This window comes from Lacerta agilis, chromosome 2 (genome assembly GCF_009819535.1).
Source record: "Lacerta agilis isolate rLacAgi1 chromosome 2, rLacAgi1.pri, whole genome shotgun sequence".
NCBI classification, from domain to species: Eukaryota; Metazoa; Chordata; class Lepidosauria; order Squamata; family Lacertidae; genus Lacerta; species Lacerta agilis.
The window spans coordinates 101,260,109-101,403,879 of NC_046313.1; the positions used below are offsets into that span (position 1 = coordinate 101,260,109).

The 143,771-nt window shown below is 46.2% G+C and overlaps 3 protein-coding genes and 1 long non-coding RNA gene across 6 annotated transcripts; all 4 read right to left on the minus strand.

Moving 5' to 3' along the window:
* Positions 1-9,102: 9,102 nt before the first annotated feature.
* Positions 9,103-79,574, minus strand: LOC117041976 (laminin subunit beta-2-like). 3 transcript variants are annotated; one of them, XM_033141390.1, is made up of 35 exons: positions 79,375-79,574; positions 72,784-72,836; positions 65,448-65,626; positions 57,527-57,650; positions 55,076-55,149; positions 53,906-54,094; positions 52,897-52,960; positions 49,478-49,680; positions 47,772-47,892; positions 46,925-47,113; positions 45,322-45,501; positions 43,563-43,675; positions 43,389-43,468; positions 41,325-41,481; positions 40,395-40,547; positions 38,985-39,143; positions 37,124-37,245; positions 30,281-30,401; positions 29,799-29,991; positions 27,974-28,117; positions 26,335-26,566; positions 25,311-25,474; positions 23,326-23,550; positions 21,876-22,090; positions 21,671-21,767; positions 20,101-20,479; positions 18,819-19,003; positions 17,770-18,011; positions 16,587-16,790; positions 15,556-15,700; positions 14,626-14,833; positions 13,744-13,885; positions 12,375-12,551; positions 11,104-11,251; positions 9,103-9,770 (listed from the first exon to the last, which is right to left on the minus strand). In XM_033141390.1, exons 2-35 carry the CDS (start codon positions 72,821-72,823, stop codon positions 9,637-9,639), a joined length of 5,502 nt encoding a protein of 1,833 aa, XP_032997281.1. In that variant the 5' UTR covers positions 72,824-72,836; positions 79,375-79,574; the 3' UTR covers positions 9,103-9,636. The 3 variants fall into 3 exon arrangements, with proteins under 3 accessions (XP_032997281.1, XP_032997280.1, XP_032997282.1); XM_033141389.1 differs by lacking the exon at positions 79,375-79,574 and adding an exon at positions 79,226-79,325; XM_033141391.1 differs by lacking the exon at positions 79,375-79,574 and adding an exon at positions 74,387-74,700.
* Positions 79,575-89,639: 10,065 nt separating this feature from the next.
* On the minus strand, positions 89,640-93,313 carry LOC117042957. Its single transcript, XR_004426120.1, has 3 exons — positions 93,074-93,313; positions 92,749-92,918; positions 89,640-89,751 (listed from the first exon to the last, which is right to left on the minus strand). It is a non-coding gene; the product is annotated as an uncharacterized LOC117042957 (long non-coding RNA).
* Positions 93,314-107,486: 14,173 nt separating this feature from the next.
* On the minus strand, positions 107,487-122,336 carry CCDC71 (coiled-coil domain containing 71). The gene is made up of 2 exons (XM_033141393.1): positions 122,236-122,336; positions 107,487-108,802 (listed from the first exon to the last, which is right to left on the minus strand). Exon 2 carries the CDS (start codon positions 108,739-108,741, stop codon positions 107,545-107,547), a length of 1,197 nt encoding a protein of 398 aa, XP_032997284.1. The 5' UTR covers positions 108,742-108,802; positions 122,236-122,336; the 3' UTR covers positions 107,487-107,544.
* Positions 122,337-134,345: 12,009 nt separating this feature from the next.
* Positions 134,346-140,165, minus strand: LOC117042332. The gene is made up of 3 exons (XM_033141880.1): positions 140,094-140,165; positions 136,023-136,227; positions 134,346-134,989 (listed from the first exon to the last, which is right to left on the minus strand). The coding sequence occupies exons 1-3, from the start codon at positions 140,163-140,165 to the stop codon at positions 134,400-134,402; spliced, it is 867 nt and encodes a 288-aa protein (XP_032997771.1). The 3' UTR covers positions 134,346-134,399.
* Between the last annotated feature and the right edge of the window lie 3,606 nt (positions 140,166-143,771).

A 143,771-nucleotide genomic window follows, 5' to 3' on the forward strand; every position in this document is an offset into this window, starting at 1 on the left:
ATAGCAAACCTCACTTTGCTTGGAAAACCCTTTCAAAATGTGGCAAATCTTACGGGTATTTGGTTTTATCTTTAAATTGCACAACATAATTACCGGTATATATGTATATATTATAAAGCCAAATATCCGTAGATTAGTCCCGTTTCAGTGTATTTTTTTTTTCAATTGGCAGCTTCCGATATATATATTTCAGAAGATCTGCTGAGCTTTGAGAAGGAATCAGGCAAAACTGTTTTATTATCCGCATAACTACAGTTTTGTGAAATAGGCTGTGCTGAGAGGCAGACGGCACACCCATCATACATCTAAAGCACGTCCCGCATAGAATCCTGGGAACTGTAGTTTGTTAAGGGCTTTGGGAATTGTAGCTCTGTGTGGGGTGAACTATTAGGATTTATGTGTGTGTGCTTTCATTGTATGGTGTATACACAGTCATAGTGGCATTTCTCAGCCCAGATATCCAGGATGGGCTATTGTTCTGTAGCTTTATTTTATTCACACAAAACTGCCTATTATGAACCTTTTAAAAAGTGACACACAAAAATAGCCTGCCTTCTTTAAGGCTAGGCACATGGCACAGAGTTGGGCTATTTGTAGCTGAATCCTAAAGTCTCTGCTATGTCACATTTATTCTTTTGTTTTGGTTTTTCTTTTCGAAAGTTTATACTCCACCTTCCAATCAAAATATTCTGATGGCAGCTTCAGTTGTCACCAGTTACCACTGCCCACCCCCAAGCGGCTGCTGCCTGAGGCATCTGATTCACTCTTTCTAATGTTAGGGCCCATTAGTGGAGTGGGGAGACATTCGGCCCAGGTCTCAAGCTCAAAAGGGCCCCCAGATTTAGACACTGGTTAATTTTTTAAGTTTCACAGCATGTTTTTATGCACATCGGATCAGAATGTGACACAAACCCTCGGCTCGGAGCTGTATATTTAAGCAAATAAGAGATGTGAGTTAGTGAAATACTTTTTTAAAAAAAGACAGCTGTAGCTTTTTTCATATTTTCATAAAGCAGGTAAAGAATGATCACCGTTCAGCTATGAGACAAGAGTGCCATACTTAAGGTCAAATGTAACATTGCCTGAAAGCTAGATTTCCGCCACAATAATTAGTAGGCTACATTTCCACAGGAAAAGATTAGGAAAGCATTTGTAAAATAAAAAATAGCCATATTATGTCCACTCTTTTTTGGTGTTTTTCTTTCTATTTTTGTCATCATCATCATATTATTATTAGCCTGATGTCTTTTCAATCTCTGAGGAAACCTGTTCACACAAACATGTAAAACAGAGCTGGCCTTGGTTCTTCTATGACTGATGGATGGAGTCTGGCTCTCTTTTGGTTCTGTAGTCTCAGGCCAACTAGTCTTCGGAACAGAGTGTTATTTTCTTGCAGGGAGGGAAAAGTAATTGCAATGACAGTGGGAGTCATTTCTTAAAACAGTCATGAGGAAAAAATTTGCCTGCTCTCAGGAGATAGTCAGCAAGAGACATGATGATAGCCTCAACATCATGATACAAGCATCATCTGGCTTTCAAGAGCTGGAAAATATGGCATTCCCGTTTGTTTTGAGATGTTGGCCTTTGTGAGAGTGACTTGCCATTGTTTTGAGACTTAACTTAAAAGTGAGGCTATCTGTAGGAATGATCACTAGAAAGTGATAGTGCAGTTGCACTGAGATATGTTTTTGTAAAATATTTCCACTGTAAACAATATGGTTTGTGTGTGTACATGTTTGTGTGTACACATATTAATAACAACGTTCATGGAGGAATTAAATAGACTTTCACCTGTGGAGGCATTTTCAAATAGAAATAGGTTATATCACTTTGCTATGATGACATACAGAAATTAATCAGGTGCAACTTTCCACAGCATAAAGATACAGTGAATAGAAAGCTTTACCTGTTGACTTTCTGTCTATCACATGGCTGTTAGCTCAACCTCAAATAAGTAAGTAAGTCTCACCAATCTGCTTCTTAGGATCTCAGCTGGGATTTTTACAATCAGGTTAGGCCTAATTTCAGAATTACGGTACCTAAATCTGCCTTTCGATTTAAAATCAGGACCCCTAATTTGAATAGCTGTGTGTATTTATTTCATTGCTCAGCCTTTTTTGCAAGGAGGATATGTCTGGAATTCTACATGTGTTGTCAATCACAAGGCACATCATTTGAATGCATCAGAGAACATAGGTAGTCATCCAAAATTAAATGTTCCCTGTTTAGGAAAGTCTGGGAGAAATGCTTGGAAAGGGGCAGATTCAAGGGTAACCATTAAATGAAGGCGGCGTACAATGGTTAGACTCACAGTGTTCATGTTCCCCACTTTCTTAGGCTAATATGAAACAGAACACACAAAATATGTTATATCAAATTCAACAACAGCACCACAATAAAACAGTAATGTTTTTGTTGTTCAGTCATGTTCAACTCTTTGTGACCCCATGGACCAGAGCACGCCAGGCACCCCTATCCTCCACTGCCTCCCGCAGTTTGGCCAAACTCATGCCAGTCGCTTCGAGAACACTGTCCAACCATCTCATCCTCTGTCGTCCCCTTCTACTTTGTGCCCTCCATCTTTCCCAACATCAGGGTCTTTTCCAGGGAGTCTTCTCTTCTCATGAGGTGGCCAAAGTACTGGAGCCTCAACTTCAGGACCTGTCCTTCCTGTGAGCACTCAGGGATGATTTCTTTAAGGATGGATAAGTTTGATCTTTTACTTTTATTTTACTTTCTTGGGCTCCGTGATCACTGCAGATGGTGACAGCAGTCACAAAATTAGAAGACGCCTGCTTCTTGGGAGGAAAGCAATGACAAACCTAGACAGCATCTTAAAAAGCAGAGGCCACCTTGCTGGAAAAGGTCCGTATAGTTAAAGCTGTGGTTTTCCCAGTAGTAATGTATGGAAGTGAGAGCTGGACCATAAAGAAGACTGATCGCCGAAGAATTGATACTTTTGAATTATGGTGCTGGAGGAGACTCTTGAGAGTCCCATGGACTGCAAGAAGATCAAAACAGTAATATCAAACAGCAAATACAGGAAAAACGTTGTCAACCTGTCAGGCAAAAAGTCTGCAGCAATAATAAAAAAGGAAGATTTCATTAAACAGGAGGGGGGAAACCACAGCTTCATAAGGTAAGGGGAGGTGGTATTGTAAGCCTATGTCCTTAGCCTATGGCAAGCTTCCAAACTGGTAGCAGATTGAGGACAGGCAAGAGAAAGGATTTCTTCCCACAACACAAGAGTAACATGCAGAATCCACTGCAGTAAGATGTGGCATCGGCCTCTGGCTTGGAACGTTTGTATAGGAAGGCATTGTCTAATACAAATAGATGTTGGAAGTGCCACACAGAGTATGCCTCTCTGAGGCATATGGTGTGGGCTTGTCCAGTGAGACATCCCTCTTGGTCTGAAGCTGACACATCAATTTCGCAGTGGTGAAATCCTTGATATTTGGAGAGGTTTGCGTGCTTTTAGACTATATTCCTGCAGTAAGGAGACAAAAGGATGGACAATACAAGTGGATTTTGCAAGCTCTTAGGTCTCAAAGGTGTGAGGAACTCTGGCTACATACAAATCTGGGCATCAATTGGACATTTGGAGGGCTTACATTAATTTATATGTTTAATTTCAGATTCACATAGTGATGTGACCTGATGGTTTTCTGTCGTTATTTGTATTTTAGCATTTACCATTATTATTGTTTCTTTCTCTTCTTTTTGTTTTTTAACAGGATGAATCTGCAGAAAAAAGTGCAATATTCCCAGCAGTGTAGAAAGCTAACTGCAGTTGTGCTTGAACCTTACAGCAGAAGGGTGGTGATGAGCCACCCATCTGAAAACAGCCTTGGATCTGCTAATGTTCGGGTGCTACCTCAAAAGATCTACTGTTCACAATAAGGATGCTCAGAATCATATAAGAACAGCATGGCTGGATAATTCGGACATCTTCCAATCCAGGATAGCAAGAGGCATTATCTCCCTTCAACAACACATTCTAGCCAGGCAAAAGCACTCCAGGAGAACATGGAACAGAGCCAGGGAAAGGGTGTAGCCTGGGGAGGGAGTCATGGGTCTGAGGGCCAGATAGAAAGGTCTGGAGGGCCATATTAGGCCCCTTGGCCTGAGGTTCCCCCATCACTGATGTAGCTCATTGTTGTCTATAGTGACTGGCAGTGGTTCTCCAGGGTTCCCACGCTACCTTGATATGCAAAGGACCCAAACAGAGGCCATTTGCATGCAAAGCATGTGTGCTGTCATCACTGAGTTCTCCAGCCCCATCTGGCCTTGATGGCTATTTCTCTTCCTTTAATAGGAGCTTCTCCTCCTCCTATAAATGTAGAGTTGTACGTTGTCTCTTTAAAACTCAGGAGATATCTTCAGGAAAGGAGCTGACAACCATATATATCTCCTCCAAAACTCTGGACATATTCACGATCCAATTGAAAATAAAAGGTGATTAAAAGGGTGGATTCCCTTCAACTCTTTTCTGATGCAGTTAAGGTAAGGTTAAAGGACCCCTGGACGGTTAAGTCCAGTCAAAGACAACTATGGGGTGGAGCGCTCATCTCACTTCAGGCCAAGGGAGACAGCGTTTGTCCACAGACAGGTTTCCAGGGCATGTGGCCAACATGACTAAACCGCTTCTGGCGCAACGGGACGGAAACCAGAGCGCACGGAAACGCCGTTTACCTTCCCACCACAGCAGTACTGTACCTATTTACCTATTTGCACTGCTGTGCTTTTGAACTGCTAGGTTGGCCGTCGCATGGATTCAAACCACCGACCTTTCAATTGGCAAGCCCAAGAAGGTCAGTGGTTTAGACCACAGCGCCACCCGCTCCCTCTTTTCTGACGCATACTTAGAGGAATAGGGTTTCACAAAAAAAACAACCCAAACCCACCCTGCATTACCTGTAGAAAAAGAGTAGTAGTAGTAGTAATAATAATAATAATAATAATAATAATAATAATAATAATAATAATAATAATAATTTATTATTTGTACCCCGCCCATCTGGCTGGGTTTCCCCAGCCACTCTGGGCTGCTTCTAACAGATATTTGGAAACATTTAAATGCTATTTATTTGAAATGCTTTATTTATTCAAATGATTTTTATAACACTTCTAAAGCTGGGTGAATCAATATGCCTAGAATGTGGCAATCTCCTTCTGGGTTCCACTTTCAGAAAATTGAAAGCTTTGGGGCAGGGAATAAGTCTGTTCTGGTCGCCGTGGACTCTATAGCAACTGGAGCAAACCTCTCTCCTACCCCCAGCGTTTAGGGTTTCGAAACCCAGAAGTGAACTGCCACATTAGGGCATTTCATTTTAGGAGGATGAAACTTTAATTTTTGCAAATTTATTCAGTGAGGGGGGCATCTTAAAAATAGGTTTTTGAGTGTGAGGAATTCAAATCTGCTATTATTGCTGTGACCGGACAACATTTAGCTTGGTAAGTCTACGTTTGATGAAGAAGCCCATGAACTGTTTCGGAAAACCAAGTAAGTTTTTAATTTTACCTTCTGAAAAAGTCAAGTAATGTATAATAATAATAATAATAATAATCAGCAAGTACTTGACAATCATTGATTTCTATGTAATTCTACACACATTTTACTTACCAATCAAAACTAAATCATATTAATTTAACCAAAATATCTTCTGAATTCCCGGGTTATGTTACAACATTTTGGCACCCCTCATTTTGGGAATTTGAAAATTGAAAATTCAACATGCTCTTCTGCCACATTCTGTCTCTCTTGTGAGAGAGCCCTGCAGTTCCTTCGAAGCTGTGCGGAAATGTCTTGATCATTCTAAACGGGCAATGTTTTTGCATTCAATGTTTGCAATGTTTCATCTCCAACATTTGCCAAGACTCGGGGATCGCCAGGCCCAACATTAAGTCATTGCTGCTGCATGGCACACTATCGCTTTCAGAGTTATTGGAAGAAGAGTAAAATCAGAGAGAGAGAGATGGGCGGGGAGCATCTAGGTTCCGATGTTTGGATTTGCCAGCGTAACATCAGTGCCTCTCTCTCACTGTGGTGGGAGGATGAAGGCTCCCATTCCTGCGAGGACTGAGCATGCTCCAGCTTTTCTCCTGTGCAGAGTGGGCTGGTCCCGTAGCTGGGCTGGAATGTGCCTTTCCTGGCTTGCTCTCCCTTCCATGCAGAGAGAGCCCATTGCACAGCACACTGACCTGAATTATCCCACACTGCTACCCCACCCACCACGAGAACTTCCTTTATTCACCTCTCCTTGCAAGAGATCCCATCAAACTATCGTGCAAACCATGGGGGGGGGCGGGGGTGGAGAGAAGGTTGAGAGGAAAACCCTTCTCAGTTGCAGGACAGAGAGACAGGATCAAGCAGCTCAGATGCCAATTGCAATGATGCTACAGGAAGCCAGAGATCCCCACCCAGTTCAAAAGGCTGCCCTCATAGAGCGGATCAAATGTCCAAGCAGTCCAGGGTGGCCAAAAATGCTCCTGTTTTTAAGTGCTGACTCACATTTTAAACATTTCCAGATGGGTGGGATGGGCAAAAACAACGAGACGAGTTGTCGTAGCAATAAACAACGAGGAGTCTTGCGGCACCTTACGGTTTATTATGGCATAAGCTTTCGGGGGGCCACAGCCATCAGATGCACAAAGTGAATCTTGAATTGGCAAACGTATATTCACTACTGTATGTCCCCGTTCCGCATCCCATGTTGATTACAGGCGATGCATCAAGCTGGAGTGTGGACTGCGGCTTAGGAAAGTTTTTGCCACAATAAATGTGTTAGTCTTTTAAAGTGTCACAAGATACATTGCCATTTTAAGAGGTCGATTCCCAGGCACCACAGAGCCACAGGACATGGTAAACTCATTTGTGCATGTGTGGTCCTGGGCGTAAATCCCACATTTGCCAACCAGCCAACGTGTGGTGTTGGACGAGTCAGTCCCAGCCAAGGGTAACTCTGCACATACCTTGCTGGCCTTGTGCAAGGGAAAAGGCATTAAAAGCATCACGTTGGCAAACTGCTTCTCCCTTTGGGTGTAATTATATGTGGAAGATAGCTGGTTCTCATCTGGGGGGAAAACAGGAATTCGGTATTTTGCTATCTTATCAAATTGTGTATTATTGAAAGTACTGTAATAGTGTCAAGGAGAAGTTGATAAAATCAGTGTTTTCTCAGTGTCTTTACGGTATAAAGAGCATCTCTGGATGTTTGCCCGGTTCACACAGCAGTGCTTTGACAAAAAACAGCATGTGCCTAATAAAATTTAAGAAGCTGTGCACAGATGGGTGCCTGAGTGTGTCCCCACCCATCATGGCCTTGCCAACAGTTGACAACTCAGCTGTGCCGATGGCAAAGGAATGTGAAGGTTGTCGTGCCCCTTTCTTCTTAACTTCCCAGTCCTAGAGCCTGGAAGGAACTGTCAGAAGAGAACATACGTAGCACCACATGCCATCACTGGGGACCTCATCTGGCTTCTATCATTCATCCACCCTTAATTCGCTGTCTCTTATCAGTGGCTGGGAGAAGTTTGATGTTGAGTTTCATACCGGTTTGTGGACAGAATCCACACATGTCGCTATGGAAGGAATAGGAGCGCCTTTTTGGGCTAGGTAGAAACAGGGGCTCCCAAATGCCCTCTGTTAGGACCAAAAGGTACAGCAATAATTGTCTTTTGTTGACTGCTGTTCTGAGGACATGATACCACCACCTTCAGCAGTCACAGAGGTGCAAACACACACCAGAAAACCAGGAGGGTCAAGGGGATTATTACTAACATGAAGGGTTGGCTAAACACTCCTCTCTTAAGAGATGCTGGTCAGGAGGGAATGTCTATGGTTGGGCATCACTGTCTTTCCCTGATATGCAACACTTTCCCATATACCTTCTGGATCAATAGGATGGGAGGAGCAGGCCAGGAAGAAAGAGTCAACCGCAGGGTTGACCATAACCCTACCATTTTGTGAGGAGTCCCACACAACTTATTTGAGGTATAATGAAAAGACAGCAAATGGTTAATTTATTATATTTTTACTGCCAGGCTGGGGGAAAAGATGTGCTTCTGGGATTTTTATTCCATTTTAATTCTCAGTTGCCAAAATAACATGGTGTGCCTTGGGTGCTAACGCACCTTCACTTGCTCGAAAGAGTTGACTAATAGCAGTTGACAGACACCTTCTATGAATCTGTGTCATCTTAGAAAAACAAACAAACAACTATTTAAAGCTATTTGTGCAATCATTAGTATCCTGAGGCAATTCACAATAGGGGAAAGGAAGTGGGAAGAAGGAACCTCCCGATCTTGAGTGGAATAGGAGGGAACTCTCGGAGGAAGTGCTGAACATCGTATCGCTTTTGACTAGAACCTCAGCGGGAGGGGAAGCACTCTGTGTGACTTCATCATTTAACAAGAAAGGGGGGCACCTGAGGGCTTCAAGTCCAGGACTAAATATATTTCTTTGCTGAGGTTAAAGAAACAAGGGGGGGGGCAGGAGGCAACTGAAAGCCACAGGCAACTTTCCACTACCCTTGATAAAACAGGTAGAACTCTGTGTCCCTGTCTATGCCTGAGGCTGCAGACTGAAGCAGCTGGGTGTTTTGTTTCCACGGCAACAGCAAAAGAGCCCAAGGGTAACGAGAAGTCGCCCAGAGGGGAACTCATCCATTCATTGAGCTGGTGTGGACATATTGGGGCAGATAATCTGCAGGAATAAGGCTTTCTACCCCCCCCCCCCCCGGTTCTGGGACAGCCTGTGGACCAAATAGAAATCTAGGGAGAATAAGAAAGATGGACTTATCATAATGAATCTGAAGTGGAATCACAGAGAAGAAGGAGAAGGAGGGGAGGAGGAGGAGGAGTTTGGATTTGATTTCCCGCTTTATCACTACCTGAAGGAGTCTCAAAGCAGCTAACATTCTCCTTTCCCTTCCTCCCCCACAACAAACACTCTGTGAGGTGAGTGGGGCTGAGAGACTTCAGAGAAGTGTGACTAGCCCAAGGTCACCCCAGCAGCTGCATGTGGAGGAGCGGGGACGCGAACCCGGTTCCCCAGATTACGAGTCTACCGCTCTTAACCACTACACCACACTGGTGTTAGAAGGAACCTCAAAATGGTAACCATTATGATTCAGGTAACACCCGTTGCCCTCTAAAGAGAGCGGCCCTGTAAGACAATTATAGGAATATAGGAAGCTGCCTTATATTGAGCGAGACCGTCGGGCCCATCTGGCACAGTAATGTCAACACGGACTGGCAGTGGCTTGCCAGGATTTCAGACGCATCTTCCCTCCCTACCTGGAGAATGCTGGGGATTGTGAACCCGGGACCTTCTGCATGCAAAGCAGAGGTTCTACGGTTACCGCCCTTCCCCATTAACCCCGGAGTCTTAACTTACCTAACGGCACCACCGCAACGTAACTGAGTGTCTATGAGATGCTGGCATTGAAATCGCCCTGATATGCCTGATCCCAGGCGGGCCTAACTGGTACAATCAGGCGGAGATTAAAAAGAACAGAGTTACACGAAGGCCCCCAAATCTACAGCTAGGGTCTCAGAGAGAGGAGACGGCCAGAGACATGTATGGGAAGTCTCCATTGTGGCAGAGTCCAGAGCTGGCAGGAATCAGGGCCCCTAGCACGTAGCATAGGCCGTGGCTTTGTCCCGGATGTACTGCAGGAGTTCGGTCACTTGTCCCTCCAGCTTCTGCAGCACGGTTGCTTTCTCCTTCATTTGTTTCTCGTTGGCCTCGAAGCGCCCTTCCAGCTCTGAAAAGAAGAAGCAGGCATTTTTTGGAAGAAGGAGCAATGCCCTGGTGACAACAGTTTTTCAATGGAAGAGGGAGCGGAAGAGGATGTGCCACAGGAGAGAGCGCCCATGAAGCTGAGCTATGCACTGGGTTCAGTCTCAGCCCCGACACGTCACCATCTCTCAGTCTCAGCCGCATCCGCAAAACACGGGGGGTGTTAATTATGTGTGAGGCTCTCTGAAAACTCCAAACTGCTGTACAAATTCCAACTTACTGTCACAGGCAACGACCAATGCGCGACCCTGCATGCGTGCTGAACCCAGAAGTGACTTCTAAAATGGCAAAAGGGCCTAAACCAGCCCAGAAGGGGCGAAAAAGGTGCGAAAAAAGCGCCTAGCAATCCCATGAGCCCTTGCACTGACCATTGAGGCCTGTGGAGAGTTGGGGCTTGTGCAAGGAGGTTTGGAGGGAGTGATTGTGGTGGAGTTTGGTGTCTGCTGGTTTTTCAAAGGGGTTTCCAGAAGGTTAGAGCAGAGGTCGGCAACCTCTGGCCCATGGGCCTGATGCAGCCCACGAAGGCCGTTTTACCGGCCCACGAGACGCCCACCAACCGAGCCACCTGCACGGGCAAGCCTCCTGCACTCGATGCGGGGACTTGCTGAGCAGCGACGGAAATTGCATCTGTGCACGCGCAGATACTGAAAATCGCGTCTGCGCATGTCCAGATGCCGAAAATCGCTTCTGCACAGGCACGATTTTCGGTGTCTGGGCATGCACAGAACCAATTTTCGGCGCCACGGACATGCGCAGACGCGATTTCCGGCATCACGCTGCGCATATCCGGCTCACAGACACTCTCCGTGGGCTTGATCCGGCCCATGGCCGGATAACCTTGCTGACGCCTGGGTTAGAGGGTGCTTGCAGGCTTTTCCAGTGGTGTTTCAAATACACACAATTTCACTTGAAGGTGCAGTGCCTCAGAAAGTAACCCCTGCCTAAATGGGGAGTTGCCTGTATTGTTGTCATCCTTTGATGCCAAACCTGCGCCCAATGCACTCATTTGTAACTTCCTGAAAACCTCCAAACACCCTGAAATGCAGGCCCCACCTCCCCAAAACACACACATGCCACCTGCTGAAGCATCACATCATCCCTTTCCCAGCTCAGAACGCCTGTGGCTTGACTGGAGCTCTGCTTCTCTCCCTTATTTTGCATACCAAAATAGGACACAGGCTGTGTTCATATAGCAGTGTCAATAAGGGGGGAGGGCCTTTAGAGTAAACATTTCTAACATTTTTTAATTTTATTTTTGAGATTGGGATCCTGCCCAACCACACCTGTGGTGTCCCTACCTTCCAGCTTTCTCTTGCTTCCCGTGGCCTTGTCCAAGAGATTTTGGGCTTCCTCCCTGAGGTTTTTCAGCCTGAGCATTGCATCTTGCGGCTGCTTGTCCACTTCTTCCTGCAACTTCTGGTATCTCTTCATCACTTTCTCCACCTCCTGGGGACACAGAGATTGAAGCTCACCATTACAGCAAAGGCTTGGAGGGACGCTAATGAAGTGCTAACTCTCTAGCCAATTATTTGGCTGGATGCCTCTAGTTCACATGAGATTCACTTCCATTTGGTTGAGTAGGCTATGCCAGCCCAGGACCCACTTTCAGTCTAAGCATGCATTTGCGGATCCATTCCTTAAATATTTTTTTACTGCCATATATTTGTACAGCAGTAGAGCTGCAGTTGAAGACCCACCTTAGGTCAGGACATGACACAACTCACCTGTTGAAGGCCAATATTTGGTTTTTAACATTGTTTGCTTTGGTTATCTCCTGCTTGGACTACCGTGATGCGTTCTGCATGGGGCTACCTTTGAAGGTGACTCGGAAACAACAACTAATCCAGAATGCGGCTGCCAAACTGGTGACTGGGAGCAGCTGCCAGGACCATATAACACCAGTCATAAAAGATCTCTATTGATATCTATATTGGCTCCCAGTACGTTTCCGAGCACAATTCAAAATGTTGGTGCTGACCTTTAAAGCCTTAAATGACTTTGGCCCTATATACCCCCATCGTTCAGCCTGGACACTGAGGTCCAGCTCCGAGGCCCTTCTGGTGGTTCCCTGATTGTGAGAAGTGAGGTTACAGGGAACCAGCCAAAGGGCCTTCTCAGTATTTGTGTCCACCCTGTGGAATACCCTCTTGTCAGACATTAAGGAAATAAACAACTATCTAACTTTTAGAAGACATCTGAAGGCAACCCTGTATAGGGAAGTTTTTAATATTTGATGTTGTACTGTGGTTTTATAAATTGTTGGAAGCTGCCCAGAGTGGCTGCGGCAACCCAGTCAGATGGGTAGCATAATAAATACCTTTAATATTATTAAATTGAATTCGGGTTTCTATTTTTTTTGGGGGGGGGGAGTTGCTTTAAAAAAAGTGGTTATGAGGGAAGAGTTGTCATGGAAGAAGGCGGAAGGAATTAATGCTGATGGCAGGTAGGAAAAATGCCAATCTGAGCCATGAAGGGTGTTGGCATCTATGTCCATGGCAAGAGACATGTGGGCAAGTTGACACAGTAGTTGTTGGCAGTGCTGGTGACCAGAGGGAAGAGGGACGCTCACGTTTTCCAGCCTCCCCGCAGCAGTGGTGGCACGCTCCGCTTTCCCCTTGGCCTCCTGGGCGAGTTTCCGATTGTTCTGGGACTTGCTTTGCAATGCGCTCACGTTCTGCGCCAGACCTTTGAGGCGGCTTTCCAGTTTCGACTCTGCGTCAACCAGTTTCTCGAGCCTGCGCCCGGCCTGAGAGAAAGAAATTGAAATCAGTGGATATTATAGGCGATAGCATTAAAATGTTAGTTTAAAATAGGATATAAGAAGATAAATTGTGATTTTCTGTATTTTGCGTATTTTTGTTAAGAATAAGGTGATAGATATTAAATGATAGATAAGGATTAATATTAGTGGTAAAAGTAGAGTTAAAGTAGTTATAAAGTTACTACAGTATTTTAGAAATGAACGCAGAAGAGAGTACGTGAGGAAGTCCCCCTAAGTAAGATTTTAAAGAAGATTAAGATAGTTAAATTGGTGTTTTGTTGTTTTAGATGTGTTTTATGTTTTGTATAAGCAAGCCCTTTTTGTTTTGTATTTTGTGGTTTGTATTTTGTATGTATTTTCTCTGTTTTTTCTTTCTGTATTTTTTTCTAAATACCAATAAATTCTTTATAAAAGAAAGAAAGAAAGAAAGACCGCAGGATGCAGTCAAAACGCTGACTGCTGAGGGAAAAAAAAGAGTAAAAGCCTATCTGGGCACATCTTTTCACTTCAAGAAGCATCAGTGGCAGCTGGTGAGACGGTGGAAGCGGGGCTGCATTGCTCTCCTGTTTTCCCAGCACCCGTGTGTTGCAGCCAGTTACAGGGGGAGGGGCAAGACAGTGGGGGGGGGGGCCTTGGCACAGTGTGGATGCAGAGTTGGGAGCCCCGGATTGGCTCTGCTGCTGTGCCCGCAATCATTACCAGTTCCCTGATGCCTTGGGAAGACCTGAGAGCAAGGCAGTCCCACAGCTGGTCCCCAGACCATCACTGGGCAGCATCATGAAGGAAGGGACAATCTCAGGGCACATTTGCACCATCAGGTTACCCCACCCCACCCCACCCCAGTTCTTTATTTATTAAATTTTCATACTACATAAAAGAAAAGAGTAAGGTACCCTTCCAATACAAAAGAAGGGGAAAACACACACATCAGTTTTAATACAGCAAGGAAGTTGTTGCGTTAAACCGGCTTTTGTTTTGGCCTTGTGTCTGGTCTTTGACTGGCCTGGCATGTCTCTGTCATGGTGGCCACAGTGTGGCAATGCATTGGTTGAAATAAAGCGTGGCTTAACGTGGATGAGCAGCGTGCAGCTGCTGCTCTGGAGCTGCCCACGGAAAGAGTAGAGGAAATGTTTAAAGAAGCTTTTTTCTGACCACCAGGTGGTTCAATTCATCTCACCTGTCTGACGCGGCCAGTCACAGCCTGGATGGCTTCCTTGGTTTTGTTCATAGCTTGCTCTGCTGCCTCCAGTTTGACCTTTGTTCCATCGAGTGCCGCACGTGTTTCTGTGATGGTTTCTTGCACACCCTCCGCTCGCCCTCTGGGCATAAAGCGTAACAGAGAGAGTTGGAGCACTGAAAAGACTAGCAATCTTAGTGCAACACAAGTTTTTGTGGCTTAAGAACAAAAGCAGTTTATATGCTTCTTCGTCGAACGTAGACTTACCAAGCTAAGTGTTGTCCATTCACAAAAAATAGCAGATTGGAATTCCTCACACCCACCCACCCCGTGTTTTAAAGACCCCCTCACAGAATAAATTTGCAAAAAGTAAGCTTCATCCTCCTAAAATGGCACACCCTAACAAGCCATGCTACTATTAATATCAATACCATTTATTTATTAGATTCATTAGTCACTCAAACAACAACCGCAACCCAAAGTTTTCCAAGGAATTTGCAACATATTTTAAAAACATAAGGATAAAATACACGATACCACTGACAAATTCTTACCCAAACACCTATTGTTTTGCGTAATGCTTACGAGTCATGCCAAAACACATTCACACGCACTGCAGAGGAGCTGGCTACAATTCTTGGGGCTTGTTTTAGCTTTTCCAGGATACAGTTTATAACACTGCTAAAAACTGGCCCCCACATTGCCCAGCCAGTTTTTACCAGTAATGACCAGAAGCTGGTGCATATTGCTTATGATATCAGGATTTGAACAAATTATGACATTGAGCTTTTTATGTTAATCAAGTTGCAAATTACATATTTTGCAATTAGCAAAAATAAAATCTGTGGGTTCCCTCCCCCCCCAACCGACATAGAGACTCACTTAGCTAGTTCCGCTTTTGCCAGGAGTTCCCTGGCACGGTTCAGGTTGTGCGCCGTGTCGTTCAGGATAATGTCCACTCCGTCCAGCTGACTGATTCTGTCTCGGATGTCCTTAATCAGGTTGCTGATCTGATCAGGGCTGCTGGGTAGGGAGATGTTCAGGACCTGCTGAGCCACAAGCTCAATGCTCTCAGGATCAGCACCTTCCTCTAAGGAGACAAGAACAGGCCTGGAACTATCCATCCTTGTTTCCCATCCATCCATTTAAGACCTTGGCACAGGGCCGTCTTTACCCGGGGGTGCAAGGGGTGCGGTACACCCGGGTGCCGGATTCTGGGGTGTGTGTGTGCCAAATGTATACCTACTGTATACCTCTCAATCAGTGGCAGTGAAAAGCAATGGAGCGGAACCCCCCCCCCCCGGTTGCTCTGTTAATCGTAGCATCAAATACTCCCGAGTCAGGAAACAGAAGCATTTTCTTCTGCTGTGTCGTTGTTACAGGTGAGCGATTCCCCCCCAAAAAGCTTAACAACTTTGAGTTCGCCCCTCCCTAAAAACAGGTCAACAACTTTGCCCCCCCCTTGGGGGTGGCTAAACTAAATTTGGGGGTGCTGGGCAGATCTTTGCATCCTGGCGGTGCATATGCTAAAGACTTGGCACACACACACGGCCCTAAGTCTAGATGTCCAAATACCAACACTGTCACAGCACGACTTGGTGCAAATATGTTTGCCTACATAACCTGTACGTTCCTCCCCCCGCCTGCCCCCTTTGCAAGCTGTTTTAAAAATGTTTTAAATATTGTGTTTTAATCGTTGTAAGCTACCCTGGGACCTTAGGGCAAAGGGCAGGTTATTAACAACATCACCGTATCCATCCCTTTGCATGTCACATTGGATTGATGTTCAGAGCAAGCCTGATGTTCTGCTACCTGCCAGGAAGTCCTTTATCCTCTGGATAAATTCCCGCAGCTTGGCCGTCGACTTCTCAACACGGTTCCGGGCCCCTTGTGCACGGTCCAGAGTGTCCTGAGCATGGCTCCTGGCATTCTGTGCCAGGTCCTGAATTTCTTGCACCTAAGAATGAACACCGCAGCTTAGTACCCCAAAGCCAGCATGAAATGGGATGGTGGGAGGGTGATGATGGGCATTCAGCATGACAGCTCTTGCCCATTGCAGGGATTGTAGATATGGGGATGAAGACTCCCTGGCTGTTACATATTCAGCACTGCAGATATTTTAGTTGTTTTTTTTGGTGCTAAGTTGAAAGGATAGGAAAGGCCTTGGGGATCCTGCCAAACCAACCACCAGTCACAAAGATTGTATCATGCATGACCAAGCCTGAAGTCTTCAAACGTCTTACCTTTGAGGAGTGATTTCCTCACCTCATCAGTTTGTTGTGGAACATGTGCATCGCAGAGTATACTGGGACATGTTTTAGGTAAAGGACACCTGGACGGTCAAGTCCAGTCAAAGGTGACTGGGGTTGTGGCGCTCATCTTGCTTTAAGGCTAAGGGAGCCAGTATTTGTCCGCAGGCAGCTTTCCAGGCATCATGTGGCCAGCTTGACTAAACCGCTTCTGGCGCAATGGGACACCGTGACGGAAAGCGGAGCGCATGGAAACGCCATTTCCTTCCCTCCACAGCGGTACCTATTTATCTACTTGCACTGGGGTGCTTTCGGAATGCTATGTTGGCAGAAGCTGGGAAAGAGCAACAGGAGCTTGCTCCGTCATGGGGATTCGAGCCGCCAACCTTCTGATCAGCAAGCCCAAGAGGCTTAGTGGTTTAGACCACAGTGCATCCATGTTTTAGAGGACATGCTCAATTCCCATATGCTGGACTGGGTCTCACCATCAGCCTGCAACAGCTGACGGTATGTTCTAGAAAACACACTTCTCTGCGGTTTCACACTACGGATTAGCAGCAATATGGCTTTCAGGGAAGTTTGCTGCCACTGTACCTTGCTAGCAATGGTGCCCAGGTGCCTTGCGCTGCTCTCCAGCTGGCGAGAGATGTTCTGAGCTGTAGAGAGGGCCTTCATGGACACAGGGAGTGCTCCGGTGCAGCCGGGGCCCCCGCAGTGCCGCTGACCTAAGCTGTCCCGGCAGGAAGCCCCTCCGCACGGGGCCTGCTCACAGCCCTCTTCTCCAGAAGCACCGCAGATCTAGAGCAACAGGAGTCCAAGATCAGTGCAGGGAAACGGGAGTCTGATGAAAGGCCCCATCCCTTGCATAGAAAAATGGAACGGGAGAACTGGAGGCAAGAGAAAGTGAGGTTCTCATTTCCCCCCATCTTAAGTTAAGCTCTCCACATTTCCATGTTAGCCTGCAAATATTTTTCGAACAATCCCCCATAAAGATTCACCAGCAAATTTTGATGCAAATTTACCCTTATATACAGTGTTTTGTATTCTGTTCCCCCCCCCATGCAGTAAGCCCCAGAGCAACTTATAATTTATAATAATAATAATAATAATAATAATAATAATAATAATAATAATACCCCACCCATCTGGCTGGGTTTCCCCAGCCACTCTTGGCAGCTCCCAACAGAATAATAATAATAATAATAATAATAATAATAAAGCGATAAAACGTCAAACATTAAAAACATAATATTATGCAAGTGTTATGTTCCAGGGATCGTGCCTAAAGCCAAAATTGTATAAAGTGAAAATACATTGGGTTCAAGCGCAGGTGGGATGGCCAAAATCATTTTTCCTGGAACCCTGCCCCCCCTTTCCATTTTATTTTCATTTCCTGCCATGGATGTAAAGCTAAATGCACACTAGTTAAATGTGTGTAAGTTGGGGGCTTACTGTATGCACGTCTTTACAAAGCGCCGCTCCCTAATATAATGTGTTTTTGTATCTTTCCCCCTACTAATAATATGCATCTTTGTTACACATGACTTGGCTGGAGAATTGTACTGCAAAATTATGAGAAGGGCGAATCCCAAACAATGGCTACCACCCCACCCCCCAACCCGGTTGGCATAGTATTTCAGAAAGCGCAAATTAGCCCTTCGATCCAGAATTTCCACTCCATCCCTATCACCCAGGCCACAGCTCTCCTCTCTAACAAACACCTCTCTGCTCTCCTCCGTTCTCTTGCCCCGCACCCTCGCCCTGAATAATAACTCACCTTCTGGTTGATCCTGCTCAGACTGAGGCCTCCGGCCTTTTTCTGGAGGTCGCGCAAAGACTTCCGCTGAGCAGCTGCCGTCCTGCGGAAAGCATCTCCCCTGCGTCTCAGGAGCTCAACGGTGGCCTGATGCGTGAGCTTGGATTGACCCACCGGGCTCTGAGGGCCGTGGACGGAGCTGTTTGCTCGCTGCTGGGCCTGCTGTGACTCCTGGAAGAATCCCAGGATGCTGTGGAAAGACTCTGCCGGCACAAAAGAGGTACATTTCAGGGGTGGCCCCGTGACCCGTGCCTAGATCCTCCTTCTGCCCGGATACCGCCGCCCCCCATCATAGCTGTCAAGTCTCCCTTTTTTGCGGGGAAACTCCCTTATTCCAAGCCGTTTCCCGCTGCTATACCTTATTGTTGATATACCTTAAATTTCCCTTATTTCCGGGAACGAGAGTTGAAGTCCGCGGACTCCTTGGGTCCCTGCCTTTCTCAGCCCTGCCTGCCTGCCTGCCTGCCTGCCTACCTCACAGGACTGTTGTGGGGGTTAAAATGAGGACTAGGACCAGGGAGCTCCTTGGAGAAAAAGGTGGAATATAAATACCTAATAACAAACAGACAGACAGATAGACATATAAAGAAAAAGATAAAATAGACGAATGTTTCTCAGCAACAGGTGCTCAGATTAAGCATTGCTGCCCCTAACTGGAGGCAGAGCAGAGCCAACCTGGCCAGAAGCCATCAGTGGTCCTCTCCTCCTGCATGAATTGGCCTAATCCTTTTCTAAAGCCATCCAAGTTGGTGGCTATCGCTGCTCCCTGTGGCAGGGAGTTCCAGAGGTTAACCGTGTGCTGCGTGAATAAGTGCTTTCTTTTCTCTGCCCTGATTTCTCTTTCCTGGGAGGTCTTTCCTGGTGTAAATTAATTTGTTGCCTGGGGGGGGGGATTACCACGGCGTGGACTGTCCCTGAGAACCGTAGACTGTCCCCGGGACGGGTGAGGGTGCTGATCCCTTATTTTCAAATCCGAAACTTGACAGCTATGCCCCCCATATGTTTCTTACTGTTGAAGCTGGCGTCTGTCATCCTCTTCAGCTGGCTGCTGAGGTAGCTGACGGTGCGGTTGAGCTCCCCTAGCTCTTGGCTCAGCGCATTCAGACGCCTCTTTTGCCCGGCAGCTTCCTTCTCGGTGCCGTCCAGGTGTGAGTCTGTAGCCTGCAGCTGTTGCCAGAGCTCATCTGTGTCCACCCTAGCAGTGGGAAGGAATGCAGCATGTATGGCCAACTCAGCTGCGGTGCTTGCTGGGCAAAGCGCTGCCTCGTAGGCCTACCTCGCAGGGTTGTCGGGAGTGGGACAAGCAGGATATAAATAAGGAACGCAAAATGATTCAAGTGCTGCACGTCCCCACAGCTGGGGGGGGAGGCAGCAAGGGAGAATACAAGGTGGATAGGACTGCATTACCAAATTTTATTGGTTTATAGCGCTCTTTCACCACCACACCTTTTGCCTAATGGTTTTGGGAACTGTAGTGCCGATAACTATCTAAGCTGGAATGTGCCGATAACTCTCTAACCTGGAATGTGCGCAGAGGAGGGTGACGAAGATGGTCAAGGGTCTGGAAGCCAAGCCGTATGAGGAACAGTCGAAGGAGCTGGGAATGTTTAGCTTGGAAAAGAGGAGACTGAGAGGAGATATGATAGCTACCTTCAAGTATCTAAAGGGCTGTCACGTGGAAGATGGAGCAAGCACGTTTTGTTCTGCTCTGGAGGCTAGGACCCGAACCAATGGCTTCAATTTACAAGAAAGGAGATTCCGAATAACCATCAGGAATAACTTTCTGACAGCAAGAGCTGTTCGGCAGAGGAATGGACTCCCATGAGAGGTGGTGGACTCTCCTTCCTTGGAGGTTTTTTTTAAACAGAGGCTGGAGGGCCATCTGTCAGGGATAGAATCATAGAATCATAGAGTTGGAAGAGACCACAAGGGCCATCCAGTCCAACCTCCTGCCAAGGATGCTTTAGTTGAGATTCCTGCACCGTAGGACTAGATGACACTCAGGTCCCTTCTAGCTCTACAATTCCATGATTCCGTGATTCTGTAACTTCTAGCTCCTTTATCCCCACATACCAAATTAAGATGTCCAGGGGTGGGTGGTTGTTAATTGTTTTTTAGTCTGTAGTGTGGATGTGCCCACAGAGGAAAAACTTGGAAGCACAAGATGAAGGTTATCATATCCTTCCATTTCTGGCATGCACAAACCAAATAAAAAAACAGACCATTCCCCCCTTTTCTGCTTCCCTCCAAATCTACCTGCCCTAGTCCTTGCACACTCTCACGTCTCCTTACCTGGTATCTTCCAGAAGGGCACTGAGCTGCCGCAACAGGGGAGTGCTTGGACTGCTGCCGTCCCCAAGGAGCCTCTCTACGTCGCCCAGCCTGTCCTCCAGGTTGCGCATGCGGCTGCTGCTGGCCGCAGGGATGGGCCCCCCTTCCTTCAGGGCCTGCACTGTGCCCTGCAGCCGCCGCAGCTGTTCCCAGAGCTGTGCCAAAACCGCGTCCCACTGGCCGAAGCAAGGGTGGCAGGGGGAGCAACGGGGGAAGTTCTGCTGGAAGCCCCGCCGGCATTGGTCGCAGCGCGGCCCCGTGAAGCCACTTCGGCATGGGCAGTGCCCTGTGAGACGGTCACACTGCAGGCTCTCGGACCCCGTGGGGTCACACTCACAAGCTGCAGGGGGCAAAAACCAGAGGTCATTCCCCAAGCAAGCTTTGGCTTTAGTTTGTTTACGTACCATTCCATTCCGAACCAGTACAAAAGCCAGTTGCGCCGCATTGAAATATAAGCACGCACCATTAAAACACACCTTACAAACCTTACAAAAAGACAGTACAAGTGGACTCTCCGTGCCCTTACCACAGCAAAAAAGACTGATACTGATGAACTGGAAAAATAACAACGCGGCTCCCTTCTACGATTGGATTGAAGACTTCTATAAACTCGCAACATATGAACAACTTGCATATAAATACAGGTTTGCCACGGACAAATTCAATGATATTTGGAATCCATTCTTACAAATCCTGTAATAGGTTAATATCTGGTGAAGTACAATAACAACCTTGCAAAGTATACAGTTTTGGGCCTCCCCCTTCATTTCCCCTTCTACACGGGTTCTGTTTCTCTTTTTCTTTCTCTCTCTTTTATTTACATCTCACCATGTTTAGTGCACATATAATCACTGTATATTCTGGCATATAAAACTACTTTTTAATCCAGGAAAATCTTCTCAAAAGTCAGGGGTCGTCTTATACGCCGGGTGGAGAATCTGCAGTCGAGTATATCTCAAACTCTATATTTTAAATGGAAAAGTTGGGGGTCGTCTTATACGCCCAGTCGTCTTATACGCCGGAAAATACGGTATGTACTTTTGGAACTTTCGATAAAGATGTTTAAAACACACACACACACACACACACACACACGATAGAGCCATCACTCTAAAACAACACAGCAATTGTAATAGTTCAATATGCTAAAGATACACAGCCCACATGTGTTTTTGTGGGAAGACTTGGCAAAAGCAGTGGTTATCCCATAACTCACTTGCAAAGAAGGATCAGCTTGCACAGTTGCCTACTGGTCAATACACCCGGGGAGGCATTTCTTGAGGGCCAACAATATCGGGGCAACCACCATTAGCAGAGAAGCACAGGGTGCTCAAGTAAGGCATTGTCAGAGAACCCGAGCTTGTAATGCCAGGAGGTGGGGATCCTCATCCAGATCCCCTAACCCTCATTGGGCCAAATTTGACCGGTGGGTGGGGTTAGCCATCTGTCAATCACCTGACCTCACAATGCAGCACCCGCACACAATGTTTGGAGCAGAAGATTCTCGCTTGCACCGTGCACTCGTACTCACCTAGACATTCCCGTTCCGGGTCACCCCAGTGATCTTCTTGACAGTGGGAGCAAACACGGCCCCCAAAGCCAGGCTGGCAGTGGCATTGCCCTGTGAACTGAAAGAAGTGAAAGGTGAGGTGGTGGTAGGGCTGGGACGCTGGTGCACAAGCCGCCCAGCAGCCTCCCCTCTTTGGCTAACGCTCTCGAGCGCTCGGCCACTTTACCATGTTGCAGTCCGACCGTAACGAATGGGCAGGGTCACAGTTGCACGGCTGACACCCCACGTCACTGCCGAAGCCCCAGAAGTTGGGGGCGCACCTGTCACAGTTCTTATCTACCACGTTGGGGCGGCAGGGGCAATTGCCTGTAGTTCGGTCGCAGTGGCAGGTGCCTTTGGAGCAGTGCGAGGGCAGCGTGCCCTGCTCGTTGCAGGTACAGCCTTGGGAAAAGAGAATTTATCTTAACGGTGCCAGCGTTTCCAAGTGTACACAGTTTTTCCAGATATATTCAATAAACATTTCCCCATCTTCTCTAAACGTATGTTCTTATTGTTCTCTTATTCTATATGTTAAGTCTGCAAGCTGGGCATATTCTGTCAGCTTAATCTGCCATTCTTGCTCATTTTCCATTTTGGGGCTAACGAAACACAGGCTTCAGTAGTGGCATATATAAAAAACATTTTTTGACACCTGGGAATTTCAGTCTGAATTATCCCCAACAAAAAAGACTCTGGGTTCTTTTTGGGGGGGAGGGCAAGTACTTTTAAACATTTTCCCCGCAATACATTATGGATTATTTCCCAGTACTCTTTTACCCTTTTACAAGCCCCACCACATGTGAAAGAACATTCCCTCAACTTCTTTGCATCTCCAGCACTTATCTGATTCAGTCTTATACATCTTAGCGAGCCTATTCAGTGTTAAATGCCAACTGTAAATCATTTTCAGGTAGTTCTCCTTCAAAGAATAAAATTTTCAATTTCCATCAACCCTGCTTATCTTCACTAAAAGGTAAAGGTAAAGGACCCCTGACAGTTAAGTCCAGTCGCAGACGACTCTGGGGTTGCGGCACTCATCTGAGGGAGCCGGCGTTTGTCCGCAGGCAGTTTTTCCGGGTCATGTGGCCAGCATGACTAAGCCGCTTCTGGCACAAGGGAACACCGAAACCAGAGCAGCGCACGGAAACGCCGTTTACCTTCCCACCAGAGTGGTGCCCAGTTATCTACTCGCACTTTTTGGTGTGCTTTTGAATTGTTAGGTTGGCAGGAGCTGGGACCGAGCAACGGGAGCTCACCCCGTCGCAGGGATTCGAACCGCCGACCTTCTGATCGGCAAGCCCAAGAGGGTCAGTGGTTTAGACCACAGCGCCACCTATCACCTCTCTTATCTTCACTAGCAAACTCTTATTTGTTCTCTGTTCTCCAACATCTTGCTGCTGCTATCTTCACTACCACCCCGACATCTGCTGCCTAAAGTGACCACCTCACTCTACCTGATGAACAGGGTCAGCCCTATTCCATGGACTGCCGATCAACTCAAGCCTGCCACACCCTCCTTCCTCTAGCCTTCATGGGTCCCCCAGCCACAACAAAGCCTGCCAAACACCACCCCTTATTCTCAAATCACAAGTTCCTCCCAGTCACCCTCACAATCCAGGCCTGGCCACCTTACTCACGTCGGCAGCTACGCTGGAAGGCATTGCCGTAGTAGCCAGGCTGGCACTCAGAACAGTGGGGCCCACCAGTGTGGTAAAGGCAGCGAAGGCATTGGCCGCTGTGTGGATCACAGGCTTCGGGGTCGCTGGGGTCAATGTTGTTGTTGCACTGGCAGGGGCGGCAGGCTCCACCTTCCTGCTCAGGGGCTCCAAAATAGCCAGGTGAGCAGTGGTCACACCGTGGTCCTGCCAGAGACAAGGGACGTTATTGAGGGGTGGGAGCAGAACATGTAGACCGTCACTGCAGTCAAACCAACAATACATGCTTTTCCCAGATGGGGTTGTGGCTCACAGGGCTTTTGCGAGAGTGAACTTGGTGAAATCATTTCTTTTGTCTGCTTTGGCAGGAAGGTGTAACACTACATATTTCCTTCCTGCCTGGGCAGCCCTTTCTTTCCTCGCCATGATGACCACACGTACGCGTCTGAGGTCTGCAGCTCAGACACCATTTCTGAACTTATATTTTGTACTTTTGTAACTCAGATCGTAGTTATAAACCTGCCTTCATTTTGCTTTCGTGTAATTCTGTATAATTCAAGAGCTGGGTTATGTAAGTAAATGCTACTTTTATTTCTTCGCAAAACAATGTGTGGTTGTTGTTTTTAAGGGGAAGAAAAGGGGTAACACCAGGGAAATTAATTCAGTATGCCTTAAAGCATTCTGGATTATTGTTTCTAGAAGGTTAAATCAACCTTGTTTTAGCTTCCAAGTTTAAGCTGCAAACGATGGCACTCTGCTGATTCCACTCACATGAGCAAGGAAGGATAACTAAACAATATATCCTCTCCTAGTGCCTAAATCCATCCCTACAGAACACACAATTACTTAGTGATGGCCAGTTCTCCTCTTTTCTCACTATGGCCCAATGTGAAGCGGAACTCCGTTGAACTGTTTTCGCCGACCTTTATCAAGACAGCTAGAAAGATTGTTGCCAGGTCAGAAAAACTGGGAGCTCTTTCACCTCATTTTGTGTACCTCTTCACAATCGACCAATTCTATTGTGTTTCTGGTAAAGGGTAGAGGTGGGGTTGGGAAGAGAAGGGCCATGGAGATGCCAGAATTCAAGGCAAGGAGGAATACTGTACAGTGGAACCCCGGGTTGCACACACCCTGGGTTGCGCACCTTCGAGTTGCAAACGCCCGCAACCCGGAAATGTTTCCGGAGCGCGTGCAACCCACACACGCTCCCCGGATGCGCAGAAGTGTTCTGCGCACTTCCCGCATGCGCAGAAGTGCTCAAATTGCGCTACTTCCGGTTTTTTAGGGTTTTTATCTGTGCGTTCGGGATATGCATGCCCGCGTTACGCACCGCACCCCGGAACGGATCATATGCGTAACCCAGGGTTCCACTGTACTGCTAATTAGGTTCAGGGGCTCAGTGGTGCATGTGTTTACATGTGCAGAAAATCAAGAGAAGGGGAGATAGATCCAGGCTGCAGGGCAGGCCTGCACAACTTACAACCCACCAAGCTGAATGCAGTCAACTAGTCACAAATATGAAAGCCTGTCAGGGACTCGGTAAATTCGCTGGTTGTGCCACCAGCCTAACATGCGGAACGCCCATCATCTAGCAGATTATGACACCTGGGTGGTGGGTGTTCTTTTTTCTGTAAGTCATTTGTTGAACAGGTCATTAATAGCAGGATCATAAAACTGAGTCGGCACATTAGTCCATCTAGCTCAGTCCTGTTTACTCTGACTGGCAGAAAGTTCTGCAGAGTTTCAGGCAGGGGTGTTTCACAGCCCTACGTGGAAATGCCAGGGGTTGAACCCAGGATCTTTTGCATGCAAAGGAGATGCTGTGCAATTGAGTCACGGCCCTTCATGGAGCATGACAGCAGTCTGAAAGGGCAGTGGAGGTGTGCTAGAGGACAGTCTTGCAGAGGCTGTGTCCTCAAAATTGCAACTTATATAACTGCATCCCTTGCCCTTTCGATACGCCTTACCTGTATAGCCTGGAGCACAAAGGCAAACAATCTGATTGGTTTCCCTGTCTGTATGGCAGGAGATGCCATGATAGTGCCGAGACCCCGGATACCCAGGGCAAGGGCAGGGACGGCACTGTTGCCCTGAGCCCAAGACGGGGTCTCCATAGTAACCATCCAAGCACCTGTGACGGGGTAAAAAAAGGAGAACAGAGGCAGTAAGAGCAACTTTAGGTTGTTGTTGTTGTTGTTGTTGTTGGTAGTAATAATTTATTACATGCCCTTCATCCTAATGTCCAGCAATTTAAAACACAATATTAAAAACAATTCAAAACTACTTACAACCGCAAAAGTAGGGTGGGTCCTAAAAATATGCACCTTGAATGTCAAATTATCACCGGTTCTTCCTGGCCACTCTTCATCACAGCTAGTTTTAGCCCAGTATAAGCCTTATTAGTATAATCTGACACTCCATGCCACAGTTTAGCCTCTTCACAATATACTCCCGGCCTAAGGCTTCCTCCCCTTTCAATCCTTCTCACAGTGTCTCTCTCCTCCAGTAATCTTCCTGTGGAATCTCCCTGTTTCCTCCTAAAACAAGCTAACAGTGCCTGCTCTAATCTCTTCCTTGAAGGCTGGTATCAGGGCACCAAGCTGTGCTGCATGATTCAGAAAAAAATATATCTCCTCTCTCTCTCTCTCTCTCTCTCTCTCTGTGTGTGTGTGTGTCTGGGCAGAACATCCATGTTTGGGATGGGAAAATGTGGGAAGAGGGGCTGTTTAACTCTGACAAAAAAAAGACTGTTGTCTTTTTTACAACCTGCTGCAATGAAACTCTTTAATAAGGGGAATATTTAGTGTTGTCAAATAGCAGTATCAATCTTCCTAAGGAAAGGGACTCTGTCAGTCGATGCCTTTCCACCCACTCCCATCCCATTTTCCAATCAAGAGTCGCCCAGCCATAACGAACTCAGCCCTCCACACTGCAACATTTTACTGCAGTTGGGATCCCCGTCACATTTTTCCACGAATCCCACATGCGTACCTCTCACAATGGCGGCCAGCCGTGTAATCGCGGCACTGGTGGCAGGCCCCCGTGTGCAAGTCGCACTCCTCCGAGTGCCCATTGCAGTGGCAAGGCCGGCAGGTCGGGAAGCCCCACTGGCCTGGTGGGCACTGGTCGCACTGGCGTCCAATGGCACCATGTTGGCACCGGCACTGCCCGCTTACTGGTTCGCAGATCCTGGAAACTGAGCCTTCGGGGGAACAGGCGCAGGCTGTGGGGACAAGGGCCAATGCTTTCAGTGTGACAGGTGAGGGTGAATTAACCATTAGAAATTATGGCACAGTTCTCTGGAAAGTCCCTAATATGGAGATTGTGCCCAACTTCCTGGCACAGGGTATTTTCAGAGAGTTCAACGTGGCAGCTATTGCCAAATCCACAAGACAGAAAGCTCTTCCGCAACACAGCCTCTTAACCTCTAGTAGTAACCACCCAGGCTGACAGGGTGAAAGGATAATGGGGTGGGTGGCAGCTACGTTAAGTGGGTCTAGCAGTTGTCATGTTGACCTAGGACCCAGAATCCCCGGGTTCAAATCCTCACAGAGACCGGGGGGGGGGGGGTGAAACACTAGAGAGTCTTGTGGCAACTTAAAGATTAACAATTTCTAGGTACTTTAACATGAGGAAATATGGAAAAGGCCTTTGATTTTTTCTGCAAGAGACTAATAAGACAAGGCTGCCCCTTCGGAAATATCTACGGTACCTCACAGGGTGGCTGTTAGGGTAAAACTGGAGAGGAAAAAGAGAACGATGCAGGCCGCCCTGAGCTCCTTGGAGAAGTTGGGACAATAATAATAATAAATATGAAGATGGTCACTTAATCCCATCCCCTCATCCCAATCTGAAGAGGTTCTCCTTTTTTGAAGGCAGTTGCCAGAGAGCGACTCAAATTCACACCATGCTTTTGAAGCACTATGATAAACATTCCTGCCTTCCTTTAAAGTATCTGGGAGCTGTAGTTTGTTATGGGTGCTGAGCTTTGTTAGGAGACAATTCCCAGAGCGGTTCAACAATCAAGGAGCTTGGAAATTGTTGCTGCTCTGTGAGGGAAATGGGGGTGGGTCTCCTTACAACTCTCAGCACCCTTAACAAAACTACATTTCCCACAATTCTTTGGGGGAAGTCGCAACTGCTTAAAAGTGGTATCATAGATGTATGGTTTGGATGTGGCTTAAGTTAGTCAGATTTAACCTCTGCCTGGAGTTGTAGGAGCTTGAATAATACCTAAATATATAATAACGATAATCCCAAAGAAGACAATCTGCTCCAGTCCAGTTCTGTTGCTCAACTGAGGCTTCTTTGACTGGATGGGGTCTCTCAAACCACAGAGAATCTGTTCTGGAGCTTAGCACTTGGTCACTGGGGAGCTGAGACTGCTTTTGTAAAGGGAGCTGGCTCCTCAAGAGGATCTAGGCTCAGGGTGGGGCCTAGTCAGAGCGGGATCTTCTTCCCCCCTGTGTCAGGATTCCATTTGCTACTCTGAGGATCAGTAATATAGCCCAGCCACAGGTTTCCCCACCCCCTCCACTCTCAGTGAAATTAGGCTTAATCAACAGTTGAGGAAAAGACAAGGATGACCATGAGGGAGGCAGTACATGCAGGCCCTGCCTTGAATACTCACGGCTGCAGCCGTAGGGTCCAAATCCGTAGGTGCCCGGGACACACTGGTCACAGCGTCGACCCATCACGTTGGGCTTACACTGGCATTGCCCTCCCAGTTTGTGGCAAACACTGCTGGTGGAGCCCTGGGGATCACACTGGCAGGCTGGAGGCGGAAGAAACCACAACGGTTAGGGAAGGAAGCTAGGCAGGGGGAAAGATGAGAGGCACTCGCCTCCCCACCCCAATGCCAAGGAGACTGGGGAGAGGGACAAGTGGAGATGTGCTCTGAAACACTGAACGCAAGCACATCACTCTAGAGCGGAATATTCCTGCTTGTAGTAATGTGGTAAAATGCAATATACAAGTTCATAGGTTGAGGCCACAGGTGGTGAAATCGTGCAGGTTAAAGTCTAGATGAACATCCATCAGACAGGCAGGTGCTGCCCAAATCCTGAGAACCTCAGTTTTCATTATCTTTAAAATTAGCATGTTTCTAGGCCCCAGGGTTGTAGTCAGAGATACCTGGAAATATTTCACAACGGTGCTAAAAAGCTTATAAAACAGATGCACTGCACAATTCCCACTGCAGAATTCAGGGGGAAAGTTGTTTACCTCTGAACTGTAGATTCCTCTTCTCGTGTTTCCCCAGAGTCTTTTTACATAAAGGTGAGTTAAACCGGAGGAACTCTCCTCTCCCATACCAACGCTGGGTTTGCTGATTCTAGGCAGCACCTTACCAACATTTGGGCCTTTAATTTTCACAGCCCCGGCTTAGGAACATAGAAGGCTGCCTTATACCGAGTCAGACCATTGGTTCATCTAGCTCAGTACTGTCTACACTGGCTGGCAAATGCCGGAGATTGAATCTGGGATCTTCTGTGTGTAAAGCACACACTCAGCCATTGAGCAACAGCCCTTCTACAAACCATTATCCTAGGCCCTGGCTGCAAAACTGAACCACCTAGTTCAAGAAGGCTGCAGCTATGCACAAACAGCCTCTCCAAAGAAATGGGACCATTTCATCATCATCATTTTTCCCCAAAGGGAGGATAAACGGTTATAGAATAATAATTTAATTTTAGGGAGTGTAGGAGGGAAGGGGGGAAGAGTTTGAATAAAATTAATTTCAAATAGGATGTTGTAATGAAATTTGGAATTAAGTAAGGGAGGTTCAGGAATACAGTGAATGCAGAGGATAGGTTAAAATGATAAATAAAATGTGTAAGATGAATAATTATTTAGTAAAAGAGTCTATAAGGAAAATGTGAGAAGGAGGAAAAGTAATATGGGGATCAATTGGCAATAACTGTGAATTAGGGTCAAAATGAAATCAACGGGGGGGGGGGAATCGGGGAAGTCTGTAAAAGCAATGATGATAAGTGTAAAGCAAGTGGTTAAACGGGGAAAGAATTGTTGATCACCCCAGTGAGAGGGGGGTTTGATTAGTATGCTCCCCTTGGTGAGAGAAAGGGGAGTTGGGAAAAATTTAATCATGTATTGTAATTTGGAATTAATTGGAAAATTTCTAATAAATATTATTTTAAAAAAACAAAGGGAGGATAAATTATCCAACAATTTATTGCAGGTGGGGCTCACCATTAGCAGCAGAACAGCTGCTTCCTTTTTTCTTAAGTTGCTTTAAGGGCACTGCAAGTTGCAGCAACAACAGCAACAACATGAGCAGCCTGTCTGCCATTTTGCATTCCCCCCCACCCACCCATAATACCAAAGACCTGGCATCATTCCAGGACGTTGTGTGTTGGTGGAAATGGCAACCACCAACACAGACACAGACACACACACACAATGGTAGAGACTAGAGAAAATTATGCAAAGTGACTCACGCATAGCCCCATCATGCATCAGGGCAGAGATGCTGCACATCAGGTGGGCACAGGTCTCGGCCAGGTCGGGCATGGTGGCCATGCGGAAAACCTCTAGGCAGGTGTAGCGCTCCAATGCTTCCCGGCGCTCCACCGCTGCAGGGCTGCTACCATGGAGCCCAGGCAGCTCCGTCACACGGGGCAGAAGGACCAGCTGTAGCAAGAAGGGAGACATGTCAGGAAAAGTCTGGCTGGTTAGGACAAGGACTGAAGTTGGCCCAGCTGCTTATGTAGCACACAAGAGGGGACTTGCTAACTGGGAATGTGTGCAGCAGGCTCAGAAATCTACTGCAGAAGGTGCTGAGATGTATTCCCAGAAAGACTCTGGCAGCTTCTGCAGAATCTCCTTTGCTTGAGTGGGGCTGGACATTGGCACGTCACTATTTTTTGAGTGTGTGTGTGTGTGTGTGTGAGTGAAGATTTAAAACATGGTTATTTCTCACCGAGTCAACGAGGATGAAGGCTGCAGGGTGGCGCTGTGCCACCCCTGCCCGCTGGAATCGCACAGTGATCTCATAATGGTTCCTGGGCTCGAAACAGAAGGGCCGCGGCAGGAGCACATACCTGGGGAGAGGGAAGACAAAGGTGAGAGACGGGGAAAGCAGAGAGCACAGAACGGGTAAGGCTAGGCGCAAGAGGGTTGATGAACCCAGCTCATAAAATGCAGGTGTTTGCAGACTTGGAGAGAGTTGCTGGGATCTTTCTCAGTTGCCTTGAGGGAGGAAATGTGGCTCACTTCCAAAGTTTGATGCTGTGGACCTGGCACATCCGCCAGCCTCTGCCATGCAAGTTGTGCCTGGATCACATCTGAGGCCCACATCCAAATAATAATAATAATAATAATAATAATAATAATAATAATAATAATATTTTATTATTTGTACCCCGCCCATCTGGCTGGGTTTCCCCAGCCACTCTGGGCGGCTTCCACAGAGATAAAAAAATACATTAAAACACCAGTGATTTAAAACTTCCCTAAACAGGGCTGCCTTCAGATGTCTTCTAAACGTCAGGTGGTTGTTTATCTCTTTGACATCTGATGAGAGGGCGTTCCACAGGGCGGGCGCCACTACCGAGAAGGCCCTCTGCCTGGTTCCCTGTAACTTGGCTTCTCGCAGTGAGGGAACCGCCAGAAAGCCCTCGGCACTGGACCTCAGTGTCCGGGCAGAACGATGGGGGTGGAGACGCTCCTTCAGGTATACTGGGCCGAAGCCATTTAGGGCCTCGCACTTGGCCTTGCATGCGTAACAGAATCTCATCGTCCCCAGCCATGACAAGGATACTGCCTGAGGATGATGGGAGGTTTAGTCCAAAACATCTGGAAGACACTAGATTGGTGCAGGCTGCCTTAGCCCTTCAGAAGAGACTGGCAGCAGCATTCCCAGGCCATTAGAGGGGAGTAGAGAGGCAGTTGGCAGATCAAGGATGGAGAGAGGAGAGTCAGAGCAGGTAGACAGAGAAAGAGACGCGAAACACAAGGTGAACAGGGAGGCTGGTGGCTGTTGTTTATAGCCTCAGGATGTATATCAGTTAAAAGTCCTCTATATATAATATTAGAAGCTAGAAGCTAGTTACAGAGTGGGTTTCTTACTGAGACAACAACTGTCGGTGCAATTCTTTTAAAAAAAAAAAAAAAAAATACAACTCATGGGCATAGCCAAGAGGGGGAGAGGGGCAGCTGCACCCCTGCCTCAAATCAATAAAAATCAATTCGAATCTGAGGTTCTGCCCTCTGAAAAAAAGCCTGCCTCCCCCAACAATAATACAAAATAATAACCTAACAACAAATTCTTTTCAAAACGAAACCCTTTCTGAACAGTTATGACAAGCCCAATAAAAAGAACTGAATAATAATTAAATAAAGCAACAAAACATGCAATGCTAATTCGAGCCTCTGGTAGTTATCATTACCGATTAGGAGGGCCGCTTTGAATGAAACCATACTTAAGTCATGATATTGTAAAAGGATTATAATTACTTTTCCCCTGCTTACTGCTCTGAAGTTCCTTTAAACTTTCACTAGCCTCATTCAAATTTATCTTCCTTTCACCATATTTAACCCACAGTATCTTGCTCATTTTACTCAAAGTGGGCATTTCCAACACATACCATTCTATAATATATTGGATTTCTCTCCCACCCCCCACCCCCCGCCACCCCCAATATTTTGTGAATAGAGTCCTGCTTTGTGCCATTATTTAAAAAATATTGGCAAGGCTTTTGAGTTTTTTTGTGCTCTCTGCCTCTGCCACGAGTCTAAATTATAAATTTTACCTCATCTTTTTATCTGAACCTGAATAACTGTCTCTGCCAGGGCTTAACAATAACCAGCCCACCTCTAATAGCCGTAGGGAGGAGGGGGGAACCCTTTGCTGCAGACTGCAGTGGGGCTGCTTTGTTCCTCTGCCTTAGATAATCTTTTTCCAATGGAACAATGAGAGCTGCTTCTTTCATTTCACCAACCTGCCTGCCAGCGATAAAATAAGGTGGCAACGATTCAAACCATCAAACTGCTTCAGGGGAAACACTTGTATGCCCCATTTCCTTCCTTCCTTTTCTTTTTAAAACCCAGGAAATGTTCCGAACCATTAGGAGAACAAATTTCAAAGAAGATGAAAGGGATGGCTGAGGAGTAGCCTTTCAGATTTTGGGGCTGAGGGTTTCTTGTTTTTTTTTGCTCCCCCCACCCCCACCCCCCCATAGGGCTGCTAGAATACAAATGTGGCAGCCCTGGAAAGAAACAGCTTCTGAGGTTCTGAAATTGCACAGGCCTGTCGGATAAGAAGTTTAAACAAATTAGAAAATTCTTTCCAGTAGCACCTTAGAGACCAACTGAGTTTGTTCTTGGTATGAGCTTTCGTGTGCATGCACACTTCTTCAGATACTTCTTCAGATAAGAAGTTTGTCTCTCGTCATAATTCGTTCGCCTATTTGTTAACATCTTATCTCAGCCTTCCTCTAGCATGGGTAGGCAAACTAAGGCCCAGGAGCTGGATGCGGCCCAATCGCCTTATAAATTCGGCCCTCAGGCAGTCCGGGAATCAGTGAGTTTTTACATGAGTAGAATGTGTCTAAATATTTATTTAAATAAATATTTAAAGTTTATTTAAAATGCATCTCTGGGTTATTTGTGGGGCATAGGAATTCGTTCATTTTTTTTCTTCAGAATATAGTCCGGCCCCCCACAAGGTCTGAGGGACAGTGGACCGGACCCCTGCTGAAAAAGTTTGCTGACCCCTGCTCTAGAGCAGTGTTTTTCAACCTTTTTTGGGCAAAGGCACACTTGTTTCATGAAAAAAATCACGAGGCACACCACCATTAGAAAATGTTTAAAAAATTAACTCTGTGCCTATATTGACTATATATAAAGTAATTCTCTTGAATTTTTCAATTTTTCCCACGGCACACCAGGCAACATCTCGCGGCACACTAGTGTGCCGCGGAACAGTGGTTGAAAAACACTGCTCTAGAGAGCTCAGAGCCGTGTACATTTGTCCTGCCCTCCATGTTATGATCACAGCGACCCTACGAGGTAGAGATTGTGGCCTGAGTGGAGTTTTGAGACTGGGTCGCCCTAACCCTTGTCTAGCGCTCAACTCGCTAAACGTAAGTCTGTGTTGAGAACGGCAGCACAAACGCCTTCTACACTCCACTAAGAGCTATGCAAGAAGTGTGGGTCATGGGAAGGTGGAATGGGTTGCATAAAACTGGTTTTTACCCAGAGATGGACTACAGGCCAAAGGGAAGTTTTCCATCTTACCTGCAACCGAAGAATCATGGAGCATAACAATCCCTCACCAAAAAAAAAGTGCTTCCAGGCTGTGTGAAAGATACTCGGAGTCCAGTGTGATTTTCATGCTCTTTATTCAGCTCATAGTAGTGAGGAAATGGAGTTCCCCCAAAACGTTTGCTTTATATACACTATTTACACAATGGGCCCCACGTGATTGGCTAATTCCGGGATACTCCTGTATGCCAATCAGAGTGCGGATTCACTTCCACCTGGAGCTGGATTGGGTGACTCCTGCAGACCAATCAGACTGCTGCAATCTCAATCCTATTGTTCTGGGACCAGTCAGACTGCTGCAATCTCAATCCTATTGTTCTAGGACCAATCAGACTGCTGCAGTTTGGATCCTATTCCACTCAGTACATACCGTATTTTACGCTCCATAAGACACACTTTTTCCCTCCTAAAATGGAAGGGAAAATCGCTGTGCGTCTTATGGAGCGAAAGCTTCGCTCCCACTGCCTCCCCCCATCCCCCGTCGCGTTCGGCGGAAGGTGGGGGGAGGCAGCAGCGATGTTGCTGGATCATGCCAGCACCTCCGTTCACCGAAAGAAGCTTCTTTCGGCGAGCAGAGCTGCTGGCACGATCCACCAACACCTCCGCCGCCTCCCCCCACGTCCCGCCGAACGCGACGGGGGATGGGGGGAGGCGGTGGGAAGCGAAGGGGATGTTGGTGGATCGTGCCAGCAGCTCCGTGAACGGAGCTGCTAGCACGATCCACCAACACCTCCGCCGCCTCCCCCCACGTCCCGCCGAACGCGACGGGGGATGTGGGGAGGCGGCGGGGAGCAAAGGGGATGTTGGTGGATCGTGCCAGCAGCTCCGTGAACGGAGCTGCTGGCACGATCCACCAACACCTCCGCCGCCACCCCCCACGTCCCGCCGAACGCGACAGGGGATGGGGGGAGGCGGCGGGGAGCAAAGGGGATGTTGGTGGATCGTGCCAGCAGCTCCGTTCATGGAGCTGCTAGCACGATCCACCAACACCTCCGCCGCCTCCCCCCACGTCCCGCCGAACGCGACGGGGGATGGAGGGAGGCGGCAAGAAGCGAAAGGGATGTTGGTGGATCGTGCCAGCAGCTCCGTGAACGGAGCTGCTTGCACGAACCACCAACATCTCTGCTGCCTCCCCCCATCCCCCGCCGTATTCGGCGGGAGGTGGGGGGAGGCAGCTGCGATGTCTGCTTTTGGGATCGGTGGGCGGCAGAGAGGTTGGTAGAGGATTTCCTCCACCACCCCACGCGCTGCCCGCCAATCCCAAAAGCAGGCTTTTGGGATCGGTGCAAGGCATGGGATGGTGGAGGAAACAGCGGGGATGCTGCTGCTTTCTCCACCACCCTGTGCCCCGACGCCAAAAGCAGGCTTATCCCCTGTTGCTTTAAAGGGACATGGGGAGGAGGGGAGAAACCTTCTCCCCTCGTCCCCATGTCCCTTTAAGGAAGCGGGGATGAGCCGCTGTGAAGGGAGAAGGGGCTTCCCCTCCAGCACTCCCCTCCGTGTTTTTTAGAGGAGGAAAACCAGGAAAATATTTTTTCCCTGGTTTTTCCCCTTTAAAAAACAAGTGCGTCTTGTGGTCCGGAGCGCCTTATGGACCGAAAAATACGGTAACACTGTGGCTATTTTGAGGTAGGATTCAACCACATACTGGCAAATTCAGGTTTCACAATTAAAGTTAATTTGGAGCTCGTGTGCAACAAACTGGCTTCCCCTCCCCCCAAAAAAGACAACCCCAGACTTTTGTGATATTAAAAGTAACAGGGGAAATGATCTGGAAAGTGTGGGATAATATTTGCCTGACACAGTATCACCATTCTCACAAACAAATCAGAACGAACCTGCAGTTAACAGGTTGTTTGTTCAAACTCAAAGATTGTGTCAGCCATTTAAAATTTTCTAGCTGTGTATTTTGCCCCTCCCTTCCTGGGCTAACCACACAAAGGATATGATTTCCAGAGCATACACAATGTATCTCCTAATAATTGAAATACAGAATTGTCTGTTAATTATAAATCTGATACACAATCGACTAGTCTCTAGGTTTCATGGGACTTTTTGTATTCCAACTGAGCAGCTGAGAACTAATACAATTTTTTTACAGAAAATGTCCTATCTTTACTGGAACACTTAGATGTACTTGAATATAGTACACAACAATAGGGTAGGGTTTGTTTGTTTGTTTGTTTGTTTGTTTTTGCAGTGCAGTGACCTCACATAATCCATACCCTCACAAGCCCATCTCACCTGAAAACCCATTCCACAAATCCCTGAGACAAGAGAAGGATATACTTTGAAAAGCTGGGTATACTACTTCTCTACAGATCATACGAAACAAAGAGCGGCAAAGTTAAAAGAAATAATAACATCACGGAAAAGTAAAAAAAAAAAAAAAATGAAAAAAAATGAAAGGCCGGAGGATAGGAGATCCCACATAAAATGGTCAGATCCCCCAAATACAATATGCTATGTACTTGTGTGAATGGAACTGGTGATTAATAAGCTCCCCGCAAATACTAGCTGCTGTTACACTTACATGAATGAAACTGGTTATTAGTTATAATAATGTAATACAAATAGGCAAGACAATAGCAGGCTCCAAAAAGGAAACTCCAGCGTAAGAAGCTTGGAATGAGATCAGAGAAGGGAATAGTTAATTGTGCTGTTTCTGTTGCATCTTGTAGTACCAAAAGCCACCAGTACGTGTAGAGGGCCCATAGCCAAACCAAAACACCAACTATGTATTTCCTAACCACAAACCCATGAGCTCTCCAGTTAATTATGGTAAAGACTCAGTCAATCCATCAGCAAATACTCAGATAACAGGAAAACCACGTGCTTTGTCAGTTGTGCCAAAGCGCTGCCTGCAACAGTCAGGATGTTAAAACAATAAGTATGATTTATTTCTTACAACTGTAACGTAGAAACTACAAGTGTACTTGCACTGGTGCTGGGAAGTGTTTTGTAATTTTTGTGTGTATGTTTTGTGTCTGTGCAGAAGAGTAAATCTGCACTGTTTGTGGGCCTGTAGGGAAAGCAAACACCTGCAGATAAAATTCTTTATAAGCCTCCTAACAGATATATACAGATACATACACAGACCTGCATATGCAATTTTATCTAGCCCCTCATGTTACATTTTCAGGGAAAAGTCCAAGCAAGTTGCACAGAAAAATACACTTCTGGCTCCTGGCTCCTGTTCTGGGAACAAAGTGACTGCAGAGAATACAGTAATTGGCCAACCCCATTTTAGGCTGTCAGCCACACATTATTTTTATAACCCAAAAACCTGAAGGTAGTTATTAGGTGACTCGAGACATGTAATAAAAACCAGCAATAGCGGACTCTAGTGTGGTAAACAATTTGGAATTGATTAAAAAAAGAGAGGACTTGATTTCCAATAAAACTTCTCACTGACGTGCTGTGGGTCTCTCTTGAGTCAGGGCAGCTCCCTCCCCACACTGTGCCCAGTGGGGCTGCTGCTTCTCCTCCTCCTCCTTACCTGGAACTATGGGGCAGGCTCTCCCGATACATCTGCTCCGAGGGCAGCACGTTGCCGCAACGTGGGCTCATGGGTAACGCCCGCGAGCTGACACTGACGACAGCTTCCCAATCCTCTGTGGACTGAGGAGGAGACACAGCAGGTTTAAAGCAGCCACCCCAGAGAATACAACCCCCATCAGGGGGACAGCCTCAGAGATGGCCTTGCTGCAAAACGTAATACGACAAAAAAAAAAACCAAACCCAGCAGTGGACATTCGCTATAGGGCTAGAGGAAACATTTGCTTTTGGAGCGCTTTCCCACGGAAGCAGCTCATCCTGCTTAGCAGCTTTCCAAACCCGCCAGCTCTTATCCCTTGCCCTACCAGTGACACCTCCATCCCTGTGCCAAAGGTGGGGAGCTTGTTCCCTGCCCCCCCCCCCCGATGTTCCTGACTCTTGGCTTGTCATGAATGAGCCAGCTCCCAGGGAAGGTCTGAAGCCAGCTCCCAGGGAAGGATTACTGCCAGCTGAAGAACCATCTGTTTGTTTTGACAATAAAGCATCCTTTTTAATTAACTATGCTCACTGTGTTATCGAGCCGGGAACTGGACTCCTGACATGGTGTAACGAATCGGACCTAAGTTAAGGGATTTTCAGAAACCCACGGTGTTTTATGAGTTAATGGGCACCCCAGTTTGAGTGGCAGATATCTCATGGGAGGCGGGACATTCCGCTCTTTAAAAGGAGGGAGCAGCCGTTAGAGAGGGAGAGTGGTGACTGGAAGAAGGAGGGCGTGGGGCCAGGATAGTGGTGGGTAGGTTAGGATAGGTTGAAGATGTGTATATGATGCTGAAAGAAAGAGTTTACACTGTTATGAAACTAAGCTTATAAACGATTGCATTACTGAAACCGTTATGTTCTGAAAGAAATAAAGACTTATTATTGCTGAGCTAAGAAAATATCGTTCATTTGGTCCAGCAAGTTATGTATGCTCATGAGGAGGTGAACTCAGGGAAAAGACAAAACTGACCTGCAGGGCGATAGTTTGTGTCTTGGAGTTCCCTCAGGAGGGGCTAGCGGGCGGAAACCTTGGCATTGCCACAGAGTTGCTAAGAGGGCTTAGCTAACTGATATAGTGAGGGATCTAATAAGGAGAGACCCCGAACTGTAGGCAAAGAAGAGTTTAACCCCTGAAGCCCAGAGTGGAGGATATAACCAGCCACGGCCGCTAGACAGGAAAACTCCCGTTACTAAGAGATCCCCAGATTATAAATAAAAGGGGATTGACATAACGGACGGACCTCAGAGGGACAGGTGGGGTGGATTGAAATTTGACCCAGAACACCTGATTAGAAATTCACTTAGTAACAAGGGGAAAGTGTGAAGTGGAGGTTCGTTGCACATGGCTATACTGACTGTGGCTGATGGGGATTGGAATCCAACAGCATCTGAATGGTCACACTCTTTCCACAATGTGTAATATGGGTCGAATCCCCAGTTGATGGGCATAGATTAAAAGAACTGGGGCAAATCCTCCTTTCTACTGCTATTTAACCACTCTCCAGCTCCAGAAAGGGTGTGAGTTATAAGTTGGTAAGTCCCTGCTTCAAATCTATCCCTTAGTCTCCTCCGTCTGTCTGTAATATGGGGGTGGCCTACCTTGCAAGGTTGTTGTCAGTGTTATCACTGAGAACTTATTATGTAAAGATTAAGCATTATTATGATAAGCATCATGAAAATATTCTCGTTGTCCCAACTACAGCTCCCCCCCCCCATCGTTCAATTTCTGATTCAATAATGCAAGCATTCAGGAAAATGTCAGAACTCCCCCCCCCCCACAACAAGCACCCGCCACGCTCACCCCAGTTCCCTCCACGTACCTCAGGCTCATAGCGCAACAGGATGTCATATTCCATGGGGTAGGGGATGTTGTCGATATGGAAGGATAAACCAGCCCCATCCCTCACGCGTGCAAAGCCGGGGCCAGTCCATGTAATCATGTGACCTGTATGTTCACGTTGCATGACCTCCACATCAGGCTGCGGGTGAAAACATTACATCAGCAAAGCCGCAGGGACATAGAGCGTTGCATTGCACTGAGTCAGACCATTACTCCATCTAGATGCGTATTGCCTACTGACAGTGGCTCTCTAGGGTTTCAGGCAGGGGTCTCTCCCAGCCCTACAAGGAGATGCTGGTGATTTGAACCTGGTACACCCTGCATGCAAAGCAGATGCTCTACTGCTGAGCTGTGGCTGTGGTCCCTACATTCCCTCCAGTATTCCCAGCTCCCACCCATCTGACACTCCTAGAGGCAGGCTGGGTGCTTTTGGGAACCTGAGCTGTGAGCAGAATCATTCTGGTTATTGAAGTCCTCCCACACGACAGCACTTAAGTCACTGCAGGACGTTCCTGACCAACCGCAAAGCACCTGAATTCTACTTGCGTAAAATCACGGTCACGCAAAGCTCACGGAGGATGCCTTTAAGAGATTGCAAGGGCGAAGTGCATAGTGTCTAGATTCAGGTAGGTAGCTGATTACTTAGTTTATTTAGTTGGTTTGACGCAGTCGCAATTTTTTTAAAAAATTGTCCAGTAGCACCTTAGAGACCAACTAAGTTTGTTCTGGGTATAAGCTTTCATGTGCATGCACACTTCTTCAGATACACTGAAGTAGAAGTCACCAGACCCTTATAAATGGTGGGAGGGTGGAGTGGGGTATTTCTCAGAAGGGTAGTAGGAGATGGGTGATTGACTCAATGGGTATGGTAAACCTGTTGACAATTGTTAACGACTCCAATTAGTGCTGCAGGAAAAAAGCAAGGGATGGTATGCAGATGACCAAAATTTCCGTCCTCCCTTCCACAGGTGGGCGGGGTTTGTGGCACCGAGTGAGAGTTACCTGGACGGGTGCCACCCACCTGCTTTAGCATGTGTAATGAGACAATAATCCAATATCTCTATTCATACCAGGTCTCTCCATAGTTTTCAGTTTAGTAATAAGTTGTAATTCAGCAACTTCTCTTTCAAGTCCATTTCTGAAATTCTTTTGTAATAAGACAGCTGCTCTGAGATATTGTATAGTGTCTATTCAAGTGCATCTTCTACCTTCTGGCTAAATGCAAGGCAAAGAAATAACACAGTTGACCAAGAAGACCCGAGTGGCTGCTCCTCAGCTCAGCTTTATGGACCAGCAACACCTACTGAGCGGCCTGGAGCTCTGGTCCAAACCACCCTTGACCACCATGGACTTCCTTCCCTGGTTTCCCCCAGCATCCTCTCTCTCCCACCTTCTGCTGAAGTTGCCTGGCTCTTCGGAGCGCTGCTCGCTGCTGCAAGAGTCTGATCGTGCTGTGCTGTCGTCGCAGCCTCACTTTGCGCCCGTTCTGGACCCCGTTGTAATATTCCACACAGTCCACAGGGGCCTCGGGCCGCAAGGCACCCTACAACAAAGCGGGGGAATTTTTAAGTTTCCAACACCATTGGTTGCTCCTGCTAACCGTTTCCATCCTCAGCCACTCAGCAACCAAGGGGCTCTGAAAGGCTCACTGAGGCTGCCAAGGCAAAGAGGGAGCCCATGGAACTACCCTATATTGCATGGTTTGGCCAATGGAGGTTGTCCCATATGGGCAAATGGGGAGTTGCCCCACCAGTCTCATTCGGTCCACACTTGCTTGGCTTTTTACATAAAAGTGTTGTCCTTTTGGTAGTCAGCAGGGAGGAGAATGGGGACGAAACTAGAATTCGTTGGCTCTGCCTGCCATTGGCTCTGGTTCCACCTATCATTGGCCCTCCTTGCCTTCCATCCTACCAGCCCATGGTTGACTGATTGAGCCACCAGGACAGTTTTAATGAATTTTCTCCTTGTCTGCAGATACCTCCGTGGTGATGTGCCTTACATGCTCATGTGCTTCCACATACAAAACATTCTGAATTCATGAATGAATTTGTGGCATGCAAGTAGGTCAGTGTATGCAAGGTTCTGATTTAGGCCAGTAAGCTGGACTGGGAACTTTTCAGTCCCCATGAAGGTGTGCGTGCCTCAGAGACAACAAGGTCTCTTGGGCAACACCCACAAGAAATGCAGGCGCCATCTCCTTTCCCTTTGGACAAGTAACCCGCATTCACTAGCAGTTTTCCAGACACAGCCCCCCCCCCACTCGCTCTATGTCCCGGGTTCTCACGCTCCCCTTTCCCTTCCTCTGCCCCAGTGCACTCACTGGCAGGCCCTGATGGGTTGGTGCAAGACCTGTGGCATGCTCCGCTTCATACATATAATAGTCCAGGGGCATGCAGAAAAACCCCGGCTGCACTTCATCACACTGGCGCCCGATGAGGTGGGGCCGACAGGGGCATTGCCCATCATCCATGGAACACCTGGAGAGAGAGAATCATAGAATCCTAGAGTTGGAAGAGACCACAAGGGCCATCCAGTCCAACCCCCTGCCAAGCAGGAAACACTATCAAAGCATTCCTGACAGATGGCTGTCAAGCCTCTGCTTAAAGACCTCCAAAGAAGGAGACTCCACCACACTCCTTGGCAGCAAATTCCACTGTTGAACAGCTCTTACTGTCAGGAAGTTCTTCCTAACAGGAAGAGAATGAGAACAATGGCAAAATATTTGAGCCCTGCCATTGGGAGTAGGTTTGGCAAAAGGGGTGCAAAAGAGAAAGGGAGGTTGCACACTCAAGTAAACAGTCTCTTGATTCGCTTTAACTCGCAGCTGGAAAGAAAGAATCGGGGGGGGGGCACTTAGAGAGTGTGCTCCGAATTCTTCCTTATCCATTTGACCCCATGTGTTTACCTGTACAGTGCTTGCTTGGCCTCAGGTAATGGAGAGCTGGGTATGGTTTTGGGCCAAACCACATGGCAGTCAAAATGGGGGGGGGGGGCTGGTGGGTCTAATTAGGCCTGCGGGTTGGAGTTTCCCTACCACTGTCCTAGACCCAAAAAAAAGCGCCACCATGTGCAGCAATGCGCAAGTATAGCAAGTCCAGCTTTTTTTTTTACAATCACAGCTCTGCACTACACGTTTAAAGCAGCCTCGTGCCATTTTTTTAAAAGATCAAAGCTTCCTCCAAAGAATCCAGGGAATGGTAGTTTGTCATGGGTGTTGAGAAGTTTTAAGAGATCCCTATTTTCTTCTCACAGAGCTGCAATTCTCAGAGTGGTTTAATAATTCATCCCTCTTCCAGGGAGGGAACTCTGGGAATTGTGGCTCTCTGAGGGTCACCTAAGATCTTGCAGTATCATAATAATAATAGAAACTACAGTTGTTGACTGTGAAGGACGCCATGAGTGTTTAAAATGATATGATCCTGCTTTACAGTAAATGTATTGCTCAGATGGGGCCTCACAGAATCACTTACAATTAAAACAATGTGCAGTTAAGAAGTTTAAAATGTGCTTGCCATTCCCTTCACTGCAAAAGCAACCTTTTTAGTTATTTTCCAAGCTTCCGTGTAGAGCTGCGAAGTGAGAGATGGCATCAGATGTATTACAGAGCTTGACCTCTCTTCTTCTTTCTTCTTTAGCGATCACTCGTAGTCGAGTAAGATTGTCTTCCATAAACACGGTTTTAACAATGAGTCCGTAAGTGGCTGTGGAGGCCAATTCTGGATCCACACATTTTTCCACAGTGGGGACATTGGTTTCTGGGTGGGAGTTGATCACGGTGTGGATTCACCAAGCGTGCCTTCCTCTTAGCACGTTTCTCCCTTGCGTCCTGAGTTCGAGTGTCTTCAAAGCCCATTACACCTTTGGTAAAGACTGTTCTTCAATTGGAGTACTAATTCCATCCCCTTGACACCTGAGTGGCCCCTGAGAATATAGAAGTTGGGCATCCCTGCCGGGGCATCTTACCCATAGAGGCTAGTGGCACAGGCGCTAGGGCACCAAGTTGTGGAGGGCGCCAGGGAAGAGGCGGAGGCTGGACGTGGTGCCTCCCAGCTCAGCTGGCCACTTCATCTGCCATGGCCACCGTGGCACGAAGCGGCCAGCTGAGCTGGGAGGCGCCGCGTCCAGACTCCGCCTCTTCCCCACTGGAGGAGCCGCCCTCCAGCCACTGCCTGCCTCCTCCAGCCCTGCCGTCCTCCCTAAAAAAAAGGTGGACAACTCTAGGAAACGGGGGGGGGCGCCGCCGGAGGGAGCTTTGCACCACGGCACCAGATATGCCTAAGACGGCCCTGATCCCTGCACTCTTCCCTCCCCTAGCCAGCCACGGAGCGACATTCCCTCCCTCCCTCCTCTCCCCCAGCCCAGCCCATGTCCCTTCCATTCCAACCTGTTGCTGTAGGCACCTCCAAAATCACAAGCACAGCTCCGGCAGCCAGCCATATCATTGCTCAAACCCCAGTATTCAGGCTGTGGAGGAAAAAGACCATTAGTTCAACTAAAGGATACTCAGGCCTGGAGTATCCGCATCACACCTTTTAACGGTTCCGCGGCACCCACTCACCAAACATTGGTTGCAGTATCGCCCAGCGACAAATCGCTTGCAGTAGCAGTCGCCGCTGATGTGGTCGCAGGGGAGGCTACCTGGGATAATCCCACGAGGGTCGCACCTGCAGGCTGAGAACACACATAACTAGCACTTTCCATGGGTTTTCATCCAGCTATGCTAGGCACAAGGCTAAGCCATCTTGATCTCCTGGCCCAGCTCAGCGGGGCTCCAGAATTTGAGGCGACTACCCCACCCATTGCTCCACCCTCCCCCCCACCGCAACTGCAAACACCCAGATTCTGAAAGCAGAATACATTAAATCAAATCAGGCGTGTCTCCTGAATGCACAGGTTATATCGCTTTGAGCCAAAACGAACAACTTTTAAAATAATTTAGAATTTTTAATCCCATTGTCTCGGCTGCGGGATAGATGGCTGGAACTCGTGAAACACTGGTTATATAGGAGCGCAAGAAGCAGGGGGCTTGGGAAAGGCTGGAAACTGTATGAAGCAATGAAATGGAAGTGCCGTTCAGATTCCTGAAGCCGAACAGAAAAAAATCCAAATTGTGGTAGAAGTGTTACTACTGTTGCTCATAAGAATAATAATTTATCCACCGTCCTCTATGCAATCATTTCAAGGCAAAGTGCAATAAATTATTTTTAAAGCAGCCAATGCATTTAAAACAAAATGATAACAATATGAATAAAGGTAAAAGGTAAAGGACCCCTGGACAGTAAAATCCAGTCAAAGGCGACTATGGGCTTAGAGTGCTCATTTCACTTTCAGGCCGAGGGAGCTGGTGTTTGTCCATAGTCATGTGGCCAGCAGGACTAAACCGCTTCTGGTGCAACGGAACACGGTGACGGAAGCCAGAGCACACAGAAACGCTGGTTACCTTTCTGCGGCAGCAGTACCTATTTATCTACTTGCTCTGGCATGCTTTCGAATTGCTAGGTTGGCAGGAGCTGGGACAGAGCAACGGGAGCTCAACCCATCACGTAGTTTTGAATCGCCAACCTTCTGATCAGCAAGCCCAAGTGGCTCAGTGCTTTGGACCACAGCGCCACCCACGGCCCTTTTTATTATGAATAGACTCTCACGGCAAAACCCCACCCATCTGGCCGGAACTGAAAATATCTTCATTTGTTTCTGGGAAGTGCAGAGAGAGGGCCCCTGTTGAATCTCGTAAGAAATGTTGTTCCACAGATCAGGGGCAGCCACCCTAAAACCCCTGCTCCAAGTTACTGTGAGGTAGGCTTCTGAGACCTCCTTCTTTGGAGTCTCCTTCTTTGGAGGTCTTTAAGCAGAGACTTGACAGCCATCTGTCAGGAATGCTTTGATGGTGTTTCCTGCTTGGCAGGGGGTTGGACTGGGTGGCCCTTGTGGTCTCTTCCAACTCTATGATTCTATGACCTTTGGAACTTGCAGGAGACACCCACCCACAGAACACACAAACATACTGGGTGTGTAAGGGGGTGTCTCAAGTAGCCTGGTTCTGAGCTGCATAGGGCCTTGTACGTTAATAACGACACCTTGAACTTGGCCTATCCACAGACTGCCGCAGGGCAAATCCCGCTAGCAAGGGGTTATATGCTGGGGGTGTTTTGCCACCACAAGCAACCTAGCTGCCGCATTTTGCACCGGCCTTTGCCTCTGGGACAGCCCAGATATCAAGCTCTTTCCCACACACACCCTGTACCCATGCTGGCACGACTTGATTCCACACCTGCCCCCACAAAGTCTGATGACCCCAGACAGTCACCAATACTAACGCTGGCACCCAAGAGGGTCATTGCGGCTCAGTCCGTAAAAGGCCTCTTTGCAGCTGTCGCAACGCACGCCTTTGACGTTCTCTTTGCAGCGGCACTGCCCAGCGATCATGCCCAGCATCGCATCTGTATGGCTGTCACAAACGCCACCGTCCAAGGAGCCCACGGGGTCGCAGTCACATGCTGTGGGACAAAAGAAATTGGATACTGTTTGGGTCCCCTTTACAACTTACGTTAATAGGGCTCTGTCTTTATGTTCCCTTCCAATCACACAAGTTTCATTAAGGAGAAACAAGAAGAGATAAAGGTAAAGGACCCCTGGACAGTTAAGTCCAGTCAAAGGCGACTCTGGTGTTGCGGCGCTCATCTTGCTTTCAGGCCAAGGGAGCCGGCGTTTGTTCACAGACAGCTTTCCGGGTCATGTGGCCAACATGACTAAACCAATACAGTGGTAGCTCGGGTTAATAACTTAATTCGTTCTGGAGGTCCGTTCTTGACCTGAAACTGTTCTTAACCTGAGGTACCACTTTAGCTAGTGGGGCCTCCCGCTGCCACTGCACGATTTCTGTTCTCATCCTGAAGCAAAGTTGTTAACCTGAGGTACTATTTCTGGGGTAGCGGAGTCTGTAACCTGAAGCGTCTGTAACCCGAGGTACCACTGTACATGACTTTAAAAACTTTTGCCTTTGCTTTTTTCATTCTTTTTTTATGCCAGGAGGTTGAGCACAGTCTGTTAGCTGTGGAGTATTTCATAATATGATGTGTTTCTTTTGTTACTTGTTTCATGTATAGGTTTCTTCCATTGTGAAAATATTTCAGCAAGAGAGAGAGGGTGCCGCTGAAATTTGACAGGCAAAAGTCTGCCACTGTTCTCAATAACATACTGTTATAAGTGGGGGGTTTTTGTGGGGGCGGGATTAGGCTGTATGCCTGAGCCCCACTTCTAATTTCTGGATCCAGCACATATTCAATCGTTGGAATAGCCAGGCCAGACTGGTAATGGCTTAATAAGTATGGGTTGCTAATAGAACAAAGAAAGTGGCTCCATGCCAGAGGTAAAATGGATGGGCCTCCCTCCCTCAGCTGTCTATTAGTTATAAAGGCAAAAGGCCAGAGTGGAGAATTGAATGATGTGACCTAGAAGTAAAACAGCAAGCTACAGATAGAGCAGGCATCTCAATCAATGTTTATTACGGCAAAACAGCCAGCGCAGAGCCATGCCTGGTTTCTGTTGGGAGCTAAGGCTATGGCTAAGGGAGAAGCAAGACCGCCTTGGGACGTTAACACAGTGAACACCTCCATCGCAGGGCTCAGGTTGTGTATATGTGTAAATAAGCCATCTATCATAAAGACACCACACACCACAGTCTCCCCTGTGCCACATTGCAAAGGAAACACGAACCCTGGGTGAACCCCTGGAATCTTGCACCGCTCAAAAACAGTGTGAAATAATAAAAACCAAGACTGCAAATAGATCTGGAGGTCACCACCACTGTTTATCTGTATGCTGTCTCCCCATAGTAAACCCTGCTCGAGGCGATTCACGTCACGATTCATCGTCATCATAATACAAAAACAGCGACTGGGACAATAGAAGGACACTCACGGATGCACGCTGTGCTGGCACGGATGTCAGCCAGAGGGTTGCGGTAGTAGAAGGGCTTGCAGAGCTGGCAGTGGCGGCCCATGGTGTTGTGTTCGCACTCGTCGCAGACCCCGCCGCTGGTGTTGCCCGTGGCCAGGTACACGGCCATGTCGAAGTGGCACTTGTGGGAGTGCTCGTTGCAGTTGCACTCTGTGGAGAAGCCAGGGGCAAAGTTAATGGGTGCCGCAAACTCCTGCTTATTCCGCTCGCTCCTCCTTTCCTGTGACCTGAACTGCACCCATGTAACAGTATCATAAACCCGTGGGCTAGGCTGCCATTGCTGAGGCTCTCACCTGCCCCATGTCCATGCTGTTTGTGGTGGCTGCTGCTGAAGCAGGCTTCCCATAGGCATCTGGTTGGCCACTGTGAGAACAGGATGCTGGACTGCACGGGCCATTGGACTGCACCGGCAGGACTCCATAAGAGCCTGCACATTTTAATCATTTTTTTCAAAAATGATAGGCAAGGCTAAGGAACCCCCAATGCCTGCATAAAGAAGTTTTAGCAAAAGGAGATGAAAACCAGAGGACAGGGAACTCTTGTTCAGTAGGCTGTCCAGGCCTCCACATAAACTTTTCTTCCACTTGTAAATAACTGGAATCATGACTGTTTCATAGCCCTCTCATAGCTGATTAGCTTTCCCAGCACTACCAAGCCTCTGCTACCTATCTGCCCAAAGCCAGGGGGTGCAGCCATTCCCAGACATACCGGCCCCACTCCCCCAGGGAAAGATCTCCTTCCATTGGCTCCCACTGCTTCGCCACCCAATTCCCCACACCTTTTTGGCACGCGCAAAAAACAGCCTCACCTTTGCAGGCGTGTGGGTTGTGGGCCTCAGCTGCTCTCCATGGCAACTCCTGGAAGAAGTCCTTGCAGAGCTCGCAGTTGAGGCCCTTGGTGTGGTGCTTGCACACGCATCGTCCGTGGATCTGGGGCAGAGGAGACTGGTGAGAGGGGCATCCAGAGCCTTGGCACAGCCCAGGGAAATGAAAGCAGAGTGCCGCTCAGCATGGAGATATTTATAAGAAGGACCTTGTGCGCCTGGGTGCTGCTGAGTAGGCCCCATGTCACCCGGAGCCCAAGACGGCGAAGCGTGGCTGATGGCCATATAGTCAGAAGCTATGTGAACACAATCCTGTAACAGTTTCTAATAACCCTTGAAGAACACAAGCAGCCTGATTTGTTTGAAGAAGAAGAAGAAGAAGAAGAAGAAGAAGAAGAAGAAGAAGAAGAAGAAGAAGAGTTTGGATTTGATATCCCGCTTTTCACTACCCAAAGGAGTCTCAAAGCGGCTCACATTCTCCTTTCCCTTCCTCCCCCACAACAAACACTCTGTGAGGTGAGTGGGGCTGAAAGACTTCAGAGAAGTGTGACTAGCCCAAGGTCACCCAGCAGCTGCATGTGGAGGAGGGGGGAAGCGAACCCAGTTCACCAGATTACGAGTCTACCGCTCTTAACCACTACACTACACTACACCTAGCCAAGTCATCCTGTTAGGACAATGACTTCTGCCTGCACAAAAGGACTTCCTCTCCCTCTCCTCTTTCTGTGTGCCCCCCCCCGTGCCTCCCCGCCCCCAACAGATCTGTTCTGAGTTCCCGCCCCCCGCCAGCCCTCCAAAGCATATGGGGGAGGAATGCAGGGGGCAAGCATGGAAGAGGAATTCTCATTGCACTGGCAGAAGTCCTTGCCTTAAGAGCATGACTTCACCAAATACAACCCTAGGTTTCTAGGTCTGATGTTTGTGAAGAATAAATAACCCTGAATAAGGTTTGAGAATTACTTAAACCGTAAAAAAAAAAAAAAAGTTTCTAGGTGGAATTTCCACTGGGCTGGAAATTTCCCTCTGTATATGCCTTCTCTTTCCATCCCAGAACACACCCACACCGGCTCTGCAAGCTTAAGAATGAGGTTTTCTCAAACTGCAAAATGGATTCCAACAAGAGAATCTGCACTTCCAGCGGATGGAGATTGTGCTTTCGGCACAGTAATGCTGGATTCTCTACACACAATTGGGAGTCTGTGTGTTGCATTCTCCCGATAGATTTTAATCTGTTCATATCAGTTTATTCTCAGTTTTTTCTGATCTTAAATTCAGTTCTCTACATTTCCACATCCATTTGTTGTTATTGAGTTGTTGTTTTTTACAGGAAGAAGTCCTCATGAAAATTCATTTTTAGTGTGCATTTCGCCCGATGTGCAAATGTTTGCAAGCGATTTCTCCCACTACGAAGCATGTTATTATTAATTTTCTGCATGTTATTTTCACTAACGTATTCATTTTGAAAGGCGTACTTTCCCCTCAGATCTGCATTATTATATAAATTATTTGGCTGGAGAACTGTATCGCAAGCTCCCTACACAGTGGGGTCCACATACTCCAAATGAAAAAGCCAAGCCCAGCATGGGAGCTCCGACCTCTAAGTGTACCTCCCCTTGTCCTGTCTTCCTAGCTATAGGGCTGCAACCTGAACTCCCAGCCTCAGTCTCCCCCAACACTGATAAGGTCCTTACCATGCCTTCAACTCTGCTTGGCACTCCAGCCAGGGGGGCACACTCCGAGGCGTGCCCATAGCAGAAGCAGCTCCCACGCAGCACCATCTCGTACACGGCGTAGTAGTATTTCTGCAGCACCTGATGCCGAAAGTCGAGTAGGTTGTCGCCCAGAGTGTGCAGCTTTGTGAAGTTTACTCGCAGGTTGGTGACGCGCAACAGATCTGGTCAGGAGGGAGGGAGATGTTTTGGTACAGAGCTTTAGCTCCTGGACTCCCTGTAGCCTCAGACACACCCCCCCCCCCAATCTCAGGCTGCTCCCCTGGATTCCACACAGATACATCTGCCCCAACTGCAATAAAACACGTCTCTCCTATATCAGCCTCTACAGCCACAGCAGGTGCTGTAACTCCATAACAGCTTGACTTTACCCCCGAAGGCACACTCTTCCGTTGTCTCCCAAGACAGACGGATGCCAGCGACAACAAGAACGTGTTAGGGCTTCAGCCTTTCTTCATTTTAATTGGTAGAGAGCATAGGAGCCAACTCCTGGAAGCTGAGGTCCCTTCACCCGCCCCCAATAAAATATTCTGAGGGGGTGCACCCACCCCCAGTTGATGGACATTGCTATTTAAATGGTATGTGTGTGCCGCATCTTGTGATTAATTATGCTGACCTGCCCCCCCCTCATTTTATCCAAGTTGGCACCCCTGGTAAGAGAGTGCTAAGGGCACAATTGTATATACAATTGTGTGCTATTGCAAAAGGGATTGAGAAAATAAATAAATAAAGATGGCCTCGCTTTCTAACAATGATTGGTGCCTTTCATTTGTTTCTCTGCGCAAAAATTCTATAAATACATACAAATAACAATGTACAGAAGTATAATAACACCATACATAGCTTACATAATTCAAGGTCTCTTTGCTTCCTAAACTATTAACTGTTCTTTCTCAGATACTGTACTCTTATTATTCCCAGATTCTCCAACAATTCAATCCAATTAATCACAAACCAAACAGGTTTTTTTTACTGAAATATTCTTGAAATAATTTGTTCCAACTCCTTTTCCTCCACTTTCTCTGTATTTTATCCAATAAATCACGTTTGCATATTTAACTGAAGTCCAACGTTTTTATTTCCCGCTGCCTTACTTTTGGTACTGCCCCTTGTTTCTCCTCATACTGGGCTACTAACATTTTTTGCATCACCATCATCATCATCATCATCATCATCAGTAAATCAAATATACATTCTTGCTCCCTCTCCAATCCTTTCATTTGTCAAGCTGTAAATTCTCTCACACTTCAGACACTGAAATTTGTACTGCTTTTTGGTAAAGCAAAACTTAATTCAAATTAAGCAAATTCATTCATTTGTAAGCAAGAAGATGATCAAATAAATACCTTTAAACAGGTTGCAGCAATAGTATATGCCAGGGGTCCCCAAACTAAGGCCCAGGGGCAGATGCGGCCCAATTGCCTTCTCAATCCGGCCTAAGGACAGTCTGGGAATCAGTGTGTTTTTACATGAGTAGAATGTGTCCTTTTATTTAAAATGCATCTCTGGGGTATTTGTGGGGCATAGGAATGCGTTAATTTTCCTCCCTTCAAAATATAGTCTGGCCCCCCACAAGGTGTGAGGGACAGTGGACCGGCCCACGGCTGAAAAAGTTTGCTGACCCCTGGTATATACTAATGCTATATGCCAGAGACAGAGAGCCTGTGGCCCTTGAGATGTTCTTGGACTTCAACTCCCATCATCCCTGAGCATTGGCCATGTTGGCTGGGACTGATGGGAGTTGAAGTCCAACAACAAGCAAAATTCTACAAGTTGCCTACCCCAGATATTATTCTCTTCTTCTTCTTTGGCGATCACTCGTGGCCGAGTAAAATTGTCTTCCACAAACACGGTTTTAACAGTGAGTCCATAAATGACTGTGGAGGCCAATTCTGGATCCACGCGTCCTTCCACAGTGGGGACATTGGTTTCCGGGCGGGAGTTGATCATGGTGAGAGTTTGCCAAACGTGCCTTCCTCTTAGCATGTTAGTTCGAGCGTCTTCAAAGCCCATGACACCTTTGGTAAAGGCTGTTCTCCGACTGGAATGCTCGCAGGCCAGTGTTTCCCTGTTGTTGGTGTTTATACTACATTTTAAAAGATTTGCCTTGAGAGAGTCTTTGAACCGCTTTTGTTGACCACCAGCATTACTCTTACCATTTTTAAATTCGGAATAGAGTAGTTGCTTTGTTGTTCAGTCATTCAGTCGTATCCGACTCTTCGTGACCCCATGGACCAGAGCACGCCAGGCACCCCTATCCTCCACTGCCTCCCGCAGTTTGGCCAAACTCATGCCAGTCGCTTCGAGAACACTGTCCAACCATCTCATCCTCTGTCGTCCCCTTCTCCTTGTGCCCTCCATCTTTCCCAACATCTGGGTCTTTTCCAGGGAGTCTTCTCTTCTCATGAGGAGTCTTCTCTTCTCATGAGTAGTTGCTTTGGAAGACGATAATCAGGCATCCGCACTACATGACCAGTCCAACCAAGTTGATGTTGAAGAATCATTGCTTCGACACTGGTGATCTTTGTTTCTTCCAGTACACTGGCATTAGTTCGCTTGTCTTCCCAAGTGATGTGTAAATTTTTTCGGAGACACCATTGATGGAATCTTTCGAGGAGTTGGAGATGGCGTTTGTAAGTGGTCCACGTTTCACAAGCATGCAGTAAGGTTGATGATCTCTGCGCATCTAAGCTTTGCTGTTTTGATGTCAGTGGAGTCCCTCCATCTGCAACCTCTCAGTCTCTTTCTGTCTCTCTCCGAGTGCTAATTGCTCTGGTCCTTTCCCACCTCACATTCACTCCCCGAGGGCTATGGTGACTTTATGGTGCCATCTCACCTCCCAGATGCCGCATGTTTGTAAGATTTCCCTCAATCCCTGACCGTGCTTATCTCCAATAAAAGTCCCACCTCTAAGGGCCAGTCCCTTTCCCTGCTACTGGTAGCAGGTGTTGTCGTGGGAGCAGAGGCGCCTACCTGACTTTCCGGTAAGTAGGTGAGATGCTGCTGCTTAACGGGAGGCGCATGGTACACAGAATTGTAGAGTGGGAAGGAATTGCAAGGGTCACCTAGTAAGAGGTGGATTTAGAAGCATGCAACTGGTGCAGTTGCACTGGGCGCAGGAACTACGATGCAGAATGGAAGACGAGAGGCGGCAAATTTTGGTGTCACACAGGGCGTTGCTGAAATTTGAGAGCCCCAGGGTCTGACACTGATCTAGTCCAGGCATACCACAGAAGCCGATCCAGCATTCCAACCAGTACATTTGCACCGCAATGCACCTCCCCTTCACGGTAAGCAACATTAATTCACCTGCTTGGAGGTCGGGCAAGTGCTCCCCCCCCCCCAACTATGCCACCCGCTGCCACTTGTCACATTCATACCTTGGATTTCCTGGCTGTATGGGTCCTCAACTTTCACCGCCGGATCCAGCACTTTGAAAATCACCTACAGAGAAAGGTTAAGGTGTACATGCAATTTTTACCTTAATGGAATAAATAGCAGCTGGGGGGGTGGGGGATTTTCATCAGGAAAGTGGTTTGGGAGGAAAGGGTTAAACCCTTCCTCTCCTCCCACAGCTGATATTTGCTACAATTTAAAAAACAAAAGATAGATCATGGACCCCTGGCATTTTGGCCAGTTAGGCCCCAACGCATGTGTATCCATCTAGCAAAACTGAAAGAGACTATTCCATTATTGCATCCATCAAAACTTATTTACACTGCCAAATTTATCTTAATGCTGCCAGCGTTTTCAGCCATACACAATTATTTCCCACATATTCAATAAACGTTTCCCAATCTTCTTTATGTTGATTAGTTCAGATATCAAGGTTCATTATTATTCCACAAAATGTATACCTCTTTAAAAGTTACTGTAAATCTCATGACCTAGTTTTGCAGATGTGAGGGAGTGCAGCAGGTGTTGTTAATTGAGCTGTAAATGTAGTATATAAGGAGCGTTGTGTACTCCTCTCTGTACCCTGGTGGGTGGGTCACGGTTTGTGGGGTTTTGTAATCTTAGTATAACTTCTGTTATTATAATTTCCTTTTTCTATAATTAAAAACCAAGCAAAGGACCTGTTTTTGCATCCTCTTAATTATTTTAAATACGTGTAGTTTCCTCAGCATATCTTCTGCGCAGCAGTTGCTCCGCTGAATTTTCATAACACTTTAAAGGTATGTTCTTTCTTGTTCCCTTATTCTACATTTTAGAATATGGCAGAATTCAGCATTTCCCAAATTCATCCCCATATTAAAAATCTGAATTTCTGCATTCAACTTCAAGATAGACAAATTTTGATTAGTATCTGGCTAGGAAATTCTAAACCTTGGGGGTGGGAGATTAAGGTGGCTCTGCTCCTTAATCCTACTTTAGCAGGGTAGCACTGACCTCGCCATGGCTGGAGGGCTCAATCTCGGAGTATCGCTGGTCACAGATCGCCTGGTTGACATGTGTTGGGACTTGCATGGGGACGCCAGGGAAGAGCTTGGAGCAGTTGAAGGCAAAGTAACGATAAACCTTCCAGCTGTGCCCGAAATCTGACGAACGTTCAATCAACATGGCCGCTGGGCGGAATGTCTGCATGAGAAAAGGGGGCAAAGTGGAGAGTTCAAGTTTCAGCGTTCCTTCTCCAACCAATCTGCCCCCCTCAACCGCAAAAAAGCAACTCTAAATAAAAAACATTTCAGCAAAGCAAGGCAGGTGCTTGTGAACAGGAGAAACTGGGTTTTCTCATTGCGGGTTCAGAGAGTTTTCAAATGCTCTGCAGATTCCACACGGGCAAGTGGAGGAATGACGGCATTTTAAGTTGCTTGTGAGCGAATTTTTTGCTTTTAGCATCTCAACTCCTCCAGCATTCCTCCGGGATTCTGGGACAGGCTTGTCGTGTCATCCGGATCCAGGCTCATGGTTTGTTTCTCTCCAAACTAGCCACCAACGGAAGCCAAGGTTTGTTGTTGGTTTACCACCACAGTGGTCATATTGTGAAACGTGACTTTGCATTTAGCGCACAAAATATGCAAATAGCAGCCACTGTGAAGGGGGGAGGGCACTGATCATTATCAGGATTGCCGCAGGGAGACAAGAAGGAATTTAAGGAAGGGCTGCAACTCAGTGGTGGAACATCTGTTTTGGGCTGGCGGACAACCATGTTTGAAATCCTGGAAAGCTGTTGCCCATTAGTGTGTTAACAGGACTGAGCTAGATGGCCCAGCAGTCTCACTCAGTAAAAAGCAGCTACCTATGTTCCTAACCCTTTCCTTCCCACTGCAATCCCAAAGAATATCACTCCACTAATCTGTTATTTGCATCAGCACCCAATCCCTCCATTGGCACTATTTTAATGCCACACCTAGTTAGGCACAGAGATCCATCCACCTTCGGTGTCACCTGTAGGTAGGCAGGGTACCTACTGAAATACATGAAGAATGCCACCGCTGTCTTAGTATTAGAGGTAGCGGTGCTTATTGGGTATTTCGTCAGTAGTGCTCCTGTTAGTTCCTATAAAGGCATCCAGTATTCATTGCAGTGCTTCCGCCCTTTCGGTAGATATCTCAGTACCTTAAACTTCATTATGAGGTGCGTAAAGTGGAACTCTGCTTCCAGGTCCAAGGAGATGCTGACCTGTTCTACACCTGTGGTGGTAGTGAGAGAGAAGGACAGAAGTTAGACTATGAGCACCCCTCATTTAAATACATCGTGGGAGAGGAAATTTCCCTCGATGCAAGACTTACACGAGCCCCATTTTGGCCTGCAAGGCTGTTTTCCCTAAACCACAGTACCACACAGGGCCGTCTTAGGCAGATCGGCCATCGTGGTGCGCCGATCCCTCTGGCGCCCCCGACGTGCCGCCTCTGGGGCCACCTCCCTCCCGCACTGGCTGCCCCTCGGGAGGGGGGTGGATGAGCAGGGGATGAGGGGCATGGCGCTGGAGCGGCGCGGGGCTCTGCACGCCCTTCCAGCGCTCCAGCTGAGGCTCCCCATGCGGGATGGGAGGCAAGGGCGGCCGGCTTGCAGCCCGCCTGGGAGCGGCATGGGCGGCAGCAGCTGCACCGCCGGCGTGCGCCCATCCGCCCGCCCACAGGGGCGGGGGCGGGTATACTCGCAGGGGAGGCCCTGGGGGGGCCGGCGCCCTGCCGCACCGCGCCAGTAGCCCCTATGGATAAGACGGGGCTGGTACCACACCCACCTGCCCCACACCTGACATCCTATGTGACGTCAGGTGTGGGACAGGTACAGGCACAGCTGGATCACAGCTGCACCACTGAGCTCCCTGTGAGGAACTGACTGCGTAGTTGATCCCTGCAGAAAGCAGTCTCAAAAGTCACTTCCCATCAGCTGATAAGCAGTGACTTCGAAACTGCTGATCAGTGGCGCTTTGGCAGCCCCGGATCTTTGCAAACCCAGCCTGGTGCTTTGAACTCCCAATCATTCTCAACTGATGTCATTACGATGTCAGGCGATTGACAGGTGGGCAACCCGCCCACCTGTCCAATGTGGGCCATGATGGGTTCTGGCCTACCAGGTAGATCAGGTAAGTTATGTTCCCACCTTCCCCTGTAGGTTCGCTCACTCCTATGCCTTGAGTGAGTGAGGCTTGGCTTAGATACATTTGATCACAACCTTGGAAATGGTATAAAAGAGGTATTATTATTGCTTGTGCTTATTCCCCCTGCTTCTCTGCTCTCATTTTTCCCGTTCTGCTTTGGTTTCTGAGTTCTACTTCCTGAGGCTTCAAATCCTGAAAAACCTGTTTAGGAAGAGACCATAGTAGGACCAAAAGAAAAGAAAAGAAAGGATATGTGTGCCTGCAGAGAAAAACAGCTCTGCCATGCTACCTCCAAGACTCTGAAATAAAATCACCTAGACTCATAATCTCTTGATAAAAATCACTTGTTATAATAGAGATTTATGAGTGCATCTCTGGTTTGGGCCTGGAGCACGGGAGGTTAACCCTTTACACTCAAGCATGTTTCCAGATTAAACATCAGTGTCCAGGCTACCTCAGTACTTTGGCCACCTCATGAGAAGAGATGACTCCCTGGAAAAGACCCTGATGTTGGGAAAGATGGAGGGCACAAGGAGAAGGGGACAGAGGATGAGATGGTTGGACAGTGTTCTCGAAGCAACTGGCATAAGTTTGGCCAAACTGCGGGAGGCAGTGGAGGATAGGGGTGCCTGGTGTGCTCTGGTCCATGGGGTCACGAAGAGTCGGACACAACTGAATGACTGAACAACAACAACAGTCCAGGCTGAACAATGGGGGTGGAGATGATCCTTCAGGTATACAGGGCTGAAGCCACGTAGGGCTTGAAAGCTCAACACCAAAACTTTGAATTGTGCTCAGAAATGTACTGGCCTAAAATGGTAAAGGTAAATGATTCCTGGACGGTCAAGTCCAGTCGAAAGCCAACTATGGGGTTGCGGCACTCATCTCGCTTTCAGGCCGAGTGAGTCAGCGTTGGTCCACAGACAGCTTTCCGGGTCATGTGGCCAGCATGACTAAACTGCTTCTGGCGCAACGGGACACCATTTACCTTCCGCCGCAGTGGTACCTATTTATCTACTTGCACTGGTGTGCTTTTGAACTGCTAGGTTGGCAGGAGCTGGGACAGAGCAACGGGAGCTCACCCCGTCACACGGATTTGAACCACTGACCTTCCGATCAGCAAGCCCAAGAGGCTCAGTGGTTTAGACCACAGCGCCAACTGCGTCCCGCCAGCCTGCAGTGATTGGGGCTGGGCACATTCTGGCCTTATGAACATTAGAACATATTTGAGTATTTCCACACTAGATATTGAATGTGGACTTGCCATGCTTTGTTCACTTTTTTTCCAGGGCATCCCACACACAAAACCATTGTCAAATCATTGTCATCCTGTGTTTTCTGTGTGGTTTGTCTTTTACATGGAAGTCCAACTTTTTCAGAAGAGAGGAGTAACTCAGTCTCCACTGGTGCATTCGATAAGGTCCAAGGAAAAGGACTCTGAATCTCTTATTATTGACACTTACCATTCTCAGACTGCCACCAGGTCTGCTCACCATCCTGACCACTCAGGTAGATGACATTCTGAATGTGGTGGCTCTCGCGCAGGGACGGGGAGCGCGAGTCACAAAGGAAGCATTTCTCAGAGTCCTGTCAAGAGAGCCATAGTGGATTGAAAATCAACAAAAGCACTATGTAAATCCTCAAAGATAATGTTCAGGGTTTTTGTTTGTTTGTTTGTTACAAATTCTGTTTGGTCATCTGCTATATATTTTTCAGTGATTGCATTAAACCTATTTGTCAGGATAATTGTCAACATTTGGAAATCCTGGTTTGAAAAGGGTGATAGTTCAGTAAGGATTTTACTTTAGTTACATCCTTCTTGTTTTGTATTATTATCACTTCCATTTGCTTCTTCCCATGTCTTTTTTTTTGGGGGGGGTCATCTGGTTATCGATCATAAGCTAGCTTAAGTGAGAAGGAAAACGAAATAAATAATTGTAAAAGAACTCTAAATGTTATTGGTTGGGGGGGAGGGAATCCTCAGAGAATACCCCCTCCCTCACAGATGGAGTTATTATCACCTATAATCAGAGGAAGACACAAACCACACAGATTTGTGCTTAAAAGCTCTGGGTCCGAGTGATTTCTTGTTTTGTTTTGTTTTTGTTCTGAAGCTTTCCTTTGAAAACCCGCTCTTTACTTCCGGTTAGGTGCCGAGTCAATGGCGGACGGGAGTCCGACGGCTCCGTCCTCCGTTAGGCGATAGGGATCTCCGTGCCTGCGCCACGGGTCCCTTAAAGCCACGGGAAGAGCGTCCCGTGGACCGACGGCTTCGTGGGTCCCAGACGTGCTGTCTCCGCTCCTGATTGACCCTCGTAAGGGGGAAAATCAGGCGAGCGGAGCCCCAGCACGGGACTGAAGAAGCGACTGCCTGCGGAGGATCAAAGCAGCGATCCCGCCAGACCTGAGCACCCGGCACTTCCTACACAGAAACTTCCAAAGAAACTCTGTAAGTTAAAATACTGGATTATTTTACAAGTTTAAAGAGCACTGCTTGCAGAGGAAACTGCAAAAGGAAGCCTGTTCCCTTTGAACTGTTTGCGCGAGCTTGGTAGCGCTAAAAGATCAAAGCCGCGACTAACGGGAAAGTTTTGCGAACTCTGCCAAACTTTTTAAAAGTTGATTAAAAGTTGCTTAAAGGATGTTTAAAGACTTAAAAACAGTTGATATGGCAAAAGAAGAAGCCCCTCACCCTCTGGATTAGGATTCCGGGTCAGTAGCGGGCTGTGATATATTGTTGCCATTTTTTCTTTGTTGGTGTTTCAGTGACTGTTTACCAGTGGAGACATTTTGACTTCTTTGTAACCAGATACAAGTTACTTTTTGGACTTTGGTGGTAACACTGCAAGCTAGAAACTGTTACTGACTTGGGCTATATGAAAACAAACCCTTCTTGGCTTTAAGGAATTTATATTTTAGAAAATTTAAACTCTTTGCCTAAAAGCTGGATTTTTGGGACTGGTGTGGGCTCCTGGCTCAGCAGTCTCTTTGTTCTCAGAATTGAGCTGCTGGCCACCTGGTGTTTACTTTTGGGACTGTTGGCCTTCTGCTGTGAATGTCTGAGATTGTTACCACAGCAACTGGAGTGACCTTGAGATTACAATTGCAGAGCTCACAGGAGATGGACACTAGATCAAAAACAGCTGGTTCTAGCTCTGCACAAAAAAGAGGCTCTGTTTCCCTAACTCTACAGGAACAAATGGAGAAATTGGTTGTTAGTGTGGCAGAAATTGCAGCAGGATTGAAAAGCGTCACTGAAGGGTTGAAACAAACACAAGATCAAGTTTCATCAGGAAATACAGCAGTGAACTCAGCAATAGAAAAATTACAAGCTGACATAAAAGCTGATATTAAAAATTCTACGCAGACCCTGGAAAAATCAATTGGGCAAATTGAGGAGAACGTAAGGAAGAACAGAGAAGAAATTAATAGAATTGGGCAGGAGGTGACCACCCTGAAAAAGGACTCTGAGGAAATTAAAGTGGTCAAAGAAAAAATAAAAAAGGTGGAGGAAAAATTGGACAATTTGGATTTGGAGCAGATAGAGAATATTGGAACACGACAGAGAACTGTTGAAGAGTCTCTCGCTTTTCTGCAACTACATCAGAGAGAGGGCAACATCCGTCTAAGGGGTCTTCCAGAATTGGAAGGGGAAGACCTAAAAGCTTATATTGTGAAGCTATTTTCAGGATATTGGGAGCTAGAAGAAGTTAACGTCTCAGCGCGCATAGTGAAGGCCTTCAGATTTGGTCCAAGAGGTTCCAGAGGAAAGAAAAGCAACAAAACAGTCAGTGACTGTTTGATTGTGCTACACGACCGACACGATAGGGACTTTTTTCTGGATTTGCACTATAGAAACAACCTGGTGGTAGAGCAGAATAAAGTAATTTTTTATAAGGACATCCCCAGATTTTTCCTGGACAAAAGAGTTCCTTACAACGACTTGGTGACTGAGCTCAGAAAAAGAAAAATTCCCTTCAGTTGGGAATTTCCAGAAGGCCTGGCATTTACGTTTGAAGGAAAGAAGATAAGAATAAGGTCCTTGGCGGAGAAGCAAAAGTTTTTGGACAAGCATCAGGAACAATTTAAAGGCACACCACTCGATCCAGCACAATTATACAGGTTCCCAGCGGAATTTCCACCACCGCCGGGACTACCAAGTTTACCAGGTTCAAGCCAGGATCCAGAGAAAGACAAGAAAGGAGAAGCAACTGGAGGAGAAGAATAAAGAAAGGAAAATGGCGCTCAAGCTAATGACATGGAATGTCCGGGGATTGAATCAGAGACCAAAGAGACGCAGAGTGTTTTACAGCATAGAAAAGAAGAATTTGGATATAATATGTCTACAGGAAACCCACATAGCCCGACGTCATAGAAGATTACTACAGAACAAAAAACTAGGCCAAGAGTTTATATCATCGGACAAGGTCAAGAAGAGAGGAGTAGTGATATATGCAAAGGAGAAATATAGCCCAAGACAGCTTTTTAAAGATGAAGAAGGGAGATACATCGCAATTGAAATTAATATACAAGGCGAAAAACTTTTGATTCTGGGACTTTATGCACCAAATGATGGAAAGTCAATTTTTTATAAGAAAATACATGATCTGCTGTTGGACTATTTGGATTACAAATTAGTTTGCCTTGGAGACTTTAATGGTGCAGTTTCCACACTAATGGATAGATCTCAAAGAACCAAATTAACGAATGATGGGAAACTCCCAAAGACTTTTTTCGAAATGGTGGATAATTTGAATTTGGTGGACTCTTGGAGATTAAAAAACCCTACAGATACAGAGGCAACTTACTTTAGTGAATCTCAGCAGTCATGGTCGAGAATAGATTACATTTGGATTTCGAATGAATTGGCTCCAAAAATACAAAAGGCAGAAATTGGTCCTAAAACTCTTTCAGACCACAATCCGGTACAGTTAAATTTAAAAATGATTTCCAAGGATTCTTTTAGATGGAGAATGGATGACGCTTTGATGAGAGACACCAAGCTAGTAGAAAGAGCGGCGAAAAAGATGAAAGAATACTTTCAGATAAATTGGAGTTCCGAAGTGGAGAAAAGAATTGCTTGGGATGCAAGTAAAGCTGTAATGAGAGGATTTCTCATTAGTGAAAAAGCAAAAAAGAAGAGACAACAAAATGCAGAAATGGAGAGATTGTTGAAGTCAATCAAAGAAAAGGAAAAAGAATTGAGAGGGCATCCCAGATGTGTTAAAATCCAAAAAGAAATTAAATACTTGCAATCCCAATATGCTAATATAATGAATCAGGACATCGAATGGAAAGTGAAAATGATGAAACAAAGAACATTTGAATCGGCCAATAAGTGTGGAAAACTACTAGCTTGGCAATTGAAGAAAAGACAAAAGGCAAATGTCATCAATAATTTGGTAGTAAATGGAAAAAATGTGGAGAAACCGGAGGAAATCAGATGGTGTTTTCAAAGATTCTACAAGCAACTGTACAAGGAGGAGAAGATAGATGAAGCAGAAATAGACCGATTTCTGGAAAAGAATGGATTGCAAAAAGTCCCAGAGGAAAAACTAGTTACTCTCAACCACCCAATATCGACACAGGAGATAGAAGATGCAATAAATAACATGCAATTGGGGAAGGCTCCAGGACCGGATGGATTAACAGCGAAATATTATAAGACATTGAAAGACTGGCTATCGCAGCCGCTAAGAGAAATTTGCAACAAAATACTAGAAGGAGATAGGGCACCAGAGACGTGGAAAGAAGCCTTTATCACACTGATTCCAAAACCAGATACTGACAAGACTCAAATGAAAAATTATCGTCCAATATCCCTTTTGAATGTGGATTATAAAATTTTTGCAAATGTATTGGCTACAAGGCTGAAAAGAGTGTTGAAAGACTATATACATAGAGATCAAGCAGGTTTCTTGCCAGGAAGACAAATTAGTAATAACACGAGAATTATTGTGGATATTTTAGAAAAACTGGAGAGAAACATAAACACAGATGCGGCACTACTGTTTGTTGATGCAGAGAAAGCATTTGATAAAGTTTCTTGGATATTTATGAAAAAGAATCTGGAAAGGATGGGAGTTGGAGAGAACTTTTTGAATGGCATTAAGGCCATCTATACAGAACAAAGAGCTAAAGTAATAGTAAACAGTGTGATATCGGAGGAGTTTGAAGTAGAAAAGGGAACAAGACAAGGGTGCCCTATTTCCCCTTTACTTTTTATTACGGTCCTGGAAGTCCTCCTAAATATGATACGAAAGGACAAACAGATAAAAGGAATTCGTGTGGGAGAGAAAGAATACAAATTACGCGCCTTCGCAGACGATCTGATGTTATCCCTGCAGGAACCGGAAAGCAGTGTCCCCAGAGCCTTGGAAATAATTGAACAATTTGGACTTGTAGCTGGTTTCAAATTAAACAAACAGAAAACCAAAGTTTTAGGAAAAAATTTGAGTGCAGAACAAATTCAAAGAATACAGGAAGGCACTGGCCTCAATTTTGTCAAAACAGTAAAATATCTAGGTATCAATCTCACAACCAAGAATTTGAACCTGTACAAGGACAACTACGAAAAACTGTGGATGGAAATAAAGAAAGACATGGAGATATGGACAAGATTGAAATTGTCGCTAATGGGAAGAATTGCCGTGATAAAAATGAATGTCCTACCAAGGATGCTGTTTTTATTCCAAGCCATACCAATTTTGGACAAACTGGATTGTTTCAAGAAATGGCAAAAGGACTTATCAAAGTTTATATGGCAGGGCAAAAAGCCAAGAATCAAGTTTAAGATTCTAACAGACTCAAAAGAGAGAGGAGGCTTTGCCCTGCCGGACTTAAGACTTTACTTTGAAGCAGCAGCCTTTTGCTGGCTAAAGGATTGGTTCAAACTAGAGAACGTAGATGTATTGGACTTGGAAGGACATGATAATATGTTTGGCTGGCATGCATACCTTTGGTATGACAAGGCTAAGATCCACAGAACTTTTAAGTCCCATATAGTTAGAAAATCCTTGTATCAGGTCTGGATTAGATATAAAGACTTGTTAGAGAGAAAGACCCCTAGATGGATTTCTCCAGTGGAGGCCAAAGCCTATAAGAGACCGAACATGTCTGCAAACTGGTTAAGATATATGGACATATTGCAGCAGGAAGGGGACTCTTTTAAGCTAAAAAGCTACGATCAAGTGAAAAGCCAGGTCCCCGACTGGCTGCATTATCATCAGGTATATGAAACATTTAAAATGGACAAAAAAGTTGGTTTTCAAGTAGAAAAATCAAAACTGGAAACAGAACTGATAGAATCGAATTTTAAAAACCTTTCCAAAATGTATAATCTTTTGCTAGAGTGGCATACGAAAGATGAACTGGTTAAATCGTCAATGATAGACTGGGCGAAAGATGTAGGACATAATATTATGATGGATGACTGGGAGAGATTGTGGCAAAAAGGTATTAAATTCACTGCTTGTCATAGTTTAAGAGAAAATATAATGAAAATGGTTTACAGATGGTATTTGACACCAGTTAAGATAGCTAGGATGAATACCAAAATGTCAGATGTATGTTGGAAATGTAAACATGCGAAAGGTACCTTTTTCATATGTGGTGGTTGTGCCCAGCGGTAAATGCTTTCTGGGATAAGATTTATAATGAACTCAAGAAGGTAATGAAGGTTACCTTTTGTAAGAAACCAGAGGCATTTCTTCTGAGCATAACTAATGAAGAGATACCCAGTCAGGATAGAGTGTTTTTTATGTATGCCACAACAGCAGCTAGAATCTTATTGGCAAGAACATGGAAAGGCGAAGAGATACCAACGGTGGAAGAATGGCAGATGAAGATGATGGAGTATATGGAACTCGCAGAACTGACCGCCAGAATCCGAGACCAGAGGGAGGAGAAGGTGTTACGGGACTGGAAGAAATTTAAAGACTATCTAGTCAAATCAGTAAAATTGAATATTTGAGCAGAATTAAATAGAACAGCGGCTTTAGCAGGTATATGTTAGATAAAATTGTTAGCAAGATATTTTTGTGTGAAAGATTTATTTGTTAGAAAATATGTTAAGATTTGGTGTTTAAGTTAAGATATAATTAAGTAAAGTAAAGCACATTAAAAATTGAGCAAATGTGAATAGAATAAGATACAAAGCTACCTAGAAGATATATATGATTTTGAAGACAGTGGAGGGAATGGGGGAAGTCCCCTAAAATAGAGAAGATAGTAACAAGAAAAGTAAGAGGATAAGTGTTAGTCTAAAGGTTTGTATATGTTTCTTTTTATTGTAATTGTTTGATTGTGTTTTTGTGTTGTGTTTATGTGTTGCATTTCTGTACTGTAAATGTTGGTGTTTATGCTATGTTTTCTTTTGTTTTAATAGAAAATAATAAATTCTTATAAAAAAAAATGAAAACCCGCTCTTTAGCGTTCAACAGGAGCAAACGTCAATTTGGATTTTCTGTGGATTGCTGTTTGCTCCAATTGAGCTTTAAAGAACAGACTTCTGCAGGGGAAGCTCCAGAGCCCAAAAAGTGGGGGAGGGGCACTCAGGCACAGAGCTTTAAAGTGCAGACCATGCCTGGAAAAAGTAGAATGGATAAGCCAATGTCAGAAACACTGAGGACACACCTGCAACTGTACATTTAAAAAAACATTATACAATCATTTAAAGCAATGCCTTCCGCCAAAGAATCTCGGGGAATGTAGTTTTCTCCTCACAGAGCTTGAATGCGTTCTAAAAGTATGGTGTAGATGTGACCTGAACACACTGATGCGACCAGGCTTTGAAAAGAGACTAGGTTCCGTTGGTTAAACGCTGAGCTATATTGTTAGGAGCTGCTAAGTCTTCTAGAACGGAAAACCTTTTGCTCTTTGGGCTGTTGAACATCTTCTCAGGCTCTAGACAGGGCCTGTCCACACAAGGAGAGTCATTGGGCTTTCCTGGATAGGAAGGACTATGAATGGCTACTGGGACATTGCCCCAAAAGTCTTTCCGCCCCCTGCAGTTAAAAAAATCACAGGGTTTTCATATTGCTGCAGAAGGCCCAACATGTCTTTCCTGTAACAATTCTGAAGGTACAGTGGTACCTCTGGTTACGTATCTGATCTGTTCCCGGGTGCTGTTTGCACCCCGAAAAGTACGCAACCAGAGTGGCGATATCGCACTTCTGCGCATGCGCGACCTGCCATGTTCCGGGTTTGCCATGTTCCTAACCCACGCCGTTCGCAACCCGCAGCAAACGCAACACGAGGTACGACTCTACTGTACACAAACATCCCAGAAATGCAATCGACCCTCTGGCCAGCAAATTGACAGCTCCTTTTTCATCATCTCCCTCCCCGTTCTTTCACCCTTGGCCAACACCCGTGTGGCATTACCTGCAAATGGCTGACGATGCAGTACTCCTGAGGCCCCTCCAGGCCGCATGTGGATGTGGCGCTCAACCTCTGCGTCCTCCCAATGAGAAGATTCCCTGTGGCTGGGTAGCAGCTCCCCTCTGAGCAGCCATGGTACAACAGGTCGGGAGATTCTGTGCCCTGAGCATCAGCTAACCGGACTGGCCAGGAAAGAAAGAAAAAGCCCAAGGCTGTTTTAGGATCTGTCCACTGTCAAAAGTTCCTAAAGTAGGTGTCAGGGCTGCATGTAAAAGCTGCACAGAAGGCACAATGTTACCCTGTTTCCTTATGGAAAGAAAAGTCAACTCATCTAACTTTTCCTGTCTAAGCAAAGATCAGGAACATGATCTATAAAGTAATTGTCTACGATACTTGATGTCTCCGTATGAAAAGGGGGAGTGGGGGAACTAACTCTGGGAAGGACTGGTTGTCCCCCCAAATTCTCATCTCCAAACCACTCATACGCTTTGGGGAATCCAAGGCTGTTTGTGGCATGCTTTATGTGAAAATTCTAATCTCCACCGTCATTTTGTCTTCAAGATAATGCTGATGGCAGAATGACATGATCGTGGATCTTGAGATTAAACAGTCTAAGCTTCTTCTTCTCTGTTTTTAATTTGATATTCAACCATTTTAGATGATCATGAATAGCAAGTTTATAATAAGATCAGGAGAACTAATGGGCATCAAATTCTTTCTTTTTCTAAAGTATTTTTTAGTGAGTTTGATCTGTATAACCCAAATATCAAAAAGAACATGAGACAAACACCTGAAAATTAAACCAAACCAAACTAAGGCTGGCATTGGATGTTACTTTTAAAAAATATGATAAAGTTTGTTTATCATTATTAAGTGGAGAGAATAATGGGCATCCTATTATTGATCCTAGCTGCAAAGTTCCTGGCAATTATATTAGGGAATGACGGCAAATACATATGAAATCCACAAGTGAGCTATGGGTTTAACTTTACCTTTTTATACTGCTTTAACATTTACGGCTTCCCCCTAAAAAATCCTGAGCTCTGTACAGTGGTACCTCTGGTTATGTACTTAATTCGTTCCGGAGGTCCATTCTTAACCTGAAACTGTTCTTAACCTGAAGCACCACTTTAGCTAATGGGGCCTCCCGCTGCCACTGCGCCGCCAGAGCAAAGTTCTTAACCTGGAGTGTTAGCGGAGTATGTAACCTGAAGCGTATGTAACCCGAGGTACCACTGTATTTTAGTTGAAGTACAGTTCCCAGCACCCTTAATATACAACAGCTCCCAGGTTTCTTTAGGGGAAGCAATTATAGCGGCATAATGGTATGGTATGTTGTGGATGTGTCCTAGCTCTTATCCCAAATATTACATTTCAGAAACAAGTTGAGATAAAGATGTGGCACCTGTTCGTACCATCCTCTTGTGAAGTATGTGTGTGTGTGTGTGTGTGTGTGTGTGTGTATGTGTATGTGTGTGTGTGTAAACACTGTCTGTAACACTGCACCCTGAGGGCCTGACCTAAATCTGTCATGGAAGCTCACGAGTGGTCCGTCCTCCCACCTTTTGATGGTACCCCCTCTTGTTGCTCACCCAATTGCATGAAGCAGCGCTTGAGACTGGTGAAATAAGAACCCTTCCCCTTCCTTGCTACACCTTCTCCTCCTCAGCGTCAGCAGAAAGCGTCCGTCACATGCTGAAGCTTTTAATACCAGAGCACAAAGGGTGCTTGTTAGTACTGGCAGAACGCGGGGCTGACCTGCCTACGACCCTGTCAGTCTTCAGATCAGAAAATGGGGGGGGGGGGGGAGAGAAGGTCTGCATGTGCCAGGATCCTAGCTCTGATGACCGCGTCAGGAGGACTCTGTCAAAGGAATACTGTTAAGGAGAAAGCGGAAGCAGGCTACGAGTCCCTGACCTGGTCCAAGAGGCTTGGGGGGGGGGGAGCTACAGGAGGAGGAATTTGGATTTGATATCCCGCTTTTCACTACCCGAAGGAGTCTCAAAGCGGCTAACATTCTCCTTTCCCTTCCTCCCCACAACAAACACTCTGTGAGGTGAGTGGGGCTGAGAGACTTCAAAGAAGTGTGACTAGCCCAAGGTCACCCAGCAGCTACATGTGGAGGAGCGGAGACACGAACCCGGTTCACCAGATTATGAGTCTGCCGCTCTTAACCACTACGCCACACTGGCTCTCACAGCAGCCACCGATGTCTCCTGGGAACGGTCTTGGGAGAAAAGAACAAAACTAGGTTCACAAGGAAGCTGGATAAATGGGTGCTAAGATAGCACTTGCATACAGGAACTTTGTAAAGTGGGCCGGCCCTACCATTAGGCAGAGCAAGGGATGTGGGATGGGCGGCGGCAGTGCACGCTCCCCCTTCAACATTTTCTTTGAGACCCCTAAGCTAGCATGCCCGGCGCCAATTTTGCTTCCTGCTGCCTCAGGTGTGGGGGAAGCTGTAGTTCTTTTGCCTGTGTTGAAGGAACGTTCAACTACCAGTCAACTACCTGTGTGTGTGTGTGTGTGTGTGTGTGTGTGTGTCCCCTTCCCTTCAGGCACCAAAATTTCTTGGGCCACCCTTGGTAATGTGTAAAGCAGTCCCTCCAAGCCAGAGGAGCTCTGGAGGACAGGCCTTTGCTCATTCCCATTTCAATATACATGGAAGGTAAGACCACCCATGGCCACGAGCCAAAACGGCCACTAGCCATAGACATCTGGTTTGCCGCTGTGATTATCAGGATGGTGGGCGAAGTGGGCCTTTGGCCTGATCCTGCAGGCCTCTCCTTATGTTTATATTCTCATGCACACGTTCCAGCAGGGGGTGCTCTGGGGTGTGGCTACCCTCCTTCGTGTGCTCCATATCCGGTTCAGTCCAGCAAGAGCTGCCCCTTCTCCTACCCACAACTCCTGCCAATGATTAACCACAAAATATGGCTGTCCAGCCAAAGGCATGTCCTGGAAACATTCCGAAGCAGCCTCACCTGGGCATACCGTGTAGTTTATTTATTTAAGAAGACACAAGGTGTGTGTGTGCGTGTGTGTGTGTGTCGGGGTGTGTTCCAAGACTATCTGCAAGCCACACTTCCTGCCACCGAATGCCTTTCTGCTGGTTCATAGATTTGTGTAAATATTAAGCAGGGGAGATTTCTGCTGATAACGACGCTGATATGAAACGTGTCCCCCGTTTCATTTCTGCACATGAACTTCAGTGCTGAACAGCCCAGTAAAAAAATGCTGGCCACCATGGAGCTTGCTGTGACTAAGGAGGGAAAGGCACTCTGCACATGTTCAATTGTGGCCTTTTCAGTTTATTGCTTTACACGTCCCAGAGTGAAGCTCTTCTAATGACAGCAATTCCTGGGACTAAACAGAGTATCCTGTTCTTCTGAGCCGTTCTTGAGTGTTATTTGGAAAAGGGGCATATAGATAAACTGAATTATTATGACGAATATTACTGATCATGATCATGATCTCCTAGACTAGAGAGATAGAGAGATATTGGATTGTGAGATAAGGTGGGAGATGATATAGATGAGAGAGAGAGATGATAGATAGATAGATAGATAGATAGATAGATAGATAGATAGATAGATAGATAGATAGATAGATGGATATAGATGATGATGATAGATGAGAGAGAGAGAGAGACATGATAGATAGATGATAGATAGATAGATAGATAGATAGATAGATAGATGATAGATAGATAGATGATAGGTAGGTAGGTAGATATAGATGATCAAGGAATCTTGTAGAAGGGCATGTGTTCAGGTACTACCAGCATAACATAGAAAGCAATTGAAAACAATTCACCTCAGCATATGCAGAGTGCCTCTGCCACATGTTAACCACAGTCTAACACCATGCATCTGGGATCATGAAAAGGGCTTTTAGGAAGGTTTGAACCCAAGCTTTTTTGGAAATTAGTCACTGATCAATAGGAGTTATACCACCATCACTTGCACATGCACTGGCTTTTGGGGATATTTCTGGGCACGGGTCGCTACAGGGAGTTGTGGAGCGGAGACTGCAGTAGGTAGAAAGTATCTTTTGTTGCCGAGCTGGTGCAGGTTCGGCCTTGCCTTCTTCCTACCAGTCTTGTTCACGACAGGCCTCCCGGCATGACTTGTGCGCAGCATGCGCCTAGGCATGCTGCCGCATGCAAGCCCTCGCCAAAGGCTGGCAGAGAATATGCACACGCCAGTCACAGTCAGTCAAAAAGCCTATATGGCACATGAAAAACTCAGTGTCTCTAGAGAATTAAACACATCCTGGCAGGGGTGCCAACTTGAATAAAATATTGGGGGGGGGCAAATAAACAGTGTTCGAAACTCCCATTGTTCCAGGCGCATTTTGCGACAGGAAATTTAATTAGCGCAAGCAGTTTCCGAGCTCCGGGCGCAGTACCGTGCCCAAGATTTCAGATTAAAACTGCAGAGGGGAAGGAAAGGAGGACCTTTTTCTGCCTCCCCGCTTCCAGCTACTCTCTGAAGACTGGAGAAGAGACCCTCTTAAGAATATTAGGGGGTGGGGTGGGGTGGGCAGAGGAAGGACTAGACCAGGGGTCCCCAAACTAAGGCCCGGGGGCCAGATGCGGCCCAATCACCTTCTAAATCCGGCCCATGGATGGTTTGGGAATCAGCGTGTTTTTACATGAGTAGAATGTGTCCTTTTATTTAAAATGCATCTCTGAGTTATTTGTGGGGCCTGTCTGGTGTTTTTACATGAGTAGAATGTGTGCTTTTATTTAAAATGCATCTCTGAGTTATTTGTGGGGCCTGCCTGGTGTTTTTACATGAGTAGAATGTGTGCTTTTATTTAAAATGCATCTGTGGGGTATTTGTGGGGCATAGGAATTCGTTCATTTTTTTTCCAAAATATAGTCCGCCCCCCCCCCCAAGGTGTGAGGGACAGTGGACCGGCCCCCTGCTGAAAAAGTTTGCTGACCCCTGGACTAGACCATGTGAAAAATGGACACAATGTTTTAGCTGCAGTTCATTCATTTTCAGCTTCGTATTCTTGTTATTTATTTAAAAAGCGCACCTAGCCATTCTGTTGTTGCGCCTGTAACCTAGGTTTAAGGTGCCATTTAGCTCCTAGCTTTCGTTATCTCAACACTGAAAGTAAACCCTGCCTTGCATAATCGATCACATGACACAGTGCACAGACACCATTTGAACAGCAATGCCCATCCCTGGCCCCCTCAAATATTTTATAGGGGTGGCAAAGACCCCTAGGCCCCTAAGAATTGGCTCCTGTGCTCCCAGGCTAGTACCATCAGGGTTATACTTCCCCTATAGGTCTCCACCTACCACACTGTGAACGGCTTTTGCTTCAGTGTGAGATTTTTTGGGGGTCGGCAGCAAGTCAGAAAAATCCACTTCCAAGCCTCCCCTCCCAAACTCTTTCTAAGTTGGCTGGATGGATGCATGGGAGCCGGTTGAAGTTAAACCCTTCGAAGACAGAGGTCCTCTGGCTGGGTCGAGACGACATGGGGTCGGGGGGCCAACTCCCATCTCTTGTGGGGGTGCAATTAGTGCCAGCGCCTTCTGTCAGGAGTTTGGGTGTCACCTTTGACGCCTCACTTTCTATGGAGGTGCAGGTTACAGCTACAGCAAAGGTGGCATTTTTCCATCTCCGCCGTATCAGGCAGTTGGCCCCCTACCTCTCTCGCCCTGATCTGGCCACAGTGATCCATGCGACGGTCACCTCCAGACTTGATTATTGTAACTCGCTCTACGCGGGGCTGCCCCTGAAGCTGACCCAGAAACTCCAGCGGGTGCAGAATGCCGCGGCAAGGTTCCTTACTGGGTCTTTGCCACGGGACCACATTCATCCAGTGCTTTACCAGCTGCACTGGCTCCCGGTGGAGTACAGGGTCAGGTTTAAGGTGCTGGTTTTGACCTTTAAAGCCCTATGCGGCTTAGGACCCTCATACCTAAGGGACCGCCTCTCCTGGTATGTCCCAGGTAGGACCTTAAGGTCCTCAAATAATAATTTGTTGGAGGTCCCGAGCCACAAGGAGGCTAGGTTGGCTTCAACTAGGGCCAGGGCCTTCTCAGTACTGGCCCCGACTTGGTGGAACAGTCTGGCACAAGAGACCAGGGCCCTGCGGGATTTGGCATCTTTCCGCAGGGCCTGCAAGACGGAGCTGTTCCACCTAGCCTTTCGGTTGGTTTTAGTTTAACCCTGATGTTTCGTTCTTTTGGGGTGATTGGTGGGCTACTTAAAAATGAGGCTGAAGTTTAGATTTAGTTTTAAATTGTATTTAAATTGGTAAGTCCATCTAGTACCATCTACTATGACTGACAGAGACTCTCTAGGGTCTCAGATAGACATCTTTCTCATCACCTGCTACCTAGTTGTTCTAACTTAGATATGCCAAGCTTTGAACCTAGGACCTTCCGCATCCAAAGCAGGTGGAATCCTGGAATCTTAGAACTCCAGCACTGGAAGGGACCACAAGGGTCATCTAGTAGAAGCCCCCTGCAATGCAGGAAACCTTTGCCCAACATAGGGCTCGAACCCACAACCCTGAGATTTCAGAGTTTAATGCTCTACCGACTGAGCTATCCCAGCTGGCTCAGAGCACACCATGCATTTAAAACACATCCATCGTGGGTTTAGAACACAGAACTTCCCCCAAAGAATATCAGGAACTGTGATCTCCTTGTAGTTCCCAGCACCCGTAACAATCTACAGTTCCTAAGATTCTTTTGTGTTTCAAACCTGCACTGGATGTGCTTTAAATGCATGGCACAGGTATGCCCTTAACTACTCTGCCTGCACTAGGGTCCCCCAGGGTCCTACAGGTGCACAGAATTCAGGGTTGTAGCGCTGCAACAGAAGGAGAAATTGCCCCAGCAAAAATAAAACCTCCTTTATAGGCAAATAAGGAGCATGGGGAAGCCCTTTATTTGGAGATATATATATATATATATATATATATATATATATATATATATATATATATATAGTGTCAATGGAACTGAAACCACCTTCAGATTAGCAGGCAACCGCATGTAAAGAGACCGAGGGCTTGCCCACACTTCTGCTTGTCCCGCTGCTCTCCTCCAGGAAAAGCTGATCTTTACTGCCAAATCGCAACAAATATCCATTTGGTTTTCCACAGAATGACGTTTGTTCTGATTCAGTGGCAAAAAGAGGGTTTTCCAGGGGAAAGGCGATGGGGCAAATAGAAAACCACTCAGACCCATGCTTTCCAGACAAGGGCCAAAGAAGAACTGTGGGCAAGCTGTTACACACCTAGGAATAATAACAACAACAACAATAAGGTCCATCCCCACAGGGATGTGTCCCAAGTCTGAGCACTTACCCCAGAGAAGCAAGTAGAGAAGCAGAGCCATGGGCAGCATGGGAAGTTTCAACCTGAAGAGAGAGAGAGAGAAAAGAAAACAGGTAGCTCAACAGGGTTCTCCCCTTTCTCCCTCCCTCAAAAAACATTGTGGGTATATTACATGCTAGTGGGAAGGATGTCTGAAGGGCTAGGGCTTCATTTGTGAGGGGTAAATATCAGGCATACAAATGGCTTGAGCAGGGGTAGGCAACCTAAAGCCCAGGGGCCGGATGCGGCCCAATCGCCTTCTCAATCCGGCCCGCGGGCGGTCCGGGAATCAGCGTGTTTTTACATGAGTAGAATGTGTCCTTTTATTTAAAATGCATCTCTGGGTTATTTGTGGGGCCTGCCTGGTGTTTTTACACAAGTAGAATGTATGCTTTTATTGAAAATGCATCTCTGGGTTATTTGTGGGGCATAGGAATTCGTTGTTATTTCCCCCCCCCCCAATGTCTTCTAGAAGGCCTTGAGGCCTGATCCAGGTGGGACAATCTGCCAATCTGGGCCCCATCTGCACTGTAAATCTAAAGCAGTATCATACTGCTTTAAACAGTCACGGCTTCCCCCGCAAAGAATCCTGGGAACTGTGGTTTGTTAAGGGCGCTGTTGAGAGTTGCTGTACATAAAGACACCTGCAAATTGTGTCATGTGGGCTTGTTTGTTTGTGCCCTGAGGGGAACAAATTCAGCAGGAATTTTACGTGTGAGAAGTAGAAGAAGAGTTTGCATTGGGGCTGGGCCGAAGCAGAAGTGCCCAAAGGAAAAGGCGGGTGTGTGTCCAAGTGTTGAGGAAAGAGAAATCACGTGAGGAGAAGGTTGGATCATGAGGAGACAACTGAAGAGTTAAGGACGCATATGCAACATACATTTAAAGCACCAAGAATCCCGGGAACTGTAGTTTGTTAGAGGCGCTGGGGACCGTAGCTCTGTGAGAGATAAACCACTGTTCTCAGGAGGGGAAAGCTATGTGCTTTGAATGTATGACATATACACAGTTGTGAGGACAAAGGTTTTTTTGGGGGGTGGGTACGGCAGCAGCTTGTCCCTCTAGGCCCGTGGTTCCACAGGGGGGCAATTTTATTTTTAAAGGGGGCAAATCGAAAATGAGTTATTAACAGTGAATGGCCTTTTAGGCTTCCTCCACATGAATACGAGTTCACTTTTTGAATAATAAGAATTATACGTCACAGGGAGGGGGAGCACCAGGATTTTAGAGATGCTTAGGAGGGGCATGGCCAAAGAAAAAGTTGGGAACCACTGCTCTAGACACAAACCCCGCCACTTCCATCTCCAAAATTCCCTGCAGCTTGTGGAAAAAAAAACACTCAGGAACTCTATGACACCAAGCTCTACATAAGCGGGCAGTTCCAAATTTCCCCAACACACAGAAACACACCCTTTCGAGTTACGTAGAAAGCACATAGCGACACCCTCGACAGCAGAAACCTCACTCCTCCTGCCCTAGAGGCAGATTTGATCGGGGGGGGGGGTGGATATTGTTCAAGCGGACACAGCTGCCCCCATCCTCCCGACAGAGCCAGCTTCCTTGAGCTGCTCCTCAGAGATGCCCTTATAATACTCACCTCGAGGCTGGGGCTGCCCTGGCCTCTTCAGGTGCTGCTGCATCTGCTGCTGCAAATAAGGGGCACGGGAGATTTGGGGAGCAAGAAGCCGGGTCAATGTCTTCCACTCTCCATCGCTCACCCCGACCCACCCACAGCCCTGCAAGAAAGTCCGCCCCTGCCCCGTCGACCAAGAGTCCCAAGTCTGCCGCTGTCCAAGCCGCGTGAGAACTCCGGCCGTGCGAACTTAACTGGCGATGGGTAAAAATAACCCGGCTCTCCCCCAACCCCTCCTCTCTCAGTGTGGGCAAGCGGGGCTGGAGACTGATTTTTATTCAAATGGAGCCGGGACTCTGAAAGGGACTAACGGTCTCTAAGCTACGGGAATGTCACAGCCTATTCTTTCTGCTCCGCGGCACACACAGCCTGCCCTGCTGCTGCAAGCACAGGCCCAGGGCCGGCTCGCTGGAAGGGGTGGAAAAGGCTGGAGGATTCTTCATGGGGGGGGCGGGGGAGGCCAAAATACAAGGCCCCAGTGGCCCTCCCAGTCCAGCCTCGACTGCCTTGGGGAGGTGGTTGTCTGGGAGGTGAAAGCTAGATACAGGAGCTGCACACACACACACACACACACACACACACACACACCGCAAAAAAGAATCGTGAGAACTGTAGTTTACCCTTTAGAGAACTACAGTTCCCAGTGCCCTTAACAAAACACGGTTCCCAGGGTTCTTGGGGTAGGTGCTTTCAATGTTTGGTGTATATGGGTTTGTAGCTTTAGTCCAAAATCTGACATTTTCTGTGGCCCACAGAATTCTGGGTGAGGGTTTGGTCTCTCAATGCACCTGCCAGTTACCAGAGCTCTGCAGAGGGAAACTTGCAGATATCAGGAGTGGCTAGAATTGTGCCCATTGCTCATCTCCCCTCCAGTCTGCTCAGCGTAAGAATGAGGTTCAAACTTGATTTGGTTTGCATTTAAAGGAGAACCTACTTCATTTGCAGTTTCCAAAACAATTCGCGACCTGAAACAATGTTCGTCTCTGAAATTCGTACGCCTCCAAATTTTGCAGCTGTGTAGCCAAGGAATACACCCGGGGTGGGGGGTGGGGGTGGGAATGCAAGGACTGGGGCAACATGTGCATAAAAATGCATACATACGAAACTAGAAGAAATTGCTTTGCAAAAAATGTGTATAGTAGGCACAATTTCACAGGCAAGTATATCAGGATAAATTCGCACTCGAATGCCAGTGAATTTTCCCGGGGACCTTTAAAAACAAAACAGCAAAGCGTTTTGCAGAACTGAGCTTAAGGCTGGGAAAAAATTGAGGAAATGAGAGAAACGAAGGTTGACAGATTTACCCATCCCTAGTTCATAGAGAAGCTCACTGTCCCTTGAACGGCATGATAAACAAGATCAACACCCCCAGATTGCTGGTCCCCTGGCTGGGACAAGAGTTCACGGCCTGGTGGCCAAGGGAGCCCGTAGCAGCCGCTGCCGAGAAAAGAAAGCTGAGCACACAGCCCTGGCTTGGCCCGAAATTGGGAGCTGTGGGGACAAAAGAGGTGGCCAAGCCCATGCCTTGCCCAGCCACAGTCCGTTCCCAGGGAGCCTGGCAGCAGCCAGGCAGGAATGCACTTGTTGTGCCTTGCACCAGGATTTCTCATAAAAGCACCAAGAATAGCTTATCCTCTCCCATTCTAAGCAACTCTCCTTGCTCAGCTTTGATGGGATGCTTCCCTTTCACAGAGGGGGCAGGGTGGGAAACAGCCAGTGGCTCCCAAACCACCCACCCACCCCCACCCGCCTTACGGCCTTCATCAATGGCTTCTCCAGGCAGAAAGCAGAGCTATTCCTGAAGCTAGGCTTTTTAAATATATATTCTCCGTTGGCACTGGGTTGCCGGTGTGAGGAGGTGTTCCTCCTGCTCTGCGCAGAGGATGGGGAGTATAAAGCCTGGAATGGGGGCAGAATTCGAGAGATCCAGAAACCATAGCCTCCCCTGAAGACAAAAACAGGGGTTTGGCAATGAACACCGAGAAGAAGAAGAAGTAGTAGTAGTTTGGATTTGATATCCCGCTTTATCACTACCCGAAGGAGTCTCAAAGCGGCTAACATTCTCCTTTCCCTTCCTCCCCCACAACAAACACTCTGTGAGGTGAGTGGGGCTGAGAGACTTCAAAGAAGTGTGACTAGCCCAAGGTCACCCAGCAGCTGCATGTGGAGGAGCGGAGACATGAACTCCGTTCCCCAGATTACGAGTCCACCGCTCTTAACCACTACACCACACAGGCTAAGCCATCGTGTGGGCTATGCATTTGCACCATGTGAGGGCATACCTGGGGATCAGGCAGCCAGCTGATGTGCTCTGCATCATCATGTGCTCCACCAGCAGAAATTAAACGGATAGACCTTTTTTTTAATGTGTTGCAACAGGATTGTCCCCCACCCCCGTTAATGATACAGAAACTCTGCCAGCGATTAAGTGGTGCCCACACCTAAGAGAGGGGTCTCAGTTCCTTTTATCTTTTCATTATTTGCTTGCTGCTCACCTGTGAAGATGTGCAAGTCTCCCTGCCCCGCTGGGCTTCAATAATAATAATAATAATAATAATAATAATAATAATAATAATTTATTTATTTATACCCCACCCATCTGGCTGGGTTTCCCCAGCCACTCTAGGCGGCTTCCAACAAAATGCACACATCCTGATCAACTCAATCATGGGCGTACCAAAATTATTAGGGTACACTGAGCCGGGTATCTTGATAGCTGAGACATGTTGATTACTGTACTGCAGACACTGCATTTTTTACATTTCTCCCCCCAAACAGAGTGTATCCCCCAAGGGTTAAGTTGATCCTACACTAGCTAGATAATGGGAAATTTATACCAGAGAAGTCTAGTGTTTGGTTCTATCCTACAAACAGGAGACTCCAAGTATATGGTATTTTCAGGCCCCCGCTTGACAACTGGAATTTCATTCCACACGTAGCACGAGACACTCAGGCTGCTAGACTAGGGACTCGCTCACACTTCTGTCTAGAAACATGAGTCTGAAAGGTTTTCCATTTGCCCATGCTGCTTTCCCCAGGAAAACCTGCTCTTTAGCGCTGAACTGGAACAAACACCCATCCACAGGAAAACCCAATTGAGACGATTGCTCCAATTCAGCGGTAAAGTTCAGGACAAGCAGAAGTATGGCTGAGCCCCTAAGTTCAACTCTTCATCCTCTCAACCCAGTGTAAAAAACATCAAATGACTTCATAGACAAAATACATCAAAAGCCGAAGGGCAGAGGGGCAGCTTCCTTTTATAATCTACGGTCCAAATTGTCAGATCTGGGTTGTAGAGCCAGAGATTTCATGTAGTGCCAGTCGAGAAGCCCACCTCAAAGCAGGGGGGCTGTGCAAGTTTTTGCACTACAAAAAGAATCTGAACCAACAGAAATGAAATTCAGTGACTCCCATCAATTATACAAATTAAACATAATTGCCCTACTCTTTGAACTGTTTTAAATCGGCTCAGAATGCAACTAATGAAAACTGTAGTTTTATAAGGGTTTTTATTTATTTTTGAAACTATGATCTGAGACTTTGTCCTTGTAGCAGTGGCTTTGTGCAGAATATGCCACATTATTATTATTATTATTATTATTATTATTATTATTAATCCTGTCTTCTCTATGATTGCAACTAAAAATGTTAGATCCACCTCGAGGGGAAAGTCAACTGGTGTGAGTTGCAAGAACTGACTTTCTGCTGTCTTCTTGTGATATAGAGGGACTCTTTTAGCAAGATTTTCTCTGGCAGCTTCGAAAAGTCTTTCTTTCCCTTTACTTTTTCATAATGTGATGAACAATATAGAGAGAGAGAGAGAAAGAGAGAGAGAGAGCATTTTGTGTGTGTGTGTGATTATTGTTAATGATTGCTTTCTTATTTTCTGTTGTGACCAATGTCTGAAACAATAAAAGATAAGACAGACTGGCCTCTAGGTGCTTATTTTGCATAATTTATTCTTTGAGCCGCAGGGCATGGAAAAGAACTGTATAGACTCTTCACACCCCAACATTTGACAACTGAAAATCTCAAATTTGAGCAGGCACCGCCCAAACACTTGCAAGTCTAACTTCATTGCCTTGAGGGCTAGAAACTTGCTGCTTTAAAAAAACACACACACAAAAACTGAAAGCTGAGTTAAAGTTTTTGAATTGCGTGCCAATTTCCAGTTATCGCTGAAACCCTGCATTGTTCTAAAAAAAAAAAAAACAGCCTGGTACTTGACTAGGATCCTTACTCTTAATAAATCCTGAAGGCAAAGTTTAGCTAGAAACACACACACACAGCACATCTACTAATACTCTCTCCCTCCCCACTTTTTGGGGCAAAGAACCAACACCCACCTTCTCCTGTTAAACATGCCAGAATATTACCATCCCAATTACAGCAAGTGGTGTGTGTGTGTGTGTGTGTGTGTGTGTGTGTGTGTGTGTGTGTGTCAAACTCAGCTCATGAGGTCCTCCAAGCAGCTTAGCTGAGCAGAAATCTCAGGACCCAGCTGCATAAATCGCTTCTCACCCTTTGGCCTATGCTAAGAAACAGATGGTTTGCAAATAAGCTCTCTCTCTCTCGTGTGCATTCAGTCAGTCACCTTCCAGCCACCCTCCCCATTACAGTACAATAAAATAAAATAAAATAAAATAAAATAACTAGATGCCCTCTGCACCCGCCCCTCCTTGCCTGGCAGCAGATGGCTGTCTGTTGGGCTTGCAGTGCAGAAGGAAGCCCTGAGTTCTTGTCAATTTGCCAGGCCCGAGGAAATGGGAGAGAGGCAGGGAGAGCAAAGGGCCCGACTCCTACCTGTTCATGTGTCCCTGCTGCGGTTCTGGGCCTTGGGCACGCAGCTGGTGGAGTGCTGCACCCCTGGCCAATTTGGGCACATGGGCGCACACAAACTCTCCGTGCTCAGTTTTGTTCTCTCTCTCGCGCACACACATACACACACACACCTCAAGAGCTGGGCTGTGCTTCCCTGGAGAAAGCTCCGAGGCAGCTCCTCCTCCCTTCGTGCGGTGCCAGGCGATGGGAGGGAGAGAGGGGAGGGCTCAGCCCTGCTTTTTTGCAGCTCAGCCAAGGTAAGGCAACGGGCCAGGTGGAGTCGCTCCCTTCCCAGGTAGGGAGTGGCGTCATGCCACACAGAAGTATGAGGTGACCTAAGCGAGCGAGGCCAGGCCAGGCTGCTGTAGTCCCTGCAGAGAACTGTGCTGGGAGGCAGGTGTGCAGGTGTCAGAGCTGAACTGGGCTCCATGGTGGGCTTGCCCACCATCCTAAAGCAGCGGATTTCCTTAACAACACAACAGATATGAAGAGCAGAGCAGGTAGGAGCTCATAGGTTGAGCTCATGCCCTGCTTGCAGGTTTCACACAGGCCATCTGACTTAACAGGTGCTCAGGACAGTTTCTCTGGCTGGCAAATGGGCCCCAAGCGGTTGGCAACCTCTGGCCTACACACAAACCTATTAATCAGATCAAACTTTATTCACGTAGCCAACAGGCCATTGCGACTAAGAATACAGATATATAAAAGGATGTCATATAGAGGAGGGTGAAAGGTTGTTTTCTGCTGCTCCAGAGAAGCGGACACGGGGCAATGGATTCAAACTACAAGAAAGAAGATTCCACCTGAACATTAGGAAGAACTTCCTGACAGTGAGAGCTGTTCGGCAGTGGAATTTGCTACCAAGGAGTGTGGTGGAGTCTCCTTCTTTGGAGGTCTTTAAGCAGAGGCTTGACAGCCATCTGCCAGGAATGCTTTGATGGTGTTTCCTGCTTGGCAGGGGGTTGGACTGGATGGCCCTTGTGGTCTCTTCCAACTCTAGGATTCTATGATTCTATGAAACCTATTATAGACCAACCTTTCTCAACCTTGGGTCCTCAGATGTTGTCGGACTACAACTCCCATCATCCCAAGCTAGTAGGACCAGCGGTCAGGGATTATGGGAGTTGTAGTCTGACAACGTCCGGTAAACCAACACCCCCCCCCCAAGGTCATCGAGAAAGTCTGTCCACTCATACACTGGATGTGTGCTGCTGTGCAGCTGAGGTACATGCATATTATCCTGTTACAGGCAATTGCTGCAAAAGCAATTTGGAAACCTGTAACAATTTCCACTGGGCGAGGGCATGTATTGAACCTGGGGCTTTCTGGCGATGCCAGGGACCTTCTTGTATACAAAGCGTCTGCTCTGCCGTTGAGATACAGCCCTCCCCTGTATGAGGAAGGCGTTCTTGCTACTGCCGGGAGAGTTTCTTTCTTTACATAACTCACAATGATTAAAGCTGACAAACGGCGGTTGCCATATTCATCATGTAACAGCTCCAAGAAGGTCCAGCCCAGGATATTTTGTTGCCTGGGGTGAGAGACAAGATGGTGCCCGTCCCACAACTCCATGTACGAAAACCAGCTTGGCTGGCAACTGACTCCGAAGGCAGCGGGTTAGCTTGGTGGTGACAGGAACAGGCCACATAGAGCCAGTGTGAAGTGACTTACGCAAATCAAGTCCATTTAAATCAGCATGAGAAAAGGCTGGTTTAAACAAATCATTAAATACGGTAAATAAGATTAAATGAACTATTTAAATCAGGTTCCCCACTGATATATTTTCATTTGTTACCTAGGCAACGGTGCAGCTATGGCCGGAAAATCATGTTAAGAGTTGCAGGGACACAACTCCTTTTAACGTCAATGCGTTCCCTTGCGGGAAATCTTGAGGGAGGGGTCACATGCCGCAAATGGTTGGGTCCAAAGACCAAAAAAAAAATGGCCACCATCTTATTCTGTCTCTTCTGCCAATCCCTTCTCTCTCGGCATGGTTTTCCACTCCTCTTCCCTGTGTGACAATTTGTGTGAAAGGGACCTCCCTCCCCACTAGGGCCCATCTACCCAATATATTCAAAGCAGTATCATGATACTTAAAACAAGCATGGGGTCCCTCAAGGTTCCCTGGGAACTGAAGTTTGTTAAGGGTGCTGAGAAACCCTCCCATTCCCCTCAGAGGCCGACGAGTCTCAAAAACGGTTCAACAATGATTTCCTCTTCCCAAGGAACTCTGGGAATTGTTGTGTTTTGTCATGACCCATCTTGAGACCTAAAGGGAAAGGGTAGATACCGTATATACGTGAGTATTAGTCGACCCAAATATAAGCCGAGGCACCTAATTTCCCTACAAAAATGTGGGAAAGCTTATTGACTCAAGTATAAGCCGGTTCACCTTTGCCACTGTGGTAGAGGAGGAACGAGCAGCCCAAAGCAGCCCTTTGGGCTGCTCCTTCCTCTTCCTCCTTTGCTGCTGTGGAGCTCACCCCGTCGCAGGGTTTCGAACCGCCATTCTTCTGATCAGCAAGCCCTAGGGCTCTGTGGTTTAACCCACAGCGCAATGTTCCCTTGTGTTATACAGAGAAGGCTGGGATCCTGTCCTCTTTAAGCAGGAGCCAGGGAAAGTGAGCACCTGTGGGGTTTTAATACTTCCTTAACTGATAGGCTTTCTGCCTTCTGGGGTCTAAAGTTTGCATTTATGTGAGCAGTTCAGGAATGGAACAAGCTGCCTGGGGAGAGTAAAGAACCACCGTTCTTGTACACTTCTTAAGGAATGGTTGACTTGAGTATAAGCCGAGGGCAGCTTTTAAAGCACAAAAAGTGTGCTGAAAAACTAGGCTTATACTCAAGTATATACGGTAATAAATCAAATCAATCATAATTAATACAAATAGCAATATTTGCAGTGAAATGCTCACACGCCCCACTCAGTCTCATCTCAGGCTGCAGACACGAAATACATTCAAAGCATATATAAAGCACACACCCTCCCAAGAACTGTTGGGAACTGTAGTTTACCCCTCACACGGTACTACAATTCCTAGCACCCTTAAACTACAGTTCCCAAGGTTCTTCGGGGAGGGGAATGTGCTTTAAATGTGTGGTTTTTACACAGCCCCAGACTGCGTATCTCCTTTCATAGGAATGTGCTACAGCTATGAGCTATTCATTTTATGCAGCATTTTAAAAAAACACAAACATATACCTGTATACTGAATTTGAGAGTTACTGATAAAAAATATCTTGCAGAAGGGGTAGCTCTGTTAAACCTCTTGCCACAAAAACACCTCCTTATCAACTAACAGATTTGAGGCATAAGATTTCATGGACTACCGCCCACTCCCCTTATATCTGATGAAACCTTATACCACGACAAAACTGGTAGTCCTTAAGGCGCCAGCCCCAAGTTCCTTTGTTGACTCGGAGGTCACGACAGCTACTTTTTGAGGGCCACCATAAGCAGTATCTCTCCAAAAGGTTTGTAGTGAGACGTATAACTTGGTACATATGTACTTTTGCACAACACACGACTCTCTCCATGCAAAGGTGAGCAAGTGAGAGTCCGAACATGTTCACTGGTCGGAAATGTAGTGGTGAAGCAGGTTAGGTGGCACAGCTTCCAGAGAGCCCCCTTGAGGAATGGCATGGAACTGCATCTGCCTTTCTTGCATTCTTAAATGTCAAAGGTCACCCTTTTCTGTATTTCATCAATAAAATTGATCAAAATTCCGCAGCTGGAAAAATACAGATTCTCAAATCAGAAAGACGTTTGCTTTTAACTGTGGCAGCTCTGGAGGAACCTCAATCTGCCTCATTTGAAAATGTTATTCATCCTTCAAGACCCAGATTGCAAATTACTTTTTTTTGTAAAGGAAAGGGAGAGGAGAGAAAAACGTATAGCAGGAAATGGATTGGTGACATCTCCAATTTTTCCTCTGCAGCTATGAGATTTAATCAATGCTTTAAAACAAAACCCCCTGAGATTCTCGTGATAATATAAGCAAAGTACTGTGCTTAAGCAGCAAACCTGTAGACTCAGAGGGCAGTTCCAGTAGTTAATTGCAAAGTTTAACTATGTAACTTACTCCCAGGTGGTGGCCACCAACTTGGATGGCTTTGGGAATTAGACAAATTCACAGAAGACAGGGGCTCTCAGTGGCCACTGTGACCAACCAAATTCATCCTTTGACAGCCTCTCATCAGAACTGAAATCCAGGTAAACAATTCCTGGCTCTCAGCCTTGGCTTTGGTGCTTCCATTTATTGACTTTCAAACCACAGTCATCCTAAGTCCCCAGCTCCTATTCCAGGGGTAGGCAACCTAAGGCCCGTGGGCCAGATGTGGTCCATTCGCCTTCTCAATCCGGCCCACGGACGGTCCGGGTATCAGCGTGTTTTTACATTGGTAGAATGTGTCCTTTTATTTAAAATGCCTCTCTGGGTTATTTGTGGGGCCTGCCTGGTGTTTTTACATGAGTAGAATGTGTGCTTTTATTTAAAATGCATCTCTGGGTTATTTGTGGGGCATAGGAATTTGTTCATTATTTTTTTCAAAATATAGTCCGGCCCACCACATGGTCTGAGGGATGGTGGACTGGCCCACGGCTGAAAAAGGTTGCTGATCCCTGCCTATTCATTGGGGTAGCCCCCCCCCCACTATTTGACACCTTCCTGCCCTGAGGGAAGGCTGCATTGAAGAAGTCTGGGGAAGGGAGCTTGCCCTGTCAGCTCCTGAAGCTGATCCGAGAATAACTTTGCAGCATTTGTTCTAATACAGTGGTACCTCAACTTACGAAGATAATCCATTTCGAAGGCGCCCTCATAAGTCGAAATCTTCGTAATTCGAAGGCGGCTTCTCGGAACGGAAGAAAACTTCGCAAGTCGAAAAAAACCGCATTGAAAACCTCGTAAGTCGAGGTATCGTGCCGCCGCTTCCCCTTTGTAACTCGAAAATTTCGGAAGCGGCAGCCATTTTTGCACTTCCGGAACTGATTCGGAAGTCGAAAACGTCGGAAAGTCGCTCGTAAGTCGAGGTACCGCTGTACTTTACAATTGGGTTTCTTGGCCAAAAGGTGGTATATAATGGCAACTGGATAAATAATGAATGCATTAAGCCTGCTTCATCCCCAGATCAGACTTTATTTGCAGTGAGGAAAAAACAACTGGGAAATGCACTTGCTTGATGCATCTCCCTGGCTGCAAACAAGTGAGAACGAATGCTCAATGAATGGCCCACATCATTTAACCTTCCTGCAAACCTTGTGCAAACAAACTGGGGGGGGGGGGGATGCTCAGTAAACAGGTCGTCCGGAAGCAGCCACAGCCTATTCATAATCTTCTTGGTGGCTCGGCCCCAGACCCTGCAATATCCAGCTGGCAAAGATCAGAAGGCGGTGTTCAGAACTGCTGGTGTCTGTATTTCTCCAGACAGGTTTCCTCCTGTGCTGTTGCCTGCCAGTCCACAAATTGCAGGTGGATGGGCTGTGCAGTCTGCTGAATGTGGAATGCCAATGAGAAACACAATGACCTTCCCTCGGATAATTCTCTGTGCACTCCTGAACACAGAAAGTAAACAGATGTGGAAAAGGCCAAGGCTCCCAAACCTTTTGCAGCTATGAAGGAGGAGGAATTTTGGCAGGTGGAGTGTGTTGGGTTGCAGCGCTGGAAGAGAGTGAGAGAAGAAGTAGCTGCAAAAACCGAAACCCAAAAAAATCTACCACTTTAAAATGTTCAGAAAGTCCATATGTGGTGGACGTGCCCAAAGGTAAAAGACTTCTGGGAAAAGATTTATAATGAAATGAAAAAGGTGTTGAAAAACACATTTAAAAAGAAACCAGAAGCCTTCTTACTGGGCATCCTAGGCCAGGAAATCCCAAAATGTGATAGAATTTTATTTATGTATGCCACAACTGCAGCTAGAATTTTGATAGCTAAAAACTGGAAGACAGGAAATACCAACGATTGAAGAATGGCAGATGAAAATGATGGACTATATGGAGCTTGCTGAGATGACCGGGAAACTTCGTGACCAGAGGGACGACGCGGTGGGAGAAGAATGGAAGAAATTTAAATTGTATAAAAAAAATTATAGTAAGATTGAAATTTAGATGCAACTTGGAAGATAAGTTAGACTGCAGATTTAGAATCATGTTAAATGTTGAGGAATTTGAAGATAATGAATTAAGATAATGGTTAAATAAGTAGATAGGATTTTTTTTGTAAAATAAGGTTTATATGGTGTAAAGAAATTACTAAAGATGATAGACAATGAACGCAGGAAGGGCAGACGCGAGGAAGTCAATCTATAATGTTAAGGAAAGAAACATGCGAAATGAATAATTTTTTGTTTTTATTATAAGTAAGTTTGTAATTGTTGTATCGTTGTCTATTTGTTTGTTGTATGTATTTTGTTGATGTTTTGAAAAAAGTTAATAAATATATTTTTAAAAAATGTTCAGAAAGGCCTGTCCTACTTCAACATTTGACTGCTCTAGAAGCTTCAAAAGAAGTTGCCCGTCTTCTCCATCTAAGAAGCCTGCTGTGGTTCCTATTCTTTTCTTTTGCACTCCATTCTGTGACGCCTGCCTATCAGTTTTCTTTCGTAGAGTCCTGATTAAGCGGCTGCGTTTATCGCTCCCACTGTCACGGCCCCTGCAGATTGTACCAGGCAGATGTTGAGGCTGTAATGAGCCATTGTCCGCAGAATGAGAAACTCTGTAAGATCCAGAGTCCTTGAACTCTTGGCAACATCTTGGAAACATGGTTTCATTGTTTGTATGCTAATTTTCTATGTGAAAATCTGCTGAATGCTACTCAAGACTTCTGCGCCAGAAGGCTGAAATTGCTCCACTGGGCAAAAAGATGTCAAAGACTCCTAATAGGAAATGTTCTATTACCTGTAAATGAGATTATACACAGCTAGCCAAAAGATTTGCTTTTGGGAAAAGTTAAAGCTGGATTTTTGTTAAAGTTTATTTTTGTGTGTGAAAGTGATCACACAGGAACCTGGGATCCAGCATGCAGAACTGTCGTCTACAATCAATCCCAACATAGATTTCATTTCCATATATCTGAAAGTCACTTAGGGACTTTCTTACTTGTGGGACTTAATGAATAAATTTAGTAAAACTAAGATATATTAATGATAATAATAATAATAATAATAATAATAATAATAATAATAATAATTTGTCATTTTCCCACAAAGAGCCCAGGGCGGCAAACAGATGCACAATTTAAAAGCAAAAACATTCTAAATCAGTTAAAACATCATTAAAAAAAACCCTATTACAATTAAAATTATCTGAAAGCTGTTTCGGTTTAAAGCATTCTAAAACACATTCAGTTAAAAACATTATTCCATCTGATGATCATGACGTTTCCAGCAATAGTATTCTTCAGTTCCCAAATGCTTGGAATGTTTTCAAATTCCTTCTGAGAGTTAATAATGATGGAGACAGGCACACCTCACCAGGGAGGACATTCCACAACTGGGGAGCATAGCTGTCAACCTTTTCCTTTTTTTGCGGGAAATTCCCTTATTATAGCATTGGGAAACAGCAGGGAGGGTTGACAGCTATGTATATAGCAGTGGGGAACAGCAGGGAGGGTTGACAGCTATGCTGGGGAGCCATCACTGAAAAGGCCCTGTCACAGGTAAGCACCAACTGCGCAACCTGTAGTGGTGACAGCAGCACCAACAAGGCCTCACCTGACCATTGTAAAGTCCAAGGCGGTTGGTATTGGAGAAGGGCACTCTTTGGAGTACTTGTGTCCCAAGCCCTAAATATATCTGTGGTATTACATGCCCTACCCCCAAGGTCTATAAGCGGTGAGAAATGTCCCAGTAGTTAGTAGAGTTTGGCTTCCTTTGGAAGGAGAGTTTCACAGGAGACTTGTTGCCTTTTTGTAATGTTTTATTTATCTACAAATATGCAAAGTAGAGAACAGGTGGAAACAGTATGCACACACTCCAAGCAAGGAAATAATCCTGCTCCCTGCATGCGAGATACCCAGAGAGAGAGATGATACCTGCTTTAAAAGTGTTAAATACAGCTGTTTTAAAGGTGCTGGGAACCTTTGTGCTGAACAACAGGATATGATTCTAATACAAGGAAGAAGGTGGACTTATCACTGTACTTTTGCCCTCGTTGGAAAGCTGGGATAAGTCCACTTCTTGCTGGGCAGCAGGGCAGAATACTCCCTGCATTTCTATCTAACTGAAAGGGCTAGAGACTCCTCTAAAAATTAAACATTTGCAGAAGTTGGAATGATCTCCGAGCAGGGGCCAAGCCTTTGCAGGCCATGCTCTTGGGGGCTGATAGTAGCCCCTCTCCAGTTCCAGAAATAGTTATGCCGAGTGCACCTGCAGCCGTTCGTAGTTCAAAGAGCAATGGAAGTAGCGGCTTGGTCCTTCTGTTCCGTAAGGGTCACCAAGATCGGCAAGGTGCTTTGTGGCCAGAAGGTGGCTGGCTGTTTGCTGGTGCTGCTTCGCAAGACGGTGCATAGCACGCAGCTGTTGCCGCCACTGAGATACTTGCTGCAGACGCTGCGTCGTAGAAGGACGTCCCAGCCAGGGTACCTTGAAGAAGGCAGCAGAGCTTCAGGTGGTAGCCCAATTATTCCAATTAAACTTTTTATTGCACTAGCCATAGGCCAGGGCCATGGCATCATTCAAAAGGAGAACAACAACAACAACAACAACAACAACAACCATAACCATAAAATCATCAGTAGCCACAGACTGGGATAAGGCCTCCAAGAAGGGATGAGGGTGCTGACAGAGTTAGTCCAGGTATTTATTTATTAATCAACTTACTGACAAGTCTATCAAACCCAGACCCTGGCAGACTGACAGATATCTTAAGAGGTGGGTAGCCGTGTTGGTCTGTCATAGTCGAAACAAAATAAAAAATTCTTTCCAGTAGCACCTTAAAGATCAACTGAGTTTGTTCTTGGTATGAGCTTTCGTGTGCATGCACACTTCTTCAGATACACTGAAACAGAAGTCACCAGGTCCTTAAGTGTTTAAAGCCTGTTTAGTTGCTCAGAATGGCGAAGTCAACACAGGAAACCAGTTAAGAGGGAGAGGCCATTCACTCACGGTGGGGTGCAAACCAGGACTACGGCTGAGAGAAGTTAAGACAGGCTAGGCCTCAGAACAAAACATAAACTTTATATTTCTGTCATTGCTTTGTTATGTTTCCTTAAATTACTGTAAGCTGCCCCAAGCATCAGAACAGCAACTGGAAGGTGGCATAAAAGGTTAAATCGCAGTTTAAAAAGCACCTGTGATGCTAGGTGTCTCCACCTCCGGGCAGAACTTGGAAATTCCCCTGTCTGAAACCCACAGGATTTCTCCCCGCAGGCATCTGGTTGGCCACTGTGAGAACAGGATGCTGAACTGGATGGGCCATTGGCCTGATCCAGCAGTGTTCTTCTACTGTATTCGAAGCCTGAATAAAAACTACTGAGCAAAATGAACCAGTGGTCCGGCTCCTAACAGGTTAATAGATAGGTATCGAAGAAGTCTTTAAGACAGATAGGAGAGGGGTAGCAGTTTGACAGTAAAATAATAGTTCCCAGACACATCTGGGTTTTCTGTAGGGTCTGGTCCAAAGCATCCCTCTCACCTGCTGAGAGAGTGAGCGGCCCTTCTTAGTTGCTGCAGCCTCACGCTGGCGTTTGGGTTCCTCATGCAAGGCCATCCAGACCTCCGCAGCGCCCATATCTGTGGAGCAGGTTTTTTTTTTAAGTGTGAATGTCACTTAGAGATTATTTTTATGTGGAAACAAGCGACTCATAAATCAAAAGCAATCAAATCAAATCACAAAACACTTCCCCCCCCCCAAAGAGATACTTGGATTTATAGGAGAGTTTTCATGAGACAAGTGAATCTCCACACAGCCCACTGCAATCACTTCACCTCATAAGTCACGACAAGAAAAAGGGGGGAAAAATCATCTGATAATTTGGTGGCACTAGCCATAACTGGCCGTGACTGAGTTTCTGAAAAAAGAAGAAGAGTTTGGATATAATATCCCACTTTATCACTACCTGAAGGAGTCTCAAAACGGCTAACATTCTCCTTTCCCTTCCTCCCCCACAACAAACACTATGTGAGGTGAGTAGTTCCAAAAGATTTGGAGCCCTCCAAATTATTTGCCCATATATGAGCACAGAAAATAGATCTAGCTGAAAGGCAACACCTGGAGATCAGCACAGATTTTTTTGTGCTGTATCCCATCCTTATTATTGTTGTATAATATTGTTTCATAATCTTAGAAGGGAGAGTGGCTGTGGGGCGGGTGGGGGGAGGTCTGTGAGTATCACTTCTGAATTTGCCACTACACTACCGGACTGGGATGAAGAGGCAAAACAGCCAAAAAGCTCCTATGAAGCAGCATACGCTCACCTAAACCAGACATCAGCAGGCGCTTCACCCGAGGGCTTACTGGCTGCTCCTTGGTAGGTGGACGCAGGAAGTAGGAGGCTCTCTCTGAGCCCAGCAGCCTGAGGAGAAAGATAACAAGAGGCCATGTTGTCCTTCCCTACTGGAAACACCTACCACCCAGGTGGAGTTTATTAGACTAGCTCCCTCCCAACAACAACCCATCCAAGTGATGAAGGTTGGTGAACCTGGGTGAAATATACTCGGAGTCAAATGTGGATTTCATGCTCTTTATTCAGCTCATAGTTGCGAGGAATGGAAGTTCCCCCAAAACATCTGCTTTATATACATTATTTACACAATGGGCCCCACGTGATTGGCTAATTCCGGGATTCTCCTGTATGCAATCAGGTTGCGGATTCACTTCCACCTGGAGCTGGATTGGGTGGCTCCTGCGGACCAATCAGACTGCTGCATTCTGAATCCTATTATTCTAAGACCAATCAGAATGCTGCACTTTGGATCCTATTCAACTCAGTACATAACACTGGGCAAATGGGGCACTGCCCTACCAAACTCACTCTAATCTCAGCCAGCTCTCACCTGCCTGCCTTATTAATTATAACCAGTCGGATGGGTGCAACTGCCTGGCAGCTTCTTCTGTGTTGCCCCTTGTAGATCTCAGCAGCAAGAAAGATGGGGCCAAAATTAGTTGGCTCCGCCTGTTATTGGCTCTAGCTCCACCTACTGCTGTCTCCCTGTCTTCTGCTGTGCTAAAGCTAATAATGCATTTTAGAAAAATAGATAAATTGTTTTCAAAAGGAGTGAAGGGAAGAGCACAATGCAGGAGAAATATAAAAATGTAGCTCTTACAAGGGCAAACTCTACCCTTGAAATGTTTTATTGTTTGCATTTGTTATATATTATTCAAACATGCTTCCCTCTTTGTTGCAAACTTTCATAAGCCGCTTTAGTGGGTTGAAACAGGTCCGTTTCCTTGCAGATACAATATATGATTCATTCCAGTTTTTGATTAATGAGCTTCCCCTTGTTTTATAATTCATTGTACAAATCCATTTAGCAAAGTATTGCTGATTGGTAGAATGCAGGAGCTTCCTTCCAGCCTCTACCCAACCCACAACTGTGTACTTAAGCCCGTTGATATCAGTAGGACAACTCATGAGAAAGTGAGTGAGGGCTGGGTTGATGGGGGGTTTTTCCGTTTTTTTTAGAGGTTGCATTTCATCTTAAGAACAGGTCTTCGAGGTGGCCAAAAACAATTCCAAACAAACTCCATTTAAATTTTAAATAACCGAGAACAGGAATAACAAAAACCTATTTATTTTCTTAGTAGATCTATATATCTCCAAAGTTTCTTCTGTCATAGAACTCAGCTCTGTTTAGGGAAGTTTTTAATGTTTGAAGTTTTAGTCTGTTCTGAATGTTCTGTTGAAAGCTGCCCAGAGTGCCTGGGGAAACCCAGCCAGATGGGTGGGGTAGAAATAATAATAATCATCATCATCATCATCATCATCACTACTACTACTCATGAGGAGTTGGGTGTCACTGGTTCCCCATTCCTGCTTAAAAGCAACATGTTCTCCAAAGTGGAACCTAGGAAGCTGAGCATGCCTGGAAGTTGTCCTAACCATAATCCCAGTTGCATGTTAGGAAACATCCCAAGCCAGAAACGAAAGTAAAGTACAGTACAATAACATCACATGTGTGAGAAAGCGGATAGGACTGGTGGCTTTCTCACAGGATGAAAACAGACACATAGTCACGTGAGCCTCGCTGCTGCAGCTTTTGCAGCTCGGCGTGTAATAATATCCTGACATTGCACTGCAACTTGAAAGGCCCTTCTGTCTGCCCCACCAATGTATGAAGCATGTTTGGATGGAACTCAGGAGAGGACCACTTTCCCTCCCAGGTTCTGGAATGCCTTGCCAAGGGAGGCCTAGCTAATTCTGTCTCTAGTGCCCTCCCACAGGCAGGTAAAGACATGTTTATTAGTCAGGCCTTTGACCATGATAAACCAGAAAGCGCTCTATTCTTTTGTCTTTTTTTGTATATAATTTTTTTCTGTTTTACAATTTAAAATACTCATTTTTAAATTCTTAAGATATTAATGACTTCCCTTTTTCTCTTTCCCTGGTTCGTTTTGCATATCATAAATCCCTGCATATTTTACAAAAACTGCACCATTCAGTATTCCATTACTGCATCCATCAAAACTTATTTATAATGTTGAATTTATCTTAATGCTGCCAGCGTTTTAAGCTGTACACAATTATTCCCCATATTTTCAATAAACGTTTTCCAATCTTCTCTAAACATATGTTCTTCTTGTTCTCTTATTTTATATGTTAAGTCTGCAAGCTGCGCATATTCTGTCAACTTAAGTTGCCATTCTTTGGTTGGGACCTCGCTTGCTTTCCATTTTTGGGCTAACGACACACGGGTCACAGTAGTGGCATACATAAATAACCTTTTCTGATACATGGGAATTTCAGTCTGAATTATCCCCAACAGAAAGGACTCTGATTTGGTGGGGGGGGGGAGTAGGACGCGGGTGGCACTGTGGTGTAAACCACTGAGCCTTGGGCTTGCCGATTTGGAAGGTCGGCGGTTCGAATTCCTGCGACGGGGTGAGCTCCCATTGCTCGGTCCCAGCTCCTGCCAACCTAGCAGTTTTAAAGCACGTCAAAAGTGCAAGTAGATAAATAGGTACCGCTCCAGCGGGAAGGTAAACAGCGTTTACGTGCGCTGCTCTGGTTTGCCAGAAGCGGCCTAGTCATGCTGGCCACATGACCCGGAAGCTGTCTGCGGACAAACGCCAGCTCCCTCAGCCAGTAAAGTGAGATCAGCGCCACAACCCCAGAGTCATCCGTGACTGGACTTAACTGTCATGGGTCCTTTACCTTTATACTTTTAAACGTTTTTTTCAATTCGTTATGGGTCATTTCCTAATACTCTTTTACAATTCCACCACATATGAAAGAACGTTCCCTCCATCAGATAGATCAACACTCTGCTCTGATTCCTGCCCCTCGCAGGACCGCTCTGTGGGTCTTAGGGCTCTCCCAAACCCTTGACCCAAGTGATGGGTCATTGCTCACCTGTGGAGATACTGTTGATAGTCTGGCAGGGGACTGTTTAGAGCTTCCTTCTTCTGAATCCTTCTCAGGTTCCATCTTCCAGACCCACTGGAGTCAGCCCACCTGTGAGAATCTTTGGCGTGTCCTGAACAACGGGGCCAGACATGGCCTGGATATGCCATCATAACCTGCTAGAACATCATAAAAGCAAGGATTGGACCTGAATTTATTCCTTCCTTCCTTCCCTTCCCAGGGCCGTCCTCTATCCCTTCAACTCGCTGCCCCCCTTCCCACTTTCTTCACACCAAGAGCAGCCCCTCATTTGCCTATTGGCCTCATGACTAACCTGCTGGATTCTGAGTTTTGGACCTGGTGTGTAGTCATGCTGCACTGTGGCATCCAAACTCTTTAGGTTTCCTTGTTTGGACTGTCACCATGGTGCTTTGCCTTCCACCTGCCTCACAAAAGGTAGAAACCAGAACGAAATCACTTCAACACAGGGAGTGAGGAAAGCGTAGGCTGCAATCCTATTTGTAAAATTTGGCTGCATGGCTTCTTCAATCCTTTGCATGTTTACCTAAAAGAAAGTCACATTTAACCTAGTGGGACATGCCTTAGAGTTTAAGCGTGTATAAAAAATTTGGATGTGTTACAATGTGCCATTATTTGGGATTACCGGTATGTTGAATTTTTGGATTTACATGAGTGGGAAACCAAGTATTGGCCTGTCTATGGGGTTGAAAATTAAGAATCCCGCGGCTTCTCAAACACAGGCTGCAGACACATAGTACATTTAAGGCAGATTTAAATCACATATCTCTACTCAAAGCAACCTGGGAAGGATAGTAATCAAGGCTTTGCTCCCATCCAGTCTACCTAAGAAGCTCAGCATATGAAGGATTGGTTGCTCCATTTTAGCCATATGGCTTTCACAAGCCATTATTGTGTTCCTATATCAGTAATTTAAGAATTTTCACCATTGTAACTAAGCCAAGTTTGACTGCCTTTGCAAATTTTTCTGAATGCTGTATGGGAAAGCACATGAATCTGACATGTGGAGAGTTTGTAAGTAAACCATTTTTAACTTACCAAAGGTGTAATATTTTATCTGTGCTAAGGGAAGAGGAAAGTTTTGAACTCACAATGGCACATTTTAAAGGTCTAACAGCCTATATTTCTCCATTTGGTGATGTTATATCAGGGAATTCTCCTTACCTATTTTTTCCTTGAGCCAACAGGCTGTGTTTCCAGTGGCAGAGCAGGATCTAAGAACACGCATCGAACTAAGCTCAGGATATATCACCTTGAAACTAGCTGATACCAGCATGCATATTTAGGTAGAGTTAATCTGTAAAGGTCAAGGTAAAGGGACCCCTGACCATTAGGTCCAGTCATGTCTGACTCTGGGGTTGCGGTGTTCATCTCGCGTTACTGGCCGAGGGAGCCGGCGTACAGCTTCCGGGTCATGTGGCCAGAATGTTAATCTGTAAAGGGCATATAAATAAAATGCACCGAAACATAAGGCTCACCCAGCATGTGCAGAAGCAAACAAGCGCATGTTCACTGTACACAAGACAAGTTCTGCTGCATCAGATGAAAAGCCTGTCCAGTCATAGCGGCCAACTAGATGGCTATGGGAAGATTTTGCACACATTTAATATAACATCCAAAAAGGGCTTTCCCATTCCTTTGTGACTTCAGTATTGGGCAAGCCTACATATTCCTTCTCTCAGAACCTTTCAGGGGTTTTTTTCCTTACTCACACACTTCAACAGTTTATCTGTTGTTCATAACACCTTCTGCAGCTGTCACCCTAGTACATTGGTACCTCTGGTTATGTACTTAATATGTTCCGGAGGTCCGTTCTTAACCTGAAACTGTTCTTAACCTGAAGCACCACTTTAGCTAATGGGGCCTCCCGCTGCGCCGCCAGAGCACGATTTCTGTTCTTATCCTGAAGCGTTATTTCTGGGTTAGCGGAGTATGTAACCTGAAGCGTCTGTAACCTGAGGTACCACTGTATTTGCCCTCTGTACGTTTCAGATTCTGAGAAGAAAAAGAAAACCACCCCTTTCTGCTACAAAGGAGTTTTCAGATTAAAGGAGGGGATGTGAATTCTCCTTTCTTCAGCCTCGGCTTTTGCATTTCATGAGGCCTGAAGCGTTTCGGAGCTTGGGGGGTGGTGGTGGCAGGGAGAGCAAAGTGTTTTGCTTGGCCAAAGTCCTGGCAGGTGGTTAGTGGGGGCCCGACTGTTAATAATTCCCAGCTAGAATAAGGGGGTTTGGAAGACTTTTGTTTGTGTGTGGGGAGGGGAACCCCCCCCCCCCGCCGCCGCCGCCATAGCGGGAAGGAACTCCATGTGAGGAAAGCTTTACAATAAGGCATATTCAAGAACGAGAGGAGGTGGAGAGAGAGAGAAAGAAGAGATCAAGGGTGAATGGGGCTGTCTGATTAAATGAGGTCTGAAAGGAGAGAGCAGGCCATTCACAACAGGAACCAAGCTTTCACCGGTAACAACTCAGACTTAATCCAGGAAAGACGGGGAGGGGGGACGACTGTGGAACTCCGTCTAAGATTTCCAGCCTGATTCTGTGTGGGCTGTTGCTTATCGTGGACAGCATGCCACCAAAATCACATCCACATCTCCCACAGAGGTGAGCTGGACCACCCTAATCTTGAAGCTACTTCTCAGGCAGAAGGTTCCAGAAGGGCGGTTACTTTCTTGACTCTAACACCCCCTCTCCACTTTCTTCTTCCAACTAGGCCAGGCATGGCCGAACTTGGCCCTCCAGCTGTTTTGGGACTACAACTCCCATCATCCCTAGCTAACCAGGACCAGTGCGTTGCCTGAGGCAAAGGAGAAGGTGGTGCCCCCTCTACTAAAACGGACTGAAATAGCAGCTGGGTTTTTCTGCAATATGGGCAATGGGGCTGTGTTCTTCCTTACCCCTCACAGAGCTACAGGTCCCAGCACCCTTAAACTATAGCTCCCATGATTCTTGGGCGGGGGGAAGATGCGCTTATGGTGTGTGCAAAACCTGGGTTACACCATCAGCAATGTCCTCCAACAATTCCCAGCATTCCCAGTTCCCCATGCTCTCTCCATAGTGGCCTTTTCGGTAGTGGCACCTGCCCTGTGAAACACGAACACCCTCCCATTAGATGTCAAGGAAATAAACAACTACCTGACTTTTAGAAAACATCTGAAGGAAGCCCTGTTTAGGAAAGTTTTTAATGTTTGATGTTTTATTGTGTTTTTAATATTCTGTTGGGAGCATGCCAGAGTGGCTGGAGAAACTCAGCCAGATGGGCAGGGTATTATTATTATTATTATTATTATTATTATTATTATTATATCCATCACCTCACAGTGCCAAAGGTTCTTCAGTGGTTTCTGGCCCAAGGCAGGGTAGGGGAATTTTGACTTTTTTGATTCCAGGATGAAAATGTCTTACAGCTACCACTCATATGTCCTTTTGAATGTATGTAAATTTCAAACCAAGTGCAGGTTAAAAACTCTTACCTAAATATAATGGGAAAATATTAAAGATGGAAATATTTCTAGCCCACTTTTACTGTTCTACTGCTAAAAGTTCCCTATATTATCCATAATAAAAATATAAAACAATTTGTTGTTGTTGTTTTTAAACATATATTTTTGTTGAATTTTCAGAGAAAATACAGTGTCAGCATAAAACATCTTGGCAAGCTGCAAACTGAAACCATGAGATAGACTCCTGAGAGAAAATGGATCCTCTCATTACTAATACTTATTCAACAGAAATTCAGACCAAATCTTGCCTGACTGAGACAATGATTATGCTTCACGCCAGGATTCTGGAAAACAGACCAAACAAGGGTTGTTAAAAAAAACAACTTAACAACTTTTGGGTCCTGAATTGTTGTTGTTGTTGTTTAGTCGTTTAGTTGCGACCCCACGGACCAGAGCACGCCAGGCACGCCTATCCTTCACTGCCTCCCGCAGTTTGGTCAAACTCATGTTGGTAGGTTCGAGAACACTTTCCAATCATCTTGTCCTCTGTCGTCCCCTTCTCCTTGTGCCCTCAATCTTTCCCAACATCAGGTCTTTTCCAGGGAGTCTTCTCTTCTCATGAGGTGGCCAAAGTATTGGAGCCTCAGCTTCAGGATCTGTCCTTCCAGTGAGCACTCAGGGCTGATTTCCTTCAGAATGGATAGGTTTGATCTTCTTGCAGTCCATGGGACTCTCAAGAGTCTCCTCCAGCACCATGATTCAAAAGCATCAATTCTTCGGCGATCAGCCTTCTTTATGGTCCAGCTCTCACTTCCACACATCACTAGTGGGAAAACCATAGCTTTAACTATACGGACCTTTGTCGGCAAGGTGATGTCTCCGCTTTTTAAGATGCTGTCTAGGTTTGTCATTGCTTTTCTCCCAAGAAGCAGGCGTCTTCTAATTTCGTGACTGCTGTCACCATCTGCAGTGATCATGGAACCCAAGAAAATAAAATCTCTCACTGCCTCCATTTCTTCCCCTTCTATTTGAAGAAATGGAGGCAGTGAGAGATTTTACTTTCTTGGGTTCCATGATCACTGCTGAACTTTACTTCTACAAATATGGCAACCCTAACTCATCAAAGATATAGTGCTGATTTACCCATGCACAACAACCAACATCTCTTACCTCAGGGCCTTGTCCCTACCTTAAAAATATGCTGTTGAAGTGATGTTAGGCGATAAAAGCAAAACTTGAGGACAAAGCGCATGCAGACCAAATGGAATGGAGTAATATTTACGATGTGACCTGTGCCATCTGCTGGCTTTTGAAAGGAATGCAGATCAAACAACAACACAAAAAAACCATAAAAAGGTTAAAGGAACACTTTCTGAGGCATTGCAAACTCTGAACACAAGTTGCTGGAAATTGCAGGTGTTGTGCTCATGTCCACACTTTGCAGGCTTCCCACAGGCATCTAGTCGGCCACTGTGAGAGCAAAATGTTGGAGTAGACAGGCCATTGGCTGATCCAGAAGGATATATGTAATTCTGGGTACCACACTGTTGACTCCGCCTGTAGACTGCATCTTGGGAAATTTAGGGAGATTGAGTTTGGCGCATGAAGAAGTTAGAATATCCTGAGAACAGAGCTGGTGTAGGAGAAAACTTTTAAATGCTGGAAGCTTCTCAGTATTGCAAGACTCAGCTGGTTATAGTAATAATATAATAATAATAATAATTTGTTATTTATACCCCGCCCATCTGGCTGGGTTTCCCCAGCCACTCTGGGCGGCTCCCAACAGAATATTAAAAACACAATAAAACACCGAACAGGACTGCCTCAGATGTCTTCTAAAAGTCAGACAGTTGATTATTTCCTTGACATCTGATGGGAGGGCGTTTCACAGGGTGGGCGCCACTACCGAGAAGGCCTTCTTGCCTGGTTCCCTGTAACCTCACTTCTCACAGTGAGGGAACCGCCAGAAGGGACTCGGAGCTGGACCTCAGTGTCTGAGCTGGTTGGACCGTGGTGCTGATAATGCCAAGCTTTGCAGGTTCAAGCGCCTTATGGGACAACTGCATATTCCAGCAATGCAGGAGGTTGGACTAGATGATCCTCAGGGTCCCTTCCAACTCTTACCATTCTATGATTCTATATCATTCTCTGAGAGAGGTGTAGCAATAATGAAAGCCTTTTGGGCCATGTAGTAGGTGCACTGAAAGAACTAGAGCCACAATATTTAATTCAAATACATTTCCATCCTTAAGCCCAGCAGCAAGTCAACCCTCTATCCAATTAAAAGTGGGCGAAGTATTTTACTTGTGTGTTGCCTTTGTGCTTTGGTTCCCCACTGGCAACCTTTCTATTTCTTCCTCAAGCTCATTCTGGGAGTGAGGCCAGCCAACCTCTTTAGCAGCCACACTGTGCAAGACGACAAGAAGTAGTTACTCTGAATCCTGGGACGGCCAGTATTGTTCCATTCAACGCTCGCTCCCCAAGGCTTCTTCAAAGAAATGTTGGATCTTTGGGCTGATAAGTAAACAAAAAACTAAGCTGCCAAGATGAAGCACATGGCGGGGGGGGCATAAGATGGCGGCATGTCAAGTTAAAGGTGGCGTTTTCACATGCAGGAGTGGGGAGAAGACAGCAGGATTGCTCAGGCTTTCCCTGACCTATATTCATTCATTAGAAGATTAGAATTGCCTTGAACCAGTTTCAAAGGGAATGGCAGCGACAACTCTGTTCCTAGATCAGGAAAGCTTGGCCACGGTCTTTGCGCATCGGTGACTTCAAGACCGGATGTCTGCAATGTGCTGTACGTGGGGGGGGGGGGTCCTTTGAGCCTGATCAGGAAGCTTCCGTTAGCGCAGAATAATATGGCATAATGGCAGCCAGGAGTGAGACCCTGACCTGCACTGGTTGCCAATTTGGGCCAAGTTCAAGGTGTTGTGATTGATATATAAAGCCCATAACAGCTTGGAACCAGTTTAACTGCAAGATTGCCTTACCTCACATGAGCAGACTTGGCTGCTTCGATCTGCAGAACTGGCACTGCTACAGGTGCTGCATGAAACTCAAATCTACCCTTGTAAAAAAAAAATGTGATATTTTAGTGTGGCTGTACCTAAACTTTGGAACTCTCTGCCTATCGACACCAGGCAGGCCCCTTCATTGTACTCTTTTTGATGCCTGCTAAAAACATTCTTGTTTAGACAAGTCTATACAGCGTATAAGACGCGGGTGGCGCTGTGGGTTAAACCAGAGCCTAGGGCTTGCTGATCAGAAGGTCGGTGGTACGAATCCCTGCGACAGGGTGAGCTCCCGTTTCTCGGTCCCTGCTCCTGCCAACCTAGCAATTCAAAAGCACGTCAAAGTGCAAGTAGATAAATAGGTACCGCTCCGGCGGGAAGGTAAGCGGCGTTTCCATGCGCTGCTCTGGTTCGCTGCCCAGCCTCCCACTTGTCCGTCCATTCCCAACAGCAAAGGTTGGGAGACTGGCAGAGCTGGGCTCCCTCACCCACTTGCTTGCTTATTCCGAGGCCGCCTCAGCTCCTGGCAACCAGCACCCGCTGGCCATTCACTTGGGGAGTTTGTAGCCAGGGCTTCTACAACAAACAACCACACAAGCCTTTGGGAGGCAGAGATGTGAGAGGGCATCAGAGGAGGGAGGGAAGGGAAGAAGGTTATTAAGTCATTGTTGCCTGTGGTACCCTGACTACAATTCGAGGGACCCCTTGGAGCCACGGCACACTGGTTGAAAACCACTGCCTTAAGGGTATAATCTACCAGGGAAAGCTCCATGCCAGCTGTGGGAAGGACAGGTGCCAGTGGACAGGTCTGCCCTCTTTGTCCTTTCTACCACCTACATTTTTCTTTCCTTCTCTCTATCCCTTCCTCCTCCTCGTCTTCAAGCTGTCTGGTTGCCCATCCCTGTTCTACACTAGGTCAGTGTTTTTCAACCACTGTTCCGCGGCACACTAGCGTGCCGCGAGATGTTGCCTGGTGTGCCGTGGGAAATTACTTTATATATATTCAATATAGGCACAGAGTTACATTTTTTAACATTTTCTAATGGTGGTGTGCCTCGTGATTTTTTTCATGAAACAAGTGTGCCTTTGCCCAAAAAATGTTGAAAAACACTGCACTAGGTAAAGGTAAAGGGACACCTGACTGTTAAGTACAGTCGCAAATGACTCTAGGGTTGCGCCGTTTACCTTCCCACCAGAGCGGTACCTATTTATCTACTTCCACTTTGACGTGCTTTCGAACTGCTAGGTTGGCAGGAGCTGGGACCAAACAGCAGGAGCTCACCCCATCGCAAGAATTTGAACCGCCAACCTTCTGATCAGCAAGCTCTAGGCTCTGTGGTTTAGACCACAGCGCCACCCGCGTCTGCACTACTGAACAGCAAAGCTTATCATTAAACCAGTGCTGAATTCTGTCCCTTTCAATAACACCCAATTAAATGTATCTGCATCTATCAATGTAGGACTGGGCATCACTCATCTGAGAAATCCTAAGCATTAAGAGTTTCAGCAAACCATGGCTTTACGTCCATCCGTTGTTGCAAGGAGGGGACAGGAAAGCTAATGTGCGGGGAACCTGTGGCCCTCCAGGACTCCATCTCCCATCAGCTCAGCCAGCATGCTCAATGGTCAGGGATGATGGGAGCTGTAGCCTAGCAACAGCTGGAGGGTTACAGGTCCCCTGCCCCTGGAGTAATGAACCATTTGCAGTTGTGTTCCTGCTTCTTATGGTGGTTTCTTCCTCAAACAGGCACTATAATTGAGGAGGAGCTTCTTCTCCCCCGCAGACGTGTGTATCAATTGTGGCTCCTCTGCAACCCAAGACTCTTACCCACACCTCGCCTCAGTTTTCAACATATCTGAAGGACAAAAGGACTTTAAAAAGACAAGACAGACACAGTAAGCTGGGTTTTGAAGCACCATTTTTTATGTAGAATGGCAGAGCGGGGATCATCTGCTACAATTCCAAAACCAAGGAAAGGAAAGTTTTACTTCATTTAAAAAATAAGACAGGTCGGGTTTTTTTGTTCCCTTTCCCTCCTTAGCGAAAACATAATACTCAAAAAATTGCCTCGCATCACACGAGGCTGTTCCAAAAATATACAAACACTGAAACCAGGAACGGTGGGCTGGCTGCATATGTAACATCAAAACAGAGAGCTTCAGAAAGCGTCCTGCACAAAGAAATTGAATGGGAGAGAAATCTGCTCTTGCGAGGCAGCCAGGTGGTGGTTCAAACCCATAATACCAAAGTGTTCTGTTTGCTTCTCCTCCCACACAGTGTCAGGGAGTCACAGGTGAGAAGTAACCAATGGCCAGAGAAAAATATATGTCTATATAATGTCATATCAAGGTTTACAGCACGTAGGGAAAATGGCGGGTGGCCACAAGTTCAGGGCTGGAGATGAGATCCACTTCCATGAAAGGACACCAGGTTTGTGCTTGGCAATGTAGAAACGTTGAGAAGGGCCACCACACACACAAAATACCTTGTGCTGGCCCTGCCGTAGTCTGGCTGGCAGAATCTAGCTACTCTGCAGGTGGCATCTATCTGGAAAGACAGCATCCGAAACACAAAGGACCAAGGAGAGACTTGTGGTGTGCTACATAAACGAAGACCGCCTCTGTGGCTCCCATGTCCTTCGGGCGCAAAAGGGTACAATTCAAAGTGCTTTGCATATGGAGACTGGCAGAGGCAGAGAGACAGCCGGGAGACACCGTTGTTTTTCAATGCCTTGTGTTTTAACAACTGTTTCCACAGACCCTCCCCATTCCAGGCACTGGTGTAGCAGCAATACCCTGTCCAGAGCGATAGGAAGAAAAAACAGGGGGAGGGGATATTTCCAGACCATCGCTCTCCACAGAGAGCTGCCCAAGGGCCTGCCCACGACATTTTAGCACTTCCGATCCCTGCTGGCACAGCCACAGCGAAGTGTTTCACATGACTGATGGGGATCGGTCTGGGTCCTGCAAACCATGCGGCGAAGGTCACCGGTCTTTGGGTTGCCTGAATCCACCACCTCCAACCTACTCTGGTAGGAAACGCATACCAAGGGAAGCAGGAAGGAGGCAGGTTGCCCATGCCCAATCACCTCCCAACTCCCAAAGACAAGGCTGCTCAATCAGAAGCATGGGGCTCACCCACAAAAACAGGGGGAAGATTCTCAAAGCAACAGGAGCCCCTTGGCATCCTCACACATGACTGCAGCGAGGGAGGCTTCACACAGTCGTACACGCAAAAGCTACCTTCTTGCAAATGTCAGGGGTGGGGCTGGTCGACGTGGCCCCAATCACACTATGGGTGTAGCCAGAACTTATGGGGTTTTTTTTGGGGGGGGGGGGTTGGACAGCCACCTGCCTGGCTCGGTCTAGCAGATTCAGAATGAAATGTCCCAACAGATGTCTTAAATCGCTTTCTTTTAATTCCATGCTCAGAAAAAATCTGTCAAAACCTTTCTACAATTTCTAGTTTTAGTTAACTATTTTTATTTATTTACTTGATGGGGTGGGCAACTACGCCCATGACTCACATTGGAATGCGTGTGCAGTTAGTAAGGCTACAGTCCCCCCCCCCAAAAGCAGAACTAGCCTGTCACAAGAGACTAAGAATAGGAGACTGAGCAGCTAAATGCATGTAATATCTTGTAAGTACTCCTAATCCCGCTTCCTTCTTCCAGGTGTCCATACCCACTCAGCAGCAGCATTTATTCACATTTATCGCATCCAGAGCCTCCACGTGCCCAGCAAAGCCAACAGGGCATGAAGCATGTTCTCAGCTTACAAATGCACCTGCTAACTCCCAACCACAGGGCGCACAGAATATGTAATCCTTTATAAAATGCAAGCGTCATGAAAAATGGCTCCACCTGAGACCATTCTGATGCATGCTTTCTGGTACTGGAGCTGTGGAATTGTGAGGAGCATTGGACAGAACCTGGCCAGGGGCCTGTGCAACCAAGAGCCTCATCTCCCCTTCCAATTGCCTCTCTCCCCCAAAAGGCACTCAATACCGCGTTATCCAGTTATCACCTCTAAGTGAACAAAAGCCTTTCAAGCCCAGAGGCACAAGTATAACGAGGGCTCAGTCCAGTCAACAATGCAAAAGAGCTTTCCTGGGACATCTCAAGCTGATTCAGCTTAGGAAATCGCAGGGTGGTGGAACAGGACAGTGCAGACAGCTGCCCAGGACCCAAAGATGGAAGCTCTTAGTCATTGCCAGATAGCCACGCTGTAACCACAGGTGTGCTCTCCTATTGGGAGGTTGGAGATCAATACATACGTCAACGTGTGAAGTCGTCTCATACCTAGCATCCAACCCATTATAGTCTTCTCTGGCAGTTACTCTCTAAGATTGCTTTGCCTAAAAGAAATCTTCCCCTGCCCCCAAAGATTCTTTTGAAACTGGGGTGCTGGGGGCTGGCCCTGCGACCTGGATGCATGCAAAGAAGCACCCGCAGCTCAGTGGTAGAGAATCTGCTTTCCATGCAGAAGTCCCTTGGTGCAACCCCAGCATCTTCAGTTAAAGAGGGCTTGAGAAGACCCTCGCCTGAGACTCTGGGCAACAAGTGCCAGTCCGAAGAGAGAATACTTGGCGGGTAGACATATAGGATAGATCTAAGGAAATTAGATCTATTGTGAAGCTTTTCTCTACATGAGGGTGGCTACTCCAAAGACGCCTGGAAACTGAGAGCAGAGGTTGCATGCATGAGCTGAGCGCTGGCCCCATTTCCCCATGCCCAAAATTAAGTGGCACTCTTGACGGAGGAGGTCCACAAGCACTTTGGGCACCAGTCCCGTTTTTAAGCATGCACCACAAGACAACAGCCTCCCTCTTAACATTCTTTTAAGATCATTTTAGTTGAGGAAGCTTGCTACTACTGAAGCTGCAAGCAACTGGGGGTCATCACAGGTTCTCCCACACTTCAGCTGATGGGCATCAAGAGGCTCGAGTAATTCCTCCCATGCAAGAGACCATTCGTCTCCTTGCGCTAACTTATTGCAGTGAACTACGTGGGCTTTTCAAGCATCAACCAGGGAAAGGTAATATTACAGGCTAAGTAGATGTGACCATTGTAAAGGCACAAAAGCTATCTAGATTCCAGCTTAAGTTTTCTTTAGAGTTACATCTTTACCGGGCTAAGTGCCATGACGCTAGTGTCTTTTGGGGACAGAACGCTTCGCTGAAGCAGATTTAAAACACCCTTCCTAGAAGACCTTCTTGACTTCATCCCTGGGGTTTCCCCCGAGCTTGAATGGAAGAGCTTTCGTCTTGCGCTATTCATAACCTGCTTATGCGTTACACGGCCTTTCCAGGCTAACAGTGCAAAACCAAAAGGAGAGGTTGAGTCACGACAAATAACTCAAAACTGATGGCTTATCAATATAAGCAAACTGCCTAATGAATTTCCATTTTAAAAAAATCGTTTTCCTTTCCAGGTGAGAAAGAACTCTCTGATAGTAAGAGCTGCTCAACAGTGGAACAAAGCACCTTGGAAGGTGGCAGACTAGCCTGCATTGGGAGATTTTTAAACAGAGGTTGGCTGGCCATCTGCCAGGGATTCTTTAGTTGCGATTCCTGCGTTGAAGGGGATTGGACGATGATCCTTGGGGTTCCTTACAACTCTTATGATTCTATACCAGGCGGAGGCCTTGCCTGTTGTTGTTTTGCTTTCTGTTTCTTTTTACAGCTCTCAGCCCAGGACATTTACAGAGGGACTTGGTACACACACATGTACACATCCAGCCAATCTTGCATCTGGTATTTGGGGCAAAGAGGGCTAATCTCCCTTTACTCCCTGCAAACATGTTATGGAGCCTCATTTAATTGCCATATATGTTGCTACCTCTGTTCCTCTTATCGATCCAAGATATTAATTTGTTCAGCCAGATGTTGTGGAAACGGCCAATGGTCAAGAATGTTGGGAGTTGCAGTCCAACATCATGGGGGGGGGGTCCAGAGTTTTCCCCTCCATGCTGTAACAACTGCTCCTTCCTTAAGAACACAATCCAGGTACGCCGAGTTTTGTGAGTTGACTAAGAATTCCCTCGGCAAGCCGTAACTCCTCCAACAAAAACGACAACCCTCAAGGGACCTTGAGCAGGTGGAAGTCACACAGCTGAAGCCAAGCTATGCTCCTATGCAGTCATGAGTACAACAGGTGCACAAATCAAGAACCAAGGCTTCACCAAAAGCTGTTCTGGGAGGAAAACAGTCTCCTCTAGAAGCAGATTTGTTTGTGTACTGATGCACCCAATTGCCACCCAATCTCGACTTTGCCAGGCACTTGGTGTATGAGTGTGCGCACACACAAAATGGCACCGTGAAGAAACTTGCCCCGAGCACATTCCCTATTGGAAGAGCAGAACAGAAAGGATTTCCTACAAATTCATTGAGAAGAACGCTCTTAAAGCATCTACAGCAGGTTGGTGGAAGTGTATGGGGGGGGGGGTCCCCCGTTTTCCTTTTTGCCCCACCAGCGAGATAAATACCTAACTCACAAGTGATTGCAGAAAGGAAGTCTATTATCATTTGGAGAGAATATTTTTCTGAAAGCAGCTTAACTGGGGCAGGCCCAAGTGCTGGAGCCGTAGTTGGAAGAGGCTGGATTTTCTCCTTGCCTCAACTGAGAGGAGACGCTCAAATCCAGAGGACCCCCCCCCCCCAATGGAAAGACGTCAAGCAGCTACTTAGATGAGCCACTGTGCTAAAAGCAAAGATTGTCCCAGCATAGGCGCGAGAAGGCAGATTTTCAGAATGATGGTGCTGGCAGCTCTGCAAAGTCAGAGCATCTGCCAATGGCTCATGGAGTAGTTCCTCTACCCTCCACCACAGTGGTTCAACAGGTTTAAAACAAGCTTAGGTTTGCAAACGTGGCACAAAGTTGAAGTATACTCTTCTTGAAATACTGGAGGTGCTGGCAAGAATAAGAACCTTTGAAGGTTCACAGGCCAGAAGCCTCTGCTGTGGTTGGACTAGATGACCAGGTCCCTTCCAACTCTGCAACGCTAGGATTCTAGGATTCTTTTTGCAACAAGAATCACGCCCAGTCACTTCTACATCAAGCCCGAAAACCTCTTGTTATCTTACTGCAGCAGGATACACCTGGGTACATTCAGATGCCCAATGGCTGTGAGGTCAGACATACTAAAATGTCTGGTGGCAGAAATGTTCCAACGATTGCACTAGAAAATATTTATCATAAGCAGCCACAGGTTCTTAAAAAAAACAAAACTAGAGAGAGGGGACAGTCAATTCCACTATGGCTCTCTAAGTTGCCCTTTGGAGAATAAAACGCAGGACACAGGAAAGTGGCTGGCAAGCAGAGCCCCCCCCCCCCGGTGAACTCTGCTGAGAGGCACCAGATCTTCAGAAGGGGTTTCCACAGAGAGGCACCCTCACTGCACGCTATGGCACTAACTTGGCACTAAATTTCTGCTAGCTTGGGGCGTGCCAGGGGCCTTGGTCTGTCCTCCCCTGCTACTTTTTTCATATGCAAAGTCTCCATATTTGGGGGCAACTCTCCTCCCCAAACATCCCCTTTCCTCAGCCACTGCCTCATGGTCTGCTGGGATTAAAAAAATCTGGTCAAGCGAGTCATGTTTTCTCCTTGCCTTTCTATAAACTCTTCCGACTGATGTGCAACCTTTATCCCCCAGTCAGCTCTGTAAGGTGCTGGCATGGGCAGCAAGCAGGAGCCAGCGGCTAGTAAAGGGCAGCCACCCACTCAGATTTACAGCAAAGGGAGGCAACACTGCAGACAGGCATTAAACAATCTAGCAACAAACTGGAGAGAAAAGCTTTTGAAACCAATTTGGGGGGGCAATGAAGAAGGGATCACATTCTGACAGCCCTTGGGCAATGCATGTATGTGAGTCTGTAGATATTTATATTTAATAGTAAGTATATAAAATAAGATCAAATCAAAACCAAGTAGGTTTACAGGTTTTGTTCTTTAAAAAAAAGTAAAATATCACAGTACACCAATCACCCCCAGTGCTGCCACATCCCAGATGTGCGCTCTGCCATGTTGAAAAAAACATGGTAGAAAAGTGTTCTAGAGGAAGGCTAATGCTCTGCTCCATATATCTATCAGGATGAAGCCTCAGAGGCCTCCTTCAGCATTTTAAAATGTTTTTCATATATATATAACATATAATTCAACAGTTGCCAAACTCTGCAGAACTCTCCCCAGCTGCTAGTGACAGGCCCGAGGACTGCAAACATGGGATATCCTCGTCAACTCTCCCCCCCCCCGCAAGAGGCCTGCAGTCTGTTCGATTCGTGGCCCTGCGGCTCCAACTTCTCCGAGCCGCTCAAGGGACGCTGCGGGAGGGAGGCAACGGCTGGATCCTGATGACAGGGGACAGATTAACCCGGAGGATCTTCTGCGCTCTCCTCCGCAACTCGTCATCGGAAGAGCTGTTCACCTTGATCGCCCGGAACTTCAGCAGGCTCAACGTTGCGGACGCCAGATCTGGTTTGCTGGGGGGCGAGACGGGATTCGGTTTCTTCCTGTGCGGCAGCTCCTTCCCCTCCTCCGCTCTTTTCCTTTTCTGCTCGGCTGTCTCCTGGTGGCTGCCGCTACCTCTCCGTTCCGTTTTGGCCGCGGGCGGCTCCTTCGTCCTGGACGCCCCAGTGCTGCAGCTCTGGGAGGCGCTTCCGGAAAGCCTGCCGTTCAGAACCCCGGAGGCTTTGCAAGCGTTACTCTCCCGCAGAACTCCACCCTTGGGTCCTTTTACGAGGCTCACCGCCAGAGCGCCAGAGTCCGGTCCTTTTTTCGAAGTGTGCCTATACCCTTTGGGGTCCAACTGACCGGGTGGCATTTTAGTAGCTTTGATGGCCGGAGGCTGCCTGGACGCCCCGGCTGCCTTGAGAAGCTTAAGGTCCGAGGCCGAAATCCCCAGGCGCCCTTGTTCACATTTGGACTCCAGGCAGGAGGCCGTGGCTTTCAGGGGGACCAAGGCTTCTAGCACCACAGACAGTCTCATGGCCGGGTAGACACCAGGGTACATGTGAGCAGGGAAGCCCACAGCAGATGCATTTGATGTGCCTGAACGTGTCCGTTTCAAGGAGTTCAACAGGAGGTTTGTGGAATTACTGTTCTTCGGCAATGGCTTTCCAGAGTCTTTGGGAGAACGTGCGGTAATGCCTGCTAAGGGGCCAGGTACTTTTGCCACGACTGCGGTGCTTCGAGCCGGAGCCTTTGCGGATTCCGAAATAGGGGCAGCTGTTTTTGAAGTGTCCGGAATGCTGTCTTTTGCCTGACTGGGCATACGGGCAGTACATGAGCTGTACCCATAAACGTCTTTGCTTCTGAGGATGGTGGGCTGGTAGCCTTCCTCCCTGAGGCCTTGAAGAAAAGCTACCAGCTGGGTCTCCGTGTCAGACAGGTCCCTCGACATGGGGTTGAACACTCGGAGAGCTTCTTCCAAGGCCTTCTGTCCTGCGGAGGAGATCCTTGACCACGAATGGACTGCTTTTTCTTCCGCATTGTCCGCCTCAACATTCATGGCATTAGGCTAGCGGTAACTTCTTATGGATCCAAACCACGTGGAAGCCAATGCAGGTCACCTCAAATGAAAAGGGGGAAAAGGCAGTTAACTTACAACCTGAGAAACAGACAAATACAGGGTATTTTTTTTCTTGTGTGGAGGCTCTCCATGCCTCAAGATACCTCTGCAGTGAGTTAGCCTTACCTTTCAAGAGCGCAAGGCCTAAAATCACAAGGGGTCAACTCTGCCAGAACGCCACTGACCAAATAAGCACATTGCAGCAAAGCTGCAGAAGACACAGAACTGCCTGAATTTAAGAAAAACTTAAACCTAAACCGGAACTGTATACCATTTAGCAAGTTGCATCTTCCCCCCTTCCCCAAAGCATTGCATCAGGCAAAGATGTGACTTTAAGGAGCTAGTCTCAATTTCAGAATGCTACCACAGCTGCCCAAAACTACCCCAAAAAGGCGAGCTCAGAGCAGAGACGAAGAAGAGTTTGGATTTGATATCCCGCTTTATCACTACCCGAAGGAGTCTCAAAGCGGCTAACATTCTCCTTTCCCTTCCTCCCCCACAACAAACACTCTGTGAGGTTAGTGAGGCTGAGAGACTTCAGAGAAGTGTGACTAGCCCAAGGTCACTCAGCAGCTGCATGTGGAGGAGCGGAGACGCGAACCTGTTTCACCAGATTACGAGTCTACCGCTCGTAACCACAACACCACACTGGCTCTCCTGTCCCGTCACTGGACTCACACTCTTTTATGTTAACACTTTTTCATGATTCAGCAGGCCATAATCCTAAAGAGATGTTCACACAGCATCTTTAATAGCTCATTGCAAATCTTCCCCCTGCCCTAAGTCTCAAAACGTGTCATAAAGCAGTGCCTGCGTCTTCCATTTTGGTGTATAGGTGTCCCAAAACAAATGTCTAAGTAATTTCTTGTGACAGGTAGGTGGCCGTGTTGATCTGCCACAGTCAAAACAAAATAAAAAATAAAAAATTCATTCCAGTAGCACCTTAGAGACCAACTAAGCATGTTGGTCTCTAAGGTGCTACTGGAAGGAATTTTTTATTTTTTATTTAATTTCTTATGTTCAAAGAAATTAACCCCACCTTATCATCACCTTTCAAATATGGCCAGATTTGATGAAGTGAGGGGCCATGAGGGCCGACCAAAGTTGTTGAGCTATTTTTAGGATTCAAGTTGTTGAGCTTTTCTTAGGAAATAAACTGCCACAGGGGCCGTTTATTAATAATAATAATAATAAATTATTTCTACCCCGCCCTTCCCAATCCAAAGACTGGGCTCAGGGCGGCTAACAACAAATATAAGACAATGATTAAAACAACTTAAAAAACAGCTAAAAAACAGCGGGCCGGATTAGGCCCCCGAAACAGAATTTGGACATGCCTGCCTTAAGCAAAGACTATTTCAAGGAAATAAAATAAAATAAAAATAAAAATAATCCTTCCAGTAGCACCTTAAAGACCAACTAAGTTTGTTCTTGGTGTGAGCTTTGGTATGCTATCTGAAGAAGTGTGCATGCACACGAAAGCTCATACCAAGAACAAACTTAGTTGGTGCTACTCTAAGGTGCTACTGGAAGGATTTTGTTTTGTTTTGACTATGGCAGCCCAACACAGCTACCTACCTGCATTTCAAGGAAGTCGCTCTTGCTAAGATTCTATTGACCCCCCAGCACAATCAAGGCTTTGTTCTTCCTTCTGATTCTTTGATTTCCGCTGCTGATAGCAGAGGAAAGAGAGAAGAAGGTTGCTAGGGCAATAGGTTGCCAGGAGGGTAAGGCAGAACAAGGCGCAAGCTGACTAGGTGAAAGGTGCTGGCGTGAGGGTGACTCAAACGAAACCCACACATTTTCATTAATACACAGGACACCTTCATCATCTGACCCACATTTTGTTCATAAGTAACTTATTTTTTGAGCATGTGCACTCTTGAGCACTTATATTCTGTCATTTCTTTATTATTTATTTCAGGGGTCTACAAGCTTTCCTTGCCTCGGGCCGGTGTCTCCAGCGACAATTGCGCGGCGGGCCGGAGGGTGGGAGAGCGTGTGCCCGTACATGCGCGCTATTTCCAGCACACTTCCAGGTCGGAGGAAATAGCTTGTGCGCATGGGCCTCCCCTGACCCGGATGTGCACCGGAAATAGCATTTGTGCACGCGTTGCAAGCACACAAGCTATTTCCGGTGTTCCTCCAACCTGGAAGTGGGTCCCCGCGCCGCGCCATGCCTGTAAGAGCGGGTGGCGGCAGGCGGTGGTTGCCGCAGGCCGGATAAACGAGTCCCTCGGGCAGGATAAACGAGTCCCTCGGGCCTTATCCGGCCCCCGGGCCATAGGTTGGTGACCCCTGATTTATTTCATAAAATTTATACACCCCTTGTTTTTAAACAAACAAAAACCCCGCAATGCGGTTTTACAAAAAGATAAAACAGTAAAATCCAGAAAATCACGCTTCCCCTGTGCAGGCCGCACCATCCTGCGATTATGTTTCGATCAGATAAAGAAATAGGCTTGCGCACCAAGAGTATGAGTAGCTCTGCCAATCTCACGATGAGTCAAATTTCTCATTATAATGCCTGCAGGAAATGCTTGGGGAGATACCCCCGCTCAGGAACAGCTGGGATGCTGCTCAAGTCACTTATCTATTTGATTGCATTCTTAATAGGTATACTGAAGTTTAGGGCCCAGCAGGATGAAAATAATTTCATCGATGACGCATCCCCCCCAAATCCAAACAGTCTTAAGAAGTGGCTAGCCAGCCAACGGAGTTCAGGAACATTGTCACCTGGAACAAAGGTTTAAGTTTCAAGGATGTGGTAACACCTGTTGCACACTTGAGAATCGTGGACACACCAGCATGACAAGTCTGAAAAGTGAAGAGAGCACTATGAGCATGAATGAAGCTTTCCCCCATAATACATACTGATGGTTAAGGACTCTGTGCGCAATCCTAACCAAGCCAGGGCCACTTCCTTCCTTCGGCTCTTAAGGGATGCATTTCACTCCAATCAATTTACTGGTTTGGTCCTATATAGGTAGCAACCAACTTCCGAATACATGTTCCAATGCTACAATGCACTAGTTCAGACACACAAAGCCCATTTAAGATTATACACTAGAGATGTGAAGGCCTTGTGGGAAAGAGAAAAATTCAGGGCGGGAAAAGAGGACGGGTTTTCTCCAAGCCTTTCTTTTCGTTTTGTTTTTTTCTGAAAAACGTCCAACTATGAGAGGTGGAGAAACTTGTTTCAATCCAGGCAAACTTTCAGTGTTTTATAAGTCCATTATAAATATGGCGACAAACGTGAAGAAGCAGAAACTGAATGCTTTATGTCTGCTTGATTGACACTGTGGAGGAACTGGAGGGTCATATTCAATATTGGTCCTCCTCAAGAGTAGATGATCCACTGAAGTTGATGAACATTGCTAACTTAGGTTCACCAATTTCAATGGGTCTACTCTACGTTGAATGTATAATCATTTTCTTTTCTTTCTTTCTTTCTTTTCTATACTGATGTTTTCTCCTGTTTGGTCGGTTTTGTTGCCTGTTCCTCATACACTGGCAAAATGACAGAGTTGTTGGATTCCTTAAGTGTGAACGGAATTGTACCATTAACACCCATTTGTACATGCTTGTGGCATTTTTTTTTTTTTTTACATGGCTGCTATGCCTTGTGAAAATCCGGCCTTAGTGACTAAATTGCATCTTATTTGATGTGCAGAAAATCCAAAGAGAGGTTTTGCTTAATTGAGCTTCCATTCAGCAGTTAAGATTGGATTTCCACAAGGCACAGCCACAGAACAATGAGAAATGCCCTCGGATCTGAGGGAATTAATCGGTGTACAATACAATACGCTCAAGATATGAGTCAAGCAGAAGTGGGGACGAGCCCTTACTCTTTGAACTGTGACTCTTAGACTAGGATAAAACAGAGTCAAATATGCTGGTTTCATCCCCCAGTACCTGGTTGGTTGGTTGGTTACTTGCTGTTTATATAACCTTCTAGCAAGGTTGCTTCTTGGGAGTCCTTGCAGTTTCAAGGGCATTTGAACCACAAAGATAAACACTGCACACTTTCAGCAATGTGAGCTGCCACAACAACTGGAGCAGTCACTTGAAAAATGGGAAATTCAAAGGACTGTGAAGATGGGAGTACAAGGCAACCCTGACTGCGCCTTTGAAAGAAACTCCACTCCAAGCCCAGAGGCCAAACCTGAGAAGACATCTGTATAATGGACATTTGCTTGCCCAGTGCAGTGAGGGACCACTGCCACCAACCTTTGAATCTAGGAAGCTGGTTTATACTTACATTGGGGGGGGGGGTTATATTATTTTTGCTGTTTGTCGTATTTTGCTGTTAGATCCCATTATGAATTGTAAGGCGATTGTTTAATTTGATCGAATATTTATTAATGGGATGCTTTCGTTAACTTACTGCTCAATTTTTCTTGTATTTTGTAACTTGTGAATTATGTCATTTTCATCCTGCGAGCCTCCTTGATAATATTGAGCGTGGAAAGGCAGCATGCAAATAGATGATACTAGCCCAAACCGCTGGTCCTTCTAACTGGTTGTTGTTGTTGTTGTTAGTTTCTACTGATTCAATGGTTTACTTATTGTCTGTATAAGATATCCTGTTTTTGAATGTCTGATGTTTTATTATGTTTTTATATATGCTGTAAGCCACCCAGAGGGGCTGGGGAACCCAGCCAAATGGGCAGGATATAAATAATAAAAATTAGTAGTAGTAGTAGTAGTAGTAGTAGTAGTAGTATCATCTACACTGACTGGCAGTGGCTGGTTTCAGAAAGGAGACATTCCCAGCCTTACCTGGAGATGCCGGGGACTCAACCAGGGGCGTTCTGAATTCAAAAACACACTCTCTACTGCTAAGCTATGGCCCCTCAGTTTAGCCAGTGGCAGAAACTAGCAAGGCAAAATCCATCTGCTGTACCAATGTTCCCCTACTCCAACAGACCCTTTTTAAGGCTGTGTAGGCACCGTACATTTACAGCACATGACTTCCCCCATCCTGAGCCTTGTACCCTTGAATGATTAGCTCCCAGGATTATTTGGGGGAAATCGTGTGTTTCAAATGTATGGTGCTTACACAGCCTAAGTCCCTGCAGGAGCCCTATTCACACACACCCAGCCCTAGACTAGTGCATATATATATCATGGGCAGGCAAACTAAGGCCCAGGGGCCGGATCTGACCCAATCGCCTTCTAAATCCAGCCCGCAGACGGTCTGGGAATCAGCATGCCTTAGGTTGCCTGCCCCTGTGCTAGAGAATTAAAACCAGGAAAACTATTGCAATAAGCCCCATGTTTGAATGCAGGCTACTGTATGTCTTAGAAAAATAGTTTCACATTCTGGTAAGGGACCTCAAAAGCCCTCTTCTGAAGCTACAGCATCCCTGATGGGAGGCCATCCAGTCTCTGCTTAAAACCTCTAATAAAGGAGAACACACCATTTCCCAAAGAAGTCTGCTTCCTTGCCAAACAGTCTGTACCATCATCTAGCTTTTACTTTCTATATGATGGCTCTAATTTGAAGATGGCTATACCATACTGCCTCTTCTCCATGTTAACTATACCCAACTCCTTCGCAACCTTTTCTTCTAGGGCTTTGGTCTCCAGACCCCATGTTAGAAACTCAGGTATATAAGCCAATCGCCAAATGGAAACTTAAACCTAGGTTACGGTTGCCACAACAGAATGTCTAGGCGCCATTTTTCTTTCAATGAAATCTATTATTATTCATTTCTATGCTGCTTTGTATTTTAGAGAGTGTTAGGAAAATTCCTAGGGTATACCTTCCTTAGAGTAGACAGCCGAAAGCCTCTAAGGCAGGGGTCAACAAACTTTTTCAGCAGGGGGCCGGTCCACTGTCCCTCACACCTTGGGGGGGGCGGACTATATTTTGGAGGGGGGGGGGAAATGAACGAATTCCTATGCCCTGCAAATAACCCAGAGATGCATTTTAAATAAAAACACACATTCTACTCATGTAAAAACACCAGGCAGGCCCCACAAATAACCCAGAGATGTATTTTAAATAAAAGGACACATTCTACTCATGTAAAAACATGCTGATTCCCAGACCATCCGCGGGCTGGATTTAGAAGGCGATTGGGCCGCATCCGGCCCCCAGGGCTTAGTTTGGGGGCCCCTGCTCTAAGGAAAGAGGAGTCAGGTACGCAAGGCAGGCTCAACAGAGATTTATTCATCATTAAGACAGTGCCAAATGGTCAACCACGATGCTTTTGCCACAAGCATGGTCTGACCTCGGTACATGCCTTTAGGCTTTTCTTATATACTCTTCTTCTATCAGGTAAATACACATGCAATCCTCGTGCCCGTATCATTTATGCAATATTATTGGCTAAAGCAATGCGTGAACAGATTGTGGACACTCTTCCTGGCCTTCCAATTGGACACACCATATTTTGAGTTGTCTTCTACTTAGAAATTCCCGCTACCTTATTAAGATGTCATCCTCAATCATTCCCTTTCAGCAGGTTTTGGCTTGCACATTCTGTTACATATCCCTCCCAAACTTGTCCTTGGCAATTCTCCTTGTTTGTGCTAACACCTTGTCCTTACATTCCAATAGGTTTTCCTCTTATCTGGCCAACTATTAGTATCCTATTAAAGAACACAATTGCTTAGGGCAAGGTTCTTGCTGTTTATGGACACTGCTTTCGACAAGCAGTTCTGACCCTAAGCATAGATGGCAATTTTGATTTTAACTACTTCTAGATATGTATTCATAACATTATACATCATATATATATATATGATATAATATATATCATAACATATATTCAAAGTGTTGGTACTGACCCTTAAAACTCTAAGTGGCCTCAGCCCAGTATACCTGAAGGAGCGTCTCCACCCCCATCATTCAGCCCGGACACTGAGCTCCAGCGCCGAGGGCCTTCTGGCGGTTCCCTCACTGTGAGAAATTACAAGAAACCAGGCAGAGGGCCTTCTCAGTAGTGGTGCCCGCCCTGTGGAATGCAATCCCATCAGCTGTCAAGGAAATAAACAAGTATCTGACTTTTAGAAGACTTCAGAAGGAAAGTTTTTAATGTCTGAAGTTTTATTCTGTTTTTAATGTTTTGTTGAAAGCCGCCCAGAGTGGCTGGGGAAACCCAGCTAGATGGGCGGGGTAGAAATAATAAATTATTATTGTTATTTAATGTTTGATGTTTTACCGTTTTTAATATTCTGTTGGGAGCCGCCCAGAGTGGCTGGGGAGGCCCGGCCAGATGGGTGGGGTAAAAGTAATAATAATAAAAATTAATATTATTACTAAACATATATCTAACTAGAGAAAATCTCAAAGCAGTTTGCAACACTCTAACTAAACTTGCAGGGGTCAGCAAACTTACCACACCTCTGGCCGGTGTCTCCAGGGCCGATCGCGCAGCAGGCCAGAGGGCACGTGCCCATACACGTGCGCACACGCTATTTCTGGTGCACTTCCGGGTCCGAGGAGCACCGGAAATAGCTTGTGCGCATGTGCACGGGCCTCCTCCGACCCGGATGTGCACAGGAAACAACGCTTGCGCATGCGCACAAGCTATTTCCAGTGCTCCTCCGACCCGGAAGTGGGCAGCCGCGCAGTGCAACAAGACCAGGCGGCGGTGGCAGCGGGGGTCGCCATGGGCCAGAGAAACAAGCCCTCTGGCCTTATCCAGCCCGCGGGCCTTAGTTTGGGGATCCCTGAACTAAAGCATAAAAAACCCAATCCAGAATAAAACAAAATCAAGCTTTAAGAAAAATATTTCAGACCCTTCTCTAAGTGACATTTTGCTTTCCCTATATTTATTTACCCACTTAATGCACACACCATTGATCAGCTGATTGGCAAAGCCTGCCAAACTTCCCTTTGGCTGAGCCAAGTCTTTATCTGCCCCATACCTGACTTCCTATGTTATGTCAGTTGCAGGGGCAGGTGAGCGTGACTTGGCCAAAGTTAGATTCGGGTGCCAGAGGCTGCCCATCCTTGCACGGTGCCAAATTGCAGCCATTTTCGAACTTCTTAGCTTCAGGGAACTTTTCCTACAGAGAGCTGCCCGCAAATGAATTCCTGCATGTCTGGCACGGAATCTCTGGGTGTTACAAAGGAGTCTGGAAAGCATTCAGCTTCTGGGCACATGCTTACTTCAGAGATGATGCTTGCCAAACTTGTTGGGCCTCACCGTTGCTCCACATTAACGGAGTGCTCACCCCAGAGCACACCCAAAACTAGCTTGCGACTAAACTTTTAAGTGGATGGATGGGTCCAAAAATCAGGCTTTTGTTAGTCTGGTAGGTCTTTGCAACGAGGATTCTTTAGTCCCCTGAATAATATTTTGAGAACCAATATTATACTGGATCTTCTAGGCTGGCTAGAATCCAGATGTCAGCTGGAACATGGCATTTTATAAGAGGGCATATGGACTGCCTGATTTAATCAGTCCATGGTTTTTAAACAGGTATGTTGAAAAGCTAGCTCATACTTCTATCTAAAACAGCAACCACTTTAACATTTATATGTAACTAGCACACAATGCCAGTGTTAGAAACTCACAATATATTAGGCACCAAATAGCTCCTTAAACCTTGGTTGTAGTTCAGTTGCCATTTTTTGCTCTAATGATGGACTGACTGCAATTAATTATCAGTTAGCCATCTGGCTGGTTCAAACGACAACCTTGAGCTAGGTTGGTGAGAACTTCAAGAAGAAATGTTACTAGATTCAGGAATGTACATATACTGGCCTATTCCTACCTCTCTTTCTTTTCCCCATATGAACTGACCCAGACCCTGCACTCATCATCTGAGACCTTTCTTTGTGTGCCTCCTCCACGAGAGTTGTGGAGGGTGGCAACATGAGAACAGGCCTTTTCTGTGGTGGCTCCCCATTTGTAGAATGCTCTCCCCGGGGCGGCTCGCCTGGCGCCTTCATTAGTTAGGTGCCAGGCAAACAGTTTCCTCTATAACCAGGCCTTTGGTCTTTAACTCTAAGTGGTCTTTAACTCTTAAGTGGCCTTTTAGAAGTGGGTGGGTTGTTTTTAATGTATTTCTCTTTCCTCTTGGTTTTAATCTACCTATGTGGGGTTTATTGTCTATTTGTTTGGTTGTAAGTCGCTCTGGGTTGCCTTGGGCAAGCTAAAACGAATCAACAATTGAATAAATAAACAAATAAGAAGAACCCTGCTGGATCAGGCCAGCAACCCTTCTAGTCTAGCATCCCATTCTCACATTGGCCAACCAGATGTCTATGGAAAGCCTGCAAGCAAGACCTGAGCACAACATCACTCTCGTCAGTAACTGGTATTCGGAGGCATACTGGCTCCAACAGTGGAGGTACAACAGGAAACTATATTTATTTCAGCAATGCTTTGCCAATGTCCCCCATGATATTATTTTTTGCAAGCCGGTAAAATGCGGGCTAGATGGTACTGTGTTAGGTGGCTACTTGGACTGTAGAGTTGCCATACATCTGGGAAAACCTGGACATGTCCTCTTTTGGAGGGCCAACATGCCCATCAGGGTGGATTTTTACATTTTAAAGGACATGTCCAGGTTTGGGTTTTTTAAAAATTTTTGGGGAGTTGGGGATACGAGCATGTTCGGGAGGGCGCTGTGCCCTGGAGGTGGGAGTGCTGCAGCAGAGCGAGGCCATCGCAGCAAAGATCAGGTAGGAGCAGGGGTCCTGCTTTTGCTCAGGCTTCTTTTTTGCTCTTCAAGATATGGCAATCCTAATGGACTGTCCCAAAAGACCACTAATCAAAATCTCGCCACCCTGAAAAGAATTGACATGGTGGAGTGACGCACGCATGGGGGAGTTCTGTCCCAGGCTCGGTAACATTTAACACAGACATCTCCAAACTAAGGTCCGTGGGCCGTATGCGGCCTGCGCGAGCCAATTGTGCGGCCTCCGATGGCCCCCTGCTCTTGCCGGCGCGGTTGCCCATCTCCGGGTCGGCGCGGCAATGGAAATAGCTTTTGCACATGCGCAAAACGTGATTTTCGGCGCACTTTCAGGTCTGTGGAGGCCCGTGCGCACGGGCACAAGCTATTTCTGGATGGAGGAGATGCTCATCAAATTTGCAGATGACAACAAACTGGGCAGGATAGCTAATATTTTAGAAGAAGAAGAGGAGGAGGAGGAGGAGGAGGAGGAGGAGGAGGAGGAGTTTGGATTTCATATCCCGCTTTATCACTCCCCGAAGGAGTCTCAAAGCAGCTAACTTTCTCCTTTCCCTTCCTCCCCCACAACAAACAATCTGTGAGGTGAGTGGGGCTGAGAGACTTCAGAGAAGTGTGACTAGCCCAAGGTCACCCAGCAGCTGCATGTGGAGGAGCGGGGACGCGAACCCGGTTCACCAGATTACGAGTCTACCGCTCTTAACCACTACACCACACTGGAAACCAAATCCAAGATGATCTTGACAGAATGGAGAACTGGGCCAAAGATAGCAATATAAAAGCTTTGAATATAAGCTTTGCAGTTAGGCAGCAAGATACACCACAAATAGGGAACCCTCAGCCCTCTAGGTGTTGCTAGACTCCCATCATCTCAGACTTAGCCATGCTGGATGGGAGCTGTAAGTCCCAACATCTGGAGGGCTCCCCCAATATACACTCAATCTGTAGGGAAGACACCTGGCTTGACTTCAGTACATGTGAAAAGGACTTAGGGGTTTAACCAATGGAATTCTAAGTTGCATTGATGTCTATGAGGAAAGGCTGAAGGCGTTTGTCATGACTGCCTGGAGAATAGATGATTAAGAGTGCTACAATTGCTATCCTCAAATATTTAAAGGACTGCTGTGCAGATGATGGACCAAATTCATTTTCTGTTGTTCCTGAAGGCAAGATCCAATCCAAATGGTTTAAATTACGAGAGAAACAATTTCCTGATGACGTGAAATGTTAGACTCCCTTAGAAGGTTGACTTTCCTTTGTTAGAACCAAGCAGAGGCTGGATGGCCAGCTGTCATGGATACTGTAGATTCCCTGCACCGACAGGGGATTGGACTAGATGACCTTTGAGGTGCTCTTGCATCTCTATGATATAATCCTGTCACATGTTCTATATCACTAGTCACTATAAAGGAAAGAGTTGATGACATGGTGCTACTGTTTTAGAAGCAAACACATTGGGCACTATGTCTAGTTTCAACCAACGTCATACATAAAATGCATGCATTCCCCCCCCCCCAAACACAGTACAGTGGTGCCCCGCTAGACAAAAATAATTCTTTCTGCGAAAATTTTCGTCTAGCGGGTTTTTCGTCCTGCGGAGCGGCAATGACAACCGCGCTCCGCAAAACGAAAAAAAAAAAAGACGAAAATTTTTCATCTTGCGAGGCAGCCCCATAGACTTTTTCGTCTAGCGGGGCAGCCTTCCGCTAGACGAATGCCTTCGTCTAGCGAGTTTTTCATCTAGCAAGGCATTCGTCTAGCGGGGCACCACTGTACTAGTTAAGTAACAGCAGAGCCAGACTGATCCAGTGGAGAATGGTTGGCCTGGACATCAATTTGCATCACAAATCTTCAATGAATTGACAAGGCGACTTTGGACAAGTCGCTACCAGCCTCAGATCTTTTATTTATAAAATGGAAACTGCTTCAAAATACAAGTGTAGAGCATGAAGCCCTTTATACAAAAGGGGTACAGAAATCAATAATCTCATTCCCAAAGTAATCGCATTCAGACTCATAGGCTGAGAAACCAATTAAAACTCAGAACCCAACCCAAAATGAACCACACAACGTCTCTCACTCTGGAGCACCCAATGCATTTTTACAAAGTTAAAATGGTGCAACTTATCATCCAAAGGAATGCTAGAAGCAAGCAAAGCCAACAGCAACTGGAGTCTTAAGGCTACAATCCTAATCACACTTCTAAGGAGTATTATTAGTAGGTGCAGGAGGATTTACTTTAAAGTGGACCTGCACAGGACTGCAATGTTAAGAAAAATGGGCAGTTGAGTCAATGGCCACAAACCAGAAATGGAAACTTGCAACATGCAAAGGTTTCAGATCCTCATATAAATGGAATTGAAATCTTAAGAAAATTGGCTGGCCTTAAAAAGAAGGAACAGCCCAGAATTTACATTAGGATGACAAGTTGGGAACAGGGGACCAGGCAGAGAAAAGTGTGTTTGGTTGGGCCATTCCTGGCTTTAATGAGTAACCATAGTTTGCCTTTTAACATATTACAGTAACCTGTAATAAATGTAATGCTTACTTCTGGTATTATTTTTCCAGCTTTTGTTTTAGTACATAAGCTAGGGGCTACATCTGTACCGACTTTGACAGCCTCTTCAAGAACTTTGAAGGCTATAAGTTGTTTTCTGATATACAGTACAAAATAAGTATCCACAAAGAAACATATCCTCTTAGCTCCCTTTTGCTTTGCCAGATATGCTCCTTAGCTGGGAAGAGGACACGCAAATAACCCTAAACAAATGTTTCCAATCATCCTGAGATGGGGATCTTAAGCATCTCACAGTAGTGACTGAGAGCTGCAAGAAAAGTTTGTAACTGTTGGTTTGTGAGTTCACACTGAGCGTCCTTTTTCTGCAGCTGTTACAGGACTAGTTTTCCATCATTTTAAAAAGCCACAAACGCCACCTTCAGAAGAGCCCAACAAAGCCTCCCAGGAGCTTGAACATAAACCTGCGCTCCCAACTGATCCCAACCGAGCTCCAGTAGCATCTGCTACCTGTTGAGATGCTTATCATGAATGTGCATATTTGGTACAAATTGTGTGGGGAAACTACTGATATACCAGGATGACCGAGGCCACTCCAAGGGAAGCCAGCAAGGGTAGCAGGCATTTAAAGAGCTGGCTCCCTCCGCTTCTGCAGCACATATTCCCCCCGCCCCTTTGTAACAAACGGAACCTCGGGCAACAATGCAGGTTTGAAACGCGGCGCGGAGAGTAAAGATGGCAAGGCATAAAAGTAAAGCTGGATTGACAGCCTCTCCTAAGGCAAGGACGGGTCCCCTAAGCCCGGCCCTACTCGGTGGCAGCAGAGTTTGGGAGGGGCACGGGGCGGGATCCATCCCTGCAGCTGTCGCAGGGGCAGGATCGGGGCCGGCACTGGAGCCACAACATCGGGGGCCTCCCACCGAGATCTGGGGGAGAAAGAGAGAGAAGCAGCCCCGGAATAAAAGGCGGGCGGGGCTCGGTGAGGTAGGATAAGGCCCTGGGGGGGGGTGCAATGGCCAGGCTGCAGCAGCGAAGGATACCCCGCAAAGCCAGTGGCGGAGGGATGGTCCTGCGACTCCCCCTCGGGGGGAAGGAGGGTGCAAAGGGCGGGGCATCCCATGGCTGGACGGAGAAGGGCGGGGCGGGGGGGGAGAGCGAGAGGGGAGCCGGGCAGGGAGCCACCCGAGCCCCGAGTTCGAATCCCGACTGCAGCGCCCCCATCAGGGGCCGCGCTGCCCGGCGGCGCCGGCCCCGCAACCTACCGGCCGCCGCGGGACCCAGCAAAAGCCGCTGCGCCGTTCCAGCCCCTGCAACATGGCCGCCCGCGGAGCTCCGGAAATACGAGGCCACTTCCGCTTCCGGCCCCCGCGGAGGACGGCCCCGCCCACTCACGATTTATCACCTGGGCAACGCCCCCCCCTCCGCAGCTGGCGGCCACGCCCACGGCCGAGCCTTTTCCCCGGCCACGCCCACATGGCGCGTCCGTGGCTCCGCCCACTCCCCCGAGGCCACGCCCACCCAAAGACCCCCGCCTACCCTGCTCAAGTCGTGTCCACAGATTACCGTATCACTCATTTCCCCTCCATCCATCTATTACTGGCTAACCATTTGGCTTCCATCTCATTGAGTCACTACAGTGGCCTCTTCCTTCCAGTTAATTTCAAAATGTTCATAGTCTTCTCCACCATCCCCCTCCTATGTCCAAGCACTTTTGGAGACCCCTTCTCCAACTCTGCAATATTCCTGGCATGCTTTTTCCATGAACTCCAGTAAATTATTTCTCTCAGCGGCACTCCATCTGCTTTCTTTGCCCTTCTCTCAGATTCCCCATGTCCTCCAACTAATAATAATAATAATAATAATAATAATAATGATTTATTTTTACCCCGCCCATCTGGCCAACCAAGGCCAACAGATCTTCCCACAATAACACTCTCCCCTAAATTCCTCTAAAGATTCGTTTCCTGAAAGCTTGAGTTTTGTGGTGATCACTTCAAAATGTAAGGCAGACCCCTGATTTTGACCTCTCCATGAGTCCACCACCAGCCACCATCTTTCACATTCAAACGAGTTGTCCTGTTAATGTGATATCACAGCACTTTGGTAACCAAAAAGCAAAGCCCCTGAACCAAGTTAAGACTTACAACAGACAGTGTTTCCTGATGGGGATCTTGTATCACAAAGCAGGTAATTCAGATCTGAACTTTCCATGTAAGTGCTTGGCCAATCAGTTTCCACACATTTTTGGGGTTTTTTCAGTCATGGATATTTATTGCTTTTTAGTCACCCGCCATCCATACCAACAGGCAAAGCTTGACGGAGTGTATACGAGTTGTGTTTTTCAGTTTCACCATTCACTCCTTCCCTGTCTGCTACCATTTTCCATTCTGGGCATATGTACAGGTATTTCTGTATCTCTGTGTATGCAAACCTTTGTTTCTCTTAAAATTGCAGCAAACATTACTAGCCTTATCTAGCCAGTTGCTCTTTCACAAGAGGCAAAATGGAGGTTTGTGGGGGAGGCAATATCCATTCCAATATGTGTGGTTGTTGTTTTTTAATGTGATACTGAAGTCTTGTGCAAGAGTGCAAATGTGATAAAGTGTATTTAAAACACACTTTTCTAAATAAAAGAATTTATGCACTGCTGCAATTGTGGCTGCTCAGGTAGTCCTCCACTTTTAATGTGCAGGTATCTTAAATAATATCTCCTGTGAACTGGGCATGTATCAATCAGTGAAAGTGGGTTTCTTTCCTTTGGTGCTGAGGGCCAGTGAAAACATAAGTGGTTCTCAGGTGATGAGCAAACAGAAGTTGGGTGTGGCGAGATAATTTGAAACGTCGCCTCACATTACAACCCCCCCCCCAAAAAAAATGTACTATTTTTAATTATTGGATTTTTTGCAGTAAGGCAAATTTTTATTTATTTCTTTCTTTTTAAAGCACAGGCTGGCATTTTGATGACACATAACACTGTGCAAATTCTGCAAAAGGTTTGTGGACATGAGCAACACCAATTCCACGATAAACTTCCCTCTGGAAGCATTCAAACTGTACAGAAAACTTGAAGGGGGGGGGAACACCACCCAAGTCACAAGATCACACTTGTGATAAATGGTGGGTTGTTGTTTCCTATAATAAAAGATAACAAAACGATAGTTTACAGAAATGGAAAAGTTACAAATTAATAGGAAAAGTGATTTATGATCACTCAAAAGAGGAAACAGATTTAATTATAACCCAAGACGGGAGGACCTGTACTTTGATCATAACAAGCATGAGTAATGATCTGATAAGAATAAACATATAGGGTGCAAGATGTGTTCTTATAGAGGACAAGGCAGGCAGGCTGTCATTTCAGAATATTCATTAAAACTTCAGCTGACTAGAATGACTCAGGAATGACTTTACTAATTCCACTGGACAGACAGGGGACCCAGGGAATCAATTCACCGAGCGACCTCCCAACCAATCTCCATTCTTCCCCTCATAATTATTGGCCAGTATGTCAAATCTTCTGCTCAAGGTATATTATGAGATTACAAGCCTTGTGTTATTATGGAACCCATGGTTGAGTCCTTATGTGGTTGTAGGTTGAACTGAACGACTGTAATGCACATGGGTGTCAGTGGACACAAATGGTAAAAGGTAAAGGACCTCTGTCCAGTAGAAGGCAACTATGGGGTGCGGCGCTCATCTCCGCTTTCAAGCCGAGGGAGCTGGCGTTTGTCCACAGACAGCTTTCCGGGTCATGTGGCCAGCATGACTAAACCGCTTCTGGCACAACGGGACACTGTGACGGAAGCCAGAGCGCACGAAAACAACATTTACCTTCCCACTGCAGCGGTACCTATTTATCTACTTGCACTGGCATGCTCACACCATCATGCGGATTCGAACTGCTGACCTTACAATCGGCAAGCCCAAGACACTCGGTGGTTTAGATCATAGCACCACCCGCATCCCTGGACACATGAACAATAAGGCACTGTGCAGCCGGCCAATGTACACACTTAAATGGCATGTATATTTGGGGCAGCTGATAACGTTGTTGGGCTATTCAGATGTTCTTTAATCAAAATAATACCATTAATCCAAGGAACAAACACTCTCACATGGCATTAAATTAGAGAAGAGCCTGCAGTAATGTGTAATCGATGAAGTGCTGCGGGGAACTTGTCTTGGGGCAGGTGGTCCGCCTTGGGATTGAGAAAAGAGGCATTAACTGTGTCCTTATTTCCAGCTGTGAAATGTTGCAGGGCGTGTGACATTGAAACCTCCACCTAAATTAATTTTGAGCTGCCAGGGAATGCTAAGTTCTTCTTAGAACATGACTCATCTCTCCCTGTCTTCTCCAGTTAGGCCGACTGCTAATAGGAAAGCCAGGATAATTGTGAAGCATGAATATTTCAAGACCCTCAAAATGGCAGGCTGCTTGCCTGAGGCAACTCCTAACCGCCAAGATCTTTCCAGCATGTCAACTGGCAATGTTTGCTCCTCCCTCCCACCAGAAAAACAGCAGCAGGAACAAAACTGTGGGATATGAACAAGCTAAGGTCAAATGTGGTAAGACGAGCTTGTTGGACTTCCCACATTTATTTATTCATCGTACGTTTATAGTTCCCTGCAGCCATATTCCCATGGATGGCAGTTTACAAAAGGGGTGGTTTGTCTCCCCATCCAGACTCAAGTTTTTTTTTCCCTTTCCTTTTGCTTCAGTAGGATAAAAAGAGAGCCCTGCTGGATCAGGCCAAAGATCAATCTAGTCCAGCATCCTGTTTCAAAAAGAGGTCAGTCAGATGAATCTCAAAAGCTCACAGAATAGTCTGAGGGCAACAGCTATCCCCTGCTGTTTGCCTTACCCCAGAGGCAACCAACATGGTGTCCTCCAGATTTTGACAGACTCCCATCATCCCTGACCATAGTGGGGGCCGATGGGAACTGGACATCAGGTGGTCTTGTAGGAAAGAGCATAGACTTAGTTGGCTCTGTCTGTCATTGGCTCTGGCTCCCCTCATGGTTGGCCTCCATGTCTTCTTCTCCACCAGTCCCAATGGGCATCAGGCGATACTGGGGCATTAGCCTATATCACCCTCTTCCTCTTTTATATTTACACCTTACCTCTTGACTTGAGAGAACTTTTAACCCCACCAGCTGAGTCACCTTTGTTTTGTCTGGGGAAGTTCAGATTGTTTCGTTTTAGATTACAGGAGACTTTCGATGACGACAAAGCTTTGGGAGGTGTGGGTTAAAGGCATCTAAAACGAAACTGGCAGAAAGCGCTACTTAGTCAAATACAGATTTTACATCCCACTCAGTGTGATTCAGCACCGGGGAATTCACAGCTTGTCTTATTTTATCGTTTTTAAACTACCCTAGAAAGGGTTCTAGGTGGAATTTTCAGGCAAGGAAGCCTGTCAAATAATTACTACTTGGCAAGTTGGCCACACAACATCCGAGGAGACAGACTGAAGGATGTGGCGGGAGAACACACATTCAGTTAATGTTCTGATCCTACATGCATTCTGGGTGAAGGAGGGGTTGAGGAATGAGGGGTGATCATTGTTTAGCACATTATTGTACTCTGATTGTTACCTACCTTTGAAAATCGATGGAACAAATATTATTTTTTAAAGGATGTGGCTCCTGAAAGCCTCCCTAAATTATTAAAAACTACTCAGCTCTCCCGCTCTCCCAAGGGCCAGGCCTACAATTATTGAGGTTTGTTCGTACACAGATTGTGGTTAGGGAACTTGCCACCAGCCTGACAGGCTTTCCTGGCAATAGCATCAAGTGCAGTGCAGTGAGTGTTAAGCTAAGGTTACCAGACGTCCCTGTTTCCCGGGGACAGTCCCCGGATTTACAAATCAGTCCCCTGACAAAATCCATCTATTTAGTAGGAAGTTGAAAAGTGTCCCCGGATTCATTGAAAAAAATTATATGGTAACCTTATGTTAAGCTTCAATCCACCACAATGCCCTGGTGTGCCCTGGAGTCAAGGGCATTCTGGGAAATTGAGCAGCAACCAGATTTGGCCACCCAGCCTCTGGTGGGCTGTGGGGTATAAAAACAGCAGTGGGCCCTGCTAGTGGTGGGTCCCTGGCAGCTGCACAAAGATGTGATGTGTTGATACCACCCTTGTTTTCTGGAATGTTCCACAGGACTACTGAATGGAATCAGAGCAGGGAGAAGATCTTGATGGTCTAGGACGGTTACATCTGCTCAGTTATCTCAGAAGCTCCTCACACTTTGCATGGTAGCTATTCAGTGCCTACCGGTAATTTCTAGAGAAATGATAGATTTTTATGTCTGACTGCAAGCAGCACCTCCCTGATTTGGATGCCTTCTGCCCCCTAATCTCTGCTGTGTGGCAACTCTCTAATTTAGTCAGTGGCAAGAAAAGTGCACTCCACATCTGCTCACTTCCAACTCTTCCGACGTCATGATGTTATAGGGTCCAGCTCTGGCATGGAAAATAAATTGTGAGGCTGAGTATCAGAACAAATTAAGCCCTTAATGCTCTCCCCCAACTTCAGCTGCAGCTTCTGGCTCAGAGAAATTGGAACCTATTTATTTCAAGTATGGCAAAAACATGATCTGAGGAATCATACAGGAAGAGATAAAAATAGCTCAGTAGTTTTTTTCCATTTATGATTCCAGTTTACCTGTCTAAATGGTTCAGTTGTGTGTGTCCTTGTTCCTATCTCACATACAGAGCATCCCACATGCCACCCACAACCAGGAAATGATTATGTCTGGCAGGTAGATGACATTTCACACCTACAATCTTGCTCCTTGCGAACATGTTAAGATATCATGTATGTCAGCCTTTGCCAACCTCCTTCCCTTCACCCTCCAGATGTTTTGAACTAAAACTCCCATCAGCCCTCATGGCAGTTGTAGCCTAAAACATCTGGAGGGCACCAGGTTGGTGATGGCTGTTCTGTGACTTTACATGTTCAAACCTGAGTAACTAGCCTCTGTCTAGATGAGGGTGTTAAGTATGACTGTTTAATGCACATTGAAATTGGAGATATATAATGTGTCTGTATGGTATATTGTGAAGTATGGTTGGAAATTTCCATGACGTTAGAGAAGAGCCTACCCGGTTAATCATTAGTGGGGATGTATCTCTGTGGCTTAGTCACAGGGTCATCAGCTCACAGTCACATGAAAAGGATTGTATTTCAGGTCTATGCATATGCTAACTCATAGGCAACCATGTTGGGTGCCGTGTCTATTTGTTCTAAGCTGCTGAAGAGAATGGATGTGACTTTCTCTGTCTCCAGCACAACAGCCTGAGGCTGAAAGAGACTGCAATGGATAAGAGATGGAGCTCTGATTTTAGCTCAGAATGCAAGTTATTTGTAATCTACGTTTTTATGCCTCATGCTGGGAATAGTGTAAGAAATAAGCAATTAAGTGAATGTAATTTTATTTGTTTAAAATTGTTTAAAGTTAAGTTCTGTGAGTAAAGCTTTTTGAACCGTATTTTTGCACTAGATATTTTTTTTTTATTTCAATACAAGAGTCAGTTTTGTTCATCCAGCGGTTTCCACATACACAAGATTATTAGAGGGTATCAGACTCACTTTTATCTAGCGGTGGGGGAGAAATTTAGATTCAGTTCACACTTAGAGGTACAGTACCAGAACAGACATCACAGTCCTTTCACACAAAAATCAACTCTCTGTCTGTCAGTGGCTTTCCAGAGATACATTTTTGACCCACAGCAACTCACCAGCGGCAATAGGCTACAGAAGAGAGACAAAAATGCAGCGACTTGACACCTGCAAGAAGCCTAGATATCAGTTATTGTATCTATATCTACTAAGGTGATACTATTTCAAGACCCAGTAAGGTCAGCCACTTAGGGGTGGGCAAAACTGTCAATTTCGGATTATCTATTTATCATTTTTCCAGTTTTCAGCTCTCCACATTTCTGCATATCTCTCTCTCTCTCTCTCTCTCTCTCTCTCTCTCTCTCTCTCTCTCTCTCTGTGTGTGTGGTCCTTAGGAAAACTCACCACCATTTTAGTGCAAATATTTCCTAATGCACACATTTACTGTATGCAATCTTGCTAATAAACACATTTTTTGCAAAGCAACCTTCCCTAATATAATACATTTTTAATATTACTTTTATGAATATGTGCACTTTTATGGTCGAAACAAAATAGAAAATTCTTTCCAGTAGCACCTTAGAGACCAACTGAGTTTGTTCTTGGTATGAGCTTTCGTGTGCATGCACACTTCTTCAGATACTTTTATGCACACTTTATCTGGTGTATGCATATTTGTTGTGCCCATTACTTGGCTGGAGAACTGCACTGTAAAATTCAGAGGAGTGTCGCTTGCGAAAGAGAGGGATTGCTAAAAGTGAAGCAAGAGGGAAATGAAATGCGCAAAACAACACACAGTGATAATAACATACTTAACAGTGATGACTCACAAGGTGCAGGCATGAGCTAATAATCTCAGTTTAGTCCCTCTGAACTTCCTTTTTTCACACGTCCACACCCAGCAACCATGTGTATATGAACTTATAGCCCAGGATATAAAAATTCATTCAGCTAATGAATTCCTAACCCTAGCCTACAGAAGCTTGCCATAATAAATTTGTTAGTCTTTAAGCTGCCACAAGGATCTTTGTTGTTTTTGCTGCAAAAAAAGTAATTTCCCTGACTTCACTATTTACAATTCCTCCACTCATATGTATGTATGTGAGCAATTTAGGACATCATGTATTTGATAACATGGACTCTAGTCAGTATGGTGTAGTGGTTAAGAGCGGTAGACTCGTAATCTGGGGAACTGGGTTCGGGTCTCCACTCCTCCACATGGAGCTGCTGGGTGACCTTGGGCTAGTCACACTTCTCTGAAGTCACTCAGCCCCACTCACCTCACAGAGTGTTTGTTGTGGGGGAGGAAGGGAAAGGAGAATGTTAGCCGCTTTGAGACTCCTTCGGGTAGTGATAAAGCGGGATATCAAATCCAAACTCTTTTTCTTCTAGTCCACAAAAGCTTACATCATTATAAACGATCTGGCCTTTAAGGTGACATGAGACCTTTTTGCCCTTTTTGTTTGCACGGGATAATTTCCAGCTTTGAAGGCACATCTGTTGTACAGCCTAAGCAACATGTTAGATGCAACAATGCAGTGGAATTTAACTTTTACTAATCATACCAGGTGCTACACTCAATATGCCAGCAAATTTGGAAAACTCAGCAGTGGCCAGAGGATTGGAGAAGATCAGTCTACATCCCAATCCCAAAGAAGGGCAGTGCCAAAGAATGCTCCAACTACCGCACAATCGCACTCATTTCACACGCTAGCAAGGTTATGCTTAAAATTCTACAAGGCAGGCTTAAGCAGTATGTGGACCGAGAACTCCCAGAAGTGCAAGCTGGATTTCGAAGGGGCAGAGGAACCAGAGACCAAATTGCAAACATGCGCTGGATTATGGAGAAAGCTAGAGAGTTCCAGAAAAACATCTACTTCTGCTTCATTGACTACGCAAAAGCATTTGACTGTGTCGACCACAACAAACTATGGCAAGTTCTTAAAGAAATGGGAGTGCCGGATCACCTCATTTGTCTCCTGAGAAATCTCTATGTGGGACAAGAAGCTACAGTTAGAACTGGATATGGAACAACTGATTGGTTCAAAATTGGGAAAGGAGTACGACAAGGCTGTATATTGTCTCCCTGCTTATTTAACTTATATGCAGAATTCATCATGCGAAAGGCTGGACTGGATGAATCCCAAACCGGAATTAAGATTGCTGGAAAAAATATCAACAACCTCAGATATGCTGATGATACTACCTTGATGGCAGAAAGTGAGGAGGAATTAAAGAACCTTTTAATGAGGGTGAAAGAGGAGAGCGCAAAATATGGTCTGAAGCTCAACATCAAAAAAACTAAGATCATGGCCACTGGTCCCATCACCTCCTGGCAAATAGAAGGGGAAGAAATGGAGGCAGTGAGAGATTTCACTTTCTTGGGTTCCATGATCACTGCAGATGGTGACAGCAGTCACGAAATTAGAAGACGCCTGCTTCTTGGGAGAAAAGCAATGACAAACCTAGACAGCATCTTAAAAAGCAGAGACATCACCTTGCCGACAAAGGTCCGTATAGTTAAAGCTATGGTTTTCCCAGTAGTAATGTACGGAAGTGAGAGCTGGACCATAAAGAAGGCTGATCGCCGAAGAATTGATGCTTTTGAATTATGGTGCTGGAGGAGACTCTTGAGAGTCCCATGGACTGCAAGAAGATCAAACCTATCCATTCTCAAAGAAATCAGGCCTGAGTGCTCACTAGAAGGACAGATCCTGAAGTTGAGGCTCCAGTACTTTGGCCACCTCATGAGAAGAGAAGACTCCCTAGAAAAGACCCTGATGTTGGGAAAGATGGAGGGCACAAGGAGAAGGGGACGACAGAGGATGAGATGGTTGGACAGTGTTCTCGAAGCTACTAACATGAGTCTGGCCAAACTGCGAGAGGCAGTGAAGGATAGGCGTGCCTGGCGTGCTCTGGTCCATGGGGTCACGAAGAGTCGGACACGACTGAACGACTGAACAACAACAACAACAATCATACCAGAGTAGAATTCAGGGGCGGCAGCGGGGGCGGGATTTAAGATACATAGGAGACCATAAAAACACAAACACAGAACATTTCAAAATGTTATAATGCTAACTGATTTATTTGTGCTAGGCTGGTATAAAACAAAAGGGTGTTGTGTAGTTTAAGGGTTGTCGCCAACTAAATCTACTCAAATCTACTTTCTGAAGAAGTGTGCATGCACACAAAAGCTTATACCAAGAACAAACTTAGTTGGTCTCTGAGGTGCTGCTGGACAATTTATTTATTTTTATATATATTAAATCTACTCAAAGTAGACCCATTGACTCATACACTGGGCTCCCTTTTTATGGAGTCTCTTTTATTTGGTGGTTCAGAGGGTTGCAAATACATTGGATTCTCAAACAACAAATTGCCTCCACCTAATATAACAAAAGACAGAGGAAATTCAAAAGCAGTTGAATAAATACCTTTTATAGATAAACTACATGACATTATACAGGACATATTTTCAGGACAGGATGCTTACCGTGGGGCATACCAGAATTATGTGCAAACCAGCACTCGTTGTTCGTTTTCCCCCTAAACAAACCTTGAGTACATAGCACATAGACAGTATTAGTTACTTTCTTTCTGAGAGTGCTGAAGGAAGAGGTGAAGTGCATTATCACCATAAATTAATTTTATTAAATTTCTGTCTCACCCTTCTTTCCAAAGGAGCCCGTGGTGCATCTAGAGTCTAGAGACTGGGTTTTGTTTTTGTTTTTTTGCATTGCACACTTAGTGTTCTGCCACTTTAAGTTACATAACTATGATAGGTACTGTATATGTCAATATTCTTATGTAATGTCAACGTTCACTCACTTTATATCTCTAGCACTAATTACAACATGTGGGTCCCTCATAAGACAAAAAGCAGAAGTAAAGAAAAACCAGAACATCTTCATATTAGCAAGGCTAATCTCTGTCTCTTGTGTGTTTAATTATAAATAAAACAACTGGACCAGTGCTTTTCCCTTTACTTCTGATTTCTGCCGTACAAGCGACTACCCACACGTACCAATTAATTCTAGAGAATGCCTTGCGCCAAATACAACCTCCACATAAGAACCAATCAGAAGACAAATCTTTGGCCACAATGATTGCAGATTTATTATTCCACAAGAAGAAGGAAACAAAGCTGTACACAACTCTCTGGACTGGAAGGCTAACCAACGGCAGATGGGTAAGAGTACATGCAAAATGAAAACAGAACAAAAAATGTCAGGCATCGTGAAGTCTAGCAATGAAATCCAACACTTTCGCACAGCCCACCTCAACGGACTATCAGGGAGTAGCTCCTTAAGGAAGAGAAAAGTCTAAAAATATCAAATGTGTTATCCTACGTTGGTGTCTTGCTTACTGAGTTGCCTCTCTGCACTAATTACAGGCTATCTTGCAGAAGAAGGCATTTCAGGGTATGCAGAAGCAACTTGGAAGTTTCTCTTCAACACTAGAGGAGCCCATGCCTTTTGTTTTCTCAGCTAATGGGCGGGGTTTGCAAAGAGAGCCTCTTGGGGCACCATGCACAGGACTCTGCAGGTCCGTTTTCTTTCTGCAACCCCCCTTTTGGCCCAACCACACCTGAGAAAGTACCTGTACTTGAACAGTAGCCATTGTTATTGCTGTTAGGTTTGTAGGGGTCAGTCTTGGGGATGGTTGAGAGTCCCTTTTGAACCAGAGATCCTGTCACTGGGGAGGTTTAGAATATACAGTATAGTAGAAGAGGCCGCTGAACTGATCAGACAACATAATGGCCTTGGCTGGGCTGTTAAGCACCTGCAGGGCTGGACTAACCATTAAGCAAAATACGCATGTGCTTAGGGGGCATCAAGGGAAGAGGGGCACCATGGGAATTTCCCATCGCTGGATTTACCATGGACCAAATGGTACAGCTGAACCAGGTTCCACAAAAAAGCCTCCAAAATAATTGGAAAAAAATACATACATTTTATATATATGTGTGTGTACACACACACACACACACACACACACACACAATAATAAAAAAAAAATAATAACAACATAGTAAAAATAGAGATGAATGTTTATCGAATAAAGATCTGATCAAACACTTTGCATTAGAAAACACAGGAGAATTTTTTTCAAATATAAATAAAGTGGAAGTATACAAAAATAAACATTGCTTTCCATCTCACTGCAGGCTTCATTTCATTTCAAAAAATAAAACTTACTTTTATGGTTTTATCATTGTTTATGTTTTGAATTAGATATATATCTCGCTTTGCATGTCATGAGTCTATCTCATATATTAAACTCCAGTAGCTAATGAAAACAATTGCTTACATAAATGGACTTTTCCATGATATTCTAATTTTTCAAATTTCACCTGTATAAGGGGGCACCAAAACCTTTTAAGTGTCTAGGGCCTCTAAAGGTCCTAATCCAGCCCTGAAGCACGGTCATTTACATGCCCTAAGAGACTGCCATAGATACAAATGGGTGGGCCATTTCCCACCTCACCTGGCTGGATGCCATGTCATCCTAGGATGGGGAGCAATAAGCCAGGGGAGTTGGTTCTGGTGGGTGAGTTTTATCTGAGGCTGGAAGCTGGAGAGACAGAGACACATCTTGCTCTCTGTGTGGGGCCCAAACTAGTCACTTTGGGTCTTCTCTGGAAACCTAATAGAGAAGCAAGATCTATGCTGTGAGTCCCTCCATCCTATGCTTAGGTTTTATATATGTGCAAATAAAACCATACATCAGTCTCCACTGGACTTCATTCCAAGGAAACCAAAACCTGGATCAGAGCTAGAATGCCTGGAGTCTCTCACCTCTCAGAGATTGGGGTGTGTGCAATATTTCACAGGCTTTTCCATGGTGTTGATGGAGCCTGCCATTCCCACGTGGTTCAGACTTTCGGCCTGTGAATCCTGGGCATGCTGGCCCACCGTGGGCACCAGAGGACTTTTCATATTTGGAACGCTAGAAATTCTCTGGAAGAGGCCCAACTTCTTCAGTGCTTCATCCCTAGGGGACCTCTGGCCTCCAGGCAACGGCAACGGCTGCTTATCTGTTCCCGCAGCAGCCTCTGTTGGTTCTCTGACAGCAGTGGAGATGTCAAGGTGGTGGAGGAAGCGAGAGCGAAGCTCTTGGACGTTGACCCCTGACCTCATTATTGTGTCAAACTTCCTGAAGTAAGCAGGGTGAGATTCCGCTAATCTATGAGGCCCTCTGGCTCTGGGAGAAGAAGGGTTGGGCCTGCCCCTCCTCCGAGTGATGTCAGCTGATTCCTCCGAAAGGGACTTGGTCATTTTAATCTTGGAATGGGCAGGGCGAGGAGAACCGGGCTTGGCTGAGGCTGCCTCCACAGGCGTACTTTGCTGCATCCTGGAGTCAACACTGTCCTTGCATTGGTCCTCAGCACCTGCACACACAACTAACGTGAGTGAGGAAAGTTGACGGCGGAAATGCTTTAGCTGAGATTCCTGCACTGCTAGATGAACCTTGCGGATTCCTTCCAACTCCACAATTCTATGATTCTAAGGAAAGAGGTTGGGGGTTTCCTTAAGCACTCTCTCCCTTCCAGCCCGGCCAGATATGGTCCACCTTAATGCAACGGTTGTGGCAAATGCATTTGCTGCAGCTATGCGAATGCTACACCAATGGTTCCCGCAGTAAGCACATCAAGCATGAAGGCAGAAAGTAGAGGGGCGATGATGACTGGATTTCAGATCTAAAGCAGCATTCCCAAAACTGGTACTCTCTAAAAGTTTGGGACTACAATTCCCATCATCACTGCTCATTGCCACTTGACTTGCTGGGGATGATGGGAGTTGTAGTTCAAAACATGTGGAGGACACCAGGCTGAAGAAAGCTGATTTAATGGGGAAAGATCCATGTTTCGGACCAAGTGTGTGTGTGAGAGAGAAGCACCTATCGACTGTGTGTGTGGCTGAAATTGCCTGTCGCCTGTTTGTTATCTACGAAGCTCCCATCCTTTACCATTCTAAAGGCGAAGGATTATGCCAAAATTATGCCAAAAACCTAATTCCCACAGAAGCCAGTTTGACTGGAAGGCAGTGTGTTACTGGGGGCCTAGGAGGCAATAGAGGAGCAGAAATATACCCCTCGCACAGGCAAGGGACAGAAAGAACTGTTGGCATCAGTGAGCATGGGATGTGGGGACAGGGAAGAAAGATGATGTTGATTTTAATGTGTTAAATGAAAATCACCAGCCAAATCAGAGCTGCAGGAAGTCACATGCGAATGGACCTCGCTACACCAGCCAGCTGGCCTATGTGCTGTAGATCAGGGCTGGTGAGCCTATGGGTCTCCAGACATTGCTGAACTACAGCTCCCATAATTCCTGGCCATTGGCTAGGGTTGATGGAAGTTGTAGCTCTACATTTCTAGAAGACGTCCACAAATCTTTGTTAATGGGTTTGATTTCATCTCACCTAGTGGTTCTGCCAATTCCTGATGACTCCCTTCTTCTTCTTCATCATCATCACCATCAACATCATCATCACCTAAAAGATCCTCATCCAAGGAGTCAATTGTCTGCAGCAAGTTCTCTAGACATTCCTTCTCTTCTGGGCTTAGCCCAGAGAAAAAATCTTCATCGTATTTTGAGGTGCCTTCAGAATGAGGTACAGGGCTCAACTAAAGGCAAAATAAGAAGTCTTAATACAAGAAGCCAGGATGAGGAGGGGGAACATAACTTCTCGAAGCCAACAAATATACGTACTGTACAGCTACTTTTCCAATTAACCAATGGCAGATCCATGCCATACATTTAAAGCACATCCAACACACATTTAAAGCACCTGACATCTCCCAAGAATCCTGAGATTATTTGTTTCCGGTACTGGGAATTGTAGCTCTTGGGGGAAACTACAGTTCCCATGATTTTTTTTGGGGGGGGGATCTGCCACAAGACTGATGAAAATAGGAGGTACCAGACAAGGTAAAACAATTTGGGAGAGGGGGAGCTGGGAATTAGTAACACTGAACGAGAAATTATTGTTAGCTCATAGTCCTGAATCAGTACTGGGTGTGAGCTATTGATCATGGTGTACCTTTGTCTCTATTCAACTCTCTGACCTAAACCTGAACTCATTAACTGGTTCCACTGAGACTTTCAATGTACAGTCGTACCTTGGAGGTCAAATGGAATCAGTTCCGGAAGTCCGTTCGACTTCCAAAACATTCAAAAACCAAATCTGTTTGGCTTCTGATTGGCTACAGCCGCAAAAGCCCCGTTGGACGTTTGGGTTCCAAAATAACGTTTGCAAACTGGAACAATCACTCCCGGGTATGCGGCATTTGGGAGCCAAAATGTCTGAATTCCATGGCGTTCGATATCCACGGTACAACTGTAATAGGAGTGCAATTGCACCTTTGCACCCTGTTCCTATGGTCTCACCATGATGGCTGTTGTTGTGTTTCAGGGATAGTCATGATCCTGGAATTATAAGCAGGGTGTTAAGTCATCTGGTCACACCATTTTTGGTCTCGTATAATTGTACTACTGTAGATGCACAACAGAAGTATCTTATGCTAGGACTGCTATATTTCACAAAGTGAAAATCCAGACACTTCCGATATGAGCTGCCATATGCCCGGGTTTCCCCCCAGACATTTTAACTGATTTTTGAAAATTTCACCCAGATGCCATTTTCGACGGGCGAATCCCAGCTATGTCCAGACGTATGACAACCCTGTCTTATGCCAGGGCAACACAACTCCCAGCGTGCTGCACCAGTGCAAGGGTGACACAGTGAATATGCCTTCACAAGGCATATTACATGCTCATGACTGTTAAGGAAAGTGAGAAAATGGTTAATTCTCCATCAGTCTGCAGAAACGGTGTTTCCGCCCTCCCACAGTACAGCTGCAGGCATCTTGTGACTGTCTTATCTGAGTCGCTGGACAAAACAGCACATAGCGCTGGGTAGATAAGGACTCAAATTACAGCATTCATTGTTGTGGAGTACAGGATAATCTGTTAGGAGACTGGAAACTGTTGGAAATATTCTGTGAAAATGTGTAGGACTTTGAGAAGAGCTTGTCTGAGAGAAGATGGACGACTTGCAAGGCTTCTTGGACTCTGAGAACTCTTGGCAGTTGCAGGACTTTTGTTAGCCACTGCATTTCGCACCTGCTATGCCGACTCTGTCTCATCATGGATTTCATAAACTGGCATCCTCTCTAGGCTCAAAGAGTGAAACTTCTTGTAGCAACTGGAAATAGCGTGCGTACATTGTGTGTGTGTGTGTGTGTGTGCGTGCTTGTGTATGCTAAGTAAATTGCTACACAATTGTTTCCTGCGGTGAGCCTGACAGCTCAGCTGAACATCTGGAGCGCATACACAACACCCAACAATGTCCTGCACATCAGAGAACGCAAGACAAGAATCATAGGACACCCTGAACCCTGACACGCGCTTGTAATGATCATAATCAGAACAATTATAACGCTGTGATGATTATAATAATTAGGCAACCGGAAGAAAATATGGCTATTTAGCAATAGCTCCATTAGGTAGGAGGAAACTTGTGTGGCAAACATTATTTGAGTCAATATGTCATTCCCAGGAGCAGCACTGTGGTGAACTGGTGTCAGGTTTTATAAAAAGCCATCGCTTTGGTTTGTCCTCTACACTTCATTGTGTATGTTAAGTTGTGGGTGCAGTGTCTATACAATTTCAGCTGTTCGTGTAATCAGCTCTGGGCAGTGATTCAGCATGCTAGCAAGGATATGCTAGGAGTCAAGTCTAACAAGAACAATCTCCTTTATTGCAGTAGGAACTTGACTGACAGGAGGGAAAGGGCGAGCTCCTTTTATACTCTCAGGAACAGGAGTTGGGGAAGGATAATTTAGATTTTGGAAGGACCTAATCAGAGTAAGGATCCAAATTGTGCCAACAAGTTAACTAATAGCAACTGTCACTGCACCCGTTTGAATCACCCCGGAGCGGGAAAGGTAGTTACAGAACTAGCAGTGAAACTCATGTATGCATATTAAACCAATACATAACAGTGTACATATAGTTATTTTAATTCTATAATTCTATAATTCAACCTCATCACCTATTTGTCAAGAACAATTTTATTATTTGGACAGCCTGTCCTATCCAGCTGCACCTCATTTCTCAGGCCTGCTTCTGGAGTGCATTTGGAATAACAATGGCTGCCAAGAGAATTTGCTTGCCAGCCTGGACCCATTCACACTTTCAGCTTGGTTGACCAAACATTTACATGCGCCATTATTGACGATAATAACAATTGTGATTAATTAATCACCTTCCATAAATAATCTCAATGTGATGCACAATGTACAGCTGATATACATGAAATACAAAACCACATATGCTTTCACATTTACTGTATATTTTCCTTCCCCGTAAAACAATCCACTCCAACATGGCTTGATAACACTTCATAAAATCAAACAGCAACCCACCTACCTGGCTTCGAATGATGTCAGAGGTGGCGCCTGCAGAAAGCATCCCATGTGTTATGTACTGAACTGAATCCTAGAACAATAGGATCCAGAATGCAGCAGTCTGATTGGTCCGAGAACAATAGGATCCAGAATGCAGCAGTCCGATTGGTCCACAGGAGCCACCCAATCCAGCTCCAGGTGGAAGTGAATCAGCGACCTGATTGGCCTGCAAGAGCAGCCAATCAGGCTCCTGTAGGAAGTGAACCCGCAACCTGATTGGCCTACAGGAGTAGCCCAGAATTAGCCAATCACGTGGGTCCCATTGTGTAAATTATATATAGCAGACATTTTGGGGAAAGACTCATTCCTTGCTACTAGGAGCTGAATAAAGAGCATGAAATTCACACTTGACTCCGAGTATATTTCACCATGCATATAGCTCTCCCTTGCAGCTCACAGAGAACACCCTTGCTCCTTGTCCACTTGGAGGGTTGTGTCTGTGTACAACCAACACATATCATATGAATCTGCCTTGCACTGTCAAACCATTGGTTCAACCAACCCAGTACAGTAAACTGACTGGCAGAAGCTTTCTAAGATAGGTTCTTTGCCACTGAGTTTAAAAAATACAGACCATGAACAGACTACTGTACTGCACTCCATTCCTAGCCGGCTTCTACCTCCCATTTAAGCACATTGAGTCTCCGTACCTGGATGAATTTCCTTGCTAATCTAGCTAGTGCTTATGTAAGGTTTCAAGTATAATGGGTCATTTTGCCCAAGTTAGCGAGTGCTATTTCATTCAATGCAGTTGTTTGCTTGGGACCCCAGCTGTGGTGTAAATCCCTCTTTGCACTCAGCAGGTGGACCTCAGTTTTGTGACTGAGAGATGCAGGGCCTAATTCCTGCTCTAGGTCTCTCTGTGTGAACTCCAGCTCCTTTATCTGCAAAATGAGTGACACCACTTCCGCAAGTTTCTCCTGAGGATGTTTTGAAAAAGGCACTTTGCCCTCTGAAAAGCAGGTGGTCAGTCATTGATGAAACGAGGGTTTGACAAGTGAATGTGTGGATTTTGCTCATACCTCAGGTGGTGCTTCCTTGTTCTTTTGCTCGTTAGTTTGCTGGCGTCTTGCAGCTAAATCGTCAGTGTCCATTTCCTGTCACCACAGAAGCTGCTTCATCAAATCTACATGTTACAGGAAAAGAACGGGAAGGGGGCCATTGAGCTGAAAATGTACCAAGGGGACTCACAGGGTCCACATTCACAACTATGATACCGCTTTAAACAGTTGTGGCTTCCCGCAAAGAATTCTGGGAGCTGTAGTTTAAGGGTGCGTAGAGGAGACTCCTGTTCCCCTCCCAGAAGTGGTTTAACCAATCAATCCTTCTTCCCAGGCAGCTCTGGCAATTGGATCTCTGAAAGGGGAGTAGGAAACTTCTAACAATTCTCAACACCCCTAAGAAACTACAGCTCCCAGACTGTTTAAAGTGGTATGAAAGCCCTTTAACTGTGTGGCTTGAGCGTGACGTTGAAGCAGACCCAATGAAATTAATTAACCTAAATTGATGGTGTCTGTTATAGTCAGTGGGTCTAACGTTGGATGCAATCCCCAGGATTTATGTTTACCTTTTTAATTTTTATACAGGGATCCACAAAAAAAGGAAAAGGGGAGGCAGTGATGTGCAGTTAGTCATCGCCCTTTCAAGGCCAGGAGTGTGTGCACTCGGATAACTGGAGGGGAACCAAGTGTGTGGGAAGACAGAGATTAAAAGGGAGGTCTAAAAATATCCAGTTTCCAAAACAAAGAACTCCCAATTGTTTCACAGATCCCACGACTCAAAGAAATCAGGCAGATTAATGCTGCTTATGCAAATATGCATATGTATTTTTGGAAGGATTGTGGGGCTGTAGAATTGTTGTGGCACTGCTGGTTCTGCGGGGCTGGTTGTTTTAGTTTGTGTGTAAGAGAACTTTGGGCATCTCTGTTGTGTTTTATAAATCTTGCTAGCTTCTTTGAGGATTCTAGTTGAAAAGTGGGGTGTAAATCTTCTGAAACAACACTGCTTGCCTTGGCCCTGTATACCTGAAGGAGCGTCTCCACCCCCATCGTTCAGCCCGGACACTGAGGTCCAGTGCCAAAGGCCTTTTGGCCATCCCCTCACTGTGAGAAGTGAGGTTACAGGGAACCAGGCAGAGGGCCTTCTTGGTAGTGGCACCCACCCTGTGGAACGCCCCCCCCCCCCAATCAGATGTCAAGGAAATAAACAACTGTCTGATTTTTAGAAGACATCTGAAGGCGGCCCTGTTTAGGGAAGTTTTTAATGTTTGATATTTTATCGTGTTTTTAATATTCTGTTGGAAGTAGGAGATAACTAGAGCATGCACCAATCTGGTGAGACAGTCCGCGGGACAGGTAGGGTCTCAGCCTGCGTACCAGATGGAGCTGGTAGACAGACGCCCTGGACACAGAATTAACCTGCGCCTCCATGGACAGCTGTGAGTCCAAAATGATTCTCAGGGCACAGTTACCCCATTCAAGACCAGGGAGTCCCCCACACCCGCTCACCCCCTGTCTTAGTTTTCCACAGAGGCTGGGCAGAAGCAGCAAGTGTGTCTGGAGCTTGCTGTAATTCCCTGGGACCCTGAAGCCTGCAGTGATTCCTTCTCAACCTGAAAATGAGCCGGTGCTAACAAACAACAAACAAACAACAAACAAACAAACAAACAAACAAACCAGAAGGCTCCAATACTCTCTCCCAAAGGAAACCGGTTCTGCAAAAGCTGTTCTGAATCTCTCATTTACTGTGGTGGGTAGGTGCGGAGTCTGTGCATCAAAATTGTGGGAATTCGTCTGCCACAAGAGAGAATGCGCCTCCGGGGGTGAAGTCAAACCGCTGCTTTAGCAGCACTGAAGTGACAACCCCGGGGTGCAAGCCTGGGAGGCAATGTGTATACAGGTTTTCCTTCTCCTAGGTGGGCTACCTTCCCAGGTTAATGAGCCCTGTCTGCCCCTCACTTCCCTCTACTACAGCATGTGCAGAAACTGCTTCCTTAACCATTGGACCCACTCTTGGTCTTGTCTGCTCAATCTGCCAGAGCCTGTCTCCGCATGCAGGGGAAGTCCGAAAATCACCGAGGGTTTGAGACCCATCAGCTACTCTCACCTGGTTTAGCGGGCCAGTCAAAGCCGTTCCTGAGGTATGGCTGCTGCCATATGCCGATAGCTTCTAGGAGCCACAGGTGAGAGGTGCCTGGAAACCAGTGACACCCAGGAACATTGGACCTGCCTCATGTGTCCCAGAACATTAAAACTTTCTTACTTTCCTGATAGCTGCCAACCCTGCCTGCCAGCTCAGAGCTCAGTGAACTTCTCCTTTTTTTCTTTTCCTTTCTTTCTTTTTTTGATCTGTCTCGTTCCTGCCAGCAGGTGACATCCACCGATAAGCGTAATTTGTTTCCTTCTCACAACAGAGACACACATTATCTTTTTCCAGCGTTCCAAAGCAGCCACAGTATTCCCAAAGCTGGTGTAGCTGGTGGGTGCTGCTTTGAAGAATATCTGTGGTGATCAGGTGCCACCATTGCCATTGTTCTGTGAATGGGAGCAGTATTTATCGCAGTGGCTGTGAATTCCTAACCAAGCGCATCCTAGATACAAAGGGCAAGCAAAAATAAAAAAATAAAATAAATGACTCAAAGCACCTATAAGCTAGAAGTATGTGAAACAGGCACAAATATAAATCATTGCTGTTGTTTTTCAAAAGGTGCTAAAAATGAATAGATTGGTCACATGGCTTTTACAGAGCAATCCTTTGTTTGGGCCACATTAATTGTGCTACCCAGTTTCTCTCTCTCTAGTAATTACCACTATTCTCATGTGCCCCACACCAGAAGGCTGCCCACAAGTGCTGGGTGTGTGTGTGTGGAGATTTCCCACCCCTGGGCTATAGGATATGGTAGAAACTCTGCTACACTAGCAGAATGTGAGACTCGTGGCTGGCATAAGAGATACCCTGATAGAACATTCCAGAATATGCCAGTGCAACAAGCAGGGAGAGAAAACAAAAAGTGTTTTTTAAGGCGGTGCTTGCCAACTGCTGAGTTTATAAATTCATATATATATATACATATACATATGTATATGTATATGTACATACATATATATATATATATATATATATATATATATTCTGCTGCCCACTTCACTTGCATAGGAGCCAGCTCCTAGGGGCCAAAGTCCCTTCGACCCTCCCCAATAAAAAATTTGAGGAGGCCGTTCCCCCCCCCAAGTTGATGGGCATTGCTGTTCAAATGGTCTGTGTGTGCCATGTCTTGTGATTGATTGTGCGTGTGTGTGTGATATGCAAGATGATCAAACCTATCCGTTCTGAAGGAAATCAGCCGAGTGCTCACTGGAAGGACAGATCCTGAAGCTGAGGCTCCAATACTTTGGGCACCTCATGAAAAGAGAAGACTCCTTGGAAAAGACCCTGATGTTGGGAAAGACGGAGGGCACAAGGAGAAGGGGACAACAGAGGACGAGATGGTTGGACAGTGTTCTCGAAGCTACCAACATGAGTCTGACCAAACTGCGGGAGGCAGTGGAAGACAGGAGTGCCTGGCGTGCTCTGGTCCATGGGGTCACGAAGAGTCGGACACGACTAAACAACAACGTGTGATATTTTATTCAAGTTGGTACCCCTGTTCACTTGCAATCTAAGAACATAAGATGAGCCCCCGCCCCCCACCTCCGATTAAC

Coding starts and splice junctions, on each gene's coding strand:
- LOC117042332 (XM_033141880.1), bottom strand. CDS start 140,165: ATGGACACTGACGATTTAGCTGCAAGACGCCAGCAAACTAACGAGCAA. Junction 136,228..140,093: donor ACAAGGAAGCACCACCTGAG/GTATGAGCAAAA, acceptor TTTTGCCTTTAG/TTGAGCCCTGTACCTCATTC. Junction 134,990..136,022: donor GGAATTGGCAGAACCACTAG/GTGAGATGAAAT, acceptor TTGTGTGTGCAG/GTGCTGAGGACCAATGCAAG.
- LOC117041976 (XM_033141389.1), bottom strand. Junction 29,992..30,280: donor CCTTCATCCTCGTTGACTCG/GTGAGAAATAAC, acceptor TTCTTGCTACAG/CTGGTCCTTCTGCCCCGTGT. Junction 14,834..15,555: donor GATAAAGGACTTCCTGGCAG/GTAGCAGAACAT, acceptor TTGTCTCCTTAG/AGGAAGGTGCTGATCCTGAG.
- CCDC71 (XM_033141393.1), bottom strand. CDS start 108,741: ATGAATGTTGAGGCGGACAATGCGGAAGAAAAAGCAGTCCATTCGTGG.